The 144179-nt window shown below is 44.5% G+C and overlaps 1 protein-coding gene across 3 annotated transcripts; it reads left to right on the top strand.

Annotated features, from left to right (window-relative positions):
* Nucleotides 1-54501: 54501 nt before the first annotated feature.
* DIDO1 (death inducer-obliterator 1) lies at nucleotides 54502-136301 on the top strand. 3 transcript variants are annotated; one of them, XM_077252906.1, is made up of 17 exons: nucleotides 54502-54613; nucleotides 83019-83125; nucleotides 83535-83649; nucleotides 91466-92204; nucleotides 93445-93757; nucleotides 94130-94414; nucleotides 101901-102123; nucleotides 124335-124956; nucleotides 126603-126762; nucleotides 126910-127026; nucleotides 127211-127309; nucleotides 127582-127714; nucleotides 127875-128358; nucleotides 130085-130238; nucleotides 130338-130427; nucleotides 130553-130748; nucleotides 131993-136301. In XM_077252906.1, the coding sequence occupies exons 3-17, from the start codon at nucleotides 83568-83570 to the stop codon at nucleotides 135283-135285; spliced, it is 6990 nt and encodes a 2329-aa protein (XP_077109021.1). In that variant the 5' UTR covers nucleotides 54502-54613; nucleotides 83019-83125; nucleotides 83535-83567; the 3' UTR covers nucleotides 135286-136301. The 3 variants fall into 3 exon arrangements, with proteins under 3 accessions (XP_077109021.1, XP_077109020.1, XP_077109022.1); XM_077252905.1 differs by having other exon boundaries at nucleotides 54536-54674; XM_077252907.1 differs by lacking the exon at nucleotides 83535-83649 and having other exon boundaries at nucleotides 54536-54674.
* The last annotated feature ends 7878 nt before the right edge of the window (nucleotides 136302-144179 follow it).

Here is a 144179-nt window from a genome sequence, read left to right as displayed (position 1 = left end):
CATCTAGCAATAAATAGGAAATGCTACCTGGCTATTTCTAGTTGCGCGGCAGGCTTAGTTCATGGTCAGTATAGTTCCATCTTCCGAGAGCTTGTCCCTCTATAGGCTTGCTATGATCTCTGCCTGCAGAGATCATGACAGCAGAGCCGTGAAAATAAAAAATCATTTTTCTTTCCTCAAAAAAGATGTTTTAGCAAGCAATTTTTTATTTTCACAAGGGTAACAGGAGAATTTGGACCCCAATATTTGTTGCCCAGTTTGTTGTGAGTACGCTGATACCCCATATGTGGGGGTAAACCACTGTTTGGGCGCACGTCAGGGCTCGGAAGGGAAGTAGTGACATTTGAAATGCAGACTTTGATGGAATGGTCTGTGTTGTGGATTCTGTTTGTGGGCTCCCTCTGGTGGTTACTGCTGGTACTGGGTGACTTTGGTGGGTTGCGGCCTTTGGTTTCCACCTGTCCATCAGAGGCTGGGTGTTTCCTATTTTACCTGGCCTTTCTGTCATTCCCTTGCCGGCTATCAATGTATTCAGATGTGCTCTGTTTGGTTCCTGCCTACCTGCTCCCAGATCTTTCAGGATAAGCTAAGTGCTGATTTTCAGTTGTTTGGTTTTTTGTCCAGCTTGCTTATTATGTCTCTATGCTAGCTGGTAGCTCTAGTGGACTGAGGTTCTCCCCATGTGCCATGAGTTGGCACATGGGTTCTTGTAATCTCAGGATGGTTTTTTTGATTAGGGTTTTTTGCTGACCGCTCAGTCCCCTTTTGTATCGTTCTGCTTTCTAGTTTACAGCGGGCCTCAATTTGCTAAATCTATATATATCATCTCTATGTGTGTGCCTTCCTCTCATTTCACCGTCAATACATGTGAGGGGGCAACTATATCTTTTGGGGTTCATTCCTCTGGAGGCAAGTGAGGTCTTTATTTTCTCTGCAGTACTAGTTAGCTCTTAGGCTGGTGCGTGGCGTCTAGAACCAACGTAGGCACGCTCCCTGGCTATCTCTAGTTGCGTTTGTCAGACGTAGGGCAGCGGTCAGCCCAGGTTCCATCACCCTAGAGCTCGTCCGTTATTTATTTGTACTTTGCTTGTCCTGTGCTATCCCTAGCCATTGGGGATTCATGACAGTATAGCCGGCCCACAAAGTGTTAATTGTTTGGGCTGAAGCAGGAGAATAAGAAGTGTTTTAAGGGAATTTTTTTTTTTTTTTTTCCTTCAGAGTTTTGCTGCCTAGCCCTTAATTGCTGTCTAGCTGCTTCTTACCTCCTCTTAACCCTTGAATGGCTCTGATCTTAGCTGTTTAACATGGATGTCCAGAGTTTGGCTTCCAGCCTGAGTAATCTCGCGGCAAAAGTTCAAAACATACAGGATTTTGTTGTTCACACTCCCATGTCTGAACCTAGAATTCCTATTCCAGAGTTCTTTTCTGGAGATAGATCTACCTTCCTGAATTTCAGGAACAATTGTAAATTGTTTCTTTCTTTAAAATCTCGCTCCTCTGGAGACCCTGCTCAACAGGTCAAGATTGTAATATCTTTCCTGCGGGGCGACCCTCAGAATTGGGCATTTGCATTGGCACCAGGGGATCCTGCATTGCTCAGTGTGGATGCGTTTTTTCTGGCATTGGGATTGCTCTATGAGGAACCTAACCTGGAGATTCAGGCTGAAAAGGCTTTATTAGCCCTCTCTCAGGGGCATGATGAAGCGGAAATATATTGTCAAAAATTTCGGAAATGGTCGGTGCTTACTCAGTGGAATGAGTGCGCCCTGGCTGCAAACTTCAGAAATGGTCTTTCTGAGGCCATTAAGGATATTATGGTGGGGTTCCCTACGCCTACAGGTCTGAATGAGTCTATGGCTATGGCCATTCAGATTGATCGGCGTTTACGGGAGCGCAAACCCATGCACCAGTTGGCGGTGTCTTCTGAACAGGCACCTGAGACTATGCAATGTGATAGAATTCAGTCCAGAAGTGAACGGCAAAATTATAGGCGGAAAAATGGATTGTGTTTTTATTGTGGTGATTCAGCTCATGTTATATCAGCATGCTCTAAACGCACAAAAAGGGTTGATAAATCTTTTGCCATTGGTACTCTGCAGCCTAAGTTCATTTTGTCTGTGACTCTGATTTTTTCACTGTCTTCCATTTCCGTCGATGCCTATGTGGATTCGGGCGCTGCCCTGAGTCTTATGGATTGGTCATTTGCTAAACGCTGCGGTTTTAGTCTGGAGCCTCTGGAAGTTCCTATTCCTTTGAAGGGAATTGACTCTACACCATTGGCTATGAATAAACCGCAGTACTGGACACAAGTGACCATGCGCATGACTCCCGTTCATCAGGAGGTGATTCGCTTCCTTGTACTGTATAATTTACATGATGTACTAGTGCTTGGTCTGCCATGGTTACAAACTCATAATCCTGTCCTGGACTGGAAAACAATGTCTGTGTTAAGCTGGGGATGTCAGGGGGTTCATGGTGATGCACCTCCGATTTCAATCGCTTCATCTACTCCTTCTGAGATCCCTGCGTTTTTGTCTGACTATAGGGATGTTTTTGAGGAGCCTAAGCTCAATTCGCTCCCTCCTCATAGAGAGTGTGACTGTGCTATAGAATTAATTCCTGGCAGTAAGTTCCCTAAGGGTCGTTTATTTAATCTGTCACTACCAGAGCATACTGCTATGCGGAATTATATTAAGGAGTCCTTGGAAAAGGGACATATTCGTCCATCTTCGTCCCCTCTGGGAGCAGGGTTTTTTTTTCGTGGCAAAAAAAGATGGTTCCCTGAGGCCTTGTATAGATTATCGCCTTCTAAATAAGATTACAGTCAAATATCAGTATCCATTGCCATTATTAACTGACTTGTTTGCTCGCATTAAGGGGGCTAGGTGGTTCACTAAGATAGATCTTCGCGGTGCGTATAATCTGGTGCGGATAAAACAAGGTGATGAGTGGAAAACCGCATTTAATACGCCTGAGGGCCATTTTGAGTATTTGGTAATGCCTTTTGGACTCTCCAATGCTCCGTCAGTCTTTCAGTCCTTTATGCACAATATTTTCCGTGAATATCTGGATAAGTTTATGATTGTGTATTTGGATGATATTTTGGTGTTTTCTGATGACTGGGAGTCTCATGTTCTACAGGTCAGGAAGGTGTTTCAGGTTCTGCGGACCAATTCTCTGTTTGTGAAGGGCTCAAAGTGTCTCTTCGGAGTCCAGAAGATTTCTTTTTTGGGGTACATTTTTTCTCCTTCTACTATTGAGATGGATCCCGTTAAGGTTCAGGCAATTTGTGACTGGACACAACCTACATCTGATAAGAGCCTACAGAAGTTCTTGGGGTTTGCTAATTTTTATCGTCGGTTCATTGCAAATTTTTCCAGTATTGTTAAACCTTTGACTGATTTGACTAAAAAGGGTGCTGATGTTGCTAATTGGTCTCCTGCAGCTGTGGGGGCCTTTCAGGAACTTAAGCGTCGGTTTTCTTCTGCTCCTGTGTTGTGTCAACCAGATGTTTCACTTCCTTTTAAGGTTGAGGTTGATGCTTCCGAGATTGGAGCGGGGGCGGTTTTGTCACAGAGAAGTTCTGATGGCTCGGTGATGAAGCCATGTGCATTCTTCTCTAGAAAATTCTCGCCCGCCGAGCGCAATTATGATGTGGGTAATCGGGAGCTTTTGGCCATGAAGTGGGCATTTGAGGAGTGGCGTCATTGGCTTGAGGGTGCTAAACATCGTGTGGTGGTCTTGACTGATCACAAGAATCTCATTTACCTTGAGTCTGCCAGGCGTTTGAATCCTAGACAGGCTCGTTGGTCGTTGTTTTTTTCTCGTTTCAATTTCGTGTTCATACCTGCCAGGTTCAAAGAATGTGAAGGCAGATGCTCTTTCCAGGAGTTTTGTGCCTGACTCTCCTGGAGACTCTGGGCCTACTGGTATCCTTAGGGATGGGGTAATATTGTCCGCCGTATCCCCAGACTTGCGACGTGCATTGCAGGAGTTTCAGGTGGATAAACCGGATCGTTGTCCACCAGAAAGACTGTTTGTTCCGGATGATTGGACCAGTAGAGTCATCTCCGAGGTCCATTCTTCTGTGTTGGCTGGTCATCCTGGAATATTTGGTACTAGAGACTTGGTGGCCAGGTCTTTTTGGTGGCCTTCCTTGTCTAGGGATGTGCGTACCTTTGTGCAGTCTTGTGAAGTGTGTGCTCGAGCTAAGCCTTGCTGTTCTCGGGCCAGTGGGTTGTTGTTATCCTTGCCCATCCCGAAGAGGCCTTGGACGCACATTTCCATGGATTTTATTTCTGATCTCCCGGTTTCACAGAAAATGTCCGTTATCTGGGTTGTGTGTGACCGCTTTTCTAAGATGGTTCATTTGGTGCCCTTGCCTAAGTTGCCTTCCTCCTCTGAGTTGGTCCCTTTATTTTTTCAGAACGTGGTTCGTTTGCATGGGATTCCGGAGAATATCGTTTCGGACAGGGGATCCCAGTTTGTGTCTAGATTTTGGCGGACGTTTTGTGCCAAGATGGGCATTGATTTGTCTTTCTCGTCTGCATTCCATCCTCAGACGAATGGCCAGACGGAGCGAACTAATCAGACCTTGGAAACTTATTTGAGGTGTTTTGTTTCTGCTGACCAAGATGACTGGGTTGCTTTTTTGCCACTGGCCGAATTTGCTCTTAATAATCGGGCTAGTTCTGCCACGTTGGTCTCTCCTTTTTTTTGTAATTCGGGGTTTCATCCTCGTTTTTCCTCTGGTCAGGTGGAGTCTTCGGATTGTCCTGGAGTGGACATGGTGGTGGACAGGCTACATCAGATTTGGAATCAGGTGGTGGACAATTTGAAGTTATCTCAGGAGAAGACTCAGCAGTTTGCTAATCGCCGTCGCCGCGTGGGTCCCCGACTTCTTGTTGGGGATTTGGTGTGGTTGTCTTCTCGTTTTGTCCCTATGAAGGTCTCTTCTCCTAAGTTCAAGCCTCGGTTCATCGGTCCTTATAGGATCTCGGAGATTCTTAACCCTGTATCTTTTCGTTTAGATCTCCCAGCATCGTTTGCTATTCATAATGTGTTCCATCGGTCGTTGTTGCGGAGGTATGAGGTGCCCGTTGTTCCTTCGGTTGAGCCTCCTGCTCCGGTGCTGGTGGAGGGAGAATTGGAGTATGTTGTTGAGAAGATCTTGGATTCTCGTGTTTCCAGACGTAAACTCCAGTATTTGGTTAAGTGGAAGGGTTATGGTCAGGAGGATAATTCCTGGGTGGTCGCCTCCGATGTTCATGCGACTGATTTGGTCCGCGCCTTCCATAGAGCTCACCCTGATCGCCCTGGGGGTTCTTGTGAGGGTTCGGTGACCCCTCCTCAAGGGGGGGGTACTGTTGTGGATTCTGTTTGTGGGCTCCCTCTGGTGGTTACTGCTGGTACTGGGTGACTTTGGTGGGTTGCGGCCTTTGGTTTCCACCTGTCCATCAGAGGCTGGGTGTTTCCTATTTTACCTGGCCTTTCTGTCATTCCCTTGCCGGCTATCAATGTATTCAGATGTGCTCTGTTTGGTTCCTGCCTACCTGCTCCCAGATCTTTCAGGATAAGCTAAGTGCTGATTTTCAGTTGTTTGGTTTTTTGTCCAGCTTGCTTATTATGTCTCTATGCTAGCTGGTAGCTCTAGTGGACTGAGGTTCTCCCCATGTGCCATGAGTTGGCACATGGGTTCTTGTAATCTCAGGATGGTTTTTTTGATTAGGGTTTTTTGCTGACCGCTCAGTCCCCTTTTGTATCGTTCTGCTTTCTAGTTTACAGCGGGCCTCAATTTGCTAAATCTATATATATCATCTCTATGTGTGTGCCTTCCTCTCATTTCACCATCAATACATGTGAGGGGGCAACTATATCTTTTGGGGTTCATTCCTCTGGAGGCAAGTGAGGTCTTTATTTTCTCTGCAGTACTAGTTAGCTCTTAGGCTGGTGCGTGGCGTCTAGAACCAACGTAGGCACGCTCCCTGGCTATCTCTAGTTGCGTTTGTCAGGCGTAGGGCAGCGGTCAGCCCAGGTTCCATCACCCTAGAGCTCGTCCGTTATTTATTTGTACTTTGCTTGTCCTGTGCTATCCCTAGCCATTGGGGATTCATGACAGGTCTGCGGGCGTCACATTGCATTTGCAGAGCCCCTGATGTGCCTAAACAGTAGAAACACCCCACAAGTGACCCCATTTTGGAAACTAGACCCCCGAAGGAACTTATCTAGATGTGTGGTGAGCACTTTCAACCCCCAAGTGCTTCACAGAAGTTTATAACGCAGAGCCGTGAAAATAAAAAATAATTGTTCTTTCCTCAAAAATTATGTTTTAGCAAGTAATTTTTTATTTTTGCAAGGGTAACAGGAGAAATTGGACCCCAACAGTTGTTGCCCAGTTTGTCCTGAGTACGCTGGTACCCCAAATGTGGGGGTAAACCACTGTTTGGGCGCACGTCGGGGCTTGGAAGGGCGGGAGCACCATTTGACTTTTTGAACGCAAGATTGGCTGGAATCAATGGTGGCGCCATATTGCGTTTGGAGACCCCTGATGTGCCTAAACAGTGGAAACCCCTCAATTCTAACTTCAACACTAACCCCAACACACCCCTAATCCTAATCCCAACTGTAGCCATAACCCTAATCACAACCCTAACCCCAACACACCCCTAACCACAACCCTAACCGCAACACACCCGCAACCCTAATTCCAACCCTAATCCTAACCCTAATCCCAACCGTAACCCTAATCCCAACCCTAACCACAACTGTAACCCCAACACACCCCTAACCCTATCCGTAACCCTAACCACAAGCCTAATCTTAACCCTATTTCAAACCCTAGCCTTAATTCCAACCCTAACTCTAATTCCAACCCTAACCCTAAGGCTATGTGCCCACGTTGCGGATTCGTGTGAGATTTTTCCGCACGATTTTTGAAAAATCTGCAGGTAAAAGGCACTGCGTTTTACCTGCGGATTTACAGCAGATTTCCAGTGTTTTTTTGTGCGGATTTCACCTGCGGATTCCTATTGAGGAACAGGTGTAAAACGCTGCGGAATCCGCACAAAGAATTGACATGCTGCGGAAAATACAACGCAGTGTTTCTGCACGGAATTTTCCGCACCATGGGCACAGCGGATTTGGTTTTCCTTAGGTGTACATGGTACTGTAAACCTGATGGAAAACTGCTTCGAATTCGCAGCGGCCAATCCGCTGCGGATCCGCGGCCAATCCGCTGCGGATCCGCGGCCAATCCGCTGCGGATCCGCTGCGGATCCGCGGCCGATCCGCTGCGGATCCGCGGCCGATCCGCTGCGGATCCGCTGCCGATCCGCTGCGGATCCGCGGCCGATCCGCTGCGGATCCGCTGCCGATCCGCTGCGGATCCGCTGCCGATCCGCTGCGGATCCGCGGCCGATCCGCTGCGGATCCGCTGCCGATCCGCTGCGGATCCGCTGCCGATCCGCGGCCGATCCGTTGCGGATCCGCGGCCGATCCACTGCGGATCCGCTCTGTGTGCACATGCCATAACCCTACCCGTAACCCTAACCCTACCCCTAGTTCTAACCCTAGTTCTAACCCTAACCCTAGTGGAAAAAAAAAAAAATTCTTTATTTTATTATTGTCCCTATGGGGGTGATAAAGGGGGGGGTTATTTATTATTTTTTTTATTTTGATCGCTGTGGTAGAACCTACCACAGCGATCAAAATGTACTTGTAAGGAATCTGCCGACTGGCAGATTCGGCGGGCGCACTGAGCATGCGGCCGCCATTTTGGAAGATGGCGGCGCCCAGCGAGCAGACGTACGGACACCGGGAGGATCGGTAAGTATGAAGGGATGTGGGAAGTGAGGTGGTTTTTGTCAGCTGAAGATCTATTCTAGAGTATGTTTTGTGGGCGGGAGAGTAGTACGTATAACCTCTATTATTACCGTTCATTTCTCTCCATATGTCTGCTAGGTGATGGTCCTTTAGTAGTCGGAAAAAATTTTTCCTCTCATTTTTAGCGATGTCAGTACGTCTTATAGCGTTGCTGTCTAATGTTGGATTTATCGTGAAATTAAAATCTCCGCACCATATCAGGTGCTGGAAAGAGTAGTTATCTAGCTTATTTAAAATGGATTTAAAGACCTGAACCTGAGAGGAGGCTGGGAGGTAGCTATTTACTAGACAAAGTTTTTGCCCTTGTAGTGTGCCTAGTAGGATTAAGAACCTACCCTCATCATCTGATAGAGAACTTGTTATCTGTATTGGGAAATTGTTTTTAAGGAAAATTGCCACTCCTTTTGTTTTATTTGTGCCTGAAGATGTAAATACGCGAGAATAGTTCTGGTCAAAGTACTTTGGGCATGATGAGGTAGAGAAATGTGTTTCCTGAAGACAAAGGACATCAGGATTCTGTTTTTTATAGTCCAGGAAGGCCTTTTTACGCTTGATGGGAGAATTAAACCCCCTCACATTGTGGGATAAGACCCTACACATAGACGGATTGGGTTAGTGTTGCATATAAAGGCTTACCCCTGAGTTTTATCCCAACCCTGAACATCTCCCGGCAATGATCCACAAGAAGTCCATGTAAAGAGGTAGAGCATTCTGAGCAGACATCAACGAACCTACATAAAGCAAATACAAGAGAAGGGGAAGGAAGGAAGACGGAACAGGACAGCATAAAACATACATTTATAATCAAGTGGGCTAAAAGCCCAGATAACTTAGTGAACTGGTGAACCATATTATGTGGAAACGACCAGGCTTCACTAAAAATGGGCAACATGTAAAAACCCCCAACAAGTCCAACCCCTTCAAATTGTTAAATATCACGGGTATCCATATTAAGGCAGTAATATAGCTTCACAAAATTATAGGACCCCGTGAAAATATTTGCGCCGACTTTCCATTTCAAATCGTATTGTGAGCAGGTGTAAATCATAAATATAAAAAATAAAAATAATATAATAAAAAAAAAACAGGGGGGGGGAAGGGAAGAGTAGGAGGGGAGAAGAGTGGGGGAGGAGAGAAGAGGGGGGAAGAGGAAGAGTGGGGAGGAGGGAAGGAGTGTAGGGGAGTGGGGGGGGGGTAGTGGGGGGGGAGTGGGAGGAAAGTGGGGGGGGGGGTGTAAGGGGAGGAGAAAAGGGGGAGGGGAGAGGGGGAGAGTGGAAGGGGGGAGTGTAAAAAGGGTGGGGGAGTATAGGGGTAAAGGGAGGGGGGAAGGGAGGAATGTAAGTGAGCTCCTTGGGAGGTATTAAAATCCTCCAACTCTATCCGGACAACCTGAGCCATTCCTTCCTAGATGATATTCCATTCTCGTAGGTATTAGGCACAGAGATAAACATTGATACAGTTAAGTGAGACCGCCGCATTGTTCAATATCTTTCAAGTGACATTCGCACGTTGGCTTCTTGTTACTCTTGGGACCTCTTTCCACTCCCTACTTGGTCTGGGTTTCCTCTGAGGCAGAGGTTGTGGATCGTCTGGTATCTTGAAGCCCAATTGCTCAATCACACGTCTTCCCTCCTCAAATGATCGACACGTAAAGTGCTTGTTATCATGGGAGAAAGACAGAGCGAATGGGAAGCCCCATCTATATCTTATTTTGGCAGCTTGCAATGTTGTAGTGGGTGGTCTGAACTCCCTGCGCCTGTTCAGAGTGGCAGGAGCTATGTCAGCATATAGATGTACTGAGTTTGGAACGCCTGGAAGATTTGGGGAGTCCCGTGCTGCTGTTAAAATGAGGTCTCTGGTCTCTTCATAGTGTAATTTCAGGACTACATCCCTTGGAGCATTATCAGACCTTGGCTTGCCCAGTGCTCTGTGTATCCTAGTGATGTGTAACGTGGTCGGGTCTACCTGTGGGAGAAGGGCAGAGAACAGGCCAGATGCAGTCTCTTTCAGTGACACTATTGATTCAGGGAGACCCCTTATACGGAGATTGCTTCTCCTTGATCGATTTTCATAGTCCTCACACTTAATTTCTAGCTCATGAATGCGCTCCATTTGTTGTCTTATTTGTTCCTGATCTTCCTCAAGCGCATCAGCCACCGTATCCATTTTGTCCTCTAATGAGGAGGTGCGCTGTAGTATCTCCTGCATTTGTGCCATAACTGATTTCATGGCATGAGTCAGCTCCTGCCTGAATGTCTCCTGGAGGGTTTTTATAAGAATAGCTGTGGGCACCACAGTGTCCTCCTGTGCCAGCCCCTCCTCGTCGTCCACTGCAGTGTCCTGCCGTACGGCGAGGGGGTTAGTGATATCTGGGGCTGGAGCCGCGGCCGCCATTTTGGAGCTGCCAGAATCGGACAGCAGATCTGCTGTCGAGCGGCTTACCGGCTGAGTGGAACCTCCTTTCTTCGGCATGATAGCGTGCCGGTGCCCGGGATAGGGAAGAGGAGCTCCAATGTCCTTTTTGTAATAGTCGGCGTGCTGTTAGGGGTAGTTATGGACCTAACGGGGAGCGAAGCTCATTGCCGCCAAACCGCCGTCATCAAGCTTCGCGCATGTGCCGGGCATGTGATATTTTTTGATCGCTTTTTATTCCGATTTTTGTGAGGCAGAATGACCCAAAACCAGCTATTCAAGAATTTCTTTTGGGGGGGGGCGTTTATACCTTTCCGCGTTTGGTAAACTTGTTAAAGCAGTTTTATTCTTCGGGTTAGTATAATAACAGTGATACCTCATTTATATCATTTTTTTATGTTTTGGCGCTTTTATACGATAAAAACTATTTTATATAAAAATAATTATTTTTGCATCGCTTTATTCTGAGGACTATAACTTTTTCATTTTTTTGCTTATGATGCTGTATGGTGGCTCGTTTTTTTTGCGGGACAAGATGACGTTTTCAGCGGTACCATGGTTATTTATAGCCGTATTTTTGATCGCGTGTTATTCCACTTTTTGTTCGGTGGTATGATAATAACGCGTTGTTTTTTGCCTCGTTTTTTTTTTTTTTTTAACGGCATTCACTGAAGGGGTTAACTATTGGAATAGTCTTATAGGTCGGGTCGTTACGGACGTAGCGATACTAAATATGTGTACTTTTATTGTTTTTTTATTTTTTTTATTTAGATAATGAAATGTATTTATGCGAACAATATATATATTTTTTCTTTATTTAGGATTTTTTGACATCTGAATATTTTTTTTTTTTGCACTATAACATTGCCCCAGGGGGGACATCATGTTATAGGGTAAGATCGCTGATCTGACACTTTGCAGTGCACTGTGTCAGATCAGCGATCTGACAGGCAGGGCTGCAGGCTTACCAGCACCTGCTCTGAGCAGGCGCTGGTAAACCTCCTCCCTGCAGGACCTGGAAGGCCCCTGTGGCCATTTTGCATCCGGGGCCTGCAGGGAGAAGGAGGTAGGAGACCCTCGGAGCAACACGAGCACATCGCGTTGCTCCGAGGGTCTCAGGGAAGCATGCAGAGAGCCCCCTCCCTGCGCAATGCTTCCCTATACCGCCGGAACACTGCGATCATGTTTGATCGTGGTGTTCCGGGGGTTAATGTGCCGGGGGAGGTCCGTGACCGCTCCTGGCACATAGTGCCAGATGTCAGCTGCGATAGTCAGTTGACACCGGGCCACGATCGGCCGCGCTCCCCCCCCCTGTGAGCGAGGCCGATCGCATATGACGCACTATCCCGTCGGTGGTCATACGGGCCCACCTCGATGGGATAGTACGTCATATGTCAGAAAGGGGTTAAGGTAAATAGGTGGATTTGAATTGTTGTACAGTTCATGTTTTGGTGTGATTTTGTGAGGCGTGGGGGTGGGGTTTTTGGAGTTGGTGTTGAAATATTGGTGGAGCTTGTACATCATGGAAATGGGAACCTCCTATTGGTTTTGGAATTATGGTAATTGCCTGGTGGATTTTGGGGCTTTTAGGGTGAGGGGTGTCCCTGGGAGTCGGTGGATGAAAAATGTTTTCCAGCTATGAGGTGTCCTTGAGCCTGTGGTTGCAGCTGTGGGAAATGCTGGATGGTTATAAATATACACTGTCCAAATAAAGGGAACACTTAAACGACACAATGTAACTCCAAGTCAATCACACTTCTGTCAAATCAACCTGTCCAGTTATGAAGCAACATTGATTGTGAATCAATTTCTCCTGCTGTTGTTCAAATAGAACAGACAACAGGTAGAAATGATAGGCAATTAGCAAGACAACCCCTATAAATGAGTGGTTCTGCAGGGGGTGACCACAGACCACTTCTCTGTTCTCATAGTTTATGGCTGTTGTTTTGGTCACTTTTGCATTTTGTCATTGCTCTCACCCCTAGGGGTACAGTAGCATGAGGCAGTACCTACAACCCACAGAAGTTGCTCAGGTAGTGCAGCTCATCCAGGATGACACATCACTGTGAGCTGTGGAAAGAAAGGTAGCTGTGTCTGTCAGCGTAGTGTCTAGAGCATGTAGCAGACACCAGGAGACAGGCCAGTATGTAGCGCTCCCACTGCCGCAGGGCCGAGGGGTACCCGGTACCGGGCCTCTAAGTCTCTGCTCTGGGGTTGTCACGGTGGCTAGACCCGGTCCGTGACCCTGCTGAGGGGCGTACAATAACAGATGTGGATGGTGGTGATGTTGCGGTGCAGTGTAGGTCGTAGTAAATAACGAGGACACCAGGTTGCAGTCTCTTTACCTCTTTACTGAAGGTTTTAGAGTCCTCAGTCCAGAGCGCTGTCAACAGGGCTGTCAGAGACCGGCCGGTCCAAAGGCACATCAGGAGTTCCTTTTACAGGTGGGAATCAGTGTCTACCCTCTAGCGCTGGGTGTTGTAGTTCTTCCCTGCTGAGCACCCCGGGATAGTCCTCACAACTGCTGTGTCTGTCTCTGATGTTCGCTCTCTCCGTCCCCCAGGTGATATGGTAGGACGCACCCGTATGACGGGGTAGGCCTGGAGTTCTTCCGGGACCCTAGAGTCGCCCCTCTCCCACAGCTGCCTCCGTTGTCTGCTTAGGTGATTTGTGTGAGACAGCCAACCTATAATTGGCTGTCCTGCCGTGGTTTGCAGTAGTACTTAAAGTCTCTTACTTGCTCGGCGTTCCGGCCACCGACTGTTTGCGCCTCAGAAGGATGTTGCCTCGGTCTAACAGCACGACTCCTTCTGGTCCTAATTCCTCTTTACTGTATTCCCGTTGTTCACTGGTTAGTTCTGCTCTTAGGAGTCTGCCAGGATCCCATCCCTGACAGGTCCTCTCACTAGCTCTTCCCAGCTACTTCTCTCTCCCTCTTCCTGTCCAACCCCCAGTTTTACCAGAGTGTGAGGAGTGGCCTACTAGATAGAACCACCCCCCCTGGTGGCCGGAGTGTGAAGTGTAGTGTGAGTGTTACCTGGTCAGAGAAACTCCTTTAGTGTAATCAGACGTAACATCACTCCCCTTAGTGGCAGAGCGACATTACTGCAACGACCAGGACTCTGGGGCGCTGCACTCCCCCCCGGTTAAATCCAGTACTCCCGGACTGGGAAAACAAGAACAACATTACATGTTAACAGAAAACACACAAAATTTTGAAATATCATAAACAATTAAACATTGCAGTGCTTCCCTTTATGGGAGGTGAGGACTCTTGAACGTTGCGAACGTTAGGTCATGCACAGTTTATGACTCTCAGTTCAGTGGTTGAAACAGCGGGGACCCCGGGTAAACAAAGGGGTCCCCTTTTAGAAGTTTTTGGAGCAATTCACCGTCCATTACTCTATTGTCCATTTTAAAACCTGTAACAAAAGATATATACACAAACATTTTCAACTAAATAACAGCCCTTATTAGTATCTCTAAGTTTTGTCTCCCCTCTGTCCTTGCTGATGAGACAGACCTTCGTGTTGTCGAAATCGGATGGCAGGATGGTATACGGTTCTGCTTCCCATTGGTCATCGAGCTTGTGTAGTCTCCTCTTTCGTTTAAGTACTTGCTCACCAGGTGAAAGGGGAATCGCAGGAGCGTGCTGGTTGTAGTCCCTTTCTTGTTTTTGCCTAGCCTGGGCGAGACTTCTTTCCACGCACTCCTGTACTTTGCGGTACCTTCGCTGCCTTTCTGCATCCCAATCCGCATCTGGCGAGGTATCTTCGGGGACTAGGACCCCCATGTCCAGATCAACGGGTAGCTGGCTAGGCCTTCCCCTCATTAGGTACGCTGGAGTACAATTTAATGGGATGTGATTGTAGATATCCACCAAGTCAGGCAACTTTGTCGGCCACAGGTTCCGTTCCTCTACGGGCAACGTCTTCAATAAGTCGATCACCACCTGGTTCATCTTTTCGCACATCCCATTGGTTTGAGGATGGTACGGCGTGGTTCGGATCTTCTTACACCCGTACAGTTGGCAGAACTCTTGGAACACTTCTGCTTCGAATGCTGATGCCTGATCAGTCAGTACCTTCTCCGGGTAGCCATGGGGCCTACAAAAGTACTGCTGGAAGGCCTTGGCGGCAGTCCTGGCCGTTAGATCCTTGACAGGTACAACCACCAGAAATCTGGAGTTGTGATCTACGATGGTAAGAGCGTAGATATAGCCGGACCGGCTAGGTGTCAACTTCACATGATCCAGCGTGACCAGTTCGAGCGGCCGTTTGGTGATGATAGGCTGCAGGGGAGCCCGTTGGCTGCCACGGTCCTTCCTGCGCAGGCTACATGGACCGCACTCCCGACACCACTTCTCAATGGCTCTCTTCATGCCAATCCAATAGAACCTCCCTCGGAGTAGCCTCTCTAGCTTCCTCCATCCGAAGTGTCCGGCTCCATCGTGGTAGGCTCCCAGAACCATGGGCGCATCTCGCCTTGGCACCACTATCTGCCACACCAATTCATGAGTACGTGGGTCGATGCTCCTCCTGCACAGCTTGCCATCATGGATAAACAGTTTGCTTCTCCCCTTCCACAGCTGTTGGGTTTCTTGTGGATCATCTGGGCCGGGATGCAACCCTGCCTGCGTCAAGAGCTCTTTCACCCGACGGACCGCGAGGTCACCATCCTGAGTTTCCGCCCATCCGTGATGGGGCAGGGGATTCAGCGTGGCATCCGGTTGGTTCCTGTGCCTGTTCTTCACATGATGAGAGTTCTGAGTGGCTTTGGGGCGATGGAATGCAGGCAGCTCCACCTCTTCAAGTGCCTCCGGGTCTTCTCCCGTTTCTGGCAAATTGGGCATTCGGGACAAGGCATCGGCATTGGCATTCTTGTGTCCTGCCCGGTACTTGATGGTGAAATCGTAGTTGGACAGCCGGGCCGCTGTTCCAAGGCCCCGAGTTTGGCAGTATCCAGATGCGTTAGCGGATTGTTATCCGTGAAGACGGTGAATTTCGCGGAGGCCAGGTAGTGTTTGAACCTCTCTGTCACTGCCCAGACGATGGCAAGGAATTCCAGCTTAAAGGAACTGTAGTTATAAGGGTTTCTTTCCGTGGGACGGAGTTTCCTGCTGGCGTAAGCGATCACCCTTTCTTTGCCTTTCTGGACCTGGGACAGTACGGCTCCTAATCCCACATTGCTGGCATCCAGGGCCGGACTGGGACTAAAATTCAGCCCTGGCATTTGAAGTCACACAGGCCCACTAGTCACATGGTGACTGTATAATATCTTTGTACACTTGTAGGCTACAAGAAGTGAGGGGAGTGTAACACGACTATATAACATATAATTACAGCTGTATCCAGCATTACAGCTCAGCCCCCATAAAATGTAATACAGCACAGCCCCCATAGAATGTAATGCAGCCAGCCACCATACAATATAATGCAGCACAGCCCCATAGAATGTAATGCAGCACAGCCCCATAGAATGTAATGCAGCACAGCCCCCATACAATATAATGCAGCACAGGCCCATAGAATGGAATGCAGCACAGCCCCATAGAATATAATGCAGCACAGGCCCATAGAATATAATGCAGCACAGGCCCATAGAATATAATGCAGCACAGGCCCATAGAATATAATGCAGCACAGCCCCATAGAATATAATGCAGCACAGCCCCATAGAATATAATGCAGCACAGCCCCATAGAATATAATGCAGCACAGGCCCATAGAATATAATGCAGCACAGGCCCATAGAATGGAATGCAGCACAGCCCCATAGAATATAATGCAGCACAGCCCCATAGAATGGAATGCAGCACAGCCCCATAGAATATAATGCAGCACAGCCCCATAGAATATAATGCAGCACAGGCCCATAGAATATAATGCAGCACAGGCCCATAGAATGGAATGCAGCACAGCCCCATAGAATATAATGCAGCACAGGCCCATAGAATGGAATGCAGCACAGCCCCATAGAATATAATGCAGCACAGCCCCCTAGAATATAATGCAGCACAGGCCCATAGAATATAATGCAGCACAGGCCCATAGAATGGAATGCAGCACAGCCCCATAGAATATAATGCAGCACAGGCCCATAGAATGGAATGCAGCACAGCCCCATAGAATATAATGCAGCACAGCCCCATAGAATATAATGCAGCACAGGCCCATAGAATATAATGCAGCACAGGCCCATAGAATGGAATGCAGCACAGCCCCATAGAATATAATGCAGCACAGGCCCATAGAATATAATGCAGCACAGGCCCATAGAATGGAATGCAGCACAGGCCCATAGAATGGAATGCAGCACAGGCCCATAGAATACAATGCAGCACAGGCCCATAGAATGGAATGCAGCACAGGCCCATAGAATACAATGCAGCACAGGCCCATAGAATACAATGCAGCACAGGCCCATAGAATATAATGCAGCACAGGCCCATAGAATGGAATGCAGCACAGCCCCATAGAATATAATGCAGCACAGCCCCATAGAATATAATGCAGCACAGCCCCATAGAATATAATGCAGCACAGCCCCATAGAATGGAATGCAGCACAGCCCCATAGAATATAATGCAGCACAGGCCCATAGAATATAATGCAGCACAGGCCCATAGAATGGAATGCAGCACAGCCCCATAGAATATAATGCAGCACAGGCCCATAGAATATAATGCAGCACAGGCCCATAGAATGGAATGCAGCACAGGCCCATAGAATGGAATGCAGCACAGGCCCATAGAATACAATGCAGCACAGGCCCATAGAATATAATGCAGCACAGGCCCATAGAATGGAATGCAGCACAGGCCCATAGAATATAATGCAGCACAGGCCCATAGAATGGAATGCAGCACAGCCCCATAGAATATAATGCAGCAGAGGCCCATAGAATGGAATGCAGCCAGCCTCATAGAATATAATGCAGCAGAGGACCATAGAATGGAATGCAGCCAGCCCCATAGAATATAATGCAGCACAGCCCCATAGAATATAATGCAGCACAGGCCCATAGAATATAATGCAGCACAGGCCCATAGAATACAATGCAGCACAGGCCCATAGAATATAATGCAGCACAGGCCCACAGAATGGAATGCAGCACAGGCCCATAGAATGGAATGCAGCACAGGCCCATAGAATACAATGCAGCACAGGCCCATAGAATATAATGCAGCACAGGCCCATAGAATGGAATGCAGCACAGGCCCATAGAATATAATGCAGCACAGGCCCATAGAATGGAATGCAGCACAGCCCCATAGAATATAATGCAGCAGAGGCCCATAGAATGGAATGCAGCCAGCCCCATAGAATATAATGCAGCAGAGGACCATAGAATGGAATGCAGCCAGCCCCATAGAATATAATGCAGCACAGGCCCATAGAATGGAATGCAGCACAGCCCCATAGAATATAATGCAGCAGAGGCCCATAGAATGGAATGCAGCCAGCCCCATAGAATATAATGCAGCAGAGGCCCATAGAATGGAATGCAGCCAGCCCCATAGAATATAATGCAGCACAGGCCCATAGAATGGAATGCAGCACAGCCCCATAGAATATAATGCAGCAGAGGCCCATAGAATGGAATTAAGCCAGCCCCATAGAATATAATGCAGCACAGGCCCATAGAATGGAATGCAGCACAGCCCCATAGAATATAATGCAGCAGAGGCCCATATAATGGAATGCAGCACAGCCCCATAGAATATAATGCAGCAGAGGCCCATAGAATGGAATGCAGCCAGCCCCATAGAATATAATGCAGCAGAGGCCCATAGAATGGAATGCAGCACAGCCCCATAGAATATAATGCAGCAGAGGCCCATAGAATGGAATGCAGCACAGCTCCATAGAATATAATGCAGCACAGCCCCCCCCCAATAGCTCCACAATCCAGCCATCACTCATTGATAAAAAGAAAAACACTCTACTCACCTTTCCTCCTGCCCCGCGCTGCTCTGGCTCTGGTCTCAGCAGTCGCAGTCTGCCCGCCCGGTCACACAGCAGGTGCGCAATGATATGACGTCATCGCGCACCCGCAGTGTCAGCGGCAGGCAGAGCGGGGAATGATGGGAGAGGAAGCGTCAGCAGACGCTCTCTCCTCCATCATTGCATTCAACTGTACCGGCGTCTATGACGCCAGTATAGTTGAATGCGGGGCCGGGAGTGCGCCGACAGCGGGGAGAGTGTGCCGACAGCGGCACACTCGAGCGGCCCACTACTGCCACCGGCCCTTCTGGCATTTGCCAGAACTGCCCGATGGCCAGTCCGGCCCTGCTGGCATCTGTGTACAGCACAAACGGTTGGTCGTATTCGGGGTAAGCCAGTACCTCTTCTCCCGTCAGTGCCGACTTCAAACAAGTGAAGGATCCCTCCAGCTCCTCGTTCCAATCAAAGGGGGTGTTCCTTCCCTTGGTCCTCCTTGGTTGGCCCACCAACAGGTTTTGCAAGGGTGCGGCCTTCTTGGTAAAGTCCTTAATGAACCTCCGGTAATAGCCTACCAGCCCAAGGAACTGCCGGACTTCGTGAAGGTCACTGGGCTTTGGCCAGTCCTTGATCACCGTGACCTTGTCGGGGTCTGGGGCCACTCCTTCAGCGCTCACTACATGGCCCAGGTACTGCACTTTAGGTTTCAGCAGATGACACTTGGACGGTTTCACCTTTAAGCCAAAGTTGGACAGGGCTTCAAACACCTCGGCCAGGTGCTTCAGATGGTCTTCGTAGGTCTTAGAGAAGACAATGACATCATCCAAATACAGCAGCACGGTTTCGAAGTTCATGTGTCCCAGGCAGCACTCCATCATCCTCTGGAACGTCCCGGGAGCATTGCACAATCCGAAGGGCATGTAATTGAATTCGCAGAGGCCCATTGGTGTCGTGAAGGCCGTCTTCTCTTTGTCCGCCTCCGCTATGGGAACCTGCCAGTACCCACTGGTGAGATCTAAGGTAGAGAAGTAGTTAGCAGATTTTAAGGCAGCCAGAGACTCCTCTATCCTGGGCAGTGGGTATGCGTCCTTATGTGTGATGCGATTCAACTGCCTGTAATCAACACACATTCTCATTGTACCATCTTTCTTTTTAACAAGGACTAACGGAGCTGCCCAGGGGCTCCAGCTGTCTCTCACCACCCCAGCCTCCTTCATTTCCCGCAACATGTCCTTGGCACACTGGTAGTGAGCTGGGGGTACAGGGCGATATCTCTCTTTTATGGGTCGGTGATCTCCCGTGGGGATATGGTGTTGGATCCCTTTCACCTGCCCAAAATCTAAGGGGTGTTTGCTGAATACCTGCTCGTACTCGTGTACCACTGCTCGTACTCGTGTACCACCCTGTAGGCCCCCTGTTTTTGATGGGATGGGGTAGAGTCAGTGCCCACATGCAATTCCCGACACCAGTCTTTAGAGTGCTCTGCAGAACCGTTGTCCTCCGCCACGTTTGACGGGACCAAGGGTTCAGGTGTCTGTATCACACTATTATTAACAGTGAACAATTTGGCAAGCGTGGCATACTTGGTGAGGTGAACCTCTTCCTCCCCACAATTGAGGACACGTACGGGCACTCTCCCCTGGCGAACGTCGACCACCCCCCGGGCTGTCAGAATAGTAGGCCTATTGTCTGAATATACGGGTTCTACCAAGGCCTGGTAGTCCTTTCCCCTGAGGCCTATGGCTGCCCGACACCATATTAACATTTCACTCCTGGGGGGTATCGCGATGGGGTTTGAATCACTCACAGTGACACGACTAGTGTTGAGCGATACCTTCCGATATCGGAAAGTATCGGTATCGGAAAGTATCGGCCGATACCGTCAAAATATCGGATCTAATCCGATACCGATACCCGATCCCAATGCAAGTCAATGGGACGAAAATATCGTAATTAAAATAAACCCTTTATAAACTTGTAGGTTCATTCTACATGAAGGAAAACAACTAAGAATAATGTAGAATGTATTGGGGGACGTGGCGGAGACATTAAAGGCACAGAGGTTTAGCCCAATGTAATAGAATAGCAGGATTTTTTTTTTTTTTATGACGTTCGGCGTTAGAAAGATTTTGACTATGTTAATTTTTTTTTTTTTTTGTCAGATATTGATGTTTCACTACTTCCACGCCCTTCACCTTCTTTTTTACTTCTCCCACACTTTCTTCTTCATTATCCTCATCATCAGCTTCTTTGACATCAACTTCTTCACCTTATTCATCTTCTTCTTCATCTTCTACCTATTATTTTTTTGGTTACATTGTTCATATTCTTTTTATTTTACTATTATCTTCATCATATTCTACTTCTTCATCATATTCTTATTTGTGACAGGCATTCCCGTAGTTGTTATCTATAAAAGTTTGAAGATTACACCTTCCGTTCTGCCTGTCACAAAACAGTTACATTTGTCCGCGTTCAGTTTGGCCTGCAGCATCAGGCTTTATCCAGGGGCACCACGAGGAGGAACGGACTCACCCCCATACACTGCTTAGTCTTCTTCTGCTTATAATTTAGATAATATTTTTTGCTCTGATATTTAGTGTTATGCTTAATGTTCTTCTGCTCTTTGTTCTGCAGCCTCTTGTTCTTCTGCTTCTCGGTCTTCCAGGTCGTCGTCGTCTACAGGGTCGTCGTCGTCATCGGGGTGGTCTTCAGGGTCGTCGTCTCCGGGGTCGTCGTCATCGGGGTGGTCTTCAGGGTCATCGTCTCCAGGGTCGTCGTCATCACGGTGGTTGTCGTCTCTGGTGTCGTCGTCATCTTAGAGGTGGTCTTCCGTGTCATCGTGTTTAGTCTCTTGAACTTGGAAATGTAGCAGAAGGTACAAGAAGGCTGAGAAAATGCTGAGAACCAGCTGATGGAACTGGAACTCGGATGGCTACCCGAAGGTCCAAGAGCCAATGGACCTACCGAGGACCAGCTGACGTTACTGGAACCCGGTTACTAAGCAGGAGGTACCCGTGCCTGAAAGCACTACCAAGGACCACCTGACGTTGGTGGAACTCGGATACCCAGAGGGAGGCACCTAAGCCAAAGGCTCTGCCCGGAACCAGCTGACGGTACTGGAACCAGGATGGGGAGCAGAAGGTACAAGAGCAAAAGACACTGCCGAGAACCAGCTGACGGTGCTGGAACCCGGATGGGTAGCCGAAGGTCCAAGAGCCAATGGAACTACCGAGGACCAGCTGACGTTACTGGAACCCGGTTACTAAGCAGGAGGTACCCGTGCCTGAAAGCACTACCAAGGACCACCTGACGTTGGTGGAACTCGGATACCCAGAGGGAGGCACCTAAGCCAAAGGCTCTGCCCGGAACCAGCTGACGGTACTGGAACCAGGATGGGGAGCAGAAGGTACAAAAGCAAGTGTCTGCGTGGCTTTTGCAGGACACGATGCCGGCTGCACAGCAGGGGAACAGCTGGCGGTGCTGAACCCCACTGACACATTGGCTGGTATTTTTCTCTGTGCAGCTAGCAGTACCGGGCCCCAACTGGCGGTGTTAGAGCCCGGGGTCAGCAGGAGGAGGAGATGGAGCAGAGTGTAGGCCGAAGCCTGCACTGGCGGCAGCTTTGGGTCTGTTGTGCCTGCGTGGCAGTTGCAGGACACGTTGCCGGCTGCACAGCAGGGAAACAGCTGGCGGTGCTGAACCCCACTGACACATTGGCTGGTGTTTTTCTCTGTGCAGCTAGCAGTACCGGGCCCCAACTGGCGGTGTTGGAGCCCGGGCTCTGCAGGGGGAGCAGAGTGTAGGCCGAAGCCTAATTGAACCAATTTCAAAGGTAACCTTTAACCCCCCCTCAGGGGTTACAAAGTAGAAGAGCCACAGCTTATGCAGCAGTAGTGCTGCACAAGTCAAAGGTTGCTCTTTTAATTTTGCTCCTTGCACACGCTGAATGAAACACGTATAACATTTAGCCCTTTATACAGTCAAACTGTGTTGGAGGCGCGAGTTCCCTTTGTAATGAGACGCAGCACAGATGTCAAGAATCCCACCTTGGTGCTGGGTGCAGCCTCCTGAGCGTTGTTATTTGCTGTACAGGAGTCTGCGCTGTCGTGTTATCCCCTGGCCTAGCGCTGTTAGCGCTGCCCATCTTCTGACATCATTTAATGTCGGCCGGTGCGGTTCGCGATGACCATGAATCCCAGCCCCGCAGTGTCTTAACATTGTTAAAACACTGCGGGGCTGGGATTCATGGCCTGGCGCAGCACATATGTTCGCCTCTCACACTCGGGTCCTTACACCCGCTTCAGACTGTGCGGCGTCAGCTGATCCCTTATCGCATGCCACGGCCATGAAGCCGCACAGTCTGAAGAAGGCGGAAGGAGATGAGGGACAGGCGAACTGATGCACTGATCATGCCCATCAATCACACCCTCGCAGTCCCAATAAATAAGACACCGAGGGGCGTTGTGTGGGTCAGGGCGGCCGCAGAGGCGCAGGCAGCCAAACAATGATGCCAGAAGACGGGCAGCGCTACCAAGGGGGTTGCAGCGTGTCATTACAAAGGAAAGTCACACCACCGGGACGGTTAAATGGTCACACAGAGGACACATTTTAGACGTGTTTTCAGTTCCACATGTGCGAGGAGAATACGTTTATGAGCCACCTTGCACACATGCAGCATTACCGCTGTACAAGGTGGCAGTAAAACGTACAAACGCCTGGGGGAGGGGGGACAGGTTCCCTTCAATTTCAGTTCTGGTGTCTGCGTGGCTTTTGCAGGACACGATGCCGGCTGCACAGCAGGGGAACAGCTGGCGGTGCTGAACCCCACTGACACATTGGCTGGTGTTTTTCTCTGTGCAGCTAGCAGTACCGGGCCCCAACTGGCGGTGTTAGAGCCCAGGGTCAGCAGGAGGAGGAGATGGAGCAGAGTGTAGGCCGAAGCCTGCACTGGCGGCAGCTTTGGGTCTGTTGTGCCTGCGTGGCAGTTGCAGGACACGTTGCCGGCTGCACAGCAGGGGAACAGCTGGCGGTGCTGAACCCCACTGACACATTGGCTGGTGTTTTTCTCTGTGCAGCTAGCAGTACCGGGCCCCAACTGGCGGTGTTGGAGCCCGGGCTCTGCAGGGGGAGCAGAGTGTAGGCCGAAGCCTAATTGAACCAATTTCAAAGGTAACCTTTAACCCCCCCTCAGGGGTTACAAAGTAGAAGAGCCACAGCTTATGCAGCAGTAGTGCTGCACAAGTCAAAGGTTGCTCTTTTAATTTTGCTCCTTGCACACGCTGAATGAAACACGTATAACATTTAGCCCTTTATACAGTCAAACTGTGTTGGAGGCGCGAGTTCCCTTTGTAATGAGACGCAGCACAGATGTCAAGAATCCCACCTTGGTGCTGGGTGCAGCCTCCTGAGCGTTGTTATTTGCTGTACAGGAGTCTGCGCTGTCGTGTTATCCCCTGGCCTAGCGCTGTTAGCGCTGCCCATCTTCTGACATCATTTAATGTCGGCCGGTGCGGTTCGCGATGACCATGAATCCCAGCCCCGCAGTGTCTTAACATTGTTAAAACACTGCGGGGCTGGGATTCATGGCCTGGCGCAGCACATATGTTCGCCTCTCACACTCGGGTCCTTACACCCGCTTCAGACTGTGCGGCGTCAGCTGATCCCTTATCGCATGCCACGGCCATGAAGCCGCACAGTCTGAAGAAGGTGGAAGGAGATGAGGGACAGGCGAACTGATGCACTGATCATGCCCATTGTCGGGACCACACTCAGTCGGAGCAGCCTTTGGAAGTGGGGAATCACCAGAAATAATACACAAGACACGTCTCGTATAGTATATCACTGGGAAGCCTCTGAGGCACGCCCTGCCTTCAAGGTGCTATCCCCTCTTTATATAGTTGTACAGGTAGTTTCAGTGGTTATACAAGTTTTGCTTGTTTAAACAAAGAGAGAAAAGAGAAGACAAAAAAAACAGTTTCGGCTATGTGATAGTTTCACAACAAACAAAACAGTACAGTTTCGCCTAAGTGGCAGTTTCACAAACAAAAAATAGGATTTCACACTATAGCTAAAATGTCCTTGAATGGACAGGTCAATATTGATCACAAATTCTTTTTGGTTCATTGAGGTAACCATTTTTGTTCCGCTCTTCACAATCCCCCCTTTGACATATTCCATTCAAAACCTTGTCATATAGACGAGTATTTTAGTCATTCTTTTTGTGATATTACAAAAAAAAACTTTATATTCTCGCATCCATTACACAAAATTTATTTGTGCATACCGAGATACCCTTGAGTACAACCTTGAATAATACATATATAATTACAATAACTATAACTGTATGTATTAGGCTTTGCATAATCCCGGTAACCCACCCACCGATCCCCCTGAACCAATTGGCCGGGTTAAGAAAAGAAAAGGTATCTGACCACCAGCTATCCTTATTTTGGTCATTGTCTTTGTCATACTGATCCCTGAGTCGTTGTACGTCTTCTAATTTAAATCTCATACTCATAGTACTATTCGGGTCTATATAATGACAGCAGGTGGGTCCGATGATTTGACACATACCCCCTTGTGAGGCAGTTAGGTAATCCAATACCAGGGTATGTTGGTTAGTGACTATTATAAGCTGATTCTGTACAGCTATACTAGTATTTAATATGTAATATTTCTTCAGCTGACACGGGAACTGCTAGAAAAGGTATACTTGTGGCTGATACTGGTGAATGGGTACAGATCCAACAATCTGCCAGGGGTTGCGTATTATTTAACAAATCATGCACTAATTTTCTATGATGTTGTACGAATCTATTGTTCAAAGGGGCTAGAGAATTCAATCTTTCCCATGCCTCCGTTGAGGTTAACATTATTAACATCAATATCATGAGTCTTATACTGCTTTTTTGCAATGGCTTGCATGTATCCATGATGCCTTTCCTTCAAGCTTGACTGCTGTTGGAGTTGTTAACAGGACTTGGAAAGGTCCGTCAAATCTCGGTTCCAGAGTCTTTCTGGTGTGTCTTTTCACGTAGATTTGATCACCAGGTTCCAACTTGTGGCCTCCTTCGAGATTTTCTGGATCTGGAAGGGAAGCAAAAACTTGCGAATGCACTTTAGTTAAACGTTTTTGTAATTCTTGTACATAAGCAGTTAAAGTCTCAGTATTCAACATCAGTTGTTGTGGAAAATAACAACCCAAATTTGCTGCTCTACCAAAAAGAATCTCATGTGGTGACAGCTTAGCCTTCCCCCTTGGGGCGTTTCGGATGGAATACAGGGCAAGTGGTAGACACTCGGTCCAAGGCTTTCCTGTTTCTGCCATGGCCTTCTGGATTTTTAATTTTATTGTTCCATTTAATCTTTCCACTTTACCTGAACTCTGTGGGTGATACGGAGTGTGAAACTGGTTTTCTACTCCCAACATTTTCATAACATTCTGGAATATTTCTCCAGTAAAATGGGTACCCCTATCTGACTCGATCACCTCAGGCATGCCGTAACGGGGTATCAGTTCATGTGCTATTTTAATGGCAGTAGTTTTTGCTGAGGCTTTACGAACTGGATAAGCCTCTGGCCACCCTGAGAACATGTCCACACACACAAGCACATATTCGTATCCATTGTACCTAGGAAGCTGGATGTAGTCGATCTGGAGTCTTTGAAAGGGATACAGTGGTCTTACATGATGCTTGGTTGGGGTTTTAATGGTCTGACCTGGATTGTGTGCCCGGCATATAGCGCATGCAGCACACATGTTCCGAGCGAAATTACCAAAGCCTGGAGCCAACCACCTTTCTTTTACCTTGAGCGTCATACCGTTTGCCGATACATGCGTAGGTAGGTGGAGGTCACTCGCCACTGCGGGGTACCAGGCTCTGGGTAAACACAACAAAGTTCCTTTTTTCCATAATCCTTGCTGATCTTCTGCCCCTTTTTTCTGCCACTGCCCTCGTTCTTCGTCGTCTACCTGTTTCTGGGCTTCCTTCAATCTCTCCTCATCATCTTCAGAGCTATCTAGTGTGTGGGCATGATGTAAGGGTTTACGTGCTGCCTGTTTTGCTGCTTTGTCGGCTTTATCGTTACCCCTGGCTTCCTCGGTGTCGAGTCTCACATGTGCAGCTACCTTTATCACCGCTATTTCTTTAGTTTCTTGTGCTGCCTCCAGAATCTGTCTAATGAGGGAGGCATGTTTAACAGGTTGGCCTGAAGCAGTCATATAACCTCTGGCTCTCCATATTACGCCAAAATCGAAAATAATGCCATGTGCATATCTAGAATCAGTGTATATGTTTGCTGTCTGATCTTTGGCTATTTTTAGAGCTTCAACTAATGCCGTAAGTTCTGCTTCTTGTGCAGACTGATTAGCAGGGAGAGGTTCTGCTTTCAGCACTTCATGCTGAGTTACTACCGCATAACCTGTATGAAATTGTCCATTCATATCTGCATATCTACTGCCATCTATGAAAAGTTCAAATGTAGCATTACAGAGTGGCTTGTCACGTACATTACGTAAGCCCTGAGTCTCTTGTTCCATTAATTGTACACAATCATGCATTGACTCTGATGGGTCAAAGGAGTTGGAGAGTGCAGTTTCCTCAGGTATGGTACCCCCCTCAGACTCTAAAGGGAGCAAAGACGCGAGATTAAGAGTCTGAACCCTGGCAAAGGAAATGTTGGGCGGCAGTAGTAGGGAACATTGGAGACGGAGGTGTCTGGCCATTGAAATATGTTTAGGTTGGACCTGGTTAAGAATGCCATGTACATCATGAGTGGTCTGAACTAGAAGTGGGTGATCAAGAACAATCTCAGAAGCTTTATCTAATAACAGTGAAATTGCGGCTACTACTCTTACACAAGAAGGTGCGGCTCTAGCTACAGGGTCCAGATGAGCTGATATGTATGCCACAGGTCTCTGTTTGTTTCCATGTTTTTGTGTGAGCACCCCTGTAGCATGTGAGGATATCTCAGCTGCCATCAATTGAAAAGGTTTAGTGTAGTCTGGGAGTCCCAAAGCCGGAGCTGATACCAGTGCTGTTTTCAAAGAGGAAAATGACTGTTTAGCCTCTTCACTGAGTGAATATGGCGTGTTGGCAATACAGTCATATAAAGACTGCATGAGTTGACTTGCATGTATGATCCACTGTCTACAGTGTGAAACAATACCCAGGAAAGCACGCAGCTGTTTGTGATTCCTGGGTTCAAGCATGTTACGTATGGCTTCCGTACGTTGAGGTGTGAGGTGTCTGATGCCCTGTGATATGCAGTGACCTAAGAACAAGACTGTTTGTTGACAAGCCTGGAGTTTCTGTCTATTTACTTTACAGCCTTCTTGCGCTAGGAAAATTAAGAAATTAACAGTTGAGGTAACTGCCGTCTGCTCATCAGGGCAACAAATAAGTAAGTCATCTACATACTGTAGAATGACTACTCCTGGTTCTGGGGTGAAATTTTTCAGCACGGTCTGCATTGCTTCAGAGTACAAAGTTGGTGAGTGTACCATACCTTGTGGCAATCTTGTCCATGCTAATTGTTTACCCTTGAATGTAAAGGCAAACAAATGCCAACAGTTCTTATGTAGTGGCACAGAAAAAAATGCGTTTGATAAGTCAATTACCGTAAAATATGCAGCAGTGCTGGGAATTTGAGACAGTAAGGTATGAGGATTCGGTACCACAGGGGTGACCGGTGCCAAAACCTTATTGATTTCCCGTAGGTCGTGCACCATGCGATATTTCACCATAGTTTCTTTGGAGGAAACTTTCTTTTTAACAGGATATAAGGGTGTATTGGTGGGTGACCTGATTTCTACCAAAACACCTTGTAACACATAATCCTGAATTTGTTGAGAAATCGCCAGTTCTTGCTGGGCGCTGATGGGGTATTGCCTAAGCTGAGGTAAAATGGTTCCCGGGGCAGTTTCTAACAGTATAGGAGCTACTGATAAGAATCCTACATCAGTGTCTCCTTTTGCCCATAGGCTGTCAGGAACCCGAGACAAGTCAATTTTTGCTTGTTGAGTGTAAATTTCGGGAAAATCCTCCATTGCCTGTATTCTAACATATTGTTCCAGAGTTTCTGCATCTTCAGGGATGGTCAGCATAACTGTGCCATTTTCTCTAAAATGGATGTTTGCGTGCATTTTACTTAAGACATCAGTACCCAGCAAGCAGGTAGGTGCACCTTTAGCAAATAAAAATTTGGATACAAAGGTTTTAGGGCCAAAGCTCACATTTAAAGGTTTTGTAAAGGGCAACGCCTGAATTTTAACATCATACCCTTCTGCATATGTTACCTTTGAGGATATATTGTCAGGATATGGTAAAAAGTCTTGATTTAAAATGGAGGATGTTGCTCCGCTCTTCACACCATCAATCACACCCTCGCAGTCCCAATAAATAAGACACCGAGGGGCGTTGTGTGGGTCAGGGCGGCCGCAGAGGCGCAGGCAGCCAAACAATGATGCCAGAAGACGGGCAGCGCTACCAAGGGGGTTGCAGCGTGTCATTACAAAGGAAAGTCACACCACCGGGACGGTTAAATGGTCACACAGAGGACACATTTTAGACGTGTTTTCAGTTCCACATGTGCGAGGAGAATACGTTTATGAGCCACCTTGCACACATGCAGCATTACCGCTGTACAAGGTGGCAGTAAAACGTACAAACGCCTGGGGGAGGGGGGACAGGTTCCCTTCAATTTCAGTTCTGGTGTCTGCGTGGCTTTTGCAGGACACGATGCCGGCTGCACAGCAGGGGAACAGCTGGCGGTGCTGAACCCCACTGACACATTGGCTGGTGTTTTTCTCTGTGCAGCTAGCAGTACCGGGCCCCAACTGGCGGTGTTAGAGCCCGGGGTCAGCAGGAGGAGGAGATGGAGCAGAGTGTAGGCCGAAGCTTGCACTGGCGGCAGCTTTGGGTCTGTTGTGCCTGCGTGGCAGTTGCAGGACACGTTGCCGGCTGCACAGCAGGGGAACAGCTGGCGGTGCTGAACCCCACTGACACATTGGCTGGTGTTTTTCTCTGTGCAGCTAGCAGTACCGGGCCCCAACTGGCGGTGTTGGAGCCCGGGCTCTGCAGGGGGAGCAGAGTGTAGGCCAAAGCCTAATTGAACCAATTTCAAAGGTAACCTTTAACCCCCCCTCAGGGGTGAAAAACTACAAGAGCCACAGCTTGGGCAGCAGTAATGCTGCACAAGTGAAAGGTTGCTCTTTTAATTTTGCTCCTTGCACACGCTGAAAGGAACACGTACAACATTTAGGCCCTTACACAGTCAAACTGTTTTGGAGGCGTGAGTTCCCCTCATAAGGAGACGCAGCACAGCTTGCAAAAATGCCACCTTGCTGCTTTGCGCGGCCTCCTGAGCATCGTTATTTGTTGCACAGGAGTCTGCGCTGTCGTGTTATTCCTTGGCCTTGCGCTGTTAGTGCTGCCCGTCCTCTGACATCATTTGATGTCGGCCGGTGCGGTTCGCGATGCCCATGAATCCCAGCCCCGCAGTGTCTTGACATAGTTAAAACACTGCGGGGCTGGGATTAATGGCCTGGCGCAGCACATATGTTCGCCTCTCACACTCGGGTCCTTACACCTGCTTCAGACTGTGCGGCGTCAGCTGATCCCTTATCGCATGCCACGGCCATGAAGCCGCACAGTCCGAAGAAGGCGGAAGGAGATGAGAGACAGGCGAAGAAATGCACCGTTCATGCCCGTCAATCACACCCTCGCAGTCAAAATAAATAAGACACCGAGGGGCGTTGTGTGGGGCAAGGCGGCCGCAGAGGCGCACCCAGCCAAACAATGATGCCAGAAGACGGGCAGCGTTACCAAGGAGCTTGTTGCGTGTCAATACAAAGGAAAATCACACCTGAGGGACGTTTTAATGGTCACAGAGGACACATTTTAGACGTGTTCAGTTCCACGAGTGCAAGGAGAATAAGTTTCTGAGCCACCTTGCACACATGCAGCATTACTGCTGTACAAGGTGGCTGTAAAACATAGAAACACCTGGGGGAGGGGGGACAGGTTCCCTTCAATTTCAGTTCTTGTGTCTGCGTGGCGGTTGCAGGACACGTTGCCGGCTACACAGCAGGGGAACAGCTGGCGGTGCTGAACCCCACTGACACATTGGCTGGTGTTTTTCTCTGTGCAGCTAGCACATCTGGGCCAAAACTGGCGGTGTTAGAGCCCAGGGTCAGCAGGAGGAGCAGGGGGAGCGGAGTGTAGGCCGAAGCCTGCACTGGAGCAAGTTGAAAGGAAACCCTTAACCCCCCCCCCCCCCAGGCGTTTGTAGCTGAAAGAGCCATTGTGTACAGCACTAATGCTGGAAAAGGTAAACTTAGCTCTTTTAATTATGGTCCTTGCACATGCTGAACCTAACACTTATGAAATGTGTCCCCTCACAGCGTTAAACCGTCCGGTAGGTGGAACTTTCCTTTGTCGTGTGACGCAGCACAGCCATCATTTCTACCCCCTTGGCGCCGTGCGCCGCCTCCTCAGCGTTGTTTGAATCTGTCCCGGAGCCTGCGCTGTTAGGTTAGCCCTTGGCCATGCACACATGTTGCGCTGCCCGTCTTCTGACATCATTTGGTGTCAGGCTGGCTGCGCCTGTGCGGGTGCGCTGGCCGAGATCCCGCCTCGCAGTGTCGTCTAATGTAATCCCACCGTGGGCCTGGGATCCGTGGCCATGCGCAGTGCATATCCTCGCCTCTCACTCCCCTCCCTACGGCTTCTTCAGACTGTGCGGTGTCACGGCCGTGGCATGCTATTAGGGATCAGCATTACTGCTGCACAAGGTGGCTCTTCCAGTAACAAACGCCTTGGGGGGGGGACAGATTCCCTTACATTTCAGTTGTTGTGTCAGCGTGGCGGTCGCATGACACATTGCCGGCTACACAGCTGGGGATCAGCTGACGTTACTGAAACCCAATAACACTGGGTCGTATGTTTTGACTGTGCAGACGGCACTTCTGAGCCTCAACTGGCGGTGTTGGAGCCCAGGAATTTAAGTTCAGGTGGTAGAAAGATGAACACAACAGGAGACCTGGATAACGTATACAGTGACCTAATTATTTAATCAGGAGGAGGAGTGGCAAATTCCTGCGAGATCCAGGCCTTGTTCATTTTCAGGAAAGTAAGCCGGTCAACGTTATCGGAGGATAGTCGCATGCGACGGTCAGTTAGTACACCACCTGCAGCACTAAAGAAACGTTCCGATAATACACTGGCCGCAGGGCAAGACAGCACCTCCAATGCATACTGGCTTAGTTCTGGCCATGTATCCAGCTTTGAGACCCAAAACTTGAAAGGGGAAGAGCCGTCTGGGAGTACAGCAAGAGGGCAAGACATGTAGTCTGTCACCATCTGACGGAACCGTTGCCTCCTGCTGACTGGAGCCGTCTGTGATGGTGTAGACTTTTGTGGGGGGCACAGAAAACTGTGCCACAGTTGGGCCATACTGGTCTTGCCTTGGGCAGAGGCACTGCTTCTGCTCCCTCTTTGTGCAGAGCCTCCACCACTGCCTGGACGCACTGAGCTGCTTTGGAATGCACTAGCAGCACTTCTCTCAGTTGGAATGGAGAAGATGATGGAAGTCACCAGTGTGTCTTGGTACTCCCGCATTTTTCGCTCCCGGTTCAACGGTGTGATGAGGCTTTCTACGTTGTCCCGGTAGCGAGGATCGAGGAGGGTGAACACCCAATAATCAGACATGTTGAGAATGTGGGCGATGCGGCGGTCGTTTCTCAGGCACTGCAGCATGTAATCCACCATGTGCTGCAGACTGCCAACTGCCCAAAAAACGCTGTCCCCTGCTGGAGGCGTGATCTCTGCCCGCTCGTCATCACCCCACCCTCGCTGTACACACTGAGTACTGGACAATTGTGTAACTCCCTCCTCTGGACGGATGTCTTCCTCCTCCATTGACTCCTCCTCATCCTCCTCACAAACTGTCCCCTGCCTACGCGTTTGTGAGGAACCACGTGGCGCTGACTGTCCAGAAGATGATGGAAATGGTGAATCCTCATCCTCCACCTCTTCCACAACATCATCCCTTAGCGCTTGCAGTGATTTTTCAAGCAGGCAGATAAGGGGGACAGTCATGCTGACTAGTGCATCATCTGCACTCGCCATCCGCGTGGAATAATCAAAGGGACGCAAAACCTGGCAGACGTCATTCATAGTGGCCCACTCTGTGGTTGTGAAGTCTGTACGGCGCTGAGTGCGACTTCTTTGCGCCTGAAGCAGCTGGTACTCCATTACAGCTTGCTGCTGCTCACACAACCGCTCCAACATATGTAACGTGGAATTCCACCTGGTAGGTAGGTCACATATGATGCGATGTTCCAGCAGGCGGTGTCGGCGCTGCAGAGCCGCAATGCGCGCTTTTGCCGTGCTGGAACGCCGCAAGTGAGCACACTCTAGGCGGACCTTGTGCAGCAGTGCATCAAGATCCGGATAGTCCCTCAAAAAGCTCTGCACGACCAAATTGAGCACATGTGCCAGACATGGGATGTGAGTGAGGTTGCCGAGGCCCAGAGCTGCCACCAGATTTCGGCCATTATCACACACTACCATGCCTGGCTGGAGATTCGCTGGCACAAATCACACATCGCTCTCCTGCTTGATGGCATTCCAGAGCTCCTGCGCTGTGTGGTTACGATTCCCCAAAAAAATTAATTTCAAGACGGCCTGTTGACGTTTGGCCACAGCTGTGCTCATGTCGGTCGTAACAGGTACACGTTCATCACGGGTCCATGTGGAGGTGGACTGTGACGGCTCCTGCAGCGATGATTCTGAGGAACTGGTGTAAGAGGAGGAGTCAATGCGTACAGAATGGATTCCTGCAATCCTTGGAGTGGGCAGGACACGTCCTGCGCCACTCGCACGGTCTGTACCCGGCTCAACGACATTAACCCAATGGGCAGTGAGGGAAAGGTATCGCCCCTGTCCATGTTGACTGGTCCACGCATCGGTGGTGAGGTGGACCTTGCTACTGACGGCGTTCAGTAGCGCGTGTTTTATGTGTCCCTCCACATGCTTGTGCAGGGCAGGGACGGCTTGCCTGCTGAAGTAAAAGCGGCTGGGCACATTGTACTGTGGGACTGCCAATGACATCAAGTCACGGAAGCTGTCAGTCTCCACCAGCCTGAATGACAGCATTTCCAGTGACAGAAGTTTGGCAATGCCTGCAGTCAGAGCCTGTGCTCGTGGGTGGTTTGACGAGAAAGGCCGCCTTTTCTCCCATGCCTGTACTACCGATGGCTGTAGACTGGGCTGGGAGTGTGTGGATGACTGGGAAAGTGGTGCTGCGGGTGGAATTACAGCGGGTCTCTGGACAACAGGGCCAGAGGTTCTTCCACGGCGATCCTGGGAGGAAGCCGAACCAGCTGCGTGTGAGCTGGAGGAAGAGGCAACACGAGCTGAAGAGGTGGTAGCTGCCGCTGTTGGTTGGCCTAGCTCTTCAGTGTGTTTTTCTAACTCCGCCGGGTGCCTGGTGCGCACATGTTTCCACATGTTGGAGGTATTGAGGTTGCTGACATTTTTCCCTCTTTTGACTTTTTGATGACACACCTTGCATCTGACATAGCAAATGTCATCTGCAACTGTGTCAAAAAAGGACCAGGCACTGCAAGTCTTGGGAGCGCCCTTTTTGGCTTTTGGAAGAGACATGCTCCTAACGGGTGCCAAAGCGGAGGCTGCAGGATCCGCAGTCTTCCCCCTCCCTCTCCCTCTTTGGGCCGTACGGGGAATCTCTTCCTCAGAGCTGCTCCCACCACCTTCCTGTCCCTCACGCCAAGATGGGTCAAGGACCTCATCATCTACACTACCCTCTGCCCCCAACTGCTCCTCCTGGGTAGTCTCAGCAGCAGAGCACGCACCAGTAAGTGGCACCTGAGTGTCATCATCAGCTGATGCGGCCTGCGATGTGGTGACCGGAGCCACTGGCCCACCCGCCTCTTCAGAGGAAGAGAGAAAAAGCTGTTGGGCATCACTGCACCCTGCCTCTTCTTCCATTTCTCCAATGCTGCTTGGCTGGCCCCCTGTTTCCAAGCCAAGAGATTCAGAGAACAGAAGTAGAGACGGCTCCTGTCCTGGGCTCTCTGTCTGCCTGGGCAATTTGGCAGGTGGTGAAGAGACAGATGGCTGCTCTCCAGTGCTCTGTGTCTGAGAGGATGTGGCACTAATTGAAGTTGATGCATTAGCTGCCATCCATCCGACAACGGCTTCAATTTGTTCTTCACGCAGCAGCGGTGTACGGCGCTCTGACACAAAGCTGCGCATGAATGACTGTTGCCTGGTGAAAGTGGGTGCTGATGAGTCACCGGTGCCCGCAGCAGGCACAGAATCCCCACGTCCCCTCCCTGCTCCGCGCCCACGCCCACGCCCACGTGCCTTACTCACTGCCTTCTTCATCTTGGTTGACTGATAAAGATAAGCAGAAAAGTACTAACGGCTTTGTGTGCTTATTCCTGAGCAACTCCTCCTAACAGGTATAAGAAACACTAATTTTCTAAAGTGTGGACTAGACTTTAATATGAGCTAATGTGGCCTATACAAATGTAAAGTGGTGTAACTGGTGTGTTTGGTGAACTCTATTATTTATTTATTTTTTGGGGGCTGAACTGACAACCGATAGAGCTGCAGTCACACGGAGACCGTGCAGACAGCCGTAAACGGCGCTGCAAGGCCCAAAAACCCTCCTCTACATTATCCTATGTAGTGTTTTTCCACAAGTTAGCTGGAGACGGGTGGAAAGACACTAATAGGATTTTTTTGAAAAAATGTGCAGCAGCCTGCACTACTTAAAACAAAATGAAAATTGATTTGGCGGTATGACGCAGTGAAGAACCCTGAGCTGGAGACAACCAGGCTATGGCTGCTCACAGACCACAGGGCGAGCTGCAGTCACACGGAGACCGTGCAGACAGCCGTAAACGGCGCTGCAAGGCCCAAAAACCCTCCTCTACGTTATCCTATGTAGTGTTTTTCCACAAATTAGCTGGAGACGGGTGGAAAGACACTAATAGGATTTTTTTGAATAAATTAGCAGCAGACTACACTACTTGGAAAAAAAAAAAAAAAAGAACAGTATGAGGCAATGAACCACCCTCCCTGAACTGAATACAACCAGCTATGGATGGCCTATGTGGCTGCACTCAGACTAGAGAGTGGGCTGCACTCACACACACACACACACACAGACCTTGCAGATCGCTGTGAAAACAACGCTACAAGGCAAAAGCAAGGTGAATAGTAGGTGAACACAGCGGTTGCTAAATTAGCCTTTGGAAAGCACAAAGAAGCAAATCGCTATCTCTAAACTGTCCCTCAGTCAGCAAACAGCGTCCTGTCACTAACTGAATTCACAGCAGAGTGATCGCAAAATGGCGCCAGCGACTTTTAAACTGCATCATGACATCATTTCAGCAGCCAATCACAGCCTTGCCAGTAGTTTCATGCCCTCCATGCTAAACAGGATGTGCCCACACTTTGAATCATTCTCATTGGCTGAATTTGTGCATTTTGAATCTGGGAACTTCCGATTCCGGTATCCGATACGCGGCAAGTATCGGAATCCCGGTATCGGAATTCCGATACCGCAAGTATCGGCCGATACCCGATACTTGCGGTATCGGAATGCTCAACACTAGACACGACCAATCTCACCACCAGTCAGCTCTACCTGCTGTCTCTGCATCAGAGCTCTGATTTCCTTCTGCAAGGCACGTTGCTCACTGTGGCCAGCGGTTTCTGCCACCTGTTGCAATAAAACAATAACTTCTGCAAGACAATTTTCTATAACATTAGTACCAAGAGTCATCATGGGATTACATTCTCGATGGTCAATATCAACAATCACAATCCCTTGGGCTTTCAATTCCACCCGCCCCACCTTGATGGTGACCTCCTTATACCCCACTTGTGGCAACGGCTGACCATTACTGGCTATTATGGTGAAATCATCGTCAGGGCCACGAGTAATATCGGTGTCCTCCCAATACCGTCTATAAAGCACGTAAGGTATAGTCGTCACCTGAGAACCGGTGTCCAGCAAAGCGTTCAAGGGGATTCCATCAACCACTACAGGGAGAACTGGTCGTCCTCCAATGTACTTGGTTCTCCAATGCTGTGGGCCTGACCGTCCTACTCCTGGGGGTTGGCCCTTTGCCCCAGGGGTTGCTCGTTTAAAGGACAGTACCTTGCAAGGTGGCCCACCTGGTGACAGCGGCGGCAGATGGGTCGTCCGTCCTGGTGGAAGCGATCGTCGTTCCCGCCTCTGGTCGGCGGAGTCCTCCTCTGTCGCATCCAAGGGACATCCTCTGGTCTGGAGGCCAACTGGATCTTCTCCTTGGGGGCCTCCTGTAGGGACTGCACCGTCCGGGCCAGGGCAGCAACGCTCTTGGTTAGCTCCTGCATCTGGAGGCGAAGTCCTGCAGGGGAGTCGTCCTCTAGGATCTGGGCATCGGTCTCGGCGGCAACTGGGGCATCTGACGCCACCTCCTGGTGGTATGTGAGCGCGGGGCGCCGGGGAGGTGCTGCACGGCTGGGCTGTCGCTCCTGCAATGCCTGGATAGCCTTATCTTTGAATTGCGCAAAAGTCAAGTCTGGATTTTGCATGGCCAAGAAGTGCAATTGGCCCCGCTGGTGACTGCACAGGAGCCCCTCAATGAACCGCTCCTTCAGGAGTTTATCCTCATCCTGCATGCTGCCGGGGTCACTCTGCTTAATGGCCCGCATCGCCTCCTGGAGATTAAGGGCATAGTCCCGTAAGCTATCCTGCGGTCTCTGTTTGCATCCATAGAAAGTCAGTTTAATTTCTGTAGCAGTGCGAGTATCGAAGTTGGCTTTAAGCTTTGCAAAAATCTGCTGTGCAGTTCCCTTATCCTCGGCGGGCCAGGACTTCAATTCTCTCAGAGCCGCCCCAAAGAGTTGGCCGGTTATCATATGAACCTTCTGAGGCTCTGTCAGGGGATAGAACTCGAGCAGGCTGCAGAGCCCTTCCTTAAAGTCATTGAATGTATGCGACTCCCCGGAGTATCGCGGGAGCCAGGCCGCTCCGGGCAGGTACGGCATAGAGAAGGGCATTATGGCCTTTGTGGTAGCGGCAGTGTCCGACTGACTGCTGGGGGCAGCGGGTTCTGCGGCAGCCGGTGGTGGTATTAGGGCCGCGGCTTCGCCCGCTGCGGGGCCCGGAGGTGCCCCTGCGTCCCCGGTTGCGGCCTCCTCCTCCGCTCCTCCCGACTCGGACATGGCTGGCCCTTCCTCCACTAACCTGCTGGAGATCGGGGTTCCTCTTCCGGGATCGGCACGTTACCGCGCTTTCTCGTTCCGCGCTTCTTTTTGGCCGGTTCCGCCCACGAAGCTGTGGCTCCTCCCTCCGCACACTGCGATGGCGAATCGTGGCGGGAACTCTTGGCGGCAATTGTCGACGCACAGTCTTTGCAATAAAGTACAGTCCAAGCACAGTAAATCACAGTTCCAAGGCACACATGACCTGATTCTTCAGGCTTAAGTAGATCCTGTTCGTGACGCCAAGTTGTAGCGCCCCCACTGCCGCAGGGCCGAGGGGTACCCGGTACCGGGCCTTTAAGTCTCTGCTCTGGGGTTGTCACGGTGGCTAGACCCGGTCCGTGACCCTGCTGAGGGGCGTACAATAACAGATGTGGATGGTGGTGATGTTGCGGTGCAGTGTAGGTCGTAGTAAATAACGAGGACACCAGGTTGCAGTCTCTTTACCTCTTTACTGAAGGTTTTAGAGTCCTCAGTCCAGAGCGCTGTCAACAGGGCTGTCAGAGACCGGCCGGTCCAAAGGCACATCAGGAGTTCCCTTTACAGGTGGGAATCAGTGTCTACCTTCTAGCGCTGGGTGTTGTAGTTCTTCCCTGCTGAGCACCCCGGGATAGTCCTCACAACTGCTGTGTCTGTCTCTGATGTTCGCTCTCTCCGTCCCCCAGGTGATATGGTAGGACGCACCCGTATGACGGGGTAGGCCTGGAGTTCTTCCGGGACCCTAGAGTCGCCCCTCTCCCACAGCTGCCTCCGTTGTCTGCTTAGGTGATTTGTGTGAGACAGCCAACCTATAATTGGCTGTCCTGCCGTGGTTTGCAGTAGTACTTAAAGTCTCTTACTTGCTCGGCGTTCCGGCCACCGACTGTTTGCGCCTCAGAAGGATGTTGCCTCGGTCTAACAGCACGACTCCTTCTGGTCCTAATTCCTCTTTACTGTATTCCCGTTGTTCACTGGTTAGTTCTGCTCTTAGGAGTCTGCCAGGATCCCATCCCTGACAGGTCCTCTCACTAGCTCTTCCCAGCTACTTCTCTCTCCCTCTTCCTGTCCAACCCCCAGTTTTACCAGAGTGTGAGGAGTGGCCTACTAGATAGAACCACCCCCCCTGGTGGCCGGAGTGTGAAGTGTAGTGTGAGTGTTACCTGGTCAGAGAAACTCCTTTAGTGTAATCAGACGTAACATCACTCCCCTTAGTGGCAGAGCGACATTACTGCAATGACCAGGACTCTGGGGCGCTGCAAGTACACCAAGAGATGGCAAGGGGGCCATAGGAGGGCAACAATCCAGCAGCAGGACCGCTACCTAAGCCTTTGTGCATGGAGGAGCAGTGCCAGAACCCTGCAAAATGACCACCAGTAGGCCACTAAAATCCATGTGTCTGCACAAACTGTCAGAAACAGACTCCATGAGGGTGGTATGAGGTCCCGACATCCAGAAGTGGGTGTTGCACTTACAGACCAACACCGTGCAGGGTGATTTGCACTTGCCAGAGAGCACCAGGATTGGCAGAATCGACATTGGCGCCTTGTGCTCTTCACACATGAGAGCAGGTTCACACTGAGCACATGTGACAGACGTGACAGAGTCTGGAGGCGCTGTGGAGAAGGTTCTTCTGCCTGCAACATCCTTCAGCATGACCAGTCTGGCAGTGGGTTAGTAATGGTGAGGGGAGACAATTCTTTGGAGGGCCACAGAGCCCTCCATGATGTAGGCAGGGGTATGGGAATGAGATTTTTAGACCCATTATGACACCATATGTGGGTTCAGTGGGCCATGGGTTTCTTCTGATGCATGACAATGCTAGGCCTCATGTGGCTGAAGTCTGTCAGTAGTTCCTGCATGATGAAGGCATTAATTCTATTGACTGGTCTGCCCGTTCCCCAGACCTGAATCCGATTGAACATATCTGGGACATCATGTCTCTTTCCATCCACCAACACCACGTTGCACCACAGACTGTCCAGGAGTTGGCGAATGCTTTAATCCAGGTCTGGGAGTAGAGCCCTCAGGAGACCATCCGCCGCCTCATCAGGATCATGCCCAGGTGTTGTGGGGAGATCATACAGGCACATGGAGGCCACACTCACTACTGAACATCATTTCCTTGTCTTGAGGCATTTCTACTGAAGTTGGATCAGCCTGTAATTTGATTTTCCACCTTGATTTTGAGTGTCATTCCAAATCCGGACTTGCATGAAATATTGATTTTGATTTACATTGATCATTTTTATGTTTTTTTTTTTTTTCAATGCATTCCACTGTGTAATGAATAAAGATTTGCAACTGAAATATTTCATTCAGTGATATCTAGGATGTGTGATTTTAGTGTTCCCTTTATTTTTTTGAGCAGTGTATATTTTGGTTTCCGCCCTGTTTTGGAGCTCCAAGAACCCCCTCATCCCAAGTTATTTATTACTGTTATGTTTTGTAATAAAGGCCAATTTGGCCAATTTAATCCAAATTGGTGTTTTGTCTGTTTATTTGGGAGAATCTGGGAATGTTGGGTCTGGTAATGAAGGGGATCTTCTAAGAAAGGGAAGCCTCTACAATACTACAGTCATGACTAAAGAACATCTAAAAACTGATTTCTTCACCTAAGCTATCATTTTATTCAGTATGAAAGTGCAAATATGGCCTTGTCTGTGCTTTAGTTAGTAAAATGCTACTGACATTTTGTAATTTGCTAACTAAAAGTATTTAGGAATTTATTTATAATGACATTTCATTTAGTTAACTCATTTTTTTATATTTCTGAAGAAACCCTTTGAGACTTCTCCATAATACAGTGTAATATTTTTTTTATTTTCATAACGGTAACTGGAGAAATTGACCCATGCCATTTGTTGTGTAGTTTCTCATGAGCATGACGATACCTCATACATGGGGGAAAACCACTGTTTGGGCACATGGCAGAGCTTGGAAGGGAAGGAGCGCCAATTGACGTTTTGAATGTAAAATTTGCTGGAATAATTAGAAACCGCCATGTTGCGTTTGGAGAGACCCTGATCTGCCTAAACAGTGGAAACCCCACATAAGTGACACAATTATGGAACCTAGACCCTCAGGGAACTTATCTAGATGTGTGGTGAGCACCTTGAAGCCCCAAGTGCTTCACAGAAGTTTAGAACGTTGAGCCGTGAAAAAAAAAAATGTTTTTTAGCCCCAAATTTTGGATTTTCATAAGAGTAACAGGAGAAAATGGACCACAAAATTTGTTGTGCAATTTCTCCTGAGTTTACTGATACCCCATATGTGGTCAATAACTACTTTTGATGCGCAGTGCAAAGCTCAGAAGGGAAGTAGTGCCATATTACAGTGTAGATTTTTCTGCACCACTGTGAGGGTGCCTTGTCACATTAGCAAAGCTCCTGATGTGCCAGAACAGCAGACCTTCCCCCTACAGAAATAACAAACATGTGGGTGCTGTATGTGGTTTATACACACTGGGTCTCAGAAGGGAATGAGGCATTTGTATTTGGGAGTGCAGAATTTGCTGAATTTCTTTTGAAGGGCGAGGATCCATTTTGCTTTTCCAGAGCCTTTGTGCCACCAGTAACATGGAAGCCCCCTATATTTCCGTTAACAGATGACGGACCTGAGTGGGGGCTTGTTTTTTGTGTGGATTGAGTTGAAGCTTTTAATGGGAACATTTTAGATAACATTTGGGATCACAGTTATCCGGCGCTCTACGCTGAGCAATTAAGTTGGGTTTCCATCTAAATCTCTGAGTGACGTGATTCAGATGAAACCCCCCGATGGATCCATTTACTATAATGAGGCAGCAGAGTTACTCTGGACTCCGTCTGACCTCTGTTCAGTGGTGCCCTTTTCAGAAGTGCACAAAAATGTGGACGACGGTACTTTTATGCAATCCTAAAAGGACTGACACCGCTAGATCACAGGTTAGACGGCATCCAGAGTGCCTCCATCTGCCCCATTATAGGGAATCTTCTGCCAGGGGTTCTGTCTGAATCATGTATGTCAGAGATTTACACAGACATCCCGGTGTAAGCGCTCAGTGCAGAGTGCAGGATAACTGTGCACCGAGTCTTACTGCGATCTTTGGGAGGTTGAATGAAAATAACAACAGCATGTGAAGAATTGGTTTTATTTATTTTTTATGCCGTTCTTCGTGCGGTGTAAGTGATTAGGCGACTTTATTCTTGGGGTCGGTGCGATTACAGCGATACCAGATTTATAGCCGGTTTTTATGTTTGGCTGCTGTCACACTAAAAGACACTTTTTATCGCAAAAACTATTTTTTGCATCACCATATTTTGAGAGCTATAATATTTTTATATTTCGTCCAACATGTCATGTGAGGGCTTGTTTTTTAGCGGGACGAGCTGACATTTTTATTGGTACCATTTTCGGGCACATGACATTTTTTGATCGCTTTCTATTCTGATTTTTGGGAGATAGAATGAACAAAAACCAGCAATTCAGGAATTGCTTTATTTTTTTTATACCGTTACGCGTGTGGTAAAATTGGTAAGACAGCCTTATTCTTCGGGTCAGTACAATTACAGCTATATCTCATTTATTTTTTTTTATGTTTTGGCGCTTTTACACAATAAAAACTATTTAATAGAAAAAATATATATTTTTGCATCACTTTATTCTGAGAGCTATAACTTTTTTATTTTTCTGCTGATGGAGTTGTATGGCAGCTTGTTTTTTCGGGACAAGATGACGTTTTCAGTGGAACAATATTTATTTGAGTCTTTTTAATCGTATTTTATTGCACTTTTTGTTCGGTGGTATGATGATAGGACTTTTTTTGCCTCGTTTTTTTATTTTTTTTTAAAGGATTCACTGAATGAGTAAACTAGTGAGTCATTTTTATAGAGCGGGTTGTTACGGACGCGGCAATACCAAATCAGTATACTTGTATTGTTTTTTTTATTTACATAAATAAATACATTTATTGGTAATATATGTATTTCTTTTTTTCTCTTTATTTAGAGATTTAAAAAAATATATATTTTAACACATTCTAATTTTTTTTTTAAAACTCTATTACATTGTCCCAGGATGGGACATTACTATATAACATCAGATAGCTGATCTGACACTCTGCACTGCTGGTGCTCACAAGCCACCTTCCTTGCAGGACTCGGAAGGACCCGGCGGCCATCTTGGTGCCGAGGGTCTCCATGGAGACCATCAAGACAATCGCATCACGTTGTCCTGTTGGAAGCGCACAGGGAACTGATTCCCTGCTCGATGCTCCTCTACTTCACTACTGACAGCGGCATCAGAGGGCTTAAATGCACGCAATCTGTGCTAGTACTGATCATGGGCTTGCTGCGGGGTGTCAGCTATGTATGAGTGTGCGGCCGTACATATAGTTCTCTTTTCAGGAACGCACCTCCCGCAGAGCAGTATATGTACGGCGCATGTCGAGAAGGGGTTAATGGTTGGTACGGGATCAAATACTTATTTCTCACTGCAAAATGCAAATACGTTTATATAATTTATACAATGTGATTTTCTGGATTTTATTTTTAATATTCTATTTCTCAACATTAAAATTAACCTACCCTTAAAATTATAGACTGTTCATGTCTTTGTCAGTGGGCAAACTTACAAAATCAGCAAGGGATCAAATAATTATTTCCCCAGTGTAGTTTTCTAAGAAAATATTCTTCATAAATCAATCTATCTATCTATCTATCTATCTATCTATCTATCTATCTATCTATCTATCTATCTATCTATCTATCTATCTATCTATCGTATCTACCTATCTATCATATATATTAGAAGATAGATAAAGTGCTTCTCACTAAATGGAAAAATTAAAATATCATCAAAAAGTTAATTTAAGTTCTTCAATACAAAAAGTGAAACTCAGATATTATATAGAGTCATTACAAAGAGAATGAGAACATTCTCAGGCTCGCGGTGCTGTCAGAAAGGTAATCAGAGTTGCGCGCTCACGCTGACATCATTGAGATAACAATTAACAATAAATAATAATAATAATAAAGAACTCTGCTCAACTTTAGCACATCACAGCGAGGCACAGCTCTGTATCTCTGCTGGATGGCAGGCTGTATAGTCGCATTATCCAACAATGCAGCCTGCCACTTTGATGTAGCAGGGCTAGACACGTCAAGCGCCAATTGGATTATTATCTTATCGGCAGACAGGTGAGGAATATGGTTATTATGGCTAATAGCGGCCCACCATGCGGCCACAATGGGGCCCGTGACTCAAGGTCAGGTCAAGCTAGCACCACCCCCCTGTGAACAACGCGTTCAAATATATCAGCATCATAGATGCCGATACATTTTAAAGCAATAATGGAGGAAAAAGCATCAGATGACGCTCCCTCCCCCATCATTCCCAACTGCCTCTGACTGACTGCCATAATACTGTAGTACTGCATTATATTCTATGGGAGGGCTGCATTGAATTCTATGGGGGGCTTGTTATACTCTATGAGGAGACTGCATTATTTTCTATAGGGAGCTGCATTATATACTATAAGAGGACTGCATTATATTCTATAGGGGCTGCATTATACTCTGTGGGGTGACTATATTATAATCTATGGGGTGGCTGCATTATACTCTGAGGGGGACTGCATTATACTCTATTGAGGACTATGGGGTGCATTATACTATATGGGGGCTGCATTCTACTATCGGACTATGGGCAGTGCATTATACTATTTGGGACCTGTACTATACTGTATTGAGGACTATGGGGAATGCATTATATTATATGAAGAACTATGGGGTGCATTATACTATGAGGAGTGCATTGTGCTACATGGAGGACTATGAGGAATGTATTATACTATATGGAAGACTGAGGAGTGTGTTTTATTTAATATATGGAGGACTATGGGATCCATTATCCTATCCATTATTATCCATTATCCTATCCATTATTATAGGGAGTGTGTTATACTATATGGAGGATTATACGGAGTGCATTATACTATATGGAGGACTATGGGGAGCGTATTATACTATATGGAGGACTGAGGAGTGTGTTTTAACATATGGAGGACTATGTGGTGCATTATACTATGTGGAGTGCATTGTACTACATGGAGGATTATAAGGCGTGTATTATACTATATGGAGGACCGAGGAGTGTGATTTAATATATGGAGGACTATGGGGTGCATTATACTGTGGGGAGTGTATTATACTATATGGAGGACTATGGGGAGTACATTATACTATATGGAGGGCTATGGGAGCTGTGGTGAAACGCTACCTGAGTGGGTTGGCGAACACTCGCTTGGCACGGGATTTAAGCACTCAGGCACGGTTTCTCCACGTAAACAGTCTTATTCAGTTTATTAGACATCATAAACCATAACACAAACAGTTCATTACATAGATCAACGGAACACATTAACCATCGACAGTCTGTTCCAGTGGCAGATCCGTGTCTGCCCGTAACCTCTTGTTACCTGGAGTTATCTTACAGGAGCTCCGGCTCCACACACTGACTCCTTCCAGTACTGGTTCACAGGGGAAAGCTGCCTCACTGGGATCACTGTCCTTGTGACCAGGGCACCTCGGATAGTCCAGACCCACAGTAGGAACAACACAGAAGCCGTCACAGGCTCTGTAGATGCAGCCTCTCCATGCTCTTCCAGAAAGTCCAGTCACAGGCACTTCCAACACACAGGCCATCAGTCCATGGTCAATTTTTCACTGCTTGTGGGAAAAAATGTGATTTTTTTTTTTTATTTTCACGGCTCAGGGTTATAAACTTCTGTGAAGCACCTGGGGGATCAAGGTGCTCACTACACATCTAGATAAGTTCCCTGATGGGTCTAGTTTCCAAAATGGTGTCACTTGTGGGGGGGTTTCCACTGTTTAGGCACATCAGAGGCACTCCAAATGCAACATGGCATCCGCTAATTATTTCATCAAATTTTACATTCAAAAAGTCAAATGGCGCTCCTTCCCTTCCAAGCTCTGCTATGCGCCCAAACAGTAGTTTTTCTCCACATATTGGGTGTGAGAAAAAAAGAATCCATTTTGTTTGTCTGTGGTAAGAATCAATTTTGTTTGTCTGTGGTATCCATTTTGAGCACATGGTCTCCATCTTCTTCTATGTATCCTATGTAATGGTGATCAGGTAACACTGATGGGTGGGGAAGTTTCACATTTCTATTCACGCCCTAAGATTACTATTGGCTCATAGGTCAGAGGGAAATATTCCTTTGTCTGTGACCCTATTTAAAGTGCACATGTGTTAATAAAGCAGAAGTCTTATCTAGTAGTGATGGGCAGTCCGGCTCTCATGGCCCCGCTCACCAAAAAGAGCCGGCTCTTTCGGCTCACAAAACGGCTCTTTTAGGATCCTAAATGGATCCCTATTGAATATCTGTTCGGGCGTCCGAAACTCCGCCCACCTACCGCAGAAACTCCGCCCACTTCTTAGAGCCAATTAAATTGAAGAGTGGGCGGGGTTTTGCTCAGGTGGGCGGAGTTACACATGCCGAAGTCCGGGATTTTACGCCCAGTGAGAGCCATTCAGGAATTTTAGTGGCTCTCACTGGCGTGCCGGGTCCCATCGTTCACAGCAGGGAGCCGGCTTTTTGTGTCGGCTCGTTCGCGAACGACACATCACTATTATCTAGTACACCACACATGGTTGTGCTGTATTGATTTCCTCGAGATTTCGAAAACATTTTTTAATATTTGGAGTTCGGAAGGCAGAGAAGAGAGTGTCTTTTACTCACATGGGTATCAGGGTACTCAGAAGAATTTGCACAACAAATTGTATGATGCAATTTCTCCTGTTACCCTTATGAAAATGCAAAATTTGGGGCTAAAAACATTTTTCTGAGAAAAATTAGATTTTTTATTTTGATGGCTCAACGTGATAAACTTCTGTGAAGCACCTGGGGGTTATATTTGCTCACCACACATCTAAATAAGTTTAGTTTCCAAAATTGTGTCACTTGTGGGGGTTTTCCATTGTTTAGGCTTGGCACATCAGGGGCTCGCCAATCACAACATTGCGTCCGCTAATTATGCCAGCAGATTTTACATTCAAAAATTCAAATGGCGCTCCTTCAATTCTGAGCCCTGCCGTGCACCCAAACAGTGGATTTTCCCCACATTTAGGATATTGCTGTGCTCAGGGGTCTATTTCCTCCTGTTACCCTTGTGAAAGTAAAAAAAAAATGGGTCTAAAGGAAAAATTCTTGTGAAAAAAAGTTACTGTATTTTTTGGATTATAAGACGAACTTTTTCCCCACAATTTTTTTTGTGGAAAATGGGTGTGCATCTTATAATTCGGACATACCTTACCAGCTGCGGTGGAGCAGAGTTGTTCCTGGGTCACTGCTGGCGGAGGCAGGAGTGGGGAATGCTGCGGGCCGATATCTCCATCTGTGCTTGCACTGCCACAAGCTGCCATTTTCCCGGAGTCCACTGCAATGCAAACCATGGAAGTGCGGGGGCTCCAGGATTTCGCAAAATGTTGGCAGAGCCCAGAACAGCAGCAGCATTACACCTCTGAACACCCCTTCCTTCCAGCCTGGGGTCCGCAGCATCGCCCCATTCTTGCCTCTACCCTGCTTCCCCAGTAAGCAATAAGACACATGGATTATAAGAGGCGCTATTATTTTATTAAAAAAATGTTCTCCCCAAAATTTGGGATGCGTCTTATAAACCGCAAAACACGTTAAAAAAATGTTTCCTTCCACATTGCATTAATTAATTCCCGTGAAGCACCTGAAGGTTTAATAAACTTCTTAAATGTGGTTTTGAGCACATTGAGGGGTGCAGTTTTTAGAATGGTGTCACTTTGGGGTATTTTCTGTTATATAGGCCCCTCAAAGTCACTTCAAATGTGGTGTGGTCCCTAAAAAAATGGTTATGTACATTTTGTTCTAAAAATGAGAAATTGGTGGTCAACTTTAAACCCTTATAACTTCCTAAAAAAAGGATGTTTCAAAGATTGTGCTGATGTAAAGTAGACATGTGGGAAATGTTATTTATTAACTATTTAACGTGACATGACTCTCTGATTTCTATTGATTTGCATAACCCGCTATCACAAAGGGAACATTCTCGTGAGCGTAACTCATAAACATTCACATGAACATAATTTTGGTCCGTTTCTACACTGACTATGTGCACATTGGCTATTTTTCCACACCGCCTCCACTCTGCATGTAAAGAATTACAGTAGGCTCTAGTCTCACCTAATTTATAGACCAAGCTAGTGCATATAAATAGTAGGCAGCTCCTGCACTCCTCTTCTATGCAGATGAGCAAACTGAGCTACTCAGGAAATCAGCCATGTCTTTTATGTGCAGATGTGACTGCTAGGAGAAATACAATGCGCATGTCAATGTAGCCCTAGACCTCAAACAAACATTTTCTCATATGTAAATTTCAGACCTTTGTTCATCAGTGTTTAAAACCCAGTAAAACAAGGATTCCTCCTTTGCAATGGGGGAATTAACAATTGCAAAAGAAATGTAGGCTTGGAATACTATAATTTGTTTTATTAGAGTAGAAGGATTAGAAATGTAGAGAGGAGTAAATATATTGTGTATTATTGGTGGATATAAAGTTGGTATACCGTAATTGTATTTTCTTTAATAATAGGTAATAGGTTCAATTTGGACTACCAAAAAACATAAATATTTTAAATGGGGCAACAAGCCGGGGAGGGTGCTGGCGTCCCTTACACTTCCTTACAGAAAGGCGACGAGAATACATAAAATACAACAACGCAACGAGGAGATAGTAAATGAATTTAGAACATTCTTTAGCGAGTTGTATTGATCAGAGTCGGGGGGGGGGGGGAGAGGCGAGCGGGGAGTTCCTCAGGGATCACCTGGCGCCGACACTCACAGAGGATGAGAGGGGGGCCATCAACTCCCCAATAACACCTTCGGAGATTATACAGGTCGTAAATAAACTTAAAAGCACCGGGCTCAGACGGGTTCAGCAACGAGCACTATAAAATTCTGGGGGCCTGCCTGGCTTCTCACCTGAGTGAGTTGTATAACAATATAGTTAAATATGGCCACCTTCCTGATCGGTTTAATGAGGCGGTTGTCATTGTTCTTCCAAAACCAGGCAAAAACCACATGCGGGTTGAGAGCTATAGACCAATATCGTTACTTAATACGGACTTTAAGATTTTTACAAAAATTCTGGCTGACAGATTACAAAGAATCATCCCCAATTTAATCTCACCACAAGAAACTGGATTCATACATGGGAAATCCATTACATACAACATCAGAACGGTTTTGGGAGCCATATCCTACAGCAGAGCACATAAACACATGAAAACTATCGTGGTTAGCTTAGACACCGACAAAGCGTTCGACAGGGTGGCGTGGGGTTACCTATATGATCTGCTATCATTTAGAGAATTTGGCTCGTCGTTCTGTGAGGCAGTCAAATCAATTTATAAAAACCCGATATCTAGGATATCTGTAAATAACACTCTATCTAGGCCCTTTGAAATCCAACGGGGGACGTGTCAGGGTTGCCCTTTGTCTCCCCTCTTGTTGAATTTAGCATTAGATCCATTCCTGAGGACGCTGCAGAACGAGGCGTCGTTTGAAGGGGTGAGAGTGGGAGCTGCATCTATAAAGATCTCAGCCTTTGCTGATGACGTTCTTTTATTCATTGCCAACCCAACTCAGGCAATCCCGACTATCATGAATATTTTAGAGAAATTTGGCAATTGCTCTGGTTTTAAGGTTAACTATGGTAAATCCGAGGCCCTGGCGGTTTTCAGGTCTGGGAGGCTGGGTGATCCCTTGTTTCCATTTCACTGGAGCCAGGAATCTATTAAATATTTGGGGATATGGTTGCCTGCGAACCCATCCATTCTATATAGAGTCAATTATAAACCACTAATCTCCTCCATAATTAGTCTCCTCCATTCGTGGAAACATTTCACACTATCATTCTCCGGTAGATGTCATTTAATTAAAATGATAGTGTTTCCTAAATTGCTATATGCCTTTCAAACGTTGCCCCTCCTCCTGTCTAGATCAGATCTTGGTCTATTGAACTCAAATTTTCGTAAATTTATTTGGGGGGTTGGAGGTAGAACGCACATAGGCCAAAACTGCAGGCGACGAGGGCAGAGGGCGGAATCAATTTCCCCGACCTGGGAAGATATAACCTGGCAGCTAATTTTAGATATGCCATCGATTGGATAAGGGGTATCTCTCATTTCGCTAATATCGGCCTAGAACAACAATTCTACCCAGATATCTCGTTGTTGGCTTTGTTACATCTGAATGGGGAGGATCTTCCAACGGAGATACAGGACCACTGTGGCAAACGATACTGACTTGGAGACGCTGTAGAAGGATTTGTAAACTAAGAGCTGGTCTATCCCCATTTCAACCTTTCCTGGGTAACCCTGGATTCTTGAAGGGTACTGCACCATCTTTCTATAAACATCTGGCCTCCCAGGGATGCAGGCAAGTAATCGATCTACTAGATCTTAATTTCTCGGTGTTTACTTTTGAAACAGCATCGCAACGTTTCCCACTTTTTAGCAATAGTCCTTTCCTATTCCTTCAGGCACGTAGCTTAGTACAGAAGTGTCAGTCGATTGGAGGGGTGGGGGAGGGGAGGATTAACCTAGATGGGTTTATCAGAAATGCAAGATCCCAACCGGCGTCTATAAGTAGCATTTATTCGGTGATACGCAAAAAATGGTCATGGGAGGGGAAAACCACGGGAGTGGCAAGGTGGTTATTATTATTATTATTATTATTATTATTATTATTTATATAGCACCATTAATTCCATGGTGCTGTACATGAGAAAGGGGTTACATACAGAGTTATAGATATCATTTACAGTAAACAGGTTTACAGTGACACACTGGTACAGAGGGGAGAGAACCCTGTCCTTGCGGACTTACATTCTATGGGATAGTGGGGAAGAGACAGAAGGTAGGGGTTAGGGGACTTCCCGGGCCTCAGGGTGGAAGATCTCCTTGACGCTACAACAGCGCAAAGGAAAATTCTGTAATATAGCAGCTACACTGACATGGCACTTCTAATATTACACAGAGTCTACATCACGCCTTATCTGCAGTCCAGGATGTCTCCCTCCATCATCTACTTGTGTTCTAAATGCAAATCTCGCAACACTGATTTATACCACCACTTGTGGAGTTGTTCGAAAATTCAGGAGTTATGGGGTGTTGTTCATGATGAACTGCAGAGACTATGTGGAATCAGATTCAAGCTTACTCCACAATGGGCTATTTTTAATATTCTAGATGAGGCACATCACAAATTGCCTAGACACATTAAAGCAACACTCATGATATGGGCTTCGGCGACCAGGAAGAGCATATTGCATCAATGGCTAAATCCAACAATCCCATCGCTCTCTCGTATCCGCACCAAGATTCAATTCATATTTAGAATGGAGTGGATGGACGCATTGACCAACAGGGAGAAGATGTCAGGCAGATTCCTATCCACTTGGTCTACTTTCATTTCGTCTCTTCCTCTGGAGACTAGGGAAAAGCTGAAAGCACAGTTTGAAAACACCCAATGGTATTTATTACAGCGGATAGGTGGCAATTCACCAATTCCATTACACATTTAGATGGTTGTGCGCATGCAGAGAAAGGGTTCTGGGAGGGGAGGGCATGGGGTGGGATTTGGGTTACATAATCATTTTGTTACCATTGTTTGTTTGTTTCGGAAAAAATTTAAAAAATTTAATAAACAGATTTACAAAAAAAAAAAGAAAAGGTAATAGTATGTTTATACTTGTTTAAACAGATATTGTATTGTCTTTTTTTTTTAGAAAATGAACTATAAAGCATTTACTCCTGTTTTTTATCCTAGATTTGGATATACCCATTCGTTTAACCCTTTTAATCACCCTTCCTTGCCCTTCCCCTGCCCATCTCTCCCATTACAATAAATAATATGTCTTAAGGATGGTAAAATATTGAAAGAAGATATTCTTAAAAGATAGAAGTGATATACCACACGCACAGCGTGTTATTGTTGTTAAAAAATAAATTGTTTTTGCTTTTTTTTTTCTCTTTTTGGAAAAATAAATAAAAGTTTGATCCGTGTGTCAGTTTTTACAAATCTTCTCCTATTCATTGCCATGTTATTCACAGACAGTACATGGTCTGTACACTGACGCCATCTGTGTGCTATCCGTGATTTTCTCGGACCCATAGGCTTTGTATAGATCATTTTGATCTATGACGCAGATCAAAAACAGACATGTCTCTGTCATTTTTTGTGATATGCAGTCAGGAAAAAAACACAAACATGTAAACAGCCCCATAGACTAATATGGGTACATGCTCTACCCATGAAAACCATGGATGGAACGCGACTGTGAAAAACGAACGTCTGAATGAGGCTTGAATTAGACAAGTGTATTAAAAAAAAAAGTCCACTTTCATCTAGGAAAAATGGGCGATTACTGTCTTCTATGTTGATATGTGTAATGGATCTGTAAAAAATTACATGCCATACAGATGGTGTGACGTCCATGACATCCAATGCTTCCTGGAATTTTTTTTTTTTACACATCGACCACCGTTTCCTGTGTGAAAACACTGCTGTGAAATGCACTACTTATTTGCTTTGGTCTGGGTGCTAATCATTTTGCATACAGACAGCACGTTTGTAAAATATGTTGATTCAGAAATGTAGTCCAGACAAAACGAACAACCAGTGGTATAACTAGAGGCCATTGAGCCCCGCTGAAAAATTTGGACCTGGGCCCTCACCTGCATGTTAAACAGATGTATGGGCCCTTGCAGCATTCTACATCTTATAAAGGCATATGTGTTTACTCCCATTTTTATAATGTCCTCCATTCTGTCCCCTTCCTGTAATCATGTCCTTCTTCATGGGCCCCTTTCTGTTATAATGTCTTCCATCCTGGCTACCATGTTGCAATAATGTCCTCCACTATGGGCCCCTAGTTGTAATAATGTCTTCTGTTCTGGCTACCATCCTGTTATAATGTCTTCCATTATGGACCCCTCTCTGTAATAATGTCCTCTGCACTGCTCCGTTCATTTAATCATGTCTCCCATCACATGGGTGCCATCCTGGCATAATGCCCTCTATCCTGGCCCTTCCCTGTAATAATTATATAAAAAAAAAATAGTACTTCTGATAGGTATGTGCTCAAGTAGGATCCTGTCCCGTTATACAAATAATTAAAAAGAAAACTTGGTACTCAGAGGTGATGAAAAAGTGGAACTTTTTAATGAAGAATAAAAATCAAGAATTATATACAAACGTTTAGATCTATATACCAGACTTTCATCAGTGTGCAGATTGCAAAGGATAACTGTTTAGTCACAAGACATAGCGTTATAGTGCAGCAGCAGTATCCACTGCTGTGTATAGAAAGCAGGCACCTGCCTTCCATTCTTGCGGTAATAATGTCCCCATCTGTAAGAAATGTCCCCCATCCTAGGAGCCTTCCTATTATAATGTCCCCTTCCTGTAAGAAATGTCCCCCATCCAGGGTGCCTTCCTATTATAATGTTCCCATCCTGTAAGAAATGTCCCCCATCCTGGGTGCCTTCCTATTATAATGTACCCATTCTGTAAGAAATGTCCCACATTCTGGGATCCTTCCTATTATAATGTCCCCATCCTGTAAGAAATGTCCCCAATTCTGGGAGCCTTCCTATTATAATGTACCCATCCTGTAAGAAATGTCCCCAATTCTGGGATCCCTCCTATTATAATGTCCCCATCCTGTAAGAAATGTCCCCCATCCTGGGAGCCTTCCTAATATAATGTTCCCATCCAGTAAGAAATGTCCCCATCCAGGGCCCCTTCCTGTTATAATGTTCCCATCCTATGCCACCTCCTATTATAATGTACTCTGTTCTGCTTCTCTCTGCCAACCCATTGAAAAAAAAAGATTATTCTTACCTTGCCCAGCTTCCACGACATGTGGTGTCCACTATAGCCGGCGAGAGGACAGCAGCTGACTCTGGCGTCACAGCTACTGACAGCACATGACGCCACTGCCATGTGCAGCCTGTGAGGGGCACACCGACGTCAGCTGCTGGTCTCTGATTGGCTGACGGAGTGTAATAACAGTGCGGGAACATGGCGGGTCTCTGCGCAGCAATGCACTTCCGCTGAATATGCATTCTCGGGGGCACATGGAGCTGACATAGGTGCCGGTGTTAGTGGGCCCCGCTCCGGGAGAGCCCATATGCCCCAGCTTACGATTATTCATATGTCCATTTTCATGCATCAATGATTAAAAAATGATACAAGACCAAATGCAGTATGTTAATAATTGCACTGGATCTGTTAAAATAGACACTATCCGATTGGTGTCCATATTGCATCCATTTTTTTGTTTCTCTCTCACTGAAATATAGTCTTGACAGGAAAACAGATGAGACGAGCTCACGCTGCCATTTTGTTTCTAATGTGATCCGTGAGGAAACACGTTCATATAATGTGAACGAACGCATTAACATTGGTCTACGCGAGGGCCATTTTCCACACGTACTGATGAGGCTGCCGTCACACTAGCAGTATTTGGTCAGTATTTTACCTCAGTATTTGTAAGCCAAAACCAGGAGTGGGTGATAAATACAGAAGTGGTGCATATGTGTCTATTATACCTTTCCTCTATTTGTTCCACTCCTGGTTTTGGCTTACAAATACTGAGGTAAAATACTGACCAAATACTGCTAGTGTGACTGCAGCCTAATACGTTGGTGTGAACGTAGCCTTATAGATGCATAATTACGTAGATTTGCTCTTCAGGAATGTAGTTACAAAGTTTTACTACAAACTATGGAAAATGTGACAGAAGAGGTAACTGCTTTATCATTTATTTGGGTGCAAAAACAAAAATAACTAAAAGCTACAGCTTGAGGGAACTTCATCAGCGCATGCGTATTAGCCAACTCTCGCCATGCGGCAGCGCTCATGTTACAGGTTTTGCTACGCATGCGCGTTAACAGTCACCAGCAGAGGGAGCAGTGAGTTCGTCCTCTAGCTGCCCCTGCTGTTGAGTTGGAGAGACCCCGCAGACGAGCAGCTAATGGCGGCGGTTGGCGTGTGAGAGACGGTTTCGCGAGGTGAGCTGGGCGGCAGCCGGGGCCTAGACGTGAAAACCGTGGACCTGACGAGACCTCCTCGGTAATTTGGGAAATCTTTGTGGTGAATTCTGCCTTCATGTCGTAAAACAGAGCGGAGAGCCGCTCCTGTAGAGGGGAGATAGGGCGTGTTATAGCTGGGACAAAATGGACGGCTGTTGTTTGAGGTATGGTGAAAGCTGCAGGGAGACGGCGAAGGACAGCGACACAGAGCTCCGGGGAGACGGACGAGGGGGTGAAACGGCGCAGATTCCTGGCTCTATGCCGGTGGTGTACCCGTGAGTCCCGGTTTGGGGTCGTCAGAGGACGGGGGGCTCATGGTTGGGGGAGTTACAGGGGAACATCACATGGGTGCTGGGCAGTATTAGGACAATTATGGGGTGTCCCAAGCCCTTAAGGATGTGGGCAGATTTCATTTTTTTTCCAGGAGCCATACCTTTTGTTCTCTCCTCTGACATGTGGGGATGAAAAATAACGCATAATTTTTTTAACCTTATTGGTTAACCCCTTCATGACTGGAGCTTTTTTCGGTTTTCCGTTTTCGCTCCCCTCCTTCCCAGAGCCATAACTCTTTTTTTTCTTCCGTCAATATGGCCATGTGAGGGCTCATGTTTTGCAGCACAGGTTGTATTTTTGATCGACATCATTGGTTTTACCATGTCGTGTACTAGAAAAGGAAAAAAAAAAAACAAGTGCAGTGAAATTGCAAAAAAAAGTGCAATCCCACACTTGTTTTTGTGTGGCTTTTTTGTTAGGTTCACTAAATGCTAAAACTGACCTGCCAATATGATTCTCCAGGTCATTACGAATTCATAGACCCCAAACATGTCTAGGGTCTTTTTTATCTAAGTGGCGAAAAAAAAAATCTAAACTTTGCTTTAAAAAAAAAATTGCACCATTTTCCGATACCCGTAGTGTCTCCATTTTTTGTGATCTGGGTCGGGTGAGGGCTTATTTTTTTGCGTGCCAAGGTGACGTTTCTGATAAGTTCTTTTGATCACCCGTTATTGCATTTTAATGCAATGTCGCGGCGACCAAAAAACGTAATTCTGGTGTTTTGACTTTTTTTCTCGCTACGCCGTTTAGCGATCAGGATATTTTATTTAATTGATAGATCGGGCGATTCTGAACGCGGCGATATCAAATATGTGTATGTTTAATTTTTTTTATTTTATTTTGAATGGGGGGGGGTGACTTAAACTTTTGTGTTTTTCATATTTTTTTAAAACTTTTTTTTTTAACTTTTGACATGCTTCAATAGCCTCCATGGGAGGCTAGAAGCTGGCACAACTGGATCGGCTCAGCTACATAGCAGCAATCATCAGATCGCTCCTATGCAGCTGAATTACAGGCTTGCTATGAGCGCCGACCACAGGGTGGTACTCATAGCAAGCCGGCATCAACAACCATAGAGGTGTCAAGGAGACCTCAAGTTGTCAAGCCGATGCATCGCTGACCCCCGATCACATGATGGGGGTCAGTTATGCGCGCATTTCTGGCCCGATGGCCGGAAGCGGTAGTTAAATGCCGCTGTCATCTGGCGCCGGGGACGCTAATGAAGCAAGAGGAGCAGCGCCCGGCACGCACAGGCCCGGAGTGACGGCTGGGAGGCGTCTGATTAGGAAGGAAAGTCCCGCCACCCTGGTGATTTCACGGTATGAGGGGGCACATTTTATAAGCTTTTATTTCGGCGTGTGCAGGGAGCATAACTAAAAGAGCCACCTTGTCAGAATGCAGACAAAAATAGGAGAAAAAGGAGCAAACTGATTACATCCGGTAAAAATAGTCATATAACTTTATTAATTCGTAGAAAAGATAAAACATCTCAACAGTACATAAAGAGCCATAAACAATGCAGATTGCTATATACCCCACCCCTCACCTATCACCGCCTCACATTGCACATGAGTCCCTGAAAAAATAACATAAAGGTCCAAAGACCATAACCCTGAGGGAGCAGTGCATCCAAAAGTGAACACCTGGAGGTCAGCATGCATCCATAAAGTGACTAAGGATAAAGTAACACCTCTCTATCTTTCATATAAAGTGCGGAAATAACTAGCAAAAGGTGCAATGCTTACCAGCAGATGAGTGGGAACAAGGGAGAAAGCAGCCCCAAGTAGCCGTGAAACGTGCGTCGGGACCCTCCATCCGACCCCCCTTGTTCCAACTCATCTGCTGGTAAGCATTGCACCTTTTGCTAGTTATTTCCGCACTTTATATGAAAGATAGACAGGTGTTACTTTATCCTTAGTCACTTTATGGATGCATGCTGACCTCCAGGTGTTCACTTTTGGATGCACTGCTCCCTCAGGGTTATGGTCTTTGGACCTTTGTTATTTTTTCAGGGACTCATGTGCAATGTGAGGTGGTGATAGGTGGGGGGTGGGGTATATAGCAATCTGCATTGTTTATGGCTCTTTATGTACTGTTGAGATGTTTTATCTTTTCTACGAATTAATAAAGTTATATGACTATTTTTACCGGATGTAATCAGTTTGTTCCTTTTTCTCCTATTTTTGTCTGTTTATTGGAGCTGAGGTTGTTTGAACAGGGGTTGCGGACAATTTGTGTCGCTACCCCTGTTTCTCAAATTTGTATATGGGATTTCTGTTGCTACTACTTGTCAGAATGCAGCATTACTGCTGCACAAGTGGCTCTTTTAGTTACAAACGCCTGAGGGGGGTGGCAGGTTCCCTTTAAGGGTTTTAGGGAGTTTGAACCTAAGATTGTATCGATACACTGTAATACTGAAGTATCATATAATCATTTCCTATGAAGCCCAGTCTACAGCTAGGCTTAAACAGAGTACTACTATGATAGTGGTGATTGGAGTCTTCATGAGGTCTCCCTCTGCCATTTCAATTCATCAACACCACACAATTGAGTAATAGTACAGAAAATGTATTGAAATGCAAATATCTTTGTACCATATTAGCCATTAGATATAAAAATAACCAAAATTGAGTCTTCAGTAGTTGATGCATATTAAGCTTGTTAGGATGTAGGAAGCAATATAAGGCCGGGGTCACACTACAGCGTAATACGGACGAGTGCTAAGCGATAAAAAATCGCATAACACTCGGCCCAATGTTAATCTATGGGGCAGCTCTCATCATCCGTTTTTTTTCTCGTCCGTATTATACTTGCGAGTGAAATCGCAGCATGCTGCGATTGTCTGCGTATCTCAGCTGAGAAATGCCAATGCAAGTCTATGGGTGCGAGAAAAAAATCGCACAGCACACGGACCATCAGTGTGACTTGCGAGAAATTTTCAGGCATTGGGCAGGTGACGGGAAATTGGCTCAGCTATTTGCTCATTTTGCAAGTGTGTGAGAAAATCTCACCATACGGATGACACACGGATACTTTTTTGAGAAAAAAACGCATCCTGGCATTGCACATGGATGACATACGGAGAACATTTGTGCGATTCTCGGCAGACAAAATCGGACAGATTTTTTGTACTTTGTCTGTGACTCCAGCCTAATACTTAGAAATTGTCTTCATCTGTTTATCATTGCATTAAGTGTCAGGATGACCTTCATCACTGGTTTTAGGGCAACGTACAGTGGTTGGAAATGGTGATTATTATGAAAAAATCTTTAAACTATAGATCATTTTTGATGACACGTTCACTTGAATGGTGAATCTGCTCCAGGTTTTTGCTACCCCATCTGAAAGCAGCATATTGTTGGGCTGATTGCAGTGATGTAGCACTTACCGTACTTTACTAGGTGCTGCAGGTTTAATTAAAAAATTTTATATGCCTCTATTGGCTCTCTGAATGCTGGGCTCTTTATAACCCGCCCGCATCACTGGCTGCTTTCTGTGTACACTGTGCATATGCAGAAAATTGTCCCTACATTATGCAGTTCTCTGATTAGGTAGCAAAAGCTGGAGACAGATTCCCTTTCTGGGCTTCACAAACGCTCTCCTCTCCAGTGATGATTATTACCGCAGGTCAAGAGGACTGTGGCTGAGGTGCAGTTCTGTGCAGTGGTCACTTCACTATGGACCCAATTCATCAAGGCCAGTGTTGCGGAGGCTTTCAGGCTGATCCATGAACAGGGACACATCTTTATAAACCTGGAGTATCTGACAGGGTGGATTGATTTAAATCACGCCGATTTAAATCATGATTTAAATCACGATTTAAATCAAAAGATTTTTTTCTATTTAAATCGGATCGATTTAAATCATTTTAATCATGATTTAAATCACTGATTTAAATCAAAAGGTTTTTTTTAATATAAATCACGATTAAAATGAGAAGTGAGAGCAGTGCGCATGTGCGCCCATAGTTACACGGACGAAACTAGGGGCAACGATCTAACGCCAGGGTGAGGGGGGGACCCCAAAGTAAGTAAAAATCTTTTTTGTTTTACTATATGGCAATAGGTAGGTGTTTAAAAGCAGCATGTCTTAATTGTATAAACTATTAATAGCCTCCACATTTTGTTCATACTGCCCCTTTAATTCCACACTTCTAGCTTGGTTTCACTTTTGGTTTAGTTTCTTTTTCCATTCAGTTGACATGCCCAAACTTGTTGGATAGTCAGCAGTACTTGGCTGTAGTAACAATCAAACTTCATAAGTGATCTGTGTGAGCCATGGCAGGTCGTAAGAGAGACCCTATTTGGGTTCATTTTGTTGAGATGCCAGCAGCAGATCTTGGAAAGAAAGGTGCAAGAGCAAAGTGCAAATACTGTCAAAAGGATATCCAAGGACTTGTTTGCCGTTTGAAATCACATTATGAAAACTGCAACCAGAAGGGAAATGAAGATGTTGATAGTGAAGTGTTTCTTTGGTCATCTTCATCACCGCACTTCTCATGATGTTGCCTCATTCACGCCACCAGGCCTTGCATCTCTTTGTTGCATCGTTTGCATTTTGCACGCATGCCTGCCTTACCGATAGGCGAAGGAGCTTCATTAAAATATTCCCAAACTGGGTCTCTTTTACGGCCTGCTGCCATTATAAGGAAAGAATGTAATAAACCTCAGATCGTACACACAAACAGATCCAGACTTGTCTGTCTGTGGCTATGCTGCAGTATTGTGCTCAAAGTTTCACTTTCATTTTTTTGTCTGCTTGCCCTTCCTCCTCAAAACACTTAGATTCACATTCTTCTTGTGTTGTGCAGATCTATTCCACTCCAAACAATCAGAAACATGTTGTCTGACTTCTTGGACTTGGCACTGAAGGGGTTGATTCTGTATTCATAGGTTTGTAGAACAATAGGATTAAGGTCTTTTTCTCAACTCTGTTCATGTTGTAACATTTTTGCCATGAAGAAGAGGCTGGGACCTCTGCGGAGTCAAATTCAGTTTTGAGAACTGCGTAAGTAAAGCGAGCGTCTGTGATAATATAGGAGAGAAACTGCCCACTAATCCTACAGAAACCTCTGGAAGAGCATGGCATTGTGAATGTTACACATATACAGCCTTTATTCTACTGAGTTAAACAACTCAGCTTTATCTCATGATGGAAGAACCTTTGGATGGTAAAATATTTTCCTCAAAAAGCAGTTTATTGAGAAAAATCCGATTTAAATCAAAAAAATCCGATTTAAATAAAAAAAATCCGATTTTTTTGATTTTTAAAAAAAAACATTGATTTTTATCCACCCTGGTATCTGATGAGCGACATCTGCCTCCGAAATCTGATTCCCATCAGGTTCTGGAGTGAAATTTCTGGTGTATCGAACAACACAGCTCCGACCATTTTAGTGCAATTGGGAGAAACTGGGGTGAATACTGCAAAGTTCACAAATTTAAGGCTCAGTTCTGATGTAAAAGCTTTGGTGAATCAGCTCCTTGAATGTAGAGCTTCTAGAGCTAATAACAGCAAATCGTGGTGGTGCCCTGTGTTGAACCCCGTTGATAGGTTATCTATGTCATGACCACAGAACCACTCTTCATTGCATGGAGTTGAGAGCATTTCAGTTTTCAAGAATGCCTTTGGAACTTGCACTTGTGGAAGCTGCGCTTGCTAGCATAAACTTAAAGGGACTCTGTTAGGGTATGTGTCCACGTTCAGGATTGCATCAGGATTTGGTCAGGATTTTTCATCAGTATTTGTAAGCCAAAACCAGGAGTGGAACAATTAGAGGAAAAGTATAATAGAAACATATGTACCACTTCTACATTTATCACTCACTCCTGGTTTTGACTTACAAATACTGATGGAAAATCCTGACCAAATCCTGATGCAATCCTGAACGTGGACACATACCCTTAGGCTACGTTCACATTAGCGTTCGGCGCCGCAGCGTCGCCGCATGCGTCATGCGCCCCTATATTTAACATGGGGCGCATGAACATGCGTTGTGCTGCGTTTTGCGACGCATGGCCACAAGCGTTGGGCGCAGAGAATGCAACAAGTTGCATTTTTTTTGCGTCCAACTTTCGGCAAAAAAGGACGCATGCGTCGCAAAACGCAGCGTTTTAGCGTGCGTTTTGTTGCGGTTTTGTTTGCGTTGTGCGTTGCGTCGCCGACGCAGCGGCGCACAACGCAAATGTGAACGTAGCTATAGCACAGAATGACTGTTCAAACTGTCTCCCTGCTCAGAGCATCAGAGCAGGGCCAATCATTTAAATACACCTTCCCACCTGCTTGTTTTCCCACTCTCCACCCTCCTCTTCTTTGATTGAATTCTTAGGCCTCTTCTTTGACTGAAAGCTTTAGCTTCATAGAGCTTGTAAAGGGGGGGATAGATGGAAACAAAGGAGGCGTGAAGGTGAATTTAAATGTTTGGCCCTGCCATGAAGCACTGTTCGCCTGTACTTGGTTTTAAGTCATTCTGTGCTGAAAGAGTTCCTTTAATTCTTGATTGAGGGCTGTTGCTGAAACTGTAAAAAAAGTGTTTAGCTACCTCTACACTCTATTGCTGTCGGCAGTTTTTTAGGGTCAGAATCGCCGACCGACATCATTTTAACAACTAACGCTCATAAACATACTGAAAAGTTTCCCTAGCATGAATGTTTCTTATAACAAAAAGCTGTTATTGGCCTCGAGTAGTATTTGAGCCATAAGAGGGGTTAACTTCCCAATAGATGGGGATCTGACCACAAAGTTACCCCCTATCCCATGGATAAGGGGTAATTTATAATCTACACAGACCTCTTAAAGGGACTCTGTCAGTAGGATCACCTCCTAATCTGTCCATATGGGTAATGTAGGTCATAGAAAGTTGAATAACATGATACCTTGATATCTTTAATGCGGTGGCTTATCAAGAGAAATTCATGTTTTTCCTATAAGGAAATGAGCTGTTAAGATCTATGGACCAGATATATCTCTCTGAAAATATGTCTCCAGAGGGGATGTTACCGATGTGGGTCATTCCATGCCAAGTGAACCAATGATTTTTACCACTATATTTTTAATTGTTTTGAGATTTTGTTATTTGGTAATAGTGTGTCAGAGAATGCAAAATGTGAAGAAGAAAAAATTCTAGATATTTTTTTAAATTTTTTTATTGATTTTCAAAGTTCGGAAAAAGTGTGAGTTTCGGTGTTGCCTGCCTATACATTTCTCCCCATAACTCAGGCTAGAAAAGAGATAGAGAAACAAAATAAACACCATTCTACTCAGAACTGTACAGGCTTTCACCAGATATGTCACAAGAGTATCTTTGATAATATTTTACCTATGCGAACGCAAGCGCAAAACTTTAAAACGCATTTCTGAAAAAAACGTTTAATTTAAAAATTTCAAAAACTGCACATGTGCCTGCTATGCTCCTAGCCACATCTGTACCAAAATACAGGCTGGGATCGTGATGGGATCATATTTTAAAAAATAAAACTTTTACAGTGTCAGTTCAAAAATCTTGATTTCAGATCTGTTCAGCCTGTGGTGTAGAAGTGTGGGGTTCATATTTACCTAATAATCCATGATTGTTAGATATTCCTGTATTATTTTATTATGTTACAGAGTATTAGAAGCAGGAGAGGACAGAGGAGAAGCTTTGTCAGGGCTGAGAATGACCAGGGGTAGACGGTGACTACAGAGCAGGTGACCGGCCGGCAGCACAGGTCTCCACAGACCGTATTCACACCAAATCTTATCACCCAGGCAACTCCTCAAATGGAGGGAGAAAAATATTCTTAACATCCAGCTCATGTATTGTACAAACCAGGACTAAATAGGAGGAGGAGAGTTTGTTATATTGGTTACAGGAAGCAGAACCCATCACAGGGACTCGGCAATACCGGACTGTCATCCCATGTAGTGGAAATAAAGACAGTGACGTCCATGACGTGGTAGAAGGCGGCACAAGATCGGCAATGGATGACACAACTGGTTATGTGACCTGTGAATATGATCGGCGCTGGTGGCTACTGGACTCTCCAAAGATTGTGAAAATGAAGACGTATAAGTGACTTTTCTGCACCGTCTCGTCCAGCGCCATCCTTTGTGTATCCAAGAAAATCAAACATTGTAAAAGTGAACAAAAATCAGATATAACTCAGGTGGAGTCGAGCACCATGACAGGCCGTGCATACTCTGACACAGAGGGATACGGCCATTGCTAGTTAGCGCTTATGGACCAGATGACGTTTCACCCACTAGAAGGGACACATTGATGATAACAGGCCAGTGTAAAAACCTACTATTAATTGTTTGATTAGTTCATATTTTATAGTACGAGGATTTAACTACTGGACTATTCTTCTTAAACACTTCAGAAATGACATGTTTAGTGATATAGTAGAAAAAAAATTGTTCCATCTATAAATAGGTGGTAGAAATATTGGTTCTTTTAATCTTGTTTTTAACATACAATTAGATCAGACTGCATTTAGAATATCACACTTGAGGATGTGATCACCGTTTATCTTTTGGCTTGTTCAATGAATTCAGGTTGAAAATGCTGAGCAAGTTGTGTTATGATGATTAAGATGTATTTATTCTGGCACTTCAGTAGTTGTTTTTTGTGTTTCTTTATTGTTACATATAAATGTTGAATTCAATAAGTTGTAATTTGAAAAGAAAAAAGGAAGAAACTCACAAACATAAAATCAGATGATTCAAGGCTTGAAAAAAAATACAAATATGATAGGTCCCAAGTTGAATCCCTGTACAAATATAAACAAGGACACGAGTAACACACATGCCTGTTTTCACAATTTTAAAACATACGTTTTTTTCAGAATTGCGCATCAAAATTTTTTATTTGATTTCTCCAAAACAAAATATAAAGAAACATAGTTTTGTGACATATCAAATGAAAGCCGGTACTGTTCTGAGAAAAATGATGCTTCTCCCACCTCTATATCTTAATTCTAGCCCGAGATATGATAAAAAATGTAAAGCCATACCAGGCCAAAATCCGCGCTTTTTCAAAACTTTAAAAATCTGTAAAAAATTAACTGATGAAGAAAAAAATTCTAAACTTTTAATTTGTAATTAACTAAAGTTGTACTTCATAAAAACAAAAAATAAAAAAAATCTAAAGACGTAAGGTAAAAAAAATATTCATATTTGGATCACTTGATATGGAATGACCCATGTGATGTGCAATGGATGCTTGTATAAGCTCTGGAGGTAGATTGTCCTGGAGATCTTTGTCCGGCCCATAGTCCTTAACAGCTCATTTATGTATAAGAAAAACATGGATTTCTCTGGAATAAGACATCACATCACAAATATAAAGGTATAATTTTATTCAGCTTCCTATGACCTACATGCTCATTTAAGCAGGGTTGATCCTATTGTCAGACTTGCTTTAATGCACTTGGTTTACAAAAGCATGGTTGGCTTATTGCCATAATTTAGTTATAAACATGATCTGACTTAATCTGGTTTATTTGAGCTTAGGCTGTAGTCATGTCCAGAGAAAGTGGACGTGTCTGCAGTCTGTGTAGTATTTTGTGTCATGTTCCAAAATTCAACTGACCTGTCTCCCTGATTTGTCCAATTTTACTTGCTGAAATGTTAATTTCCTCGACAAGCATGAGGAAAGTCGCAAATGCGAGTTAGCCTTTAGGCCGGGTGCGAACAATCCGGAAGTAGCAGCGCTTTGGACGCAGCATTTGTTTGCTGTATCCAAAGCACTGCAGTCTATTGAACACAGGAAAACCTGCATGTTTTCACTGAATCATGTAGATTCAACGCGTTCAATACATTCAATGGGTGAAATTCCTCTTGAGGAGTAGTGTATCCGAAAGAGAAATTGACATTCTGTGGTCTGGAAAGACACACCGCATGTCGGTGTCCGCGGGTGATCCATGGGTATCTGACACATAGTGGATAAGAGATTTCTTAAAATTCCATCCACTATGCTGTAACAGATGGCCGATGCGGGTTGTGTGCACATACCTTTATGGAATTTGTGTGCAGTCTATGAGCAAGGAGCACAATACGTAGATGAAATTACCGTTGTATGAATAAGCCCAAAGCCTATTGTGAATGACTACTTTAGTTAAGACAAGCTGTCAGCGCAATTTTGTATTGTAAAATAAATTGCTGTAATATAGATGAAATTAATACCTTTGAAGAAATCCGCTTTGTTCTTTAATCACCATTTTAAGTTTTCTGCTAATTGGATTTCGGTGCATAGGGGTTGGGCGCTCCGTGGGGTCTTCTCCCTGTTTGTGATTCCCCGGCCACTCCGCTGCCTCCTGTCTGAATGACAGGTCACTGCTGAGATATCAAACAGAGGAGACAGGTGATTCACAGACCAAAGAAAGGCGGAGGGACCAGGGAATCACAGACCGGGTGAGACCCAGAGCACAGTCCAACCCCTGTGCACCAAAATCTAATTAGCAGAAAACTTAAAATGCTGATCAAAAAAAAAAGCAAAGTTGAAGCAGAGCTGATAAAGCTGCTCCTGTTCACACTAGGATCTGTATATGCAATGTCTATAGACAGTGAATGGCCTATTACAGAAGGGGAGGGGTGTTTGGGACCTGGGCTCACAACCAGCTACTCATAGCAATGATTAGCTACTGTCATGTGCAGTTCGTCTCTGAAGCCGAGTGTGCACTGCACATTCCCGGAAGCCATATCCTGAACTTCCGGACATGGGCAATGGTTAGGGAGAGAGTTTAGATACCGTAGCTTAGTGCTGATGGATTGGGGGACTAGACAGGTTCCCTTTAAAGTTCTTTATGCTCAGGCACTGTTTGTTTCCAGTTGTGCAGTCACTAGTAATTAGCGAATGAGTTTGGATATTCGAGTAACTTGGGTGTTCTCGGATAATATGTTCGAGTTCCTGTGGCTGCATGTTTTACCCAAACATGTTCGCTCATCACCAGCAATCATCCCCCTTGTGCTTTTCATCCACCCCTCCCTCACAGTAAACATAGGCCGGTTTCACACTAGCGTTTGTACGAAGCATAGGGCTGCGTACTTCTTCCCTTCAGATCCGTATCCGTCCTGCGTACCTATCTTTAACATTGTGTACGCAGGGACATGCGTGGTCATGCTTTGTATGCGGTTGCGTCCCCGTGCGGTGTTTTTGACTTGCCCGCCGAACGCAACATGTTGACCACGCATGTACCTGCGTACACAATGTTAAAGATGGGTACGCATGGCGGATGTATGCGAATCTGAAGGTAATAAGTAGGTAGCCCTATACTGTGTACACAAACGCTAGTGTGAAACCGGCCTTAGCTGCTCACACCCAAATCAAATGATTGAAACTGCTGACACATTCCCTTTAAAAGATTGTGAGCAATATGATTCCTTCACTTGGCAAAAGTGACCAGAAATGTATGGTCCACACTATGGGGACCAAATCTGCCTGTTTTGCTTATGGCTCTTAAAATAAATTCTACCATGTCCTGTTAAAGGGGTTGTCCTATTTCAGATAATCTTTGTACCTGGGTGCAGTTTGTTATAAAATAACAAACCACTTTTTAGTCAGTGTCTGGCGCTGTTCCTGGTGTCCAGTATTGGCTGCAGTGCCAAGACCCTATCAACGGCATTTGAGCCAATCTATGAGCTCAGCAGCTGTGTGGGGGGAGTTCCATCTACATGGGGAGATCTCGCTGGCTGTCAACATGAGTAAAGAGTGTTTTGTAACTTTATAATACTGCAGGTGGAGACAAAGATTTTCTGAGAGGGGGCAACCTTTTAAACATGCGGTTGGAGCTATTAAAACCTTGTCCACTCATATTATGTAATACACGTGACGTCATACAAAGGGTGGTGAAATCATTTGAATGTTTATTGGTGCCCTCTTGATCTGTGCACTTACTGCTCTTGGTTTAGAATTGACTCTCTTTTGTCTGTTTTATCACTGGCAGAGCCTATAATAACCTAGTCATTGGCTGATCCCTCACTTTACGTTGCATTCTGGGTAACGGTTGTCATGGGGGAATGTGCATCATAATGAGCTCACCTATTAACTGTGCTTATCAGGATTAGGGTTGATTACTCACTTGTGGCAATGTCCAAATGGTATTTCAAGACTTCCAGATCTCCACAACTCTGCAATAATGTAAAGGTACCGTCACACTAGGCGATATCGCCAGCGATCCGTGACGTTGCAGCGACCTGGATAGCGATATCGCTGTATTTGACACGCAGCAGCGATCTGGATCCCGCTGTGAAATTGCTGGTCGCTGCTAGAAGGTCTGCACTTTATTTGGTCGCTAGGTCGCCGTGTTTGACAGCAAAAGCAAGGATACCAGCGATATTTTACACTGGTAACCAGGGTAAACATCGGGTTACTAAGCGCAGGGCCGCGCTTAGTAACCCGATGTTTACCCTGGTTACCAGCGTAAACGTTAAAAAAACAAACAGTACATACTCACCAGCGCGTCCCCCAGCCTCTGCTTCCTGACACTGACTGAGCGCCGGCCCTAAACTGAAAGTGAAAGCACAGCGGTGACGTCACCGCTGTGCTGTTAGGGCCGGAGCTCAGTCAGTGTCAGGAAGCAGAGGCTGGGGGACGCGCTGGTGAGTATGTGCTGTTTGTTTTTTTAACTTTTACGCTGGTAACCAGGGTAAACATCGGGTTACTAAGCGCGGCCCTGCGCTTAGCAACCCGATGCTTACCCTGGTTACCCGGGGACCTCGGCATCGTTGGTCGCTGGAGAGCGGTCTGTGTGACAGCTCTCCAGCGACCAAACAGCGACGCTGCAGCGATCGGCATCGCTGTCGCTATCGCTGCAGCGTCGCTTAATGTGACGGTACCTTAACAAGCCAGGTGAAACTGGAGTCCCTGGATTGCCCTGTACCTGTATGTTATGAACATACCAGCATGGGGCAGGAGATTAGGGACTAGTTGGGGGTCTCAGGGCTTTGTAAGTACTTTCTCTCTATATATTCCTATGTATTTTTTTACCTGTTCGTTCACATATCCAACACAAAGAAGTAAAAGCTCAGATTTTTTAGAACTGCCCATAGAAGGAATAGCCGTAGCAATCAGAATAACTAAAAGCTAAAGTGTGCTTGCTATTGGAATTAGGCTACTTTCACACTAGCGTCGTTTGCAATACGTCGCAATGCGTCGTTAAGGAGAAAAAAAAAAACGCATCCTGCAAAGTTGTCTGGAGGTTTTTTTTTTTTTCCCCATAGACTTACATTACTGACGTATTGCCACACGTCGCAACCGTCGTGTTTTGGCGGACCGCCGGCACAAAAAAAGTTACATGTAACGTTTTTTTGTGCATCGAGTCCGCCATTTTCGACCGCGCATGCGCGGCCGAAACTCCACCCCCTGCTCCCCGGACATGGCAATGGGCAGTGGAAGCATCGTAAGACTGCTTCTGCTGCCCATGCCGGGCATTTATTTCACAGCATGCGTCGGTACGTCGGGCCGACGCACTGCGACGGGCCCGTACCGACGCTAGTGTGAAAGCAGCCTTACCCTTTTCCCTGTAGTCAAGCTTTTTTAATGCTGTATTTTTCTGTTTGCATCAACTTACTGCCCATGTGTAACAGTTACAAAACCAACCCATTAACTAATACATGTTTTACTGTCACTTTGTAGATTAAAATGATTTTTTAATTTTATTCTTGATAGCTTGCATCGTGGCTGCCCAGACTTCATAAAGCTCCCAGACCTTTCCAGAAACTGATTGTTTTGCTAGGTGTACACATTGTGGCACTTTGAATTCAGGTAGTTTACAGGTAAAATGAACATTCGACATTCACCTGTAAAAACCACAAGGCTAATAATTCTAGAAATAGTACAGTTTGGCAAAGCAGCTCAGTGCTGCAATATGTGCACTAATTAATAGTGGTCACTTTCTTCTATATTTACTGTTAAACAGGAACTTTCACCAGTTTTAGCATATTAAACTAGCCACGTCATGAAATAGTGGCTGCAGAGCTGAATAAAACTTTTTTTTTATTATTATTATTATTTTTCATCTCTATTGCAGAGGTACCAGCTAGTAAGATTTAGATGTAAATTTCCATTATAACCAAGTGGGTGCTGGCATAGGTTCTCCTTTGAGGATATTTACTTTTTCACGTGCATGACCACCGATCAGAAGTAGGCAGCGTCATGCAGGAGGGTGGGGAAAAAGAAAACTCCCCATAGCTGTTCACAACCATCTTTCTGTATGTGGTATGGTAAGATTGCTATGTCTAGCCAGGTCACACAGATTGCATTGCCAGCACCTACTGTGGTTACAAGTGTCAGGAGAAGAGCAGAGCTGTTCCATTATATACATTGCTCTGCATATATCCCAGGCATCAAGGAATGCTGCAAAGTGGTGCATGTTATGGCAAACGTTTCTGCTCATTTTCCCAGCTGACTGCTGGCATCTTACAAGTACAGTGGAAAACAGCAGAGCTGTGTGTCATTAAATAGACCACCACTGTACAGTATTCTGATTTCTGGGATAGAAGCAAAGCTTTGTATGCAATAACGCACAGCTCTGAAATGTGATGTTTATGACCTCGTTAGACACATCAGTCCTACCATATCTGAATTAAAAAGTTGGTCCTAAGCTTCTCACTTTCAGTAATCTGGCATAGTTTGCACTACATTAAACTGCTGCCATCCATTCATTTCATATATAGGTTTGTGGATATTTGTTGGGTTGATCATGTATGAGCCAAAATATTGTTCACATGAGATCAGCACCAATATGATACTCTAGGGTTTTCGTACTTCTTATGGGTTCAATACTTTATTATTGCCTTCACTCAGTTGGGTAACTTGTAAATTATTTTACTTACACATAGTTGTAAGATAACTGGCTTATTTTTCAGAGGTCAGAAAAAACTCATCTGGTTATTTTCTCCTGTTGCATGAGGTTTTATTGTCTATTATAGATTCTGTCCCTAAATAATAAGTACATAGATTGCTATAGAGTACGAGGCATAGAACTTAAAGGTACCTTCACACATAACGATTTCGTTAACGATATCGTTGCAACGTCACACTTTTTTGTGACGTAGCAACGATCCCGCTAACGATCTCGTTATGTGTGACAGCGACCAACGATCAGGCCCCTGCTGGGAGATCGTTGGTCGTAGGGAATGATCAGGACCTTTTTTTGGTCGCTGGTCACCCGCTGTCATCGCTGGATCGGCGTGTGTGACGGACAGTGACGCCGATCCAGCGATGTGTTCACTTGTAACCAGGGTAAACATCGGGTTACTAAGCGCAGGGCCGCGCTTAGTAACCCGATATTTACCCTGGTTACCATTGTAAAAGTAAAAAAAAACCCAAAAAACTACATACTCACATTCCGATGTCTGTCACGTCCCCCGCCGTCAGCTTCCCGCACTGACTGTCAGTGCCGGCCGTAAAGCAGAGCACAGCGGTGACGTCACCGAGTGCTGCAGGGGGACTTCGTTGAAGACAGTTTCAACGATGCCGAAGTCGTTCCCCTGATCGTTGGTCGCTGGAGAGAGCTGTCTGTGTGACAGCTCCCCAGCGACCACACAACGACTTACCAACGATCACGGCCAGGTCGTATCGCTGGTCTTGATCGTTGGTAAGTCGTTTAGTGTAACGGTACCTTAATTGCAGTGTAGTTTTTTTATATAGTATAATCTGGTTTAATAAGTGACCTGTGTGGCAAAGTGGCCTTCTCAGTGCATCTGGGCTGACTTGCCTAAAGGTCATTGATGAACATTGAAGGCTTTTTGTGGGATTAGTTGACATTGTTATATGACCAGTACCAAATGTGTGCCATTTTTCCATATTTTTTTTTTTTTTTTAGACAGGTTTTAAGGGATCCTGACAGCTGATGGTCCCCAGTGGTTTTTATAGTGTTTTTACCTGAAGCACCACATTATTTCAGAGTGAAACATGCAAGCCTAAGGCTGAATTCACACGATGCGGATTTAGTGCGGATCCACAGTGGATTTTTCCGCGCAGAAACGCTGCAGTTCCGCAAAGTGATTTGCAGTATAATGTAAATCAATAGCAAAAAAAAAAAATATGCTAATGGTGCAGAAAAATCCGCATGAAAACCACTGCGGAACAAAAGTAGCATGCTACTTCTTCTGTGAGGAACTGCAGCATTTCTGACCCCTTCCATAATAGAAATCCTCAGGGGTAAAAAACGCACAAAATCCGCATCAAAAACGCGTAAAATCCGCAGCAAATCCGCACCTGCAGTTTCTGCCAAGAGATGCGGATTTTGTGAAAATTCCGCAATGTGTGCACATAGCCTAAATTTTACAGCCAGTATCTTATACATGCTGCCTGGTTGTGTCTGGGGCACTATTTATCTGCTGTCAGGTTCCCTTTAAAGGGAATTTGTCACCAGGTTATTGCTAATTAACCTGAGCACACCGTAATGTAAGAGAAGAGACCCTGATTATAGCAATGTGGGCTGTTACACGGTTTTCAGTACACGTATGCAACAGAGATAAGGAACATGCAGATAGTATGTGTGTATATATAATGTATATGTCAATGCATATAATAATGGTGTTAAACACCTATATCTGCTAGAAATTGTACTTTGACCAATCGGTATAAATATACAAAACCAACCAAACCAAAAAAAACAAAAACAGAAAAAGTGGTCAAAAAGTGGTCAAATACTAAAAAAAATGGTCATACATTACTATTGCACATCTACTTGTGTTTCTAATGGTAAAAAAAACCTCTCTATATGACCTTTTTTTTTTTATTGGCCACTTTTTCAGGTTGTTTTTGTTTCAGGACAATCGGTGTTTTATCAGCAGGAGATTATCACTACAGGACAACTGACGTTGTGTGATCTAGTCCAGCCACAACCCCACCACTGATGAGCAGATTTGTCACTATAGTGTGTACCCAGAAAGCTGTGTTGTAGACCTTATACACTGCTCAACTCCTGAGCTGTGCTTTATCTACAGCAGAGAAAACGGACTCCAGCATAACTGCTGCACCCAGAAGCCTAAGTGACATATCACTGGAATTCTAAGGGTAAGTTCACATAGGGCATTTTTGCTGCGTTTTTTCACCCATTCACTTGAAAAGCGGCAAAAACAGTTATTATTTGCTGCGTTTTTGTTGCTGAAAATCCAAGGACATTAGCAATGGACAAAGAGAAAAAAAACGCATAAAAACGCACCAAATACGCACCAGTGCAACAAAAAACACCTAAACCTGCGTTTTTGATGCAGCTTTTCTCCTGCCGAGAAGATCAGGTTTTGCTGCAGAAAAACAAAAGCAGCAAAAACCTGTGGACCCTGTTGTGGATTTCACCTTACATAAGGAAAGGGTCTGAGATCTGCAGTAAAGGTACCTTCACACTAAACAACTTTCCAACGAGAACGACAACGATCCGTGACGTTGCAGCGTCCTGGATAGCGATCTCATTGAGTTTAACACGCAGCAGCGATCTGGATCCCGCTGTTATATCGCTGGTCGGAGCTAGAAGTCTGGAACTTTATTTGGTCGCTAGATCGGCGTGTATCGTCATGTTTGACAGCAAAAGCAACGATGTCAGCAATATTTTTACATGGAGCGTGAACGATAAGTGAGTCGCCGTTACGTCACTGGATCGCTCCTGCATCGTTCTGGAGCTGCTGTTTGACGTCTACAGCGACCTAACAGCGACGCTCCAGCGATCTAGTTTAGGTCGGATCGTTGTCTATATCGCTGGAGCGTCGCTTAGTGTAACGGTACCCTTACACTTAAAATCTGTTAACTGGATCATGCAGCTTTCCATGACCACCCGTTTCTAAGGGTACCGTCACACATTGAAATTTTCATCGCTGCGACGGCACGATTCGTGACGTCGCAGCGTCGTATGATCATCGCTCCAGCGTCGTAGACTGCGGTCACACGTTGCAATCACGGCGCTGGAGCGATGCCGAAGTCCCCGGGTAACCAGGGTAAACATCGGGTTACTAAGCGCAGGGCCGCGCTTAGTAACCCGATGTTTACCCTGGTTACAAGCGTAAACGTAAAAAAACAAACCGTACATACTCACCCGTCGGTGTCCTTCAGGTCCCTTGCCGTCTGCTTCCTGCTCTGAGTGCTGCCGTACAGTGAGAGCAGATCGCAGCACCGCTGCGCTCTGCTCTCACTTTCCGGCCGGCACTCAGAGCAGGAAGCAGACGGCAAGGGACCTGAAGGACACCGACGGGTGAGTATGTACGGTTTGTTTTTTTACGTTTACGCTTGTAACCAGGGTAAACATCGGGTTACTAAGCGCGGCCCTGCGCTTAGTTACCCGATGTTTACCCTGGTTACAAGCGAAGACACACAACGATCCAGCGATGTCAGCGGGTGATCAAGCGACGAAAGAAAGTTCCAAACGATCTGCTACGACGTACGATTCTCAGCAGGGTGTCTGATCGCAGTAGCGTGTCAGACACAGCGATATCGTAACGATATCGCTAGAACGTCACGAATCGTAACGTCGTAGCGATGGAAATTTCAATGTGTGACGGTACCCTTACACTATGGCTGGTCCGAACAACGAAAGCAATTGTTACCATCCACCTCTCGTGTCTCTTTTTCCTCATAGATTGTAAGCTTGCGAGCAGGGCCCTCATTTCCTCCTGGTATCTGCTTTGAACTGTGTTTATTGTTATGCTGTAATGTCTATTGTCTGTACAAGTCCCCTCTATAATGTAAAGCGCTGCGGAATATGTTGGCACTATATAAATAAAATTATTAATTAACCCAGCTGGTACTGTATTATGTTAAATGTTTTCCACATGAAAATCTTCATGAAAAACCAGTACCAAATAAAAACTGTTCATTAGCCTTTGCATGCAAAAAAAAAAAAATGCAATGTAATAAAAACACTAGCTATGTTAAAGGGAATCTGTCAGAACGCTAGTCCCTCAAAACTGTTCATAAGGTAACCTTGCGCTCTGAAAAAAAAAGTGCCATCCATAGCTTTACTTACGCAATATATTGCTTCTTCACTGTGAAAAAAAATTGCTATTTTGTATGTAAATGATGCTTTGAGTGCTCTGGATATGATCAGAGCACAACCCAAGCCCCTAAGGAGACTAAGTGTGAGGCAATGGCTTGTAAAGTGCTCGGATTATGCTCAGAGCACTTAGGCATTATTTGCATATGAATTAAAATTGCATTTTTTTCAGTCAGTGAGCAACAGATTGCATCAGTAAATGTATGCATGACATTGTCCTTTATCCACATGTTGCTGATATTTTCCACACATTTCCTTCTGTGCAAATTAAATCTGCAGCATGTAATTTTTGTGTGCAATTCATTGCAGTCTTCACTCTTGGTATGTGCACACGTTAAGCATTTGGCGCAGGCATTTTTGCACCATTTCTGTATCTCTTGTCGGGAAAAACACAGCTGCAAAATATATTTTTTGTCGCGTTTTTCATGTTTCGAGTGTTTGGTTTTTTTTTGTTTTTTTTTTTTAAATTACGCTTTTGGTGCAGACTTTCCCCACTTATTAGTACTGTATGATTGAAATCTGCAGCAAAAACAGTAGATTGACATGCTTCAGATTTAAATCTGCAGGTCACAATTTATCAAAGTGTGCATGTGACTTCAGGATTCTCTTTCACTTTGCTGGCATAAGGAAACTCTTCAGGCTTTGTGGCAAGTCTCCACTGAATAAAAAGGCAACCTGTGAACATAGCCTAGGGGTGCAGCCAGCTGCATAGGGTGAAATTCTCAGCAAAATTCAGATATTACATGTGTAGACTTTGTGGAAAAGTTAGATACACGATCTCAAATAGAGATACAATATTATATTAAAAAAAGACAGTCCCAAGGTGCCAGCCAGGACTAACATGGATAGTATCCAATGGAGCTCCCAAACAACATGTCACTACCGACGAAATGGAGCATATCACTACAAAAGAATATAAAAAATAACAATTTATTTTATTTCACAATAAATTGACACATAATAAATATAAGTCACAGAGTAATCCTTATATATTATTTCTAAACACTTTTTTGGTGATTACTTTGTATCTCCATTCATACTGCACCCACACACACAAATGATACACCATTTGAAAGGTAAACTTGCCCCCTTCAGCAAGAAAATAGCCAAACAAACCACACATCCACGATGTGATCACAAAGTACAGTTTAAACATTTATTTTCATAAACCTGCAGTAAGGTAAAATGACCTGCAGGTAGCACCATACTACCCCAAAGCACACTACCCCAAAGCTGCTTGCAGACATCACAATCAAATCCTAACATTTGCCATGGGTGCTCTCCAGCTTGCCGAATCCTTGCCCAGCCGATTTCAGGTACATTGGAGGATTGCACACTTCACTGCAGGTGAGTCACATATGCAAACACATTTGTAAACATGCACTGCCTATTCAATTGCACACTTGCTCTGTTTATACTCCACCAACACACACAAATGATACACCATTTCAAAGGACAAATTACCTGCAGGTGACATTTGCCTTGGGGTCTTTCCAACTTGCCGAAGTGCTTGCCCAGCCTATTTCAAATTCGAGGATTGCACACTTACTGCAGGTGAGTCACATAAGCAAACGCTTTAGTGCACATGCAATGCTTTTTCGATGATTACCTCGCCCCACACACACAAATAATACACCATTTGAAAGGTAAACTTGCCCCCTTCAGCAAGAAAAGACACAAACAAACCACATATTCACGATTTGATCAATAAGTACAGTTTAAACATTCATTTTCAGAAACCTGCAGGTGGCACCACAACCTCAAGACGTTATTTTAGCCTGTACTTATCAAACCAATTTATTGTATTACCAATCTACATATATAAATACCTCACTGTGTTCATCAACTCATTAAATACATTAACATTTGACCAGCTTGATTTTCCTGAAATCACCTGCGCCCCCGACAACCAATGTGCGAAATTGTCGGGGGCTAAAAAGTCATTTAGAAACTTGACTACGGTTAAGGGTGCACCAAAAACAAGGTGTTACCCCAAAAACACATACCTGGGGAGAAAATATCTCACAGCACCAAAAAAACCCTGCTTAGATGTAAAGTGACAGTGCACGGAGTTCTATCCAAGCTATATAGTCCTGGATGGGGTGGGCCACATTATTAATTGGCTAAAGTATAGTCACAGGCGTTATCACTAGTCAGTGACCATTTGGCTATTATAGCCTAAATAGTAAAAAAAAACCTGGTCCCAACCATTAGTTCTTCTTACCCATATTAGCGTCCATGGGGATAAACACGCGCCCCTACGCTCATTTCGCGACAGCATCCACCCTGGCCCCCCCAGGAAGCTGTTGTGAAATAAGCGTAGGGGCGCGTTTATCCCCATGGCGCCAATATGGGTAATAACTAATGGTTGGGACTATGTTTATTTTTACTATTTAGGCTATAATAGATAAATGGTTACTGACTAGTGATAACTCCTATGACTATACTTTAGCTAATTAATAATGTTGCCCACCCCATCCGGAACTATATAGCTTGGATAGAACTCGGTGCACTGTCACTTAACATCTAAGGCTTCTTTCACACTAGCGTCGGCACGGGGCCATTGCTATGCGTCGGCCCGACGCACGTTGTGACTGTAATGCCCGAAGTGGGCAGCAGAAGCAGTTTTACAACGCTTCCGCTGCCCCATTGTAATGTCCGGGGAAAAGGGGGCGGAGTTTCGGCCGTGCATGTGCGGTCGAAAATGGCGGACACGACGGGCAAAAAAAGTTACACGTAACTTTTTGGGCCTACGGTCCGCCAAAACACGACGCAACCGTCGCACGACTGTTGCGACGTGTGGCACTGCGTCGCTAACGAAAGTCTATGGAGAAAAAACGCATCCTGCGGGCAACTTTGCAGGATGCATTTTTTCCTACATAACGACGCATTGCGACGTGCGTCGAATGACGCTAATGTGAAAGTAGCCTAAGCAGGGTTTTTTTTTTGTGCTGTGAGATATTTTCTCCCCATATTTGTGTTTTTGGGGTAACACCTTGTTTTTGGTTCACCCTTAACTGTAGTCAAATTGCTGTTTCTAAACAATTACACTGTGACTTCTATTGTGTCATAATTTATAGTGAAATAAAATTTATTTTTTATTTTCTTTTGTGGCGATATACTCCCATTTTGTTTGGAAAAGTTGCAGACATACAGCAGAAACTCAATATGAAGTCCATGATGTGTGCACCTATTTATATAATTACGTTAAATTGTCTGTCATCCACTTCCGTCTGGACATCCTCGAATCCCACAATCTGCCGCACCGGAAGTACACCGACCGCCATATTGGAACCGCCGCTGGGATCCAGGCCGCCGCTGGGATCTCGGCCACCGCTACCACTTCTCTGCATCCTCTCACCAAGCGCATTCCCCCGCGTCTCCACATGACTCGCTGCCCTCAGCCTGTCACAGCCCTGTCATGGCCGGCGGCAGCGGATAGTGCGGGAGCCGGGTGCAGGTAATTACCATACGGGGGGCGGTGGGAGCTCCGAGGGAGGAGGCTGCTGCAGCAGCTGCAGTCAAGAGGGGAAGAGCACAGACCACTTCTCTGCATCCTCCCCTCTCACCGAGCGCGCTCCCCTGTGTCCCCACATGACTCGCTGCCCTCAGCCTGTCACAGCCCCTTTCATGGCCAGCGCGCAAGTTGGGCTCACGCTGCACGGGGGGGCTCAAAATACACAAGGGAGCGCTCACTGCACAAGGGGGAGGTTTCACACTGCAAGGGGAGGGTTTCTCATAATACACAGGGCAGGTCTCGCACTGCAAGTGAAGGGGTATTCACAATACACGGGGGCTCACAATACACGTGAGACCCCTTGTGCAGTGTGACTCAATTCAAGAGTTCTCACACTGCATACGGGGTGTCCCTGCATGGGGGTGTCTCAATACACAGTGGGACTCACACTGCACAGGAGGATGATAATACAGAATATAATCTGCAAGAACCCCTCGCCGCGAGGGCCCCTCCCCACTGCTTGGATCCAGACCACCAGGGCACCCTCCCCGCCAGGCAGCCGTAGCACTTGGGGATGAGACATTCTCAGTACTGCAAAGCCTGCCCCCATCGGGACGTCACCACCCTTCCGATGCGATAGCATCGGGCCTCCCTCTAGTCTTTTTATAATTTCCTTGCTGCCAGTAAGGTTGTAATTATGACATTTCATGGAAATTATTCTTGTTCTCATCCATTTTCTGTGTAGTTCCTTCCTATTCTACACTGCTCAAAAAAATAAAGGGAACACTTAAACAGAATATAACTCCAAGTAAATCAAACTTCTGTGAAATCAACCAGTCCACTTAGGAAGCAACACCGTTTGACAATCAATTTCACATGCTGTTGTGCAAATGACATAGACAACAGATGGAAATTATTGGCAATTATCAAGACACACACAATAAAGGAGTGGTTCTGCAGGTGGGGACCACAGACCACATCTCAGTACCAATGCTTTCTGGCTGATGTTTTGGTCACTTTTGAATGTTGGTTGTGCTTTCACACTCGTGGTAGCATGAGACGGACTCTACAACCCACACAAGTGGCTCAGGTAGTGCAGCTCATCCAGGATAGCACATCAATGCGAGCTGTGACAAGGTTTGCTGTGTCTGTCAGCGTAGTGTCCAGAGGCGCTACCAGGAGACAGGCCAGTACACCAGGAGATGTGGAGGGGGCCATAGGAGGGCAACCACCCAGCAGCAGGACAGCTACCCCAGCCTTTGTGCAAGGAGGAGCTCTGCCAGAGCCCTGCAAAATGACCTCCAGTAGGCCACAAATGTGTCTGCACAAACGGTTAGAAACAGACTCCGTGAAGATGGTCTGAGTGCCCGACGTCTACAGATGGGGGTTGTGCTCACAGCCCAACACCGTGCAGGACGCTTGGCAGCTGCCACAGAACACCAGGATTGGCAAATTCGCCACTGGCGCCCTGTGCTCTAAACAGATGAAAGTAGGTTCACACTGAGCACATGTGACAGAGTCTGGAGACGCCGTGGAGAGCGATCTGCCTGCAACTTCCTTCAGCATGACCGGTTTGGCAGTGGGTCAGTAATGGTGTGGGGTGACATTTCTTTGGAGGGCCGCACAGCCCTCCATGTGCTCGCCAGAGGTAGCCTGACTGCTATTAGGTACCGAGATGAGATCCTCAGACCCCTTGTGAGACCATATACTGGTGCGGTTGGCCCTGGGTTCCTCCTAATGCAGGACAATGCCAGACCTCATGTGGCTGGAGTGTGTCAGCAGTTCCTGAAAGATGAAGGCATTGAAGCTATGGACTGGCCCGCCAGTTCCCCACACCTGAATCCGATTGAACACATCTGGGACATCATGTCTCGCACCATCCACCAACGTCACGTTGCTCCACAGACTGTCCAGGAGTTGGCGGATGCTTTAGTCCAGGTCTGGGAAGAGATCCCTCAGGAGACCATCTGCAGCTACATCAGGATCACATCCAAAGGCATGTAGGGAGGTCATACAGGCACGTGGAGCCCACACACACACTACTGAGCATCATTTCCTTGTGTTGAGGCATTTCCACTGAAGTTGAATCAGCCTGTAACTTCATTTTCCACTCTGATTTTGAGCATCATTCCAACTCCAGACCTCCGTGGGATATTAGTTGTGATTTACGTTGATAATTTTTAGGTTTTATTGTTCTCAACACATTCCACTATGTAATGAATAAAGATTTACAAGTGGAGTATTTCATTCAGTGATATCTAGGATGTGGGATTTAAGGCTACTTTCACACATCAGGTTTTTTGCATCAGGCACAATACGGCGAAATTTCAAGAAAACGGAACCGTTTTTTCTCTCATAGTTGTATTAACGCAAGATTGTGCCTGATGTTCCAACGTTTCATCTGTTTTTTTGCTGGATCCGTCAATAATTGCCAGTCCAGCGGCCGGAGAAAACGTCCAGAGGAACGTTTTTTTTTTTTGTTTTTTTTTGTTGCAGCGAAAAACCTGGTGGCGCTGTCTGGCTTTTCTGACAATGGACGCCTATGGGAACCGGATGCGCCACATGACGATATCCAGCGCCGAAGTCCGGCCTCCAAACTGCGCATACCCTGTTCCTTCTCTCTCTATCTTTTTACTATTGATGTTGCCTATGCAGCATCAATAGTAAAAAGATGTAATGTTAAAAATAATAAACAAAAATATAAAATCGTGATGTTCTCACCTTCCGGCGTCCCCCGCAGCCTTCACGCTCTTCGCGATGCTCCTGGTCCCAGTAATGCATCACGGCAATGACCCCAGATGACGTGTGGTCTCGCGATACCGCTACGTCATCACAGGTCATTGCCGCGATGCATTACGGGGAACGGGAGCATCGCGAGGAGCGGGAAGCCTGCCGGAGTCGCTGGAAGGTGAGAATATCACGATTTTTTTTTTTGTTTATATTTTTTTTCACATTATATCCTTATCCCGGATCCGGAAGAAAAGCTGATCGGGCGCAATCAGTTTTTTCACTAATTGCTCCAGATCCAGCAATCCGTCCCGCAGCCGGATTATGCGTGATGGCGCAGGACGTATGTGTGAAAGTAACCTTAGTGTTTCCTTTATTTTTTTTGAGCAGTGTACATCTTGGACCCTTAAGTCATTGAACTGATTATTTGCTAGCGGGTGGTACTTCTGAATTTTATAAATAAGTTACGGTATATACTCCAGTATAAGCCGAGATTTTCAGCCCATTTTTTGGGGGGGGGGCTGAAAGTCCAACTCTCGGCTTATACTCGAGTCTTACCCAGGGGTCGGCACGGAAGGGGAGTCTAATACCTGCGCCCGGCACAGTCCGTGCAGGTCCCTGGTTCTCCCGACACCGCAGCTTCCTGTAGTGAGTGATCACATGGTACCGCTCATTACAGTAATGAATATGACCCTACTCCACTCCCATAGGGGTGGAGCCGCATATTCATTACTGTAATGAGCGGTAACGGTGACCGCTCAGTACAGGAAGAAGCTGCAGCGCCGGAGAACCAGGGACTGCGCCTGGAGCAGGTGAATATAATGGGGAGGGGGAGCGCTGCGCGATATTCGCCTCTCGTTCCGGGTTCCGCACAGTCTTCAGCATGTACTGCAGTGAAGCTCAGGTCAGAGGGCGCGATGATGTGGTTAGTGCGCGCCCTCTGCCTGAACGTCAGTGCAGAAGACGGAGCGGCGCCCGGAACGAGGAGAGGTGAATATTGAAAGTGCCGGGTGCTTGAGCGACAAGAGGTGTTTTTTTTGTTTGTTTTTTTTTTTTTTACCGCAGCAACAGCATATGGGGCAAATATCTCTATGGAGCCTCTTATGGGGCCATAACGTTTGTGCAGCATTATATGGGGCAAGTGTCTGCATGGAGCATCTTATGGGGTCATAATCAACGTTTGTGCAGCACTGTATGGGGCAACTATCTTTATGGAGCATGTTATGGGGCCATAACGTTTGTGCAGCACCATATGGGGTAACTGTGTCTATGGAGCATCTTAGGCTACTTTCACACTAGCGTCGTGCACTGCACGTCGCTATGCATCGTTTTGTAGAAAAAAACGCATCCTGCAAAAGTGCTTGCAGGATGCGTTTTTTTCTCCATAGACTTGCATTAGCGACGCATTGCCACACGTCGCAACAGTCGTGCGACGGTTGCGTCGGACCGTCGCCACCAAAAAACGTTACATGTAACGTTTTTTGGTGCGTCATGACCGTCTTTTCCGACCGCGCATGCGCGGCCGGAATTCCGCCACCTCCTCCCCGCATCTCACAATGGGGCAGCAGATGCGTTTTAAAACTGCATCCGCTGCCACCGTTGTGCGGCGCTATCACAGTTTGCGTCGGTACGTCGCATTGCGACGTGCGTCGTACGACGCTGGTGTGAAAGTAGCCTTATGGGGCCATTACCTTTATGCAGGATTATATGGGGCATATTTTAATATGGAGCATCTTGTGAGGCCCATCATGAACTGTATGGAGCATTATATGGGGCTCCTGATTCAATATGGATATTCAAAAACGCTTAATCTTCTGATATCTCAATTAATTTGCTTTTATTGGTATCTATTTTTACTTTTGAAATTTACCGTTAGCTGCTGCATTTCCCACCCTCGGCTTATACTCTAGTCATTAAGTTTTCCCAGTTCTTTGTGGCAAAATTAGAGGTCTTGGCTTATACTCGGGTCGGCTTATACTCGACTATATACTGTACTTTTTAGAAAGTTTTGTAACTTTAGAAAAATAATAAACACTTTGTACAATGAAAGTGATCTTTTATATCTAAACTAAGATTGCACAATTGTAGCTAAGATTACACGACAAAGTTGCCTATGACACAGGTCGCATGGCCAAAGATCGTCATGTGCTGTAAGTTGAATTTGGACCCAGTTGGATTATTTTTACTGTCTTGTCAAGGTGTTCTAGGGTACACAATGCTGACTCCTTCACCTGTGCTATTCTGCAAAGTAGGAGCCATACAGGGCACTTTTTGGTCATATAACTTTTGTTGCCGCATAGCCCTAAACTAAATATAATGATCATTTCAAATAACTTGTATACTAATGCTCATCATTAAGCCTACAGCTGTAGAAAGCTTCAGGGGCAAAATAGTCACTAAGGCTACGTTCACATTTGCGTTGTGCGCCGCAGCGTCGGCGACGCAACGCAAATGTAAACGCATGCACAACGCAACGTTTTGTGACGCATGCGTCCATTTTTGCATGGTTTTGGGCGCAGAAAAAACTGCAACTTGCTGCGTCCTCTGCGCCCTGACGCATGCACCACAGTGACACATGCGTCACAAAACGCAAGTGCAACGCATGTCCATGCGCCCCCATGTTAAATATAGGGGCGCATGACGCATGCGGCGACGCTGCAGCGCCCGACGCTGCGGCGCAGAACGCTAATGTGAACGTAGCCTAACTACACAATCATGGTTGCATCATCGTTATTTTAATAATTTTTTTTGTGTTAGTATGCCTTTTGACAAACGCATCTTTTTTTGCTAGATATTTCAATAAATTGTAAAATGCAGTAACTTTGCGAAAGTCTTTATTTTGTACTTTACAGCTTTTGTTATGTAATGCAAGTAAATCTGCTTTACCTCTTTCCAGGACAACGCCCATAGGGGGAGGAATTTCAGCACATAGTTGGAGACAGCCACACAGATCATTACTGTGACCTTCAGGATGGATCAAGGCTAGCATTTCCTAAAGCTCAGGTAAAACTCCTATAATTCTTTGCAAATGTAAGCTTTGTGTGGCCAGCTTTGTAATATGAGCAAGGGGCAAATTGGTTACATTTTCAGGCTTTTAGATGCACATGCAATGTATTTTGTGCTTGACTGTATAATTATCTTTTTTTAATTAGTGTAAAATTGTCTTTTTCACTTGAGAACCTCATTTTCCCCCCTAAAGTATGTAGTGGCATAGTTCCCCTGCACTTCATATGCAGAGCTTTGTTGCTCTTATGAGTATAGAGTACCTTTTACAGGCTTGGCCTTTATTAGACTGGCCATCCTTCCATGATACAGTCAGACACACAGTGTGGTAGGTACAGCTGTTGGCTTGACGCTTGCTCTGAAAAAATGTGGCACTGCTGCTCTTATAAACGTACCTATTTGTTTTCAGAGTTGCAGTGTGGGAGCAAAAGCATCACATGCAATGGAGGAAGTGACAAGCTCTCTGCCTTCTGTGACTTTTGAAACTGAACTCAACCTTGAAATCTTGGAGAGCAGTTCTCCTGGTATGCTGTAGTTTATGTACTCTTTATAGGCTCCGTACAGATGTTAAATGTTTGAATTAGTGTTAATCCTTATGAAGAAGCATTTTGGGGGTAATATATCCTTGGTTTTGTAAAAAAAAAAAAAAAAAAAAAAAAAAAACATTTCAGAGATACTAGGCCTTTGTCAGCTCGACAGAGGTACTATATTTTTCCGCAGAAATTGATGTAAGTTACAGTGCAAATCAACATTTCATTTTCTGCTGCATGGGTTGAGATACCCCAAATTTATGAAGAGCGGCTGTAGATCTTAATTAATGTGGCCTTTCTTACTCCAGCACACAGACACTGGTTTATGCAACACCAGTCATAATAAATTTTCCCCCATAGCAATGTTATACATTGGGGTGTGGATAATTGTTCTGTTTTTATATAATCGTTCCCTGAATATTATCTATCTTGCTGCTCATGCAAACTTTGTAGATGTAGGAATTGAAAGTTTTGTTTTGGGATATGGAATGAATGTTTGTCTAGGCTGTGCTCCTATATATGTATTCCTGTCTGGTAGAGCTCATATAGAGGACATCTCTGCGGATGCATCCTTCCAACTACTTGATTAGCTTTGTAAACACTAGTGGAAAGAAAGGTGTGATTACAGTGTGTGAATTATTTATTAATCTTAGTAAAAACCTCTCTCAGAAACCAATCTATCACATGGCATAGTAGGCAGCTGGCTCCTCGCCTCCTGTATTGTTATACACATTTGAACATGTCTTTTTACATGCAAAATGTAGTTTTATTTAGCACCAGCATCTTTTCTTCTACTGTGTGGGACTAGCAAAAGCTAGGTAAACCTGTTTCTTTTCAGGTTATATCCACAGTTTACATGCAAATCAATGGTAATTTCATTACAATTGCTTTGACTAGTGCAGACCATGCATAATTGATTGTCAATGAACCCCCTAAGGTCCATTGTGTATGGTGGCCTCCCATTTTGTAAATAACAGTTGTCAGGGCAAGGAGTATTGAACCTTTAGGCCATGTGCACACGTTCAGGATTGTTAGCGTTTTTTTCGCGTTTTTTCGCTATAAAAACGTGATAAAAACGCGAAAAAAAACGCTTACATAAGCCTCCTATTATTTACAGGGTATTCCGCATTTTTGGTGCAAATGTTGCGATTTTTTCCGCGAAAAAATCGCATAGCGGAAAAAAAAGCAACATGTTCATTAAAAATGCGGAATTGCAGGGATTCCGCACACCTAGGGGTCCATTGATCTGCTTACTTCCCGCACGGGGCTGTGCACACCATGCGGGAAGTAAGCAGATTATATGCGGTTGGTACCCAGGGTGGAGGAGAGGAGACTCTCCTCCACGCACTGGGCACCATATAAGTGGTCAAAAAATAAGAAATAAAATAATAAACAGTCCTATACTCACCCTCGATGTCTTGCCGCCTCCTCGCACGCTGCCGTTCGGTTTCTGTACCTGGTGTGCGCTGAAGGACCTCGCCGAATGACGTCACTGTCCTGTGATTGGTCGTGAGCGGTCATGTGACCGCTCACGTGACCGTGACGTCACGGGAGGTCCTGTGCGCACAGACCAGCTATACGGAACGGACGCCGGTGAGATGTCTGGGTGAGTATAAGCATTTTTTTATTTTTTTTATTATTTTTAAACATTCTATCTTTTACTATAGATGCTGCAAAAGCTGCATCTATAGTAAAAAGATGGTCACACTTGTCAAAGAGTATGTTTGACAAGTGTGACCAACCTGTCAGTCAGTTTTCCAAGCGATGCTACAGATCGCAGGGAAAACTTTAGCATTCTGCAAGCTAATTACGCTTGCAGAATGCTAAAAAAACGCGAAAAAAACGGAAAAAAAACGCAAAAAAAAAAATGCGGATTTCTTGCAGAAAATTTCCGGTTTTCTTCAGGAATTTTCTGCAAGAAATCCGCAACGTGTGCACATACCCTAAGGATTTTGTTGTACAGTGAGGTAAGCCACTACAGGCTTAATAGTAGATTGGAGGAAATATCCCTAGGTTGGAGGAAATATCCATTTCTACAGTCTTGTGTGTGCAGCCTATGGCTCTGACCTCGGATGTAGCATCTGTTTGTAGCTCTAATACATATGTGGACCCAAGGACAGGATTTGATGTAATCCGGTAAGACTTTTCCAGAGTTTTGTTTCACAAATGTTACAATTGTTTTACTAAACCAGAGAAGTTTTATTTATTTTTTTTAACTCTTGTTTTGGATAGTTGTTTAGCTTGCTGTACTTGACATATATTTTTATTCTTGTTCACAGAAATGTGTACTTGCAGAATCAACTGGGATACTATGACTGCATTACTGCTGTCTATCATTGTTGTTGCCATTTTTGGCGAGAAATGTTTGTAGTTTAGGTTGATACTTGTAGGTTAATGAACATCAATACAATAATGGATTTGGTAAAAATCTGTTTTTCTTATATTTATCATTGACAGTAATGATATTTTTTATTTTGAGTTAAAAAATGGATATTAATAAATGAGATGTACAATACAGAGTTTTACTAAATGTAAGTTTTGTGTTCCCACCCCACAGTGCCATTATAACTAGACATTTGTGGTTGTAGTGTACTCTTTATTAGCTCTAATGATTTCTCCAGCTCTCCTTGTGGGACTACAAACTGTGCTTGAGTTCTCTATGGTCTATTGACCATATTATAAGATGGATTCTTATTTCTGTGAAATGCTGGGATACTGACACTAATGGAACACTTCAATCTTCCTCTCTTTGACAGGATTTTATGGGTTTGTCTTTTTGTGATCTGTTTTTTGTTTTCATGGTTGGGGGAAAAACTCCTGTTGTACATGTTAAGGGACCTGGTTATCAAAGTTTTTATTCCCCCCTCCTCCCCACTACCTTCCTTTGTTTCACAACTAGTCTGCTTGAGTGTACTTAAAAAAAAAAAAATCAGTGGTGGGCTCAGCTAGTTGGATGGACAAACAAAAGGAATCAAGGCTGTATAGTCGAGGTCAGTGTCCATTATGGTGGAGTCGGTATAAAATAAACCGCCTCAGACTCCTAAATTATATAGTACATTGGGTACAGTAGTACAATGCAGGATGTGCTGCAAATGTTTTCATAAGAATTTGGAGAAGTTATGAAATGTCCTATAAGGGCATGTGCACGTTGCAGATATAGTGCCTTTTGCAGTGCATATTTGCTAGCAAAATCTGAAGCAATCCTGATGCCAGCAAAGTGAATGAGAAGCGTGAAGTGTCATGCACGTTTTACTTATTTGTGACTTGCCAATTTGGTGCAGAAAATATTCTGAAATTTCTGCTTGGGTTTACTCAATGTGTGCGCATAGCCTAAATGTTTGTTCTGTTCCTGATCTAAGGATTTCGGCTTTTAGTTGAGATGACTCTGTGCTGCGCTTTACGTTCATGCTCAGTAGTGAGGCAGTGCTGTGGAGTCAGGAGTCGGCGGTTTTAAACAGCCCTGCAAGGAATCCAGTGACATGATTTGTTAGAATGTTATCTTTGCAAATCTCACACATGTATGCGACTTTCTGCCTCTCTGGAAATGCATAATGAGAAATGTACACTCTCCTGCTTCATCTGCGCCATGCCTCGGGAAGCAGCAGTGATGCTGATCTCAGCCAGCTCCTAGATTTGCAAAGAGCTGGCAGTGAGGTTTCTTACAAACATCACTCACACCTATGGGGGCTTGTTTACATGACAAGAGGGAGGATTAAGGTACCTTCACATGAAGCGACGCTGCAGCGATAGCGACAACGATGCCGATCGCTGCAGCGTCGCTGTTTGATCGCTGGAGAGCTGTCACACAGACCGCTCTCCAGCGACCAACGATGCCGAGGTCCCTGGGTAACCAGGGTAAACATCGGGTTACTAAGCGCAGGGCCGCGCTTAGTAACCCGATGTTTACCCTGCTTACCAGCGTAAAATGTAAAAAAAACAAACAGTACATACTTACATTCGCGTCCCCCGGCGTCCGCTTCCGCCACTGAATGAGCGCCGGCCCTAACAGCAGAGCGGTGACGTCACCGCTGTGCTGTACTTTCACTTTCACTTTACGGCGCTCAGTCAGTGTGGGAAGCGGACGCCGGGGGACGCGAAGGTGAGTATGTAGTTTTTTTTTTTTTACATTTTACGCTGGTAACCCGGGTAAACATCAGGTTACTAAGCGCGGCCCTGCGCTTAGTAACCCGATGTTTACCCTGGTTACCAGTGTAAAACATCGCTGGTATCGTTGCTTTTGGTGTCAAACACGACGATACACGCCGGTCTGACGACCAAATAAAGTTCTGAACTTTGTTGAACGACCAGCGATATCGCAGCAGGATCCTGATCGCTGCTGCGTGTCAAACACAACGATATCGTTATTTAGGACACTGCAACGTCACGGATCGCTATCGTTATCGTTACAAAGTCGTTTCGTGTGAAGGTACCTTTAGTCCAGAGATGTCAATACTTTGGACCTCTACCTCTGACTTAGATACCCACTGATTTACTTACCGTATTTACTTTTACGTTTATTCAGCTAAGCAGGGAAAGAATGCAAAAAAAGGTGTGATGCACACATGGTGGAGGTCTATCAAAGCTAGGGCAGCTGACAGGTGTACTTTAATAGCAAAGTGGTTAACGGTTATACTATATCTTGCAGGATTCCACATTTGTAAAGGAATTTAGGAAACAACAAGTTCCAGTACCCTTTTAGCATAAAAGGCACAGAACATTAGCTACATTTTTTGTTTACTTTTCATTACAGTAATTCTAAGCTTGATTTTTACTGGCATGTATTCAGATACCAGTAATATAGTTAACAGTTAAAGAAGTTCCCTAACACATCTCACTCCAAATCCTGATATGAGAGGCACTAGTGAGGTTGTGTCCACAGGTGAATGCCAGGTGGTGGTGGACACAGGCTGGCAGGTATTTTGTTAGTTCTCATGCACAATGCCTGTTTGGACATGAGCGGCACCAGAGAATTCCCTTAGGGAGCTGGCCTCCGAATGTATTTATTTTTGTATGTACATTTGGTGTAAATGACTTCCAGATTTTTAAACTTCCTAAACTAAGGGTACTGTCACACTCTTCAACTTTCCAACGATCACGACCAGCGATACGACCTGGCCGTGATCGTTGGAAAGTCGTTGTGTGGTCGCTGGAGAGCTGTCACACAGACCGCTCTCCAGCGACTAATGATGCCGAAGGCCCCAGGTAACCAGGGTAAACATCGGGTTACTAAGCGCAGGGCCGCGCTTAGTAACCCGATGTTTACCCTGGTTACCATCGTAAAAGTAAAAAAAAAAACCGTACATACTCACATTCCGGTGTCCGTCAGGTCCCTTGCAGTCTGCTTCCCGCTCTGACTGAGTGCCGCCGTAAAGTAAAAGCAGATCACAGCGGTGACGTCACCGCTGTGATCTGCTTTCACTTTATGGCCGGGAGTCAGTTAGTGCGGGAAGCAGACTGCAAGGGACCTGACGGACACCGGAATGTTAGTATGTACGGTTTGTTTGTTTTTTACTTTTACGATGGTAACGAGGGTAAATATCGGGTTACTAAGCGCGGCCCTGCGCTTAGTAACCCGATGTTTACCCTGGTTACAAGCGAACGCATCGTTGGATCGGTGTCACACACACCGATCCAACGATGACAGCGAGAGATCCAGCGACGAAAGACAGTTCCAAACGATCTGCTATGACGTACGATTCTCAGCAGGGGCCCTGATTGCTGCTGCGTGTCAGACACTGCGATATCGTATGGATATCGCTGGAACGTCACGGATCGTACCGTCGTAGCGACAAAAGTGCCACTGTGAGACAGTAGCCTAAGTCATCTGCCCTGATAAACTAAGCAAACCTATACTCTCGTCCCGTGTCGGCTCTGTTCCAGTGTTGCCTGCACTTGCAGTCCCAGGGCTGTGATGCCCGCTGCCCAATCAGCGCTGGCACCACTGTCTCCACCTCCTGTGGAACTGAACATGAAGAGGAAGTCCAAGATATGCAGCCCGGACTTCATGTTCAGTTCCCCATAGGCTATGTTCACATGTTGCTTTTTTTACAGCATTTTTTATGCAAATTTTCGGCTGTGTTTCACAGTACCAGCAAAGTCTGAGATTTTAGAAATCTCATTCGCACAACTTGGTTTGTTTTCCCGACTGTTTTCTCAAAAAGCTGCGTTTTTGCAAAATTCAGCATGTCACTTCTTTCAGTGTTTTTGCACCATTCTTCACCCATTAAAAGCAATGAATAGTGCAAGAAATGCAGGTATCAGATTTTGCTGCATTTTTGGTGCCAAAGCCTGATAAAGTCTAATCAGATTTTTATTTTATGCATTAGGCTTTATTAGCATGCACAAAAGACAAATGAAACCTGGCAAAAACTAAGCAAAACCTGTTTTTTTTGTAAGCAGCTTAAACTTGGCATAAAAATGCAACATATGAACATAACCGAAGACTTGCATTAGATGCTTAAAATCCTCATAACTGTAATAATAAATTTGTCAAAGCCAAATACCAGGATGTATCTGAAAGAGTAGCTTAATTTAAAACATGACTTGCCAAAGAAACAAAAATCACAGCATCAAATATGCTTTAAAGGGCATTAAAAAAAATTGAATAACATAATTTAGCTAATAAGTGAAGAAATGCTTAAGAAAATCTGCAACTTAAAAAATCACCAAATAATCATTGTGGGAACACAGCTTTAAACCTTGGTTTCCCCTCAATGTCACCGGTAAATTGGGCTTTCTGCACAGATGGAGCATATATAGTAAGCTTTCTACAAAACCCCAAACAACTTGTGTAGTTATCCTATACACTGCTCCTTTCCTCCTGCATCACTAGATGTCTTCAATCCTCCTGCAGCCATTAAAGAAGGATTTTTATTCATTAAATGTGTGTATATATAATGTAGTGAGTTTAATTTACTCGCCTATCGCCGCTCTCTCCGGTGTCCAGCACCTTTATTCTGCCATTCTCAGTGACGTCGCCACAAATGAGACCTGCTGGCTCATTCTACAGTCTATGCATTAGCTGGAAATCACTGATACTTTGTAAGCGCTTATGAAGCCTCGTTCTGACACTGCATAGACTTGTATTGAAAAAGTCAGTCCCCGGTCACACAGCGCAGTGTGACCCGGAGGAGTCTGCAGAGCCGTGACCTCACTCAGAAAAGGAGAACGGTGCTGGACACGGAGAGAGCAGCGGTGAGCGAGCATTTTAATACAGACTACATTAGGACTAGTGATAAGCGACCGTGCTCAGTTAGGGCTAACCGAGTGTCTTCGGCATGCTCAAAAAATATGTTCGTGTCCCTGCGGCTGAATGTCTTGGCCTGTTTAGACATCTGCAACACATGCAGGGATTGCCTAACAGCCGCCAGAGATGCAGCCACTGGGGCTCGAACGTAATTTTTGAGCACGGCGAAGACACTCTGCCGGCACACGGGCATGCTCGGATAACTCCTTATCCGAGCACGGTCACTGATCATTAGTACTGACTCCAGTGCTAGCGTCAGGACGTACTGTGTGGGCTGAGTTATCGCTCAATTTGTACGGCCCCCGAAGGATGGTATAAATATCTATATGGCCCTTGGTAGAAAAAAATTTTTCCCATCACTGATTTAGTGTGAACATGGTACATTAGACACACAGTACTTAATAGGAAATTATTTGATCATAGGGGGTGCTTACTGGGCCATACTTTTATACTAAAATGTAATGGTGGAACAGCCCTTTTAAATGCACACATCATTGGCTCAAGATTCTTAAGGGTCTAACCCTTCATTTTTTATTTTTTTTATTTTTTTTTAAATTATAATAGCTTCCATTTCTGATGACAAAGAACACATTACTGAAGATGTGCTGAGATCTGTTAAGCCAACAAGCAAGGAGTTTAAGAAAACGTGGGGTTTTCGCAAAACAACAATTGCAAAACGTGAAATATTCAGTGACACGGAAATGGAGACTTCAGACTCCACTCAGCAAAACACACCCTCGCTACGACGCAGCGGGCGCCAGCCAAAGCGCACCGAGAGGGTGGAAGAGTTTCTTACAACAGTCAGAAGAAACCGAGGGAGGAAAAGCAACAATCTGGAAGATTCTAGTGATAGGTCATGTCCAGTAACTGATGCTGAAACCGCATCAGAAGGCAGTGTCGAGAGCACCCCTGATTCCAAGACTAGGGGGGTCTCTGCTAAAACTCCGGATAAGAAAGAAGAGGATGACAGTTCTGATGACAGTGATGGGATGACTCTGAAGGAGCTTCAGAACAAACTAAGGAGCCAGCGCGGTGACCACCCTGCAGGTGAAAGTGCTAGTGTGCACACCTTCAGCACTGCTAATCCAAACGTTTCGGAGTGCACTGTCCGCACTAGGAGTGCAAATCGTGCAGCTCTCCAGCAGCAAACTCGGACCACTCCTATAAAGCAAGAACCTCTTAGTCCAGAGCATGCACAAGATCAAAAATGGGAAAAAAATGTCTCGCCTAAAAGCAGACCTGAAGCTGAAATCTATGACCCTAACACACTGTACTGTATATGTCGGAAACCTCACAACAACAGGTATGTGTTTTTGTTTTTTTCCCAAACCTAATTGGCGTGTATGCATAACATGTACACGTTGTGTGGTAGATATACACTCACTGGCCACTTTATTAGGTACACCATGCTAGTAACGGGTTGGACCCCTTTTGCCTTCAGAACTGCCTCAATTCTTCGTGGCATAGATTCAACAAGGTGCTGGAAGCATTCCTCAGAGATTTTGGTCCATATTGACATGATGGCATCACACAGTTGCCGCAGATTTGTCGGCTGCACATCCCTGATGCGAATCTCCCGTTCCACCACATCCCAAAGATTTCATGTTGTTTACGCCAAATTCTGACCCTACCATCCGAATGTCGCAGCAGAAATCGAGACTCATCAGACCAAGCAACGTTTTTCCAATCTTCTACTGTCCAATTTCGATGAGCTTGTGCAAATTGTAGCCTCAGTTTCCTGTTCTTAGCTGAAAGGAGTGGTACCCGGTGTGGTCTTCTGCTGCTGTAGCCCATCTGCCTCAAAGTTCGACGCACTGTGCGTTCAGAGATGCTCTTAGGCCTACCTTGGTTGTAACGGGTGGCGATTTGAGTCACTGTTGCCTTTCTATCAGCTCGAACCAGTCTGCCCATTCTCCTCTGACCTCTGGCATCAACAAGGCATTTCCGCCCACAGAACTGCCGCTCACTGGATTTTTTTTCTTTTTCGGACCATTCTCTGTAAACCCTAGAGATGGTTGTGCGTGAAAATCCCAGTAGATCAGCAGTTTCTGAAATACTCAGACCAGCCCTTCTGGCACCAACAACCATGCCACGTTCAAAGGCACTCAAATCACCTTTCTTCCCCATACTGATGCTCGGTTTGAACTGCAGGAGATTATCTTGACCATGTCTACATGCCTAAATGCACTGAGTTGCCGCCATGTGATTGGCTGATTAGAAATTAAGTGTTAACAAGAAGTTGGACAGGTGTACCTAATAAAGTGGCCAGTGAGTGTATATACTGCAGCAGAAACACAGGTGGAATAATTTTATAATGACCAAATAACAGTTAAAATGTGTGTGGAGGGGGCGCGTGGATTTTCTAGTACAAAAACAGATGGTAGAAACTAGAAATTGCTTCATAGCGAAACATCTGGATGCATGCTTATCCATGACTGATACTTGACATAAAACGAACAAGCTTTACAGCAGTGATAAATAGTCACACTGTTTTAAAAACTCCTTGTCATCAGAATAATGCTTATTTATTTATTTTTATGCAGGTTCATGATTTGCTGTGACAGATGTGAAGAGTGGTTTCACGGTGACTGTGTTGGAATCTCTGAAGGCCGCGGCCGACTACTGGAGAAGGAGGGTGAGGATTATATCTGCCCCAACTGCACCATTTTACAGGAAAATGAGGAAAGTGGAGCAGACTGCGACAACAAGCAGAAAATTGGTGAACCAGTTCCTTGTGTATCCGACATTACCAGTGTGGGAACTGTGGACAACTTTGCACCCAATCAAGGTATCAAAGGCAGAATTGAGAAAGCTGCGCACCCCAGTGGCAAGAAGAAGCTGAAGATTTTTCATCCGGTAAGTATTTTATGTTTTGATCCTTGTTTAGCTGAAATAATACAGCAGAGTGTAATAAAGATAACAGCTTTTTCCTAAACAGTACTTTACACAAACATCCTTTATACACCTAATATACATTAACGTCTATTGTATAACTACATGCATAAGGTTTGGCAGTATTTTATGATTGTGTTTATATAGTTAGCATTTGGTACGAGTCCCTGTAATGCCATCCTGCCACTACATAGCTGTTTAAAAAAATGTTTAGACCGCAGTTATAGTTCAATTACCCCTAGTAATAAGACCTATAATATGACACTGTTACAGTGTGTCTACAAAAAGTTTCTCTCAATGACATTACTCGCCTTATAAATTACAATCTGATTACAGGTAGCCGTTCCAGAGTCTGTCACTCAGCCTCAAGCAGTGTCTGATACCGCCAACGTTTCCCATGAAGTTACTATGCCTGCTGAATTGTCAGATTCTCCAGAAGTTGCCAAGTGCATCGGACCGGGGTGTGTGAACAATGCCCTACCTGACTCTGTATATTGCAGTCATGATTGCATACTCAAGCACGCTGCAGCCACAATAAAATCCCTTAGCTCAAGCAAAGAAAGCAAGCCTAAGGAGAAGATTAAGGTAAAATTGGAGAAGAAGCCAGCACCCAAGACTCAGGTAAGGGATATCTTCAGGACTATGCTATATAGGAAACTTCTGTTATGCTTGATACTAGTATTACCCAGTAATATGGTCACATATCTCTGGCTATATTACTGCTGTAAAACTGGAGGTGCAGGTCCTGTGGCATTAAACACATCAAATAGATCCCATATTAGTCAGTAAGTGAAGTATCCAGTCCTGTGTATCTCTGTCTTGGTGGAATTAATTTATATTATATTTCACAAGTTTGGCAGGTTATAAATGTGAGATTTCAAGTTATAAATTATTTTCATGGACTTATTCTTGATCTTTGCGCTTTATAGATCATTGGTAAAAAGGAGTAAGGACTAAACATCTACAATAAGTGACATAAAGAAACTGTACCATAATTATATATACATCAAAGTACTGACCATTTTGGAGACTAGTTCCACCAATGCAGGAGCTCATAAAGCCAATCAGAACTGCCATAGAAATCCTCTTTCAGTTTGGCGGCTAGTAATAACGGTTTGGGCTGATTGTGGATTTGGTTGTTAAGAATGCTGGCACTTGAAGATTGACTGTAGTATTAGACAATAAATTTGCGAAACCCAATTATTAACACAAAGTTATTAAAAATGTCTCACAACCACAGATGATGTTAACACTACGCAGGTTTAGATCTTGGGTTATCTGTCATAACTTTCTTGGAAAGAAGCTTTGTTCAAAATCAAACAAGCAGGCTTTTCATAAATCTGTCCAGCCTTTCAAAATCATCCAAGGTATTGATTCTTAGTCTATAAATATCAGATAACGCCAGAGAAATTCCAAAATAGCAAAACTGCAGTAATTTTGCTTCAATACGCAGGTAAAAACAGCGTATAAAAACATGCTTGATCTTCGTTTGGGGCATGTCTAATTATTAACTTTACCTGTTCTTAAAGCGGGCCTTTCACCAGTTTGAAAATGAAAATATGTTTTATTCAGCTCGTCACAAACTATTCCATGGTATGGCCAGATTAACATGCTCAAACTGGTAAAAAGTCTTCTTTAAGAACAGGTAGAGTTGAAGGGAATCTGTCAGCTGATAGATGCTGCCGAAACTGTGGGCAGCATATATCAGTCGCTGGCTGTACGATCACGGCCACATATGTTTGTCTCTGAAATGTTGCGGCGTTTCAGAGAAAAACATGCTTTTGATTGCAGCTGGAGATTGAGCCGCACTATTGACTGGTTGTACAGGCGGGTCACAGTATGGGCAGCATGCATCAACTGACACATTCCCTTTAAGAATTAGACATGCCCGACTCTAAGCAGAGCAAGTGAATCTGTTTTCTGTGAGTAATAAAAATGTGTTTTGAAGCCAAGTTACTGCAAGATGCATGTCGCTCCTAAAAAGTAGGCATCACATTCAAAATATTGAAAAGTAAGAATCCTTTCTTCACCAGGACCAGCTACGTTTCGGCTCTCTATGGAGCCTTTCTCAAGCAGTGACTGCTGTAGAAAGGCTTGTGGAGGGAGCTGAAGTGTATCCAGTGTTGGTGAATAAAGATTGTTACTTTTTCACTATTTTGGATGTACTGTGTACACTTTGCCAGCTTCCTTGGGGCAGATTTTCACCCATTTAGGCAGTTCTGCTGTTTTTCTGTGTTTTGATAGATAATGCCCTGCTGGATTCACTCCTAACTTTTTGGCTTAAAAAAAAAAACCTCAGAGAGATCTACCAGAAACACTTAATTTATGGTTGCAGCCTAATATTGCATGAGTTCCTTTCTGGCATCTGGGACTTTGTTCACTGATCTATTATATGTATGAACATTGTAGTTGTTGTCAATTAATGTGATCCCTGTGGAAAGCATTAAAATTTATGGACACTTGGAGGTCTCTCCTATCCAATCATTCTAAACAGAAGGTGATCTTTGGTTTAATGAATCTCCCCAATCGTTCAGGAGAAGACAGGAATGAATAATAATAATTATTATTATTATTATTATACATTTTTATAGCGCCATTTATTCCATGGCGCTTTACATGTGAAATACGGGCAAATATAGACAAATACATTAAACATGAGCAAAAAACAGGGCACGCGGGTACCTAAGGAGGGAGGACCCTGCCCGCGAGGGCTCACAGTCTGCAGTGCATGGGTGATGATACACTAGGAGAGGGTAGAGCTGGTTGTGCTGTGGTTCAGTAGGTTCAGGAACAGTGCAGGCTGTAGGCTTGTCGGAAGAGGTGAGTCTTCAGGTTCTTTTTGAAAGTTTCTATGGTAGGTGAGAGTCTGATGTGCTGGGGTAGAGAGTTCCAGAGTATGGGGGAAGCACGGGAGAAGTCTTGGATGCGGTTGTGGGAAGAGGAGATGAGAGGGTAGTAGAGGAGGAGGTCTTGAGAGGATCGGAGGTTGCGTGTTGGTAGGTACTGGGAGATCATGTCACAGATGTATGGAGGAGATAGGTTGTGAATGGCTTTGTAGGTCATTGTGAGGGTTTTGAACTGGAGTCTCTGGGCGATAGGAAGCCAGTGAAGGGCTTGGCATAGGGGAGAGGCTGGGGAATAGCGGGGTGACAGGTAGATTAGTCGGGCAGCAAAGTGTAGGATGGATTGGAGTGGTGCCAGAGTGCTAGAGGGGAGTCCAGAGAGTAGGAGGTTGCAGTAGTCGAGGCGGGAAATAAGGGCATGCACTAGTGTTTTTGCGGTGTCGCGGTCAAGGAATGCGCGGATCCGGGAAATGTTTTTGAGTTTGAGGCGGCAGGAGGAGGCAAGGGCTTGGATATGTGGCTTGAAAGAGAGGGCAGAGTCGAGGATCACCCTGAGGCATCGGGCGTGTGCGACTGGGGAAAGTGAGCAGCCATTGACATTGATGGATAGGTCTGGTGGAGGGGTAGAGTGAGATGGGGGAAAGATGATGAATTCTGTTTTGTCCATGTTCAGTTGTAGAAAGCGAGCAGAAAAGAAGGCTGAAATAGCAGACAGACAGTGCGGGATTTTGGTAAGTAAGGAGGTGAGGTCAGGTCCTGATAGGTAGATCTGCGTGTCGTCGGCATAGAGATGGTACTGCATACCGTGAGATTCTATGAGCTGTCCCAGACCGATGGTGTAGATGGAGAAGAGTAGGGGTCCTAGAACAGAGCCTTGAGGAACACCGACTGACAAGGGGCGAGGTGAGGAGGTGGTGTGGGGGAGGGAGACACTGAATGTCCGTTCTGTCAGATATGACGAGATCCAGGAAAGGGCCAAGTCTGTGATGCCAAGAGATGAGAGGATTTGTAGCAGAAGGGAGTGGTCCACAGTGTCAAAGGCAGAAGACAGGTCCAGGAGAAGGAGGACAGAGTAGTGTCGCTTGCTCATGGCAGTTAGTAGGTCATTGGTGACTTTAGTTAGGGCAGTTTCAGTTGAGTGATGGGAACGGAAGCCAGATTGTAACCGATCAAAGAGGGAGCAGAAGGAGAGGTGGGAGGACAGTTCAAGATGGACGTGTTGCTCCAGCAATTTGGAGGCATAAGGAAGAAGAGATATTGGGCGATAGCTAGACACAGAGGATGGGTCGAGAGAGGGCTTTTTGAGGATGGGTGTGATCTTGGCATGCTTGAAGGATGAGGGGAAGACACCTGTTGTGAGTGAGAGGTTGAAGAGGTGCGTAAGGGTACTGTCTCACAGTGGCACTTTTGTCGCTACGACGGTACGATCCGTGACGTTCCAGCGATATCCATACGATATCGCTGTGTCTGACACGCAGCAGCGATCAGGGACCCTGCTGAGAATCGTACGTCATAGCAGATCGTTTGGAACTTTCTTTCGTCGCTGGATCTCCCGCTGTCATCGTTGGATCGGTGTGTGTGACACCGATCCAACGATGCGTTCGCTTGTAACCAAGGTAAACATCGGGTTACTAAGCGCAGGGCCGCGCTTAGTAACCCGATGTTTACCCTGGTTACCATCGTAAAAGTAAAAACAAACAAACCGTACATACTCACATTCCGGTGTCCGTCAGGTCCCTTGCAGTCTGCTTCACGCTCTGACTGACTGCCGGCCGGAATGCAAGAGCAGAGCAGAGCACAGCGGTGACGTCACCGCTGTGATCTGCTTTCACTTTACGGTGGCACTCAGTCAGAGCGGGAAGCAGACTGCAAGGGACCTGGCGGACACCGGAATGTGAGTATGTACGTTTTTTTTTTTTTTTTTTTTTACTTTTACGATGGTAACCAGGGTAAACATCGGGTTACTAAGCGTGGCCCTGCCCTTAGTAACCCGATGTTTACCCTGGTTACCCGGGGCCTTCGGCATCGTTGGTCGCTGGAGAGCCGTCTGTGTGACAGCTCTCCAGCGACCACACAATGACTTTCCAACGATCACGGCCAGGTCGTATCGCTGGTCGTGATCGTTGGAAAGTTGCAGAGTGTGACAGTACCCTTAGGGTTGGGATGAAGACCATGGAAAGGTTAGGGATGAGGTGGGACGGGAGCGGGTCGAGCGTGCAGGTGGTGAGGTGTGATCTTGACAGGAGGGTGGAGAGCTGATCTTCTGTCATGGTGGAGAAGCTGGTTTTGGAGGAGCTGGGGTGAGCAGCTAAGAGGGGCATTGGGCGCTGTGGGCCAAAGCTTTCTCTGATCGTATCGATCTTCTGTTTAAAGAAAGAGGCGAAGTCTTCAGCAGAAATGAGTGGGGAGGGAGGGGGTGCAGGGGGATGGAGTAGAGAATTGAAAGTGTTGAAAAGCTGTTTAGGGTTGTGAGACAGGGAGGATATGAGAGATGAGAAGTAAGTTTGTTTTGCGGCAGTGAGCGCGGACTTGAAGCTGGCGAGGGACTGCTTGTATGCGGTGAAGTGGTCAGCAGAGCGGGATCGCTTCCATCTCCGCTCAGCGATCCTGGAAGCCCGTCTCAGTTCTTTAGTCAGGCTGGTCAGCCAAGGCTGCCTGTTGATTGTACGAGTTTTGCTATGCATGAGCGGGGCGGCCGAATTGAATGTTGCTGTTATTGTGGTGTTATAAAAAGCAGCAGCAGCATCTGTGTCATGAAGGGAGGCTATGTCGGTAAGAGGGAGAAGGGACTCAGAGAGTGATTGTAAGTTGAAATGTTTGAGATTTAATAATAATAATAATAATAATAATAATTTTATTTTTATAGTGCCAACATATTCCGCAGCGCTTTACAAATTATAGAGGGGACTTGTACAGACAATAGACATTACAGCATAACAGAAATCTCAGTTCAAAATAGATACCAGGAGGAATGAGGGCCCTGCTCGCAAGCTTACAAACTATGAGGAAAAGGGGAGTACGAGAGGTGGATGGTAACAATTGCTTTAGTTATTTGGACCAGCCATAGTGTAAGGCTCGGGTGTTCATGTAAAGCTGCATGAACCAGTTAACTGCCTAAGTATGTAACAGTACAGACAGAGTGCTATTAACTGCATAAAGTATATGAGAACATAATACGAGGAACCTGATTATGGGTTTTGTTTTGTTTTTTATGATGGGCCACACAGGGATCGTTAGGTTAAGTTATGAATAAGTACAGAGCAGTCTTTGATTAAGTAATCTGCAGATTGCAGTTCAATAGGTAATGATTTTTAGGCAAGAAGTAAAGCATTTAAAAGTGTCCATAGGCTTTTTGTTAATGGTTAGTAATGGCCTTATTTATTTATTTTATGTACACATGTACACAATTTTTACACTGGTAAAATTGTTGCTAGTGTTACTATACTTCGCTGTGAATAACTATAAAAAATGAAAATGTATAAAAACCGATTTTCATTTTCTTCTGGTATCTTGAATATCGAGTCCTGTAGCAAGTTAAGAGGCGGAGTCTGCATCTTTCCTGGCAGATAATGCCTCTATCAGCAGCCTGTGTATACTGCACACAGGAAGCTGCCAGTAGTGGTGTAGGCAGGGTTATATAGAGGAGGCTCAGTCTCTTCCCCTACATCATGCTGCTCTCACATAGGGTAGCAAAAACCAGGTGACATTCCCTTTAGATTAAAGCGTAACCGTCATTTAAATTTTTACTTCATAAGCCAATAGTACACATGTAAAAAAGCAACTTTGTAATATATCTTAGCAGAGAGATCTGCTTTTTTTTCTGCGAAAATTGATTATTTATCAAAATTCTCAGTTCTGGGGTACAATCTGTAGATTCAGTGAAGACACTCTCCCATTACTGAGACTGGGGAAGATAGAATCTCCCCAGTAGCAGCTCATCTATCTAGATAGGAGGGGCAGGAGGAGGAAGGAGCTCTCCCTCCATAGAATTGTATCAAGACAAAGAAGCAGATATGATATATATAACAAAGTTGCTTATTTTCATGTATACTACTGATTTATGAAAAAAAAATTAAAATGACGGTGATTCTTGAAGTTCTACAATGAGCTTCTGATGCCACATATTTTTGTAGTGAAAAAAAAAAAAAAGCATCTTACAACTCTAGCAAAGCGGATAGGATTTAGAGAAATCTCATGACCACTGTTTAGTTGTTTTTTTTACACTGCACAAACTGATATTAAGTGCAATTCTTAAAATTTCTGCAACACGTCAGTCTCTTCTACGGGTACTCAGTGTTTCATGTGCAGATTTCCCTCATAGACTTGCATTATATGCGAAAAGTCCACAGGTAAAAAAAAAAAAGTGCTGCGGATGCGCATCAAAGGCACATGTAATCCACACATGACTGTATCAGTGAAGTTTTGTCCCTGCCAAATATCAGGAAGTATGAGAAAGCAAGCAGCTTAATTTAATTCATGACATATCAGTCAAAACCCGCAGCATTTCAAACTCCACAAAAAACCCAATGAAGAAAACACAAGCAACCTTATTTTGCAAATGGGTGCTGAAAATAATCAAATACACAACATGAAAAATGTAACGTTTAAACAGTTTGTTCTCAGAAAATGACATGATTTAAGTGTGTGTGTGTTTTTTCTTAATTGGCTTTTTCCCCACATTTTTTTTTCTCCTCTCCTTCCCCTTCATATTACGATCTTTATTAAAAAAAAAAAAATAAATAAATAAAAATGTATTAGTTTTTCATTTTATACACTGGCCCTTTGGGTTATACTTTCTGTCCTTTCAGAAAGAGTTTACAGGTGTAGGCTTCTTGCAAATAGTATAACTGATTGATAACACCTCTATACAAAGCTGATAACACAGGATCCACAATAGTCGATGTCACAGCTCCTCTTCTCCCCTCTTTCAGTAGATGATAAAACAGTGGGGCAGAATCTGTTCATTGTGGCTAATGTGCATGTTGATTTCCAGAATAACTACTACAAGTAATACAGTAATAGTAGTAATACTACAAGTAATACAAAGGACCATTTTCTGGTGATACTTTTTCCTTTTAAAAGTGCACGCACACGCACTCACACTGTGGTGCAGCCAAAACCCACAGCTGTTCTCATAAGTGTAAAGCATCCCCCTAAAATGATTTGCTTTCTTTGCTCCTAATAAACTGTTAGTAGTTTTCTCTTTTTAAGACTAAATCTTGTTGCTGTTTCTGCAACTTAATATAATTTTGCTTGTTGGACAGACTTCACCAAACCTTCCGGTTGTACAGAAATCTGCAGTCCCTGAAAAGATGGATTCTGTAATGAAGAAAGTCCTAGTGATGATACCAAGAATGGAAGGAGAAACCAGCAGTGGGCTGAAAATGGAAAGTGGTGGCAACGCGCCTTCCTGGGAGAGTGACCATAATTACATTGCAGTAAAGCCAGAAAAGACTGCTGCCGTTTCGTCTACACTGTTTTACAAATGTATGTATCACATAGGAGTTCCCCCCCTCACACTGCCAACACACTGAACACGTATGCATCATCTTTATACATGGTTTCATACGGCCGGTAATCTAAACAGCACAATAATTAACATACCACAATCTTCCCCCATACTACTGTCCTATAAGCTATTGGTTTCAGATAGGGATAATCTAGGCAATAGAAATGAGGGTAAGTATTGAACTCATGATGGCTAAAAGTCAATGTAATTTATAAACCAGCTTGGGTAACTTACTGCTCTAAAGATGTTGTAGGGTTATTGAAAAGCATGCAAAACTGAGCAAAGGGTTAACCAACTTGGTTAAATAGTCTACTCTCCTCTATTCTTACTTACATCTTATTCCAATGACAATTAAACAAGAATGAGAAATTTCACTTTACCAGGCAGCGTAGGGTTAACATCCAAGTTGTCTTCCAAATGAAGTCAATAGGATTTGTGACATCCGTGACTATAAAAATACATATTTTACCTGTGCTAGCATCCGAAGAACCTAGCTGCCACATAGTTACTCCTGATGTACCACTAAACAGCGACTTGCTCGTTAGCTTCCCGAATCTCCGAGTTCTGTTTAGGCCTCATACAGACAGCCCTGATGTGGCTATATTGGTACCCATGTTATTGCGGGGACCCGAACAAACAGCACCATAATCTAACATGTGGATACATCATGGTTGCCTAATTGAGGTCTTACTCTTTTGAGGTTCGAATGCTTTGCACCCAAATTAGCGAAGCTTGTTTATTTAACCTCATGTGAACCATTTGTTTAATGCAACCTAATGCAAGCCAAACGAAGATCTCTTCAGTTTTCAGCAGACTACGGTACAGGTAAGTGATGACACTATTGTGACTGTTTTGGCAAAAAAAAATTAAAACAATTTATTGCACCTTCATGTGAAATCTTATTTTTACACACCGTTCTCTACCGTGATTAAGAAACAGTTTGTTGGCAATCTGCCTTACAGAAGACTTGCTCTGCTGTTCTGTATTTTTTTTGCAGCAGACAAACAAAAAATAAGCATTTTTCAATCTGTACAGGATCCACATTTTGACCCCAAACAGTAACAGCATGTGATGGCTCAGGCACAATAACTATGCACCCTCACTGTAAGATACCTTAGCTGGGCTGACCTAGTGGTATCTGAACTGTCTTTCAGGTGGTTTCCACTGGGAAATCATCTGAAAAAGCGCTACAAAAAAGGCAAAAATATGTACACACAATTAGTGATGAGTGAGCATGCTCGGATAAGCACGCTTGTGTCCTAATCTAGTATTTTCGGCATGTTCGAAAAAAATGCACGAGTTGCCTCTGCTGCGTGTCTTGCGGCTGTTAGACAGACGCAACATGTGCAGGGATTACCTGTTTGTTAGGCTGCTAAAAATACTTGATTAGGACATGAGTGTGCTCCGATAACACATTATCCGAGCACTCTCGCTCATCAGTACACACAATGTAAAAACAACCTGCTGTGTACATGTTTCGTCTTTTGTAACTTTTTAACTACTAAAAAGTTTCAAAAGCCATGAAATGGCTAAAAGACCTGACCATTTTTTGGTGCCTGATGCCATCTTATTTACTGAATAATAATAGAAAGACATTGGCGAAGTTGTCGCAAAAGACACTGAGACGTATCAAGGAAATCGCTTGTGGCGCTTTTCTGCAGTATCATTTTAATAACAAAAGTGATGGGGGGTACACAAGAGTCCAAAAGACGCCTTGTGTGCATACCTGCAGCATGTAACCGTTTCCATGTTGTGATGACCCCTTATGTGATAGAAATTTTTGAATAAGGTTGTTATAACCGAACTCACTATGGCACTATTTTTTTTTACCAATTTAACCCCAGAGGTATTTTCGGTTTTGCGTTTTCGTTTTTTGATCCCCTTCTTTTCGGAGCCATAACTTTGTTTATTTTTCCGTCAATATGGCCATGTGAGGGCCTGATTTTTTGCAGGACGAGTTGTACTTTTGAACTACACCATTGGTTTTAGCATGTCAGGTACTAGGAAATGGGGGGAAAAATTCCAAGTGCGGTGAAATTGCAAAAAAAAAAAAAAGTGCAATCCCACACTTGGTTTTTGTTAGCATTTAGTGAACCTAAAAAAAAAGGCAAATACTGACCTGCCATTATGATTCTCCTGGTCATTATGAGTTTATAGACACCAAACATGTCTAGGTTCTTTTTTTATCTAAGTGGTGAAATTTTTTTTCAAACTTTGGTAAAAAAAATGCACGCCATTTTCCGATACCCGTAGCGTCTCCATTTTTAGTGATCTGGGGTTGGGTTAGGGCTTATTTTTTGCGTGCCGAGCTGCCGTTTTTAATGATACCATTTTGGTGTATATACGATCTTTTGATCGCCCGTTATTGCATTTTAATGCAATGTCGCAGCAACCAAAAAAATGTAATTCTGGCGTGTTGTCTTTTTTTTTTTTTCTCGCTACGCCGCTTAGCGATCAGGTTAATCCTTTTGTTTTTATGCCAAATATGTCTGTTTGGGTTTTTTTTTTATTGTTTTATTTTGAATGGGGCGAAAGGGGGGTGCATTGAACTTACTATAGTTTTTTTTTCTTTTTAAGATTTTTAAACTTTTTTTTTTTTTTAACTTTTGGCATGCTTCAATAGCCTCCATGGGAGACTAGAAGCTGCCACAACCCATTCGGCTCTGCTACATAGAGGCGCGATGCTCAGATCTAGGGTTGAGCGACCTTTAGTTTTTTAGGGTCGAGTCGGGTTTTGTGAAACCCGACTGTCTTAAAAGTCGAGTCGAGTGAAATCGGCCGACCACCTTGAAAAGTCGGGTTTCGGCCGAAACACGAAACCCAATGAAGGAAATTATTATGAAATTTTTTTATTTATTTTTTTTTCTCTCTCTCCCTCTCTCCCCCTCTCTCCCCCTCTCTCCCCCTCTCTCCCCCTCTCTCCCCCTCTCTCCCCCTCTCTCCCCCTCTCTCCCCCCCTCTCCCCCCCTCTCCCCCCCTCTCCCCCCCTCTCCCCCCCTCTCCCCCCCTCTCCCCCCCTCTCCCCCCCTCTCCCCCCCTCTCCCCCCCTCTCCCCCCCTCTCCCCCCCTCTCTCCCCCTCTCTCCCCCTCCGTCCCAGCACAGAAAATTTCGTATTGCACATTCCAAATCCCTACTGCGCACAAGCGATAACATGACGATAGGCGTTCACTCCCCTAAGACCTATGTCATCACTCTGCCCACGCTCATTCATTGGCTGAAAAAATGGCGCTAAACGCGTCATACGAAACGCGACTTTGGCGCCAAGATCGCGTACTGCATGGCCGACCCCGCACAGGGATCGGATCGGGTTTCATGAGACGCCGACTTTGCCAAAAGTCGGCGACTTATGAAAATGAACGACCCGTTTCGCTCAACCCTACTCAGATCAACTCTATGTAGCTGAATTACTCACTTGCTATGAGCGCTGACCACTGGGTGCCACTCGCAGCAATCCAGCAGTGACAACCATAGAGGTCTCCAGGAGATTTCTAATTGTCATGCCAATGCACCCGTGATCACGTGACAGGGGTCACCTGTGGGCGGGTTTCCGATGGCCAGAAGCGCGTTAAATGCTGCTGTCGGTGTTTGACAGTGGCATTTAATGGGTTTATAGCAGCAGGGGGATCGGGATTCCACCCGTGGCTATTCCAGGCGCATGTCAGCTGTTCAAAACAGCTGACATGTACTGGGAAAGATGTGGGCTCACCACCGGCGTCAGACATTGGCATACTATTATGCCCGATGTCGGAAAGGGGTTAAAGGTTATGGGCACTTTTGACTTGGAAGTGATTATTCACTGCTTTTAATAAAATTGCACAAAGTTTTAGTCCTTTATCCTCACTCGCCTTTAGACCCCTTGCAGTTTGCAGCCTGATCAAAATGTTAGATTTTTCTCCTGAGACTGTCCATCCCAGTAATGTAGGCTGGATGTCAGGTCTGTGTATGTCCAGGGTACTGCTGTCTTTAGCTCATACATCACCACATGTGCACGTATTTGCTCTTTGTGTGCTTTCTTCCTTTCTGTAGTTATTTTTTTCCCCCTCCTTCTACCACCTTCCCTAACGCATGCTTTGTCCTCTGTCTACATTGTCCTGATTTGTGTGCAGTCCTCTACCTGCTGTCTCTGAGTCCTGGACAAGGAGGGTGAGATCAGAATGCTGTTAAGTGCAGCAACATTGACATTTATAACATTTAGGCTTTTTTTTTTTTTTTCACTTGCCGTGTTTTTTGCTGCCTGTTTTTGCTGGCCTTATTGCTGCAATTTTCACGGACTGCCCCAAAAATCTTCTCGGAACGTGTTTTTTCTGGTTTGGAATAGGTCCATCTCGTGTCTCGGCAGGCCTTCGAAGTGATAAACATGAAGTACATGGGGTGTCCTAGTAAAAATACGGCGTTCCGCAACTACGGACTTCATGGTGTACCGCAAAATCAACAAACTGGGCAAACTTCCGTTGTTTTTGCGGCCCCATTGATTTCAATGGGGGCGTGTCCAAAAGCCATGAAAATTATCGAGCAGGCTTGATATTTATTCACTGTGGAAATTACTGCGTATGGCGCTCGACAAATTTTTACGGCCCCATAAAAATTTATTGGGGCCACAAAAACGGCCCGCAAAAACACGGCAAATGTAAAAGACGCCTAATGCGGATGACTCGGTTACAGGACTTGCAGACACAGGCAGCAGCAAAATGGCAGAAATCTTGATAAAGACTATATCTTGAAAGTTACGTAAAAAGGATATCCATTACTTAAAAAAAAAAAAAAAAAGACATGCAGTTGGTAAGAGGCAAGTATCTGCCTGTTGTACCCGGTGTAGGTCATTGACTGCTCAGGCCAGAGATTCTGCTACTCCTTGTCAGCAGAGCAGCAGTTTCTCTTTCTGTTGACAGGGTGGGACTACTGCCGTCAGGGTGATTGACAAACTGCTTCCCCCAGTTAAACAACGTGAGTCCACTGTCTAATCGGCATGATACTAGTAATCCTGCCCTGTCAGCAGGAAGAGAAACCGCTGCTCTGTTAACAGGGAGCAGCAGAATCTCCGGCAGCAGGGGTCAATGACCAGAGCCCAGTACGACAGACAGGTAGTTGACTGTTCGCAACTACCGTACGTGCCTCTTTTTTTCTATAGCCCCGGATATCCTCTTTAACTTAGCTTCAGGAAGTTCATCAACGCTTAAGAAAAAATTAGTGCGAAGATGTGCATAACCATTAAACTATGGTGAATTTATGTAAATTACTACAAGAGCAGATGTGATGCTTCCCAGCCAGAAGAAACTTGTTGTGATTTGCAACATGAGTTTTCTCTGCACATGTACTAGTCTTATTTTTACATGAAGATGGGTGTAGTAATCTGGTATGGTATCCACAAGTATTTTCGGCTACAATTATTATTATTTTATTTTTTTGTTAAATCAAACCACTGTTTTGCGTCGCTCATTATACTTATTACCTTTCAGTTCCATTGTGGGCAGGCACATCTGCATGGGGGTATTGCATTTTTCTTTAATCTTTTTTTTGGGGGTTGGGGGGGGGATAAGGTGGCTCTCCACCAGAACTGGTGGAGATACTGGACGACCTGAGAATCTGGCTGTTTGTTCAATGACTGCGTTAGGAACAGATCAAGAGTGTATTTATGCTCTTTTCATGGCCACCATCGTTCCAACCAAAGCAGCAAAGTCTGGAGGAATACATGGTCTCCCCTTGCGTAATAATGAAGCCATCCTGTTCTGTGGATAAGTCGGAAGACATTGGAAGGTAACGGGTTGGTACACTTAAGTGTTTCTGAACATAGAGCACCGACGAGCAGTTATATTTCTGGGCTTGTCAGCTTGACCATATACCCTAAAGTCTCGAGTCTATTGCATATATGGAATGCAATAACATTAACCTATTTCCATTATCATTTGGGGAGTCCTAAAAAGGGTTCTATGAAATTACGAAAATGCAGGATATTACATCTTCAGCTTTGACATTGAAGGCGTTGCCAGCTTACTGGGGACTGTTACATGATTGCAAAAAGAAGCCTGTTATTGAAAGGTTTTCCTACTGGCCAACTGATGTCTTAAAGGAATCATGACTGTTAGAACAAAAAATACCTGCAGATACATACCCTGTTGTTTATCTGTGCGTGAAGCAACAGCAAGAAATGAAAGATAAACCTAAAACTTAAAAGCAACTGCTGCTTCCAGTCCACTGTGTGGCACAGGGCAGAGAACAGTCATCTCTCACTAGTGTGCTCGCTGTAATCACCTGCAGTTTGACAGCCTGCTGCTGTATGGTTGGGTGAAGGGGCAGTGACTGCAGCTCGTTCACTGTATAGTGAGCAATGACTGATACAGCCCCAGTGCCACCCCTATGACTGCAAGTGGAGGCTGCAATGAGAACATATCGTCATCTTTTCACTGTAGCTGCACTTCCCATTAGACAGCTGAACATGTTTAAAACACTCTTCACCTGCAGATTACAACCACGTCTACAGCTAAATAGCGTTTTTTTTAATAAGATTATAGGTTCAGTTTAATAACTCCTGCCCTAAAAATTGTGCTGAAAACATTCCCACAGTATAAAGCCCAACTTCCAAAACCTCTTCTCCTGGGGCATCACCAGGCTACCTTGATGTTTAGGCCTCGACAACTGTAAGTGCCTGAGCAAATTTGCCTCCTCAACCTGATGTATAATTAAAAAAAAATACATGAGCAAATTATGTTGATAAACTGGAGATTGCAACTAGAGAAAGTAATGGAGAAATGATCAGGGCTACAAAATCTGCCTCCCTTCCCTCAGGTGGTTATCATCATCATCTAGGGATGCCTCATTGGTGGGGCAAGTATCACAGAGAAAACTGGTACAGAGCATCGAAGAGGTGTTCCCAACACAGGCATTTTTGACAAATCCGAGAATCTCATAACTGTTAAAGTGCACTTATCTCCTATGAGACCTGCACATATGCCCTCATTCTATTTAGGTGGAGAATCAACAGAGAAGCCATGCTCGTGAAGCTCTGCTGGGCCGTTCCCCAAATAAGTGAATAGAGTTGTGTGGCTAGCATTCCATTTATCTGTGTACAATGGTGTCAGATGCAGATTTAGATGTTTTCCCACACAGAACATGTCTCATCTATTTGGTGATAAATGTTCAACGGGTCTTCTGATCACCGAAATTCCCTCTATGACAAGTCATCCCTGTGCCTTCTTTATGTAAATATTCAAGTTGGTGTGACGGACTTCCTCTGCCTCTTGCAGTTATTGACCCTCTGAGCGGATGCTCAGCTAAACATCCTTGCATTTCCTCACCATGGCTGTTCTCATAGAGCAGCATTGGAGTCCTGCACTGGATCAGTCCCCAGCAGTGTGTGTTTATATCTGTCCAAGACCTACACTACTCCAGCAACAAGTTGGTGTAGCTTTTGTGACTTTATGACACGAAGTGGTCAGTTTATATGCACAAAGCAGCCTGTTAGGCCAGTAACTGTAATGACTGAATGCAGGTATTAAAAGAAGTTGTTTAGCACTGCTGACCTCTGCGGATGGCTGTGCCCCTTTGGTGTATGACTTGAAGCCTAGATGTAGACTGGCATACAAATCAGTTGTCCATTTTTTAGTAGAGCAGTAGCGCTTGATCATCTTCATTTCTGCTATCTGACTTGACGTATACTTAGTACAGCCTTGTGAGAGCTAATATTACTTCATTTTAGTAGTCTGCTACCACTAATAACAAGGTATAGGCTAATATGCCATGTATGAATGTAGTTGCCGCCATATCATATAGTTGTGTTTTTTTCATGGTGTACGTAATGCTGAATTTACAGTACAACATGGTTTTTAAAAACCCACTCTACTTGAATCAGAAATAAACTGTATTGATGGCTTTCTACAGAATTTGTAACCTACAAACACATCTCTCCTAAGTAGAATTTTCATTGCAGTTCTTGCTCTTTGCAAGGCATGGAAATCGGATTTCATCCTAAAGTTGACAGCAAATCTAAACCAAGGAAAGTGTGGCGTGAAGACCCTTTTGAAAGCTGCCGACTACTCATGTGGAACATGGATTCTAAAACCGTAATCGTTCAGTAACGCAGAAGATTATAGGAGACCCTAAAGGGAATTTCTCTTGGCAGCATTCTTGTTTTTGTGCTGCACTGCACAGGAACTACTTCACAATCAACCTCTTATTTCCAAATAATGATAAAAAGCTTTGCTGCTACATTTACCATATGAGTATGACAACCATGGCAGCGAGCAGCTGGTGGTCGTCCTGTGAACATGTTCGTGGCCAAGTCGGAAGGATGTTTAGACAGTAGTATTTAGTTTATATCTAACCTTTTGTGGAGAAAAGTTAGTCGGAAAAGATGTCTCCACCTTACCACAGCATTGCTGATTACCTAAATGCCTGCTGTGGGGAAGTGCGTACTATGCTGTAAGTGTATAGCACATCATATCCTAAGTCCTTAAATAGTTTTTTTTTTTCTTTTCTTTATACATGCCTTTGCAATTAAGAAATAATGTATATGTACCCAATATGTAGGATTTATTCCTATATGCCTATGCATACTGACGATAGGAAAATTCTAATTTTATAGAGGACAGCTATAAAGCATTAATTTAGACCAATAGTGAAGAAGTTTGCGTATTGTGTGAGTGGGGCAACATTTTGGCATAACGTGCAATAGATTTTCTGCTGCATTTTTTCCTCGCATAGTGCATGAGATTTTTAGAAATCTCTTGCACGTGCTACAGAAAAAAATATCCTAAGTATACATTAAGGAGCTGTGGGTTTCGGTTTCATAATATGTTAATTTCATGCTGCAGTTAGTGCAAATTTCAGTCTTTGACATGCATAGGGTGAAATGCGTGGCTCCCCAGCACCTACTTCACCATGAAATCCACAGCGGGTAAATACCACTGCTGGAGGTCCGCAGTAAGTATGTTTCGTGGGAACGCCTTTTCCCATCAGCCGCTATGACATCTTGGTTCTCCACTGTAGCCATGCAGAGGAGGTTTAAGACATGGCTATCAGATGCCCTTGATGCAAATGTTTTATACTTTAGCTTATCAATATAGAGAAACACTGTCCTTTCAGAAAACGTTTAAAATTAGTAATATGCCAATGACTGATCTGTGGTAGTTTTAAGTATTGCTTCCGCAACCAATTTCTAAAGCATTCAGTCTTCAGTGTCTGAAGAGAGCAGTGCTTAGCTGAGAGCTGCATTTCTTCATTTTAGAGATTCCACAGATCAAAATATAAAATTTCCTTATGACACGTTTTGACATTTAATTATAAACAATTTAAATTGAAGTATTACTAAGGCTAGGATCATACCTATTCAATTAATAGCATGAAGACCAGGTGATATTTCTCCCTCTCCCAAATGTAGAGAGCTAAAGATGTGATCAGGTTCTACAGCAGGTTAACAGCTATTGCCAATTGAGACGTGGTTAATGAGAGCTAGATATATTTTACCACTTCCTAAAATAAAAGGTCCATAGTGCATTGTCAGGCACCCAAAATGCGCTTGAATACTTGAAATAACAATTTCATTATCCATGGCATCTTCAGTTAATATAGTAGCGGGAAACCACCTTGATAGAACAGCTTCACCTGTTCTATAATCCAGTTACTTTGGCATTTACAAAGATTTTCTTCTCTGGTATGTCAAGAAATTTAATGTCCAAACGTTAAAGTGCAAGCAAACCCTGAATGAGTGCCTTCTTGGCCCCTCCTAAGCTTTTAGAAACTACTCTTCACCCATCACAACTTACCACATTCCTGTACTGGGATGTTTTACTTAGTGAAAAGGATTTCAAATCAGCACTTGAATGGGTTTTCTCAGGACTTGAAATTGAGTGGAGCACAGACATGCATGCTTAGCATTGGCTTCATTCCCTGTTGGACTGTCAACAATGCAAATAATGGAGCAGAGGGCAACCTTTGCTCTATTCAAGGTTAGGCTCCACAGATCCCTGTTATTTGAAAAACTGGGTCCCTGCCTCAGGTATGTATCCTTTGGATTGGAGATAACTTGTTTTTTTTGGTGTCTAGTAGGGGCAATTTTTTGAGGCCCTATGACCTTTTGTATTTTTTAATTAACAATATGTTCAAATGTGACAGATTTGTTTCAGAAATGTCTGTGATAGAAAAGCTGTTAATTATTTTTTTTAGTGCATTAAAGGTGGGCATAAGTGAGTTCTATAATGTCGGTCATACTACTATAGGTATATAAAGCATGTGCTGTAGAAATGAGTGTTACTGAAAGATTAACTGCGTAATTGACATGGGATGTGTCCTTCCAACATATCTCTGAATTGCTGATCTGGTGACCCTTTAAGCCTCTGGTAAGATTAGAGGTGTAACAGCAGAGCTCTGAAGTGGATTGTAAAGCTCACAGAATGGGACAACTAAAGCACCGAAGACCTTCCAAAAGTGTGTCATCGGGAAGCCATGTCCAAAAAAAGACATTTGCGCCAAGTAACCACAGAAGCCTGCAATTGGAAAGACCTCAATCGAAGTGGTGTAGAGCACAGTTCGACTCGTGCTGTTCACTGAAAGCGTGTGCTCCGATACAGTCTGAAGGATGCAAGGACGTGGTCTAGAAGTACTGTTATAGAAAAGGGACTTTTTATGACTTTCTATTAGTTCTAAAATGACAGTTAAAAAACAAACAAAAAATGCATTGAGCTGTTCAGAAAGTTGGGGGAGGGGGGTTGTTATAACCAGCAATTTCTTAGTATGTCTGGACACTTTTGTGTTCAGTTGGATGCCGTCACTTTATTTGGAAGGTTAATACAAGCCAGGCCCAATGACTCAGATTCTCGCTAATGGCAGTATTGCCTTAAAGGATGCTAATCTTTAGAGCCATCTAGCAAAATCTATAGCAGTAATGTAGTGCAACTTAAGATTTTGAAGCGTAGTGTCAATGTTCACATAACTTCATGCAATTAACCATGAACGGATCAATAATTCTTTTCAATTAGTTTTTACCACTATTTAATTCCCATTTGATGCAATAGTTTCAACTCAAACCATGCACTGTGCTGTAACAGGGTGTGAAGTTGCCCAATAAGTGACACTATTTTTGGATTAACAGAACAGTGCTTGAATAGGGCAATTTGTTTCACATATACTTGACTAAAGGGATGCCTCAAGATCCTTAACTAGTTCCCCAAAAATCAAATCTATCAATAAGTTGGTGGATAACTTGCTAATAAGAGTCTGACCACTGGGCGTCCCAGCGATCTCAAGATTTGGCATTTGGAAACTTGAGAATGGGGCTCTGCAGCCCATCCTACATGGAGTGAAAGAACGCATGCTAAACCTTTAATTGTTTAAAGGACTATGGTACTGTCCTCCAGCAGTTCCATAGACAAAGAATGGAGCATCGGTCATGCATGCCTCCTTTCAAGGCAGGGCTACACAGGCCCATTTTTGGGTTTGTGGAGCCAAGATCTTGATGACTAGGGGCCCCAGAGGTCAGACCCTAAGTAATCACGGATACCCTCCCCCCCAATTCTTATTCTAATTAGTTGGTATAGCTTGATTGTTTTTATCCCATTAACGAACATGGACATTGTTCCTTTTTGAGATAGCCGTTCTCTTAATTCTATTGGTATGAATTTCAAGAGAGCAACCCATATTATATAAATGTCTCAAGAATTAAAATGGAAAAATCATGGAATTTGAATAATTGATATGAAGGAAAGGCCTTCACCAAATGGCTATATACTGTAAATGCAGGGTGATTGCAAGTCTTCATTGTTACACAACTGTGTATCAAAGAACGGTTTATTGTCCAACAACCCACCGACTAGGATAAATACCATTCAGTTAGGAATTACCGTAAATGCTTGACAGTTCACAGCAAGTCTGGATCTAATGTGGGCGGCATAAGCTATTGGCTTCATGGGATATCTAACCTCAACCTTCAAATTTATTTTTTGTTGGCAGGCTTCGTGAATATCTACCAATAACCCATAGCATTAAATCTGCCTTCCTTATTCTGTAAAATAGCCACAGAGTTTTGTGCATCTTATCAGAAACTGCTTTAGTTTAGCTCTTTTTTGACAGATTATCTTTTGGTCCCCTTACAAATTGATGAGCATCCATGACACGGTTTGCAGGACCATTGGTTTTCCTTTCTCCAACCACTTGCATACCGAAAACTTCCCACGAGACCCTGTTTTTTTTAGTTCTGAGACAGTTCTTTTTTTCTTTCTATTTTTTTTTTTTTTTTGACAGTTATTTTAACCTAAAACAAACGTCAGTCACACGGATCAATACACTTCAGCTTGCTTCTTGTTTTCAGCACTAAGAATTGATACTCTTCGGCGGATTGAGTCATGGCTGATCAGTATATATTCTACAGTAGAAAACTAGTTTAATGTTTCCAATACTTTCTCTGAGACAAAGTGAAAACTAGTAGAGTAGACGGCCTCTTTGGCGATTATGCAAAATGTGCTTTTTGCGCTGTAGTTGATGTACACTGTAATGTTACATCACAATTGTTTACAGTTGATTGCCAAGTTAATGGCCACCTCAGAGATGGCCTGATTCTTGGGCAAGAAGGCTCGCTTGCAAGCTGTTTTCTATGCAAACTCTGCTCTGGAGCTATTTACAATTGGCAAGCTTGTGTCCCTTTGCTCCTACCATGCTGCAGAGGCAAAGATACCTCTGCAAGTAGTATCTTAAGAATACACAGTTCAAGCCAATGGCTCAGCCATGCTGCCAATGCAAACTTATCAATCAGGAGCATATTACCCCCTTTACAACCGTATCAGATGGGGGGGGGGGGGGGAGTCAAAACATTCAGGCTGAGAGATGACACTTTTTAGTGGTGTTCGTCACAGTAGATGGATGGACATGCCTCTACGAAGCCCAAATATCAGACTGGCGCTGTTAACAAATTAGTTGGATGAAGATGTGGGTATATAATCCACAGAAGCCTCTTGTATCTAGAGAGAAGATGTAAGCATGATTCTCTGTCATCGTCTGGATACCTTTTTATTAAGCTAATAGTGTTCAAGTAAAATTGAAGAGTCGTCTTGAAGATAACTGATTCATAGAATGGTAGAGTTGGAAGGGACCTCCTGGGTCATCTGGTCCGACCCCCTGCTTAAAGCAGGATTCAATAAACCATCTCAGATGTCTGTCCAGCCTCTGTTTGAAGACTTCGATTGAAGGGGAACTCGCCACCTCTCTTGGCAGCCTGTTCCACTCATTGATCACCCTCACTGTCAAAAAGTTTTTTCTAATATCTAATCTATCACCTCCCATTCAGTTTCATCCCATTGCTTCTAGTCTTTCCTTGTGCACATGAGAATAAAGATGATTCTTCTACAATGTGACAGCCCTTGAGATATTTGTAGACCGCTCTTAAGTCTCCTCTCGGTCTTCTTTTTTGCAAGCTAAACATTCCCAAATCCTGTAACCGTTCCTCATAGGACATGGTTTGCAGACCGGTCACCATTCTGGTCGCTCTTCTCTGATCTTGCTCCAGTTTGTTGTTGTCTTTTTTAAAATGTGGTGCCCAAAACGGGACACTATTCTAGATGAGGTCTGATCAAAGAGCAGTAGAGGGCAATAGTGACTTCACTTGATCTAGACTGTATGCTTTTGTTAATACATCCCAGAATTGTATTTGCCTTTTTTGCTGCTGCATCACACTGTTGACTCATGTTTAGTCTGTGATCTATTAGTATACCCAAGTCTTTTTTATTGCCCAGATGTAGTACTTTGCATTTTTCCCTGTTAAAAACCTTTCAGTTAGTTGCTGCCCACTGCTCCAGTTTATTTATATCTTTTTGAATCCTCTCTTCTCTAATATTAACTATCCCTCCTAGCCTTGTGTCATCACAAATTTAATCCGTTTACCCTCAATTTCTTCGTCTAAATCATTGATAAAGATATTGAGCAATACAGGGCCAGGACAGAGCCCTGTGGTACCCCACTTGAGACATTCTTCTAACTAGATGTGCAGCCATTTACGACCACTGTGTCCGATCACTAAGCCAGTTATGAATCCATAACAGTTGTATTGTCCATTCCATACGGAGTCCTTTTTGAATAAGGATTGTGTGAGATACTTTGTCAAACTGCTTTCCGGAAGTCAAGATATACTATATTTACAGCATTTCCCTGATCCACCCAGTCAGTGATTCTGTCATAGAGGGAAATTACTATAAGTTAGTCTGACATGACTTATTAGTTACAAACCCATGTTGCCTCTGGTTAATCACTTAATTCTTATCCAGGTACTTACATACATGTTAAATAATTGTTATAAGATCTTTCCTGGTATAGAAGTCAGACTCACAGCCTATAGTTCCCTGGGTCCACCTTCTTTCCTTTTTTGAAGATAAGAACAACATTTGCTGCTCTTCAGTCTCTGGGACTTCTGTTCTCCAAGAATTTTCAAAGATTATGGAGAGTGGTTCAAAAATTTCTTCTGCTATCTTCTTCAGTACCCTGGGGTGTATTTCAACTGGACCAAGAGACTTGATTTATGTTAGCAAAGTGTTTGCTCACTACCTTTCTGTTTTCAGAGATAACCTTGATTCTTTTATTCCTTTATCAGGACAGTGAAGATCAGTTGATGTTATGTTTATTTCCGAGCGAAAACGGATGCAATATAGGAATTTAAAAGTGCGGCCTTCTCAACATCCTATCTTACCATTTCAGCATTTTCTTCCTGTAAAAATCCTATAGCATCTCTGACTTTTCTTTTACTTTTGACATATCCCCCAAATCCTTTTTATTGCTTTTGACATCTCTTGCAAACCTTAATTCATTGTCCGCTTTAGCTAATCTGCTTTGCACTCTGCAGACAGCATTATATTCTTCTTAAGATATGCTTCCTTCTTTCCATTTAACCTCTTCACCCCCAGGAGATTTTTTCGGTTTTGCGTTTTCATTTTTCGCTCCCCTCCTTCCCAGAGACATAACTTTTTTTATTTTTCTGTTAATATGGCCATGTGAGGGCTATTTTTTGCAGGACGAGTTGTACTTTTGAACAGCACCATTGGTTTTACCATGTCATGTAATAGAAAACGGGAAAAAAATTCCAAGTCTGGTGAAATTCCCCCCCCCCAAAAAAAAAAACAAAAAAAACTGCAATCCCACACTTGTTTGTTACTTGGCTTTTTTGCTAGGTTCACTAAATGTTAAAACTGACCTGCCATTATGATTCTCCAGGTCAGTACGTGTTCATTGACATCAAACATGTCTAGGTTCCTTTTTATCTAAGTGGTGAAAACTTGCGCAATTTTTTTTAATGGGGCAAAAGGGGGGTGATGTTTTATTTTTATTTTTTTTTTACTTTTGCCATGCTTCAATAGTGTTCATAGGAGACTAGAAGCTGGTGCAACTTGATCGGACCTGCTACATGGAGGCGATGATCAGATCGCCTCAATGTAGTAGAATTGCTGAGTTACTATGCTGACCACTGTTTGGCGCTTATAGGAATCCGACACTGACAACAATAGAGGTTTCAAGGAGACATCTGATTGACATGCTGACGAACTGTTGACCCCCGATCACGTGACGGGTGACCAATGTGCATAATTCCGGTCCTATGGCCGGAAGCGCGATTTAAATGCCTGTCAAAGTTTGAAAGCGGCAGATAACTAGTTAATAGCCTCAGGTGGATCGCGGTTCCACCCACGGCTATTGCGGGCACATGTCAGCTGTTCAAAACAGCTGACATGTCCCGCAAAAGATGTGGGCTCACCGCCGGAGCCCACATCAAAGCAGGGGCTACCGACATTGGTGTACTGTTACGCCCAATGTCGGTAAGGGGTTAATAAACATTTCTCTCTTAGCATGTGTTTAAGTTCTGTGTTCATCCATGATGGTTTCCTTAAATGCTTCCTGTTCCCTCTTTTCAGAATTGTTCATGATTGTGCTTTTGAGAATCATTTTTCAAGATTTCCCATCCTTCCTGTCCTTTTTTGTCCGTAAGGATATCCAGCCATTGGATCCCCCCAATTCTTTGAGTCCCTTAAAATCTGCCTTTCTGAAATCTAACTTTGACATCGGTCTTTCTCCTCTAATTATCCAAAATTCTAAAATAGTATGGTCTCTACATCCTAGGTCCCAGCCACTCTTGCCTCCTCAACAATTTCATCCCTGTTTATAAGGATTAGATCCAAGGTAGCAGATTCCCTTGTTTTCTCCCCTACCTTTTGGAAGATAAAGTTGTCAGCAAGAGAGGATAAAAATTTGCTTGACCTGTTAGTTTTGCCTGAGAGAGATTCCCAACAAATGTCCGGATAGTTGAAATCTCCCATGACCACTGTCATATAAGAGCTGTCATCCACTGTGCTATGGAATGATATGCCACATATGGTCATTTTTTAAATGAAATCTATCTGATCAATCCCTCACCCTCAAACTGTATGGTTTTGATGCTTTCTGAGATATCACCAATCTGTGGTTTTCATTTAATGCATATGTGGGTTGCAATATATGATTTTGAAGGGATTCTTAAGAGGTGATAGGTGGCAGCAGAGTTAAGGGTGAAATGCAGGGGGGTGAAAGTGTCGTTGGAGGCCACTGAAAAGGAAGTTGTAAAATGAAAGTCGGGGTTTGAAATAATGAAGACTATTAAAGTATATTTTGATATGAGAAATAAGCGATCAGAGAAATGTTTGAGTTGCAGTAGGTGAGAAAGGCTTGGATGTGTGGTTTGAAAGACTGATGAGAATGAAAAAGGTTAGGCAGCAGACTTGAGAATGGGAAAGGTGTGATGCCATCAACTGTGATGGATAGCACTGTTGGGGGTGTCGAGTAATGTATAGGGAAAAGGACGATTAATTCAGTTTTCTTTCTAACTTGAGTTTTGAAAGCAAGAAAAGGAGGATAAAATGACATGCTGAAATTCTAGACCGCAGAAAAATGGTAACATTTGGGTTACAGGCAAACTATAATGGGCCACAATTTGGCTCTGAAACCTGTGGGATTCAATGATCTGTTGCCAGATAAGTGTCTTGAGGGACACCCACAGAGGGGGCAAGTTAAGACATTAAAGGGAACCTGTCACCCCCAAAATCGCTGGTGAGGTAAGCTCACCGGCATCAGGGGCTTATCTACAGCATTCTGTAATGCTGTAGATAAGCCGCCGATGTTACCTGAAAGAGGAGAAAAAGACGTTAGATTATACTCACCCAGGGGCGGTCCCGCTGCGGTCCGGTCAAATGGTTGTCTCCGGTACGCTCCGGCGCCTCCCATCTTCGTTCCATGACGTCCTCTTCGGGTCTTTACGCCGCGGCTCCGGCGCAGGCGTACTTTGTCTGCCCTGTTGAGGGCAGAGCAAAGTACTGCAGTGCGCAGGCGCCGGGCCTCTCTGACCTGTTACCGATATACAAAAGATGAAAAACATAACATTTTAAAGAAATATTCATTATTAAGAATGAACGGCTCATACGGAAATCCCCGCACTTACACACATTTGCTGCTATCAATGAGGGTATTGGTATGGTTGTCTGAGGAAAAAAATGCCACTCAGAATGCACTTGGGCAAATCAGAAAGCTCCACGGCTGAGTTTCCTTTGCAATTGCTGATCAATGACATCCCAGAAGTGCTTGACAGGCGACCAGGCCACACAGGCTGCTCACTGTACAAAGCGCAATATGCAGCCTGGCATTTTGTTGAAACCAGCTACCGGGATAATTTGGAGAAATAGCGGTACTACTGGTTACACAATCATGAACGTAACGTCGAGCTGATAAGGTACTTCGATAGTATTGAGGGATCCGGCTACTGTACTTCATGCCACCTCACACACCACAAACCCAGGAGCAGCACCAGTGTAATGTTCGTTCGTGATTGTTTCTTCATGGCATTTCCCATGTAATATTGTGAGATTTATAGAGTGGTAAGTAGTGCTGAGCGAATAACATTGTTGCTCTCGTCTCCCAGAGCATGCTCTGGTGATCTCCCGAGTATTTGTTAGTGCTCGGAGATTTAGTTTTCCTCGCCTCAGCTGCATGATTTACGGTTGCTGTACAGGCTGTATACAAGTGGGAATTCCCTAACAAACAGGCATTCCTCACAAGTATTCAGCCTGTCTAGCAGCCGCAAATCATGCAGCTGCGGCAACGAAAACTAAATCTCCGAGCACTAGCAAATACTCGGCGATCACCTGAGCAACGAGTATACTCGCTCATCACTAGTAAGTAGTGATCCATTCTTTGCTGCGTTAGACTTGGCATGTGACGTCCAATTTCACTTGCAAGTAAAGTGTTAAGATGGTGCTTGCACGACATTGCGCTACTGGACAGACATCCAGCTTCATGTGCTCCTTTGCCCTCGCCTACCACTCTTAACAGGCTATCATGGTGTGGAGCTAAACAGTGGAAGCTGTAATGGAGGTCTATTCTCTTCAGTGACGAGTTCCACTTTCATCTTGAATGCAATGATCGCTGGAGATCGTCTTGGAGACCATGTGGGCATTGCCACAAGAAAATGTGAATGTGTTAATCTTGCTACTGTGAGCGGCTTGTGTGGCACTAATGTACTACCATGGCTGCCAGTGTCTCCGGACTTATTTCCCATCGAGCACATATGGGCAGCACGATGGGTCAGTGGTTATCACTGCAGACTTGCAGCGCTGGAGTCCTGGGCTCAAATACCCCCACCAAGGAAAAAATCTACAAGGAGTTTGTATGTTCTCCCCGTGTTTGCGTGGGTTTCCTCCGGAGTCTCTGGTTTCCTCCCACACTCCAAACACATACTGATAGTGAGTTTAGATTGTGAGCCCCTATCGGGGACAGCAATGATAATGTGTGCAAACTGTAAAGCGCTGCGGAATATGTTGGTGCTATATAAATAGACTATCTGGGATGCCATTGGTTGGCAAAGGCAAGCATCAGCAGTTGCGATCAGATTGACAACACCATTTAATCTGTTAACAGCAGCGATCAGAGCTCAGATGCTGACAATATCACATACCTGTAATTCCCGTTAGTGGAGGGAATGTGGCTGCTAAGCTTCCTGCACACAAGCAACAAACAACCCTGCAATCACATATATGGATGTGATTTTTTAATTGGTAAATGGATCCAATCACAAAAGGTGCCAAAGTAAAAAATCACACTGTTTAGAATAGTCCCAGTGGCCAGTCATTTTCTGTGTGGGTGTGATGGTTGCATGTTTAGTAGAAGGGTCTGGCTAATGATGGAAAAAATGGGTTAGAGAAAAGATGCATGTAGTAATAGTAGTAGCGAGGTGCATTTTGGTGTAAGGAGGCAAGTTTCTAATCAGTAATGAAGTAGGTTGTGGAGTGGGGCAGCACTGCTGAGTGAAGTGGTTGCGGAATTGCAAGTTGAAGTATTAAAATGCAGACCAGTAAGTTTTCTTTTGCTTATAATAGTGCAGCATAGGCTGCTATTACATAATGTATTGCTTTTGTGTATAGCTATTTTAGTTGGTCTGGTTTTGTATGCCATCCTGACTTATTTTCCTTCCTCTTGTATGTGGTTCCCCTAATGTGGACTCCATTTTCTATGATGCCACAGTCTCGTCACACTTCTTTTTCTGCTATATAATGGTTGATGATGGATATGGGACACAGTGCTTCTGGCCCATGAAGTATACATGCAGATTGGATATGGCCTATATGATGTATGTATACAGCAGTCTCTTTGCCAGGAGATGGACATATACATCAGTCTCTCCTATGTGATGTATATATTGCAGTCTGTATCGTATGATATGTGCATAACAGCAGTTTATCTCCTATGTAGTGTATATACAGCAGTCTTGTGTAACCTGTGATGTATAGACAGCAGAGTATGTATCCTGTGTGACGTGGATACAGCAGAGTCTCACTATATCACTGCTTTTAAAGTAGAAATTATATCAGCAGATTTATCCAACTGTCTTAAGAAAAAAACTGCCTTTGTATCCAATAGCAACCAATCACAGCACAGCTTTCATTTTACTAGTTCAAGATTAAAAAAAAAAGATACCTGCTCTATGATTGGTTGCTATGGACAGCAAGGTTTTTCTTTTAGTTTCAACACTTTACCCCATATCTTTAGTTGTAATGGAGACATACAGGGGACCATGGAGAGTAGTGGGAGCTGGGTGGGGAGGAGTTAGAGAGCTGCCACAAGGGATTTGATAATGTCATCCTGTAGTTCACAGGAAGTCAGACTAACTTCTTGTCTACACATTGGTGCATGTACTGGACTGGTTGTCAGACTGGAGATCATGTGACCAAAATACAGTGCCTACAAGTAGTATTCAACCCCCTGCAGATTTAGCAGGTTTACACATTTGGAATTAACTTGGCATTGTGACATTTGGACTGTAGATCAGCCTGGAAGTGTGAAATGCACTGCAGCAAAAAAGAATGTTATTTCTTTGTTTGTTTTTTTTTTTTTTAAATTGTGAAAAGTTTGTTCAGAGGGTCATTTATTATTCAACCCCTCAACCCACCAGAATTCTGTTTGGTTCCCCTAAAGTATTAAGAAGTAGTTCAGGCACAAAGAACAATGAGCTTCACATGTTTGGATTAATTATCTCTTTTTCCAGCCTTTTCTGACTATTTAAGACCCTCCCCAAACTTGTGAACAGCACTCATACATGGTCAACATGGGGAAGACAAAGCATTCCAAGGCCATCAGAGACAAGATCGTGGAGGGTCACAAGGCTGGCAAGGGGTACAAAACCCTTTCCAAGGAGTTGGGCCTACCTGTCTCCACTGTTGGGAGCATCATCCGGAAGTGGAAGGCTTATGGAACTACTGTTAGCCTTCCACGGCCTGGACAGCCTTTGAAAGTTTCCTCCCGTGCCGAGGCCAGGCTTGTCCGAAGAGTCAAGGCTAACCCAAGGACAACAAGGAAGGAGCTCCGGGAAGATCTCATGGCAGTGGGGATATTGGTTTCAGTCAATACCATAAGTAACGTACTCCACCGCAATGGTCTCCATTCCAGACGAGCCCGTAAGGTACCTTTACTTTCAAAGCGTCATGTCAAGGCTTGTCTACAGTTTGCTCATGATCACTTGGAGGACTCTGAGACTGACTGGTTCAAGGTTCTCTGGTCTGATGAGACCAAGATCGAGATCTTTTGTGCCAACCACACACGTGACGTTTGGAGACTGGATGGCACTGCATACGACCCCAAGAATACCATCCCTACAGTCAAGCATGGTGGTGGCAGCATCATGCTGTGGGGCTGTTTCTCAGCCAAGGGGCCTGGCCATCTGGTCCGCATCCATGGGAAGATGGATAGCACGGCCTACCTGGAGATTTTGGCCAAGAACCTCCGCTCCTCCATCAAGGATCTTAAGATGGGTCGTCATTTCATCTTCCAACAAGACAACGACCCAAAGCACACAGCCAAGAAAACCAAGGCCTGGTTCAAGAGGCAAAAAATCAAGGTGTTGCAGTGGCCTAGTCAGTCTCCTGACCTTAACCCAATTGAAAACTTGTGGAAGGAGCTCAAGATTAAAGTCCACATGAGACACCCAAAGAACCTAGATAACTTGGAGAAGATCTGCATGGAGGAGTGGGCCAAGATCACTCCAGAGACCTGTGCCGCCTGATCAGGTCTTATAAAAGACGATTATTAGCTGTAATTGCAAACAAAGGTTATTCCACAAAATATTAAACCTAGGGGTTGAATAACAATTGACCCACACTTTTATGTTTAAAATTTATAAAAATTTAACTGAGCAACAAAACTTTTTGGTTTGTAAGATTTATGCATCTGTTAATAAATCCTGCTCTTGTTTGAAGTTTGAAGGCTCTAACTTATTTGCATCTTATTAAACCTGCTAAATCTGCAGGGGGTTGAATACTACTTGTAGGCACTGTATCTATAATGAAGGGGGAATATATATGTAGATGAAACTGAGGTACGATGAAATAAATTAAACTGAGAATATGAATGGGCGAATACAGTGTGCAAATAGTACTGGTGTGTAACTTTTATATTTTAGTGCAGTAATTCAGTGTTCTCATGAAATGTTCTTTGACCCATGATTACAGTTGTATAGTGTACTGAACCACAGTGCACCATGTATGTTATATCTGCAGACCTTTCTCTTTTTCTTTTGCTATTACATATACGTCACATAAAACGCCACATTCACTCTTATTTATAGCGACCCTTATGCCACATCAACCCAATTGGTCTTCATTTCTTAGTCCTGATTCTATTGTTAACCTTACATTTTCTTTTCACTTTCAGCTGCAGAGAAAGTTGAAGAACCAGAAAAGAAATCGGAGACTCCAACCCCTCCTATTAAAAAGCCACCTCCTTCCCCAACATCCCCGGGGATGAAGTCAATCTCTGCTCTACCAAGAATTCCAATGATAAAGAAGATGTTGTCACCTTTGGTTCCTATCAAACCATTACCGACACCTTTGGTTCCTACCAGACCATTACCGACACCTTTGGTTCCTATCAAACCATTACCGACACCTTTGGTTCCTACCAAACCATTACCGACACCTTTGGTTCCTATCAAACCATTACCGACACCAGTTACGACAAGCAGCAGCAAGGACCTAAAATCTATCAAACCCAAGCCTGGTCCTAGTTCTTCTGCTATTAGTAAATTACCCCCAATCCCCAAGAAAACTCAACCATCGTCTTCAGGAGCTCCAGTGAAGACCACGTCCAACCCCTTGCCCAAAAAGCCATCTACTTTTCCCTCTTATGCAGCTTCCACCTCAATTTCCTCAAACACAAACTCCGCACCAGCATCAAATGTGTCCACCAAGCCAACATCCAGCTCCTCACAACAGGGTCCTAATGTTCAGATACGGCAGAACATTCGGAGGTCGCTGAAGGAGATTCTCCTGAAAAGGTGTGGGAAGAAGCTTTTGGTGTCTTTACTAGTGTTAGAAATGGAATAATGTCTGATATCCAGCTGTACAGGCAGTATAAGAGCCATCATACAGAACACCTTTGGCCAAAATTTGCGCCAAGGATGGGGTTAATTAGACTCTGTTAGACATGACAGTTGTGTGGAGAGAACCTCTATGTGCGCAGATAATAAGTTTTCCATGAAAGGTTAGTTACGGTCATAGATTCGTACAAGTACCGGACTTGAATTCAGTAGAATTTTTTGGTTCCTGGCTTGACAAATACCATTGGCCCCATCCAGTGTCAGTAGTTATAGGTGAACCTACACTTGTACATTAGGCTAAGGTTAATGTGTTGAGTGACTAGTGATATGTATTCAGATAACTATTGATTACTAGTCGCCACACATCCCCTATTGACAATCACTAAATACATATCCTTTAGGTTGTGGAGTAGCCCTTACCTGGTTATTGTTCAGCTGATTAAGGCTTGCAGGAATGACCTGCAGAGACAACTTTACATAGATGTATAGAACACATTTTCATTCATGGATATGACAATTTTCTAGGGGAATATCAGATGCAGAATACTACATCTGTAGACCTGTTGTTTTTTTTTGTTTTTTTTCTACATCCTTATTTTCTTTATTAAAGGGGTTTTCAGGCTTATGATGTTGAGTCGACCTTATTTCATGGAGGTCTGACACTGCACCACTAGATCCGTAGATCCTGAGGAGTCTGGATATAAACGGTATATGGAGGCAGAACACCGCCGTCTTGTACATTGAGTAGTGACCATTCTCAGTATTGCAGCTCAACTCTCTTTTACTTGACTAGTGGCCAGAGCACCTCAGCACGATCCATACACTGTGTACAGGACCGTGGTGGTCCGGCTGTACATGATTTACATCTGGATACTGCAAATAGCTAACGGTGGAGCATCTAGCTCCCAGTGATCTGATATAGGTGACCTGTTCTACAGTTATTACTCCCTGCTCTAAATTAATGCATTACAATAATTAGAGAATATTAGGTAATATTTGCTGCTACTTAATGATAATCTAACACTACTTGTCAGGGCTGATTGACCTATTCGGGATTCTTGGTCTCGGTACAAACCAGATGCGGGCCTCCTGACCTGAAGTGGACCACTTCTTGTATACTGAGGCTGTTTTAGGTAGAGCCAAGAGACCTGCAGCTGGTACAGACTGTGAAACCCAGATGTTTGAACCTGGCCTTACAATAACCAAAATGTGTTAGCAGCCCTGTCTTACAATGCTTAAAGGGGTAGTCCAGTAAAAACAAGTTATCACCTATGTGCAGGAATGGGGGAATTTTTATTCTCGACAGGAGGCCTTTTTTTTTTTTTTTTATAAATCTACTTTACAAAATCCCTGAAAGCTGTTTCATTCATTCTTTATGTGGCAGTCTGAAAAAGTAAAAGGCCGCACTCTGTAGCATCCCCCAGAAATTGAGTGGCGGTCGAGCATGTGCACTGTCCTATCCATTTGGTGCTGGTCAGACACCCACCGATCAATAAGGTATTTCCTATTCAGTGGATAGGTCATAACTTGTTTTCACCAGAAAACCCCATTAACATCCTAACCATACAAGAAATATAAACTTTATATTTCTTTCCTCAACACAGAATGAATGACAGCGATGACTTGGTGATGACAGAGAGCGAAGTTACAAGGATTGCCGTTAACATTGAAAAAGAAATGTTCAACCTCTTTAAGGATACAGATAACCGCTACAAGAGCAAGTACCGACACCTCATGTTTAACCTAAAGGATCCAAAAAATCAGGTAAAACATCATACCCCTTTAATACTATTATTCTGTGCTTGAGGATGCTCCAAAGAACATGGAAATATGTACGACTCCTAAGGTGTGGTGTTTTGTGCTAACTTTACATCTCAAATGTAATATATTGCGCTCATCTTCTATTTTTAGGGACTGTTTCACAGAGTCCTGCATGAACAAATCCCATTGCCCAAATTGGTGCGGCTAAAGCCTGAAGACCTCATATCAAAGAAGCTTTCTTCTTGGAAAGAAGCTGGACCTAAGGCGGTGCGTTTTTTATATTACTATTTAGTATATCATCAATAGGTAGAGCCCACCTGATTCTGAGTATTGAGGATCCTCTCCAGAGAATGCATCTTCACTGTGATGGATGTGCCGATAACCTGCTAGTCTCCGATATAAAGGAAAGCTTATGACGTGTTGTCTAATTGTCTTTTGTTTTTCCCTTTAGAGTGCTGTCCTGAAGATCAAGTCTCGAGGGGGAAATAAATTCTCTCCCAGGAACACAGTCGATATGGAAGAATCTCCTCCAATGTCCGATACTGAAGGGGTGGGTAATGGATAAAAATGGAATAGATGAGGTCATCCTAGCAAAACAATCACTTATCACATGTGTTACTTGGGCATATGGTTGGCATAAGTTTCTATTCATAACACCTGTCTGGGTTTATATGGCAGTGAGCTATAGTAACCAGAGCTGCTCTGCTTGTTGATGGTTTGTCCTGTTCTTTGAATTATATTGTTCCATTTCATCCTTTTTATTTGGATACTTTTTGTTTTAAGAATTGATTGATCCATTGTGACATGTATTTTCTGCTTTAGGAACAGCAAGAATCTGCTCGGCCTCCAGAAAAGAGTAGCTTGGCTGTGCCCGACGTGTTTACCAGCATGTTAAATGACACAACAAGCCAGCACCGTGCTCATCTTTTTGATCTCAACTGTAAAATATGTACAGGTGAGGAGCCATGTAGTTTTATTTTCATTTCCGGCCCACTAGTAGAGGAACAAAAATTTGCCTTTAAAGCTTATGCAAAGCTAGTCTTGTAAGATTATATGCTGCAGTAGCTTTTTTTGTGGGGCTTTGAGTATACTTACCCCCTTCTCTCTTTGTGTAGGTCAAATGCCTGCTGATGACGAGCCTCCCCATAAGCGCCCAAAAACTAACTCATCTGTGTCAAAGAAGATTGAAACAAAACCTGCACCAGACATTGTAGATGAGCCACCTCCACCCCCTGAGGAAGAACCTGAAAAGTCCATGGATACTACTGAAGAAGAAGAGACTGCCCCGGCAATGGGTGCAGAGAAATTGCCTGTCCCTGTTCCTTCCCCTACACACTCTGAGCCAATCTTACCTTCTCCACAACCTCCCTCCAACCCTGTCACCACAGTCACTGTATCTGGTAGAGATCCCAGAAGAGCAATCAGTAGGCCGCCACCTTCTGCCGTGTCTACTGGCCCAAAGGAGAACTCTAAACCCATTCGAGATGAGCCGCCGGCACTTCCACCTTCTACCGTCGTCACCGCACCAAAGTCGATACTGATGAAGCCAACAACATCGGCCATCCGATATTTATCGTCGTCATCATCACCAAATGTCAAGTGCGTAGTCCACTTCCTATGCAACATACAATGCATGTTGCTGACCCTTCTAGCATACCCCTAGTTAGCCTGGACAACAATGAAGTATTACATATAGTATGTAGAGCAGTGGTTAAGATCTAACATTTTACAATAGGTGTACATAGTGTGACACATTAATCTATACATCCCTCTATGTAAGTGACACATCCAGAACCATGTCTGCTGTGCCCAGAAGTCTTCTCCCATTTCCTGCTCTACTGACCTTTTCCTGCTATACTGATTTAGGGTTTTTTTTGTGCGTGTGGAATATTACCCATCCCAAAACAACTATGCTGAATGCAGCCAAAGATATCACTGCTTTCTTCAGCTTTTCAATCAGTCCTATATTTGGCAGCTCCTCCTGTGGAATTACTTCAGGATCCAAATTCTGGCCAGCAGATCCACAGTGACTGCAGACTGCCCAAGGCCATGTTCACGTTGCATTTTTGCTGTGCTGTTTTTTTTTGTTTTTTTTTAATGCCAAGCTTAAGCTGCTTACAAAAAGCAAGTTTTGCTGCATTTTTTTTATGAAGTTCTATCAGGTTACATTTGTCTCCTTGCATGCTGATAAAGTTCAGTGCACAAAAAAAAAATCTGATTCAACTTCATCAGGTTTTGGCACCAAAAATGCAGCAAAACCTGATACCTGCGTTCTTTGTACCACCCTTTGCTTTCAATGGGTAAAAAACACTGAAACAAGTGAAATGCTGCATTTTGCAAAAACCATGCTCTTATGACAAAACATTCAGGAAAAAAAAAAGGTGTGTGCCTGAGATTTCTGAAATATTGACTTTGTTGGTACTGTGAAACGTAGCTGAAAACTTGCATAAAAAAAGCAACATGTGAACATAGCCAATACATTTTGAATTTGCCAGTCTCACTTTAAGATGAAATCGGACATCCACTGCACGTTATGGTCACAAGATGTGAACTCCTAGCTATGAGGCAAGTGCCGGTGATTCACGTTATGTGGCGCATGTCAGTGTGATCATAAGGTATCTCTGGATCAAGCCTTACAAAAGGCTGTATACTTGGCCCATGGGAATTGGGGGGGTTTCAAATATTACCAACCAAAAAAGATCCATACATTTCCTACCAAATTTAGTCTTGAACCCATTAAAGGCAAGCAGAGAAACCTTTCCTAAAGAGAACACATTGTCAGACGATATCAAATTCCATGTCTTTCCTTGCACATCATTCCCATAAGAAGACTACTGCACTATATACCGCCCACCCTATGAGAAAATGAAGCAAGGCGTGAGCAAGTCCTCTATATTGCCGTATGCGGGGATTATAGCCTTCACCTATGTTTGTGTGGTATTGCCCACAATATGAAGAGGATCTGAATCTTCTCATCAGTATATAGATGGGTGTGCTGCTTTTTCTCCATTCCAGGAAACAAGCCTGTTATGCTTAGATTTTGCCTAAACTAGATGTGATGGGAGTAGTAATATACACTTTAAATTTATAGAAGATTAGGAGACATAAGACTTAGTGATTTTTATGATTACTTAGTTTGGACAGGAGCTGCACATCTGTTGGAAGCGGGCAAAGCTTTACATGACATGAACTGATTCAGAGAGCTCTTAATTGCCATGAACCCCCTTGGTGGGCCAATCTCATTAGCCTTTAATCATCGGGTAGGATATCATTTGTAAGTGTATGGCTGCAACTTGCTGACCTTTTCATGGTTACATCTTTACAGCTCGTCAAATGTCCGGTCAAATCAAGATGGAGATACATCCCTTTTCCTCTCTCACATGAGTCCGATATGGAAAGGATTCATAAACATGCAGTCTGTGGCCAAGTTTGTTACCAAAGCATTCCCCGTCTCTGGCTCTATTGAGTATTTGAACGAGGTTTGTATTCAGTCTTTTGTCTGTATAAATTAATATTTTAGTAAACCATAGGGTTCAAATATTTGGTATCTAATGCTCTCATGTCTGTGTCTACTGTAGGACTTGCCAGATACCATCCATATAGGTGGTAGAATATCTCCAAAAACTGTATGGGATTACGTAGGCAAACTGAAGTCCTCTTTGTCAAAGGTAGGCATGGTGACCATCTATTCCGGAAAATCTAAAGGCATTGACATCTATGCTGACTGGCTGATGTCTGATTGAAGAAACCCTAGGCATTTATTTAGCATTACTGTTGTGTTCTTGGTTTCTAGGAATTGTCTTTGATCCGTTTTCACCCTGCCACAGAAGAGGAAGAGGTGGCATACATCTCCCTTTACTCATATTTTAGCAGCCGTGGTCGTTTTGGAGTAGTCGCTAACAACAACAGACACATTAAGGACCTTTATCTCATCCCATTAAGTGCAAAGGACCCAATTCCATCAAAACTCTTGCCCTTTGAGGGACCAGGTAAGAAGTGTGTGCTTGAAAGAAAGAAAAAAGCAAAAACCTTTATTATCTTTTTTTAGACAAAGATTGAGGTAAGTATTGAACCTGTTATGCTCATATGATCTGGAATGTCAGTTTCATGTCCATTGTTTCCTTTTTTCAAAAGAAATTGTAATAAATTATTTTTGCAAAATGTGGTCATTGTCTGGTTAACTTCAGAAATGTACATCCACTTGCGGACTCAGGCTTATAAATGTTGACTAGTTTCACGTATAAGAACAGCTAAGACATTGATCCTGGCCTCTGTGCAGCATTCGACGTTTGAGCCTCCTCTTCACTGGTGCCGCTTTGGAAGAACTCGTACTCGATTCATCTGTCCAAAATCTGCCTGTAGAACCTCAAATGGAAAAACTACAATCGTAGACTCCAGAACCACTGAAAACCCAACAGAAAAATAAGAAATATTAAAGGAAAAAAATCAAATAAGCAAATCACAAAAGCTACATATTTCAGATATTCTTCACAACTTGAACATCGGTGATTACAAGGGAAGATCTTTTATTATGCAAGTGCTGCAAACTCATTCCAGGCCCCAAAATGTCTCGGTTAGATCAGTCAATGTGAGCTCCTTAATTAGACTATGCCTAGCCCTATGTGGCTTGATCACTACATTCACTTTGCATGCTGCTGAGACTTTTAACTATTGAATGGTACAGTTCTTTAGTAAGGAAATATTCACACTTGGCAGATTAGTTGCAAAAATTTCAGCAACTGATCCATTCATCTGAATGGGACTTTTTTTTTTTAATCCACTTGCTAGTTATAAACAGAACATATTTTCTATTGCAGAAGATTCTTCAACAAATCTGCCATCTCAAAACTAATTTCACTAACTTCTGTAGTCAAAATCCAAATAATAAAGACATTAGGGAATTCCACATTTCAGAACAATTTAGTATCTGGCTCCTTTTTCCTGTGTCCTGTTATAAGTAAAGCTGAGCACCTGGAGAAGACCTGATGAACAGTAAACTACATATACTCTTGTACAGCTCCTCCGCCAATGACCACGCAGAATTGTAATTACCCCATACTTCCTATTTTCACATGCAGTTTACCCGTAGAGCCTGTCTGGCAATTCTGTACATTCTTCATAGCCTAGTATAAAATGTGCACATGCCTAAGAGAACAAATTTATTAGCATAATGCAATAGGGACCACATAAAAATGCACCTTTTTTTATGTTATCTCTTATCTTGTGATTATAGGCCTTGAATCAACACGTCCAAACTTGATCCTGGGATTGGTCATTTGTCAGAGAAACAAGCGCCCAGTTCCAAGTGAACCAGATAAAGTAGAAGAAAAGCGAATCAAAGCTCCAAGCCAGGAAGAGATGGATATCTTAAATTTTACAAAAATACCAGTCCTATCTCAAGTAGAAAAGAAACCCCAGAAATTTCAGTCATACTCAAGTGATATAACTCAAAGCACCACACCGCCAGGATCCCCACCTCCTATTACAGAATCTGTTGCTAAAGTAGCTCCTCCTGCTGTTACTCTGCCACCTTCAAGAGCTGATGCTATCTCTGCATCCAACACTACCTGTAACTCTCCACCACCAATAGCTGAACAATCTCCATCAACGTCAAAGACTTCAACGCCACTAGAGCACATTTTGAAGACTCTCTTTAGAAAAGGATCCGATAAGGCTGAAACCTCAAGCACTACTGCAGTAACTGCTGTTAGAACCAGCACTTCTGTGGAGCCTGTAGCTGACAAAGGGTTTGTAGACCCCATTGTACAGCAGTTTGGTCAATTGACAAAAGAAAAAGCTTTAGAAGAGGAGGATAACGATAGACCCTATGATCCAGAAGAAGAGTATGATCCAGAAAAAGCATTTGATACTTCAGAAGTTGACGATGATAATGAAACTCCCTATGAACCAGAACAGCCTTGTGAAAATTTATATGATGAAGAAGCCTATGATCCAGAGGATGAAACCATTTTGGAAGAAGCTAAAGTTCCCGTCGATGATTTGCCTAATAGAATGACTGCTGCAAGTAAAATCAAGCCACCTGTGGAAGTAGGAGCAGAGTTGCTGAGCAATGCTTCTGATTCATCCACTCTCTTGGAACAACAAAAAATGTTAGACGAACTGAACAAGCAGATAGAAGAGCAAAAAAGACAACTGGAGGAACAGGAAGAAGCTCTAAGGCAGCAAAGAGCAGCTGTAGGCGTGTCTATGGCTCATTTCTCTGTCTCTGATGCGTTAATGTCACCTCCTCCAAAATCTTCTGTAATTAAGAATGAATTCTTCCAGCGAGAGTCGAGTACAATTAATGCTACCATGAGTGCAGCTTCAGAACAGTTTATGAGTACTAGCAGAGATCCTAGACAGGCCAGGGATCCTCGACAAGCTGCAACAAAAGGAATGTATGTAGACATTGATGATATTCCGAGCACACTGTTTTCAAGTGAGAAACAAGCTGAACCGCTTTCACCTGAAACCAGTATGTCTATCCCTGAAGTAAAGCCATTTTCCAGTGCAGAAGGGGCAAATGGTTTCGTTTCTCTGGATGTCTCTGAACAATCTGAAGTCATTCTTGAGGTTGAAAAAAACATTAAGCAAGAGGATGATGCACCTTGGAATAATGTACAAGATGCAGCTTTTACATCTGAAACTTCAATAGATATGCCTAAACCCCCTCGCAAAGTACTATTACCAACACCTGAAGGTATTCCACCATTATTACAGACTCCTCCATTTACTGCTAACCCAGTGTGTTTTCCTTTAGTACAAGAGCCAGCATGGGTCATGGAATCTCAAAATTTTGATAGCCATGTTCTTCCTCAAGGAAATCTGCCTAATCATCTTGAACTTCCAAAAGAAGTCATTTTTGCACAACAAAAGAGCCAGGCAGCCTCCTTTATGGAGGAGTCTAAAAGTAGACATCTCGTTAATAATTCAGTACTGTGTCCACCACAACATGACCTATCACCACTGTTTGGTGAACAGAGACCACTGTTAATGGCTAATGCAGGATTACGGACATCCTCCATGTTTTCTGAAGACAAATTTCCAACAGATTTAGAAGGATATGGCGGCCTTCAGTCTGAACAAAACCCTGAGAAAAAAGGACTTGGGTCTGTTATGTCTGAGCACTTTCGTCATCAACCACTTCATCCCTTTAGAGACAGAGTACCTGTTAATCATTTTTCCACCCAAAAGGGACTGTCACCACCTAGATTTGACAGACAAAACAGTCCACATTTAGAATTTGAAGATTCACGTTTTGGTGTGCCAGATAATGCACATCCAAGGTTTGATGGACCACCTAGATATGATGTTGGTACAAGATTTGATGGCCCATTAATTGGAGGACGAACACAACCATTCAGTTTTGATGATCCACTTAGAACAGCTAGAAGTACACAAATTCAGGGATCGTTTAGAGCACCTGCACCATCTCATTTCCCTCCAAGAGGACAATATCAAAATAAATTTGATGACTTACGGGGTTCAGGTAACTATCCTGGCCCAAGGGTTACTTCACCTCATTTGCTAGACGATCCCAGTACTAAATCACCACCCTTACATCCAAATCAGCGAGTTTCTGCTCCAATCGCTTACAGTGGAGAGCGAGGTCCAGCTCCATCTAGATTTTTGGAGCATCAACAAACAAGACCTCGTCCTTTGCTTGAGCTTCCAACAATACCGCCTCTGCACAGATCTGAAAACTGGGACAAGCCTGAATCAGATTCCCATAAGGATTTTACAGAACATAGGCAAGATCCAGATCACTGGGGATCTAACAGCTTCAGACAAAATAAAGACCAACGCAGTCAAGGTTTAGAGGGAAGACCTCGAAACTTTGAGGGAGCTAATGAACCAGAACCATCTGAACATGCACCAAGTCAAGGGTTTGATGAGAGAAGAAGGGAAAGGGAAACTGATGTACAGTGGGATAGAGACCGTGGTAGAAACTGGAACAGAGAGAGAAATTTAGAAAGAAACAGAGATTATGATAGACCAAGAACAAGAGAGTCAAATCGAGAGTTGGAAAAAAACAGAGATGGAGATAAGGAATTAGAAAAGCGAGAATGGGATAGAACCAGGGATAGAGACAGAATCAGAGATCGGGACAGAGGAAGAGAAAGAGACAGGGAGCGAGATAGGGACAGAGAACGAGATAGGGACAGAGAACGAGATAGGGACAGCGACAGAGAGCGGGAACGAGAGCGTGAGAGAGATCGTGACAGAGACAGAGACAGAGACAGGCATAGAGATCGTGATAGAGATTCATATAGACGTAGAGATCGATCAAGGAGTAGGGACCGGGAAAGGTCTCGAAGTAGGGATCGTGATAGAGACAGGGAGAGAGATCGAGACCGTGAACGAGAAAGAGATCGAGAGAGAACAAGAGAACGGGATAGAGATCGAGGACGAGATCGCACAGTCAGCAGCAAAAGCAGTGAGAACAACAAAGACTGTAAAAGCGATAGAATAAGAGACTCTTCCAAGAGCTCAACAAATGAGCCTGCACCTTCGAATCATACGTGACAAACTTTTTAAACCGCAAGATGCAGAACTGTAATAATGTATATATGTGTACATAGTCATTTTTTTTATATATATATATAATATATGTATATCACTTCCCGCAATTGAGGGTCAAGATTTTCTGTCACACACACTGGTCTACAGGTACTGGGAAAATATGATGCTGACCCTCATCTTGTTGTTCCCACCCCCAATATGTATAACTTTTTTATATGTTCATTTTTTTCTACCCTAGTTCTGGATAAGTCGGTGTTAATTATATATAACAGGAGAGTTCATACTTCTGTTCTCGAGCGGTTTAATAAAACATTGTAATTTTCTGGCTTAAAACAATAGAGCCCTGTACTAAGTATAGGGCTGTACCTGTAGATACTTATAAATTCATCCCAATGGTTTTGTAAGGAAACATCAGGAGGTTTTCTTCATTAATACACCATGGAATTTATCTGTTGCTGCTGGTCAGGATGAAATTTTGACTAAAGGTTAATGCGTTGAGTTCCTCCAAGGAGTTGATGTACATCCTGTGGCCCTTTTTTTCCATTGGCACAGCATATGCAATACAATAATAGGAATGTGGGCAAAGACATATGCAGATTTAAAGGGATTGTCCAGAATAGAAAACATGGCTGCTTTATTTAAAAAAACAAAAAACACACCGCTGCTGTCTGGGTTGCTTTTGGTATTGCAACTTGACTGTCTTGAAATAAAGGGATGAGGTGCAGTACCACACGCAATCTGTTGACAGGGGTGCGGTTTTAACATCTCTAAAGGCTTCACTCCCAGATGCCCAATAAGTACACTCTTCTCATAAATTACATACATTTGGTGATACCACAATAACCAATCTTATTGCCTAGAAATTTTTAAGTTAATGATCTCCATTCAGGAATTGGAGGAAACTAATAACGCTGGTGTTTGTGTATATTAGAGTTTTATATGGAAGAATATCACTGAACATTTCAAATGCAAATGTTAATTTTGTAAGTAGAATAAATATCTTCTATGGTTAATTTTCACTTAATTGTTCATTTATTTTCTTTCATTTGTATACTCTTCTTTAAGGGAAATATTTCAGAACTTACTCCAAAATCATGTGTGAAGATTCGCCAAAAAAATGAACTAATGTTAGTGTTGTAATGTTTGAGACTTAAGCCATGTTCACACATCCAGTATTTTGTCAGTAATATACCTCAGTATTTGTAAGCCAAAATCAGGAGTGGAACAGACATAGGAAAAGTATAATAGAAACATATGCACCACTTCTGTAATTTTCACCCACTCCTGATTTTTGTTTTTGAATACTGCCGTAAAATACTGAACATGGCCTTAAAGGGGAACTCCACTTGGAATGCTTTTATAAAAACCCTTTTAGATTTGTGCAATTATAATTTTGAGGTTTGTGTGGGGACGGAGAGCTCTATGTCTCTGACAAATGACCACCATTGATAGCTGGAATAAAGCAGATTATAGAATACTAGATGGTGGCCCGATTCTAACGCATCGGGTATTCTAGAATATGTATGTATATAGCAGCCACATAGTACAGCCCACGTAACACAAACAGCCATGCAGTATATAGCACAGCCACGCAGTATATAGGAGCCACGTAGTATAGAGCATCCACATAGTATATAACACAGCTACGTAGTATATAACACAGCTACGTAGTATATAACACAGCTACGTAGTATATAACACAGCTACGTAGTATATAACAGCTACGTAGTATATAACAGCCACGTAGTATATAACAGCCACGTAGTATATAGGAGCCACGTAGTATATAGCACAGCCCACGTAGTATATAGCACAGCCCACACAGTGTATAACAGCCCACGTAACACAGACAGCCAAGTAGTATATAGCCGAATATATATAGCAGTATATAGCCGGCCGCGACCAATCTACCCTTTAGACGATTAAATATATAGATCCAGTACAAAAAAGGAACAGTATCCCATCCAGGTGATGAAAGGTTAAAAGAGCTTTATTCTGCCATCATGCAACGTTTCGACCACAATAGGTCTTTGTCAAGCATATACAAAACATAAAATGGCAGCCTTATATAGTGTGGTGGCACATGCACACCAATCACTCACAAGGTACTGCCTACTTTGCTTTAATACAAATATACACATAATAAGCAATTATTTTTCCAAACTCCTTATTCCCACTATATAATCGAACAAAGTCTTAGCAAAAAACACATAAAAAGAAAAAAATACAACAAGAAATTTTACAAAAAGTCACACTGTCAGACAAACAACCAATTAAATATAAATCTGAGCACATTGTTATGGAAACCAAATCCCAATCAGGACTCGCCCCATTTTGTTTACACCTCTAACCAATCGTTGCTCGCACAACTCATGGTGCTCAAACCGGCCAATCTGAGCTACTCACACTGTTCTGGCATTTCTAACCCGGGACTCCATTGGCCATCACCCGATCTGTGTGTACGCGCTGCTCGCGGATGTGCAATAGAGCGCTGGAGCCAGGAAGCGCCCACATGATCACATCACATGGCCGCTCACTGGCACCGCAGTCCATGCGCCCGCACATCCTCAGGAATAAGCGTCCTGCCATCCCCATGGTGACATAATCACCTGACAGCATACAAAGGAAGCCACCCTTTTTAAAGGGCCACACTATACATCATAATATATGCTCATATTGCACAAACACTTCAGACATATCCATGTCAGTGAAAATATAGATCTGTGGCTCCAGCCCCAACATAAGAATTGTCTTTCACAGCATATGTAGCCCAATAACAGGCACGGTGAGTCCTGCTAAACACTTTCCATCTATATTGTCACATGACCACCAGGAGAGAAAAAAGGCATAAGAAAATATACAAACATATCAAATAACATTAACCCCTTTCTGCCAGCTGACTGAATAGTACGTCAGCTGGCAGAACCACCGCTTTGAGGTGGGCTCCGGTGGTGAGCCCACCTCAAAGCCGCGACATGTCAGCTGTTTTGTACAGCTGACATGTGCACGCAATGAGCGTGAGCGGAATCGTGATCCGCCCGCGCCCATTAACTAGTTAAATGCCGCTGTCAAACACTGACAGCGGCATTTAACAAGCACTCCCGGCCGGAAGTGCTCACACCGCTGACCCCGTCACATGATCGGGGGTCAGCGGTGCATTGCCATAACAACCAGAGGTCTCCTTGAGACCTCTATGGTTATTGATGGCCTTTTGCTTTGAGCGCCACCCTGTGGTCGGCGTTCAAAGCAACCCAGCATTTCTGCTACATAGAGGTGATCTGTGCTTCACCTCTATGTAGCAGAGGCGATCGTGTAGTGCATGCTTCTAGCCTCCTATGGAGGCTATAGAAGCATGCCAAAAAAATTTAAAAAAAAGTTTAAAAATAAATATATAAAAGTTCAAATCAGCCCCCTTTCGCCCCAATCAAAATAAAACAATTAAAAAAAAATCAAACCTAAACATATTTGGTATCCCCGCGTTCAGAATCGCCCGATCTATCAATAAAAACAAAGGATTAACCTGATTGCTAAATGGCGTAGCGAGAAAAAAAAATCAAAACGCCAAAATTACGATTTTTTGGTAGCCGCAACATTGCATTAAAATGCAATAACGGGCGATCAAAAGAACGTATCTGCACCAAAATGGTATCAATAAAAATGCCAGCTCGGCACGCAAAAAAATAAGCCCTTACCTGACCCCAGATCATGAAAATTGGAGACGCTACAGGTATCGGAAAATGGCGCAATTTTTTTTTCTTTTTTTTAGCAAATTGTGGATTTTTTTTTACCACTTAGATAAAAGAGAACCTAGTCATGTTAGGTGTCTGTGAAGTCGTAATGACCTGGAGAATCATAATAGCAGGTCAGTTTTAGCATTTGGTGAACGTAGCAAAAAAGCCAAACAAAAAACAAGTGTGAGATTGCACTTTTTTTGCAATTTCATTGCACTTGGATTTTTTTTCCCGTTTTCTGTTACATGGTAAAACCAATGGTATCGTTCAAAAGTACATCTCGTCCCGCAAAAAATAAGCCCTCCCATGGCCATATTGACGGAAAAATAAAAAAGTTATGGCTCTGGGAAGGAGGGGTGCAAAAAACGAAAAAAGCTCCGGGGGTGAAGGGGTTAAGGTCCAATTTTCAGGCTCCAATTTCCCATGTCAGCTTCTCACTCCCCATCATCAGTGACAACATCTGAAAACAAATACCAAAAAATAATAAAACAAAAAAATGAAAAAAAGAGAAAAAAGGAAATTTTCAAATACACCCCAGAAAGTTTCCCTTCTACAAAGGATTCAAGATACACAAAATCTGTAGATTGTAATCAAGATTGAGCCACCTTGGATATAACGTACCAAGGGTGGAAATCCATTTAATTTCTTCTTTAGAATCCTCAATCTATCACCTCCCCTCCTTTAGGCCGGTTTCACACGTCAGTGGCTCCGGTACGTGAGGTGACAGTTTCCTCATGTACCGGAGCCACTGACACACGTAGACACATTAAAATCAATGCATCTGTGCAGATGTCATTGATTTTTTGCGAACCGTGTCTCCGTGTGCCAAACACGGAGACATGTCAGTGTTCGTGGGAGCGCACGTATTACACGGACCCATTAAAGTCAATGGGTCCGTGTAAAACACGTACCGCACACGGACGTTCTCCGTGTGCCGTGCAGGAGACAGCGCTCCAGTAAGCGCTGTCCCCCCCACATGGTGCTGAAGCCGCGATTCATATCTTCTGTGCAGCAGCGTTTGCTGTAAAGAAGATATGAATAATTCATTTTTTTGTGGTATTTCGTGTTTAAAATAAAGCTCCATGTCCCCACCCCCTGTGCGCCCCCCCGCTGTTCTGAAAATACTCACCCGGCTCCCTCGTTGGCTGTCACTGCTTTCTGTCCTGGCCGCACCTTCTACTGTATGCTGTCACGTGGGGCCGCCGATTACAGTCATGAATATGCGGCTCCACCTCCCATAGGGGTGGAGCCGCATATTCATTACTGTAAATGAGCAAACGCTGCAGCACAGAAGATATGAATTGCGGCTTCAGCACGATGCAGGGGACAGCGCTAAACTTTAGCGCTGTCTCTTGCACGGTGCGTGTGGTACCCAGTGGGCACACGGGAGGCACACGTGTGCCACACTGATGTGCCACAGAAACGCAGGGGCACACGGACACGTATAATTCCGGTACCGTTTTTTTCCGGTACCGGAATTATCTGGACGTGTGGGACAGGCCTTACAAAGGAACACCATCACCCTAAATCTCAGCTGATTAACCCCCAAGGGTGGTTTGCACGTTAATGACTGGGCCAATTTTTACAATTCTGACCACTGTCCCTTTATGAGGTTATAACTCTGGAACGCTTCAACGGATCCTGAGGATTCTGACATTGTTTTCTCGTGACATATTGTACTTCATGATAGTGGTCAAATTTATTTGATATTACCTGCATTTATTTGTGAAAAAAATGGAAATTTGGCAAAAATTTTGAAAATTTTGCAATTTTCTAACTTTGAATTTTTATGTCCTTAAATCACAGAGATATGTCACACAAAATACTTCATAAGTAACATTTCTCACATGTCTACTTTACATCAGCACAATTTTGTAACCAAAAATTTTTTTTGTTAGGGAGTTAAGGGTTAAAAGTTGACCAGCAATTTCTCAATTTCACACCATTTTTTTAGGGACCACATCACATTTGAAGTCACTTTGAAAGGTCTATATGATAGAAAATACCCAAGTATGACACCATTCTAAAAACTGCACATCTCAAGGTGCTCAAAACAACATTCAAGAAGTTTATTAACCCTTCAGGTGTTTCACAGGAATTTTTGGAATGTTAAACAAAAAAAATGAACATTTAACTTTTTTTCACAAAAAATTTACTTCAGCTCCAATTTGTTTTATTTTACCAAGGGTAACAGGAGAAATTGGACCCCAGAAGTTGTACAATTTGTCCTGAGTACGCAGAGACACCATGTGTGGGAGTAAACCACTGTTTGGGCGCATGGCAGAGCTCGGAAGGGAAGGAGCGCCGTTTGACTTTTCAATGCAAAATTGACTGGAATTGAGATGGGATGCCATGTCGCGTTTGGAGAGCCCCTGATGTGCCTAATCATTGAAACCCCCCACAAGTGACACCATTTTGGAAAGTAGACCTCCTAGAGAACTTATCTAGATGTGTAGTGAGCACTTTGACCCACCAAGTGCTTCACAGAAGTTTATAATGTAGAGCCGTAAAAATAAATCATATTTTTTCACAAAAATTGTTTTCGCCCCCAATTTTTTATTTTCCCAAGGGTAACAGAAGAAACTGGACCCCAAAAGTTGTTTTGCAATTTGTCCTGAGTACGCTGATACCCCATATGTGGGGGTAAACCACTGTTTGGGCGCATGGCAGAGCTCGGAAGGGAAGGAGCGCCATTTGACTTTTCAGTGCAAAATTGACTGTAATTGAGATAGGACACCTTGTCGCGTCTGGAGAGCCCCTGATGTGCCTAAACATTGAAACCCCCCACAAGTGACACCATTTTGGAAAGAAGACCCCCTAAGGAACTTATCTAGATGTGTTGTGAAAACTTTGAACCTTCAAGTGTTTCACTACAGTTCATAACGCAGAACCCTGAAAATAAAAATTCTTTTTCCAGTCCACCACCTGACAGCACCATTGGAGGACGTCCTTCTTATCCGCAGTGGGACAGGAACCACAAGTTAAAAGGACCCTCCCCACTCCACCCACCAGTGTTTTTCCTGTCCCACTGCGGATAGGAACTGCAAGACGTAGCCTCCGACGGTGCTGTGCAGATGGTGGGGATCGGGGGGTCCAGCCTTTCCCTTCCCCGCCGCAAGATATCTGCGGCTGATACCTGCGATGGGGGGTCCCTCAGCCTCCCCCAGTGTAGCGCTGCTCCTGGGACCAAGGTCCGTTTCTCCTTGCTGGGGCTCTCGGCCCGGGCGCTGTCTGCTGCAGCGGCGGCTGTTCCCGCATGCGGCCGCAGCCGTTTCGGCGGGGGCTCTCTGTGCAGCAGCCGCTGCCGGCTCCAGGACACGCGGCCGCGTCACTTCTGGTCGGCGGCCGCGTCACTTCCGGTCGCGGCAAGCATCGGACCGGAGGACGCCAGCGGCAGCGCCGGCCTTCAGGAAGGCCTTTTCTCAGCATGGTCGACCGCGCGGGGCGCGGTAAGGAGGCAGGATCAACCAGGTAAAACCTATATAAGCATACAATGGGGGTCGTTGTTCCGCCGGCTATCCTGACAAAAGGTGCACACGGCTGTATTGCAATATTATCCTCATCATGGAGGACACTACCAGACCTGAGGGGACTGACCAGCTTCAGGGGCACGTGAGTAGGCTATGTAAAGCCATACCACAAAGCCCACCCCTCCCCCCCCCCCGCTTCCCTACTTACGGTGCCACGTATGTCTATTTACCCTAGGCTGAGCCTCCCATCCCCACAACTGAAAGGAAAAAATCGGGGAAGAATAAATGCCCGATTTGTGCCACTAAGTTTCCAGAAAATTGGCGGAAACCATTGTGCAGATCGTGCACATCCAAAATTGTGGGTGATGAGCAGACGGCACTACTATCCAGCATGAGGACCATGATTCGACAGGAGGTTCAGGCTTCTATCTCAGGCTTGAATCTTCCCCAGACTCAGTCAGAACCACAGACTTCACGGAAGAGGCCAAGGGAGTCTAGCCCTTCTTCCGAGGGTGAGGTTTCGGAGGATTCTGACCAGGAAGAAAGAGACGGGTCTGTGGGCAAAGGGAAGAGATATCTCTTCGCCGCAGCAGACACAGATGAACTTCTTTATGCTGTACGTAACACCATGCAGCTACAAGATACACCAGAGGAAACCTCGATCCAGGACGAGATGTTTGGCGGATTACATGCCCAGGTGACAAAAGTCTTCCCCGTCAACAACCACATCCGTTCCATGATCCTGGAAGAGTGGCAGGAAGCGGAGAAGAAGCTAGTGATTCCCAGGGACTTTAGACTTCGTCTGCCCTACAACCCTGAGGACATTAAAGTGTGGGATGAAGTTCCCAAGATCGATGTCCCACTAGCAAAGGTGGCGAAGAACACCTCAATTCCATTTGAGGACTCTTCCGCGTTAAAGGATCCTATGGATCGTAAAGCGGATGGTTTGCTAAGGAGAACTTGGGAGTCCTCCGCGGCAATAATACGGGCCAATATAGCGGCAACTTCCGTAGCCCGGTCAATGCACTTATGGATTGACGACTTAGAGGATCACCTCAAAGCCAAGACTTCTAGAGAGGTTATCCTTAAATCATTGCCTTTGCTCAAACTCGCAACAGGCTTTATGGCGGACGCTTCTGCCGAATCTGTACGGTTTGCGGCTAGAAGCGAATCCCTGTCTAATGCGGCCAGAAGAGCCATATGGCTAAAGACCTGGTCGGGGGATCTCCAGTCAAAAAATAAATTGTGTGGAATCCCATTCTCAGGAAATAAAGTATTTGGGCCGATTCTAGACGATATTCTAGAAAAAGCCTCAGATAAAAAGAAGGGTTTTCCTGAGGAGAATACCAAAAAATATCAACCCTTTCGTAGGTCCCGACCTGGTCAGAGGACAAACTACAAGGGGAAAGGGAAGACTGGGAGGTGGTCTTATCCCAAGGGTGGAAAGGGTAGAGACTCCATCTTCCCTAGTGCAGGCACACCAAAGTCAAATAAATGACATAAAGGTGGGAGGTCGATTACAGAAATTTCTAGGGGGTTGGCAGAAGGTATCCCAGAATCCTTGGATTCTACAAGTAGTTGCACAGGGATACAAATTAGAGTTCTCCAGCAGTCCCCCAGAAAGATTTGTAGTGACCCGACCTTGCCCGCTCTCCGACTCCTCCATGTGGACAAACATTCAGGAGCTGTTAGAATT

Source organism: Ranitomeya variabilis, chromosome 4 (genome assembly GCF_051348905.1).
Source record: "Ranitomeya variabilis isolate aRanVar5 chromosome 4, aRanVar5.hap1, whole genome shotgun sequence".
In the NCBI taxonomy this organism is placed as follows: domain Eukaryota; kingdom Metazoa; phylum Chordata; class Amphibia; order Anura; family Dendrobatidae; genus Ranitomeya; species Ranitomeya variabilis.
This window is presented reverse-complemented; position numbering and strand designations above follow the sequence as displayed.

Bases quoted from the DNA above. Each gene is read 5' to 3' on its own strand.
- DIDO1 (XM_077252906.1), top strand. From the start codon at position 83,568: ATGGAGGAAGTGACAAGCTCTCTGCCTTCTGTGACTTTTGAAACTGAA. The intron at 83,650-91,465 runs GTATGCTGTAGT...AAATTATAATAG, and splicing joins CTTGGAGAGCAGTTCTCCTG to CTTCCATTTCTGATGACAAA. The intron at 130,428-130,552 runs GTAGGCATGGTG...CTTGGTTTCTAG, and splicing joins TGAAGTCCTCTTTGTCAAAG to GAATTGTCTTTGATCCGTTT.